This window comes from Adiantum capillus-veneris, chromosome 29, assembly GCF_014529385.1.
Source record: "Adiantum capillus-veneris isolate H3 chromosome 29, ASM1452938v2, whole genome shotgun sequence".
NCBI classification, from domain to species: Eukaryota; Viridiplantae; Streptophyta; class Polypodiopsida; order Polypodiales; family Pteridaceae; genus Adiantum; species Adiantum capillus-veneris.
Genome location: NC_140959.1, coordinates 38,327,415 through 38,471,593, shown reverse-complemented (window position 1 = coordinate 38,471,593; position 144,179 = coordinate 38,327,415). Strand labels below are relative to the sequence as shown.

General features: G+C 40.8%; 1 pseudogene; it reads left to right on the top strand.

Annotated features, from left to right (window-relative positions):
* The first annotated feature begins 30,086 nt into the window (after nt 1-30,086).
* On the top strand, nt 30,087-69,510 carry LOC147419061 (uncharacterized; annotated as a pseudogene).
* Nucleotides 69,511-144,179: the final 74,669 nt, after the last annotated feature.

Sequence of the window (144,179 nt, the reverse complement as noted above, 5' to 3'; positions counted from 1 at the left end):
TAATAAGTCCCACCGTTCCTTGGTTTCTTGTGCCAAGGCATTGTACCATGATCTTGCCTCCACCTTCATTAGAATTGGGAAGATGCGCAAGCGTGAAGCATCATCATCTCTCGCAGAGATGACACATGCTATTTCCAAGTTGTCTAGAAAGTTTGCAGCATCCTCACCCACCTTACCAGTAAATGTTGGAAATGCTACACTTGCCATTGTGAGAGTGAGAAAATTAACTCGACTTAGATTTTTTTTTTTAATTTTCTTTTTTATAGAGATTCAATACATGGGTGCTCCGTAGATGGAAAACATACTATACAAGGATGAAAATAACTACACCAAAAGACACTTCATGATTAATCATAGGGAGGATAAAGGGTAGAGAACACATGTTTATCTCTTGCAGTCGTTCTCTACCAAACATGGTTGTAATGATCTGCTGATAAAACATCTTGCGGTCCAAGATTACTTTGATTGATTGAATTTGTTGTGTTCCATAAGTTTGGTTCCTTGCAAAAGGCTGATGCGCTGGGTCCATCACATGATAATTCGGAAAGGCTCTCTCCTTCGTGGTGGAAGGTTATAGTCAGAGGTGTAGAGCTCTTGGTAGTCGAGGTCAAATTTATAGTACCACAGGACAAGGTTGTCTTCGTCTTCTAGCTCTAGGAATGCCCCTCTAGCAAGCTCTTGGAAAAGCTTGAACTCTCTCTCTTTGAGCAACTTCACTTTCCTGCAAGATAGAGTGCCATCTAGTGTATACACAGGTGTGATGAGGTAGGTGGTGAGTCTTAACACTTGTATTAATCCAAGTTGGATGGATACATAGCAAGCTATAAAGTCATCATCATAGCCTTGATTCACAAGCAACACCCCTTGAAGGTGGAGGGTCTTGTTTTTCCTCCAAGCAAAACATGTGTCAAAGACCTTGTCGATGACAAGCTCCGCCACTTCACTCGGTAGACAACGTAGAATCCATGCTGCTGTTTCTAGTTCCTGGCTCATGAGATGAGAGTCAGGTATAGAAAGACTTTGGAGGATTTACCCTTTTGTTTTGGAGACGGGGTGATTGTCGGCGCTGGAAAACCCTTGAATCTTTTGGTGCAAGGGAGGGAGGGACCACGCGTTCGTAGTAGTTTCCTCAAGTTGTGAAGGATTGTTGTGGATGTAGGTGGAATAGGTGGCAAAGACGGGGACGTAGATGTAGAGAAGTCTGGTGCTACTTGAAAGCCTACCGTTGTGAGAACACCTGTGCGGATGTCAAGGGAGAAAATGATGGCCTTTTCTTCACTTTGGGTTGCACTCATGTCGAAGGTGAGGTTTTTGGATACAATGTGAGCATGATGCAGCTTGTGCCTTGCTTTTACGCTTGTGGGGATGATGATAAATGTAAACAATCTGAGTAGGGAAAGAGGGTCTTACCACTTCTTCTATGCTAACAATACAACACCCTGGCAAGAGTGTCTTGATGACTTCTGTCAAACCTGCTTGAAGCTCCTCCTCTTCAGGGGTCCAATTAGAAAATTCAAAAAGCCACTTGTCCATGAAGAGAAGTAAACATGTCAGCCTTGTAAACTGAAGGTTTCAAGAGCCCTCCTCATTGGGGGCACCAAATGAGAGGCGGAAGTGAAAAAATAGACCCGGTGGCCTCTACACCAAGACTATGCACAATGGCCTCATCATGGGGGATACACAATAGGGGCACCACCTAGCAAGATATGCGGCTAGGACGCATACATATACACAATGAAGCATGCCATGGAAAACAATTTCAAGATCCACGCCCAAATGTGGAATGGGGTGGTTGGAGAATAAGGTGAGAGGAGTGGTGAATGAGTGAGAATGGGCTTGCTACTCGTGCATGTTAGTAAGGAAGATAATGAGGTAGGGGAAACTTGCGAGTATGCTCACTTATCATACAAGAGGTGGCGAATCCGCACACCTCAAGATGGAAGTCGCAAGATGATAGGAATATGAGAGGGAGAGAGAGTGTGTGTGTATGGTGGCGAATCCACACACCTTTACATAAGCAGAAAAAAAAAGGGCAAGGAACAAGCATATACTATACTCACAATGAGATGTATCCAAAGCGACACAAAGTATGGCACCAAGATGGAGTGTGTTGATTGCTTGCAAAAGATGAATACAATAGGTAGCGTATGGTAGGAAAATGAGAAGGGGACAAGATCGTAGGAGGCATAATGGAGAGATGGGAGTTGATGGCGAGGAATATCATGAGTGTGTCCACTCTTCTTCTTCTTGAAATTGTGCCTTCAACCCTTAATTACAAGTGGTGTGGAGGTGTGGTGCTCATCTTTTGTGCATGGTTATGGTGATGATGATGGTGTTGTGATTATGTGATTAGGGTTCATGCTACAAGCATGTAGCACAAGAGTGTGTATGGATAGGTGTGTGTGTGTGTGTATGTGTGTGTGTGTGTGTGTGTGTGTGTGTGTGTGTGTGTGTGTGTGAGCCCTCATGGCCTCCTTATATAGGGAAGGAGGGGAGGATTTAGCAATATTTCTATTTGAGGTGAGTGTCCCACTTTGGTGACTAGGAAAATGGGGTGCATGTGACTGTGGCTCCCATCTTGTCTCCTCATTATTTAAAATACCAGAGTCAATAGAGAGAGAAGATGAGAGAATGTGGGTAGGATGTAGAGGATAGGAGATACTTACAATAGTCTAGCTTTGGCTAGATATAAGCTTATTAGGGAGAGAAGAGAGAGGTAAGAAATTTACAAGAGAGATTGTCAAAGGTTGATAGTTGTTGATGACGATGGATCCTCCAAAAATGGTGATAGAATCACTCTAGACTTGCCAAGACCTCATTAAAAGAGCCTTGTCTCTTGAAATCATGCTTGAAGACTTGTAGAGCCATAGCCATTCTAGAGGGAAGAAAATTGGGGATGGCCTGTGTCACCATTACACGAGAAAACTGGGGTCCACTACAAAAATCATATCTCCGTGTTCATAACTCCAAAAATTCTGAAAACATTTGAGCTAAAATTTGAGATGGTGAGCTAAATCTTTCATGTTGAACGCTCCTTCAGATTCGGTGTTCTTTTTTACCTAAAAAATTCAGCCAAATAATGTATTATTTGTTGCTGCAAAGGTCTTTTGGTGGTCCCCTTCGAGTGGACTTCTCTCTTGCCTTCAAGTGTAAGCTCCTTCATGTGTATGAAAACATGACCTAGAGTTTTGAAAAGATTGGCAATCATCTAGATGGAGGTATTATTGAAATTTGAAAGTGGGGTTGAGGTTTGAAAATGAAAACTAGTGAATAAAATATTTGGTAGGGTGGAATAATATACATACATGAAAAATATATTAGAAAATACTAAAATATATAATGTAATTTAGAATATATATATTTAATATTTAAGGTCAAAAGAGAGATCAACAAAGAAAGCTTACTTATTTATGCTACATCGTGATTGATTAGCGTAAGTCTTATTTATTTAATAAAGGTTAAAACGTTTGTGAAAAAGGAAGAAAAAATCAACAGTAACTTATATAATAGGAAATATTTTGGTAAAAGGGCAAAAATATATGGGGGGTTCCCATGCATGGAAAAGCTTGCCTTAGGATATAAAGGATACACAGGCTCATGCATTGATTGCGTTGTTTGTAAAGAGCACCATTACTTCTTACATTCGTTCAACGAAATTTGCAAAACAGGCTTGGGATAATCTGGTTGATCTTTATGCAAGTCGCAATGAGGCTAAAATTGCATTGCTGTGTAAAGAGCTAGAGTCGAAGATTATGCATGAGGAAGATGATATGGACACTTCCCTTGCTGGTGTTAAGGATATCAATGAGCAACTTATTTCTATAGGTGAAGTCATTTCAGATAGTTCCCTTGTGCACGCTGTTCTTGATGCCTTGCAAGATTCTTACTAGACTTTTGCTAGTACTTGGAGACTTATGACCCAAGGAAATCCTGAAGTTGTCAAGTTTGATGCATTGTGCACATTGCTGTTGCAAGAGTTACTTTCCAGAAAGAACAGGACTAGACAACGTGCAATTGAACAAGCTTTTATTGCTTTTCAAAGAAAGGGTAGTAACAACAATGCAGCCAGTTCTTATGGTCCTGCTACGAGTGACAAAACTTATGTTCCCAATGCTTCTGCTGGCAGTACTTCATCTGGCAATTATAGTGATAAGGGCAAAAAGAAGATGCGTTGCCATTCTTGTAAAGCTAATGATCACATGATCAAGAAGTTTCCTAAGTTGAAGGCCAAAGAGGCTAAGAAGAAAGAGAGTGGTTTCACTGCAAATGCTAGTTCCACTACAAATGCAGCCATTGTTGAGTCTTCTGTGAAAGGAGACTGTGATGCTGATGTTGATGAAGAATGGGCTTTTAGTGCAAAGTCCACTTACAACCTTGCTGTCCATGAGGCCTGCATGTTAGTTGCTGCAGATTCACATGTGTGGTATTTAGACAGTGGTGCTACAAAGCACATTACCTCACATTGTGTATTGTTCATATCTCTCGAGTCTGTCCCTCATGGGAATTGAGTCACTTGACTCTTATCCTGTTCAGGGAGTTGGAAGATTGTGCTTACTGCTACAAATCGCAGTTCTTTCACACTTGTTGATGCACTTTAGTACCTGGGATCAAGAAGAATCTTTTGTTGTTGTCCATGATGTCTGCATGTTAGTTGCTGCAGATTCACATGTGTGGTATTTCGACAGTGGTGCTACAAAGCACATTACCTCACATTGTGAATTGTTCATATCTCTCGAGGCTGTCCCTCATGGGAATTGAGTCACTTGCCTCTTATCCTGTTCAGGGAGTTGGAAGATTGTTCTTACTGCTGCAAATGGCAGTTCTTTCACACTTGTTGATGCACTTTAGTACCTGGGATCAAGAAGAATCTTTTGTCCGTATCTGCACTTGCTAGACTTGGACTTGTAGTCAAATTTGTGGATGATAGATGTACAGTTCATGATCTCAATTTTGGTGATGAAATTGTTGCATCTGGCCTTTTGTGCCGTGGGTTGCATAAGCTCACTTTGTATGACAAGTGTGGATTAAATTTTGCAAATGCAGTTGCAGATTCAAGGGCTATTTTAGATGCAAAACTTTGGCATGCACGTTTTGGGCATTTGAATTTTGCCAGTTTGCTGCATTTACAGAAATTTGATATGGTTGCTTCTTTGCCGCCTCTTGAAGCACTTGTCAAACATTTTTGTGAAGGCTGTATTTTGGGTAAAATGCAATGTTCTAAGTTTCCAAAGGATGATTCAGTTAGGGCCACATGCAGGTTGCACCTTGTGGATAGTGATGTTTGTGGGCCCATGTAAACTCTGTCCTTGGGCAATTACCTGTACTTCGTGACTTTCATTGATGATTACTCTAGGCATGCATGGGTATTTTTGCTTAAAGTGAAGTCCGAATTTTTTATGTGCTTCAAACAATTTTTGGCTATGACTGAAAATGTCTCAAAATGTACTATGGGCACCCTCCATTTCTGATCGAGGGGGGAGTATATGTCTCATGAATTTAATGCATTTCTGGCTAGTCGTGGGATAAAACACCGATGTACAGTGCGTTATACGCCTCAGCAAAATGGTGTAGCTGAGAGAAAAAACAGGTCACTTACGGAAATGGCACGATGTATGGTCAAAAGTCAAGCTTTGCCGCATTCTTATTGGCTTGAGGCCATCATGTGTGCCACTTATGTACTTAACAGGTGTCCTACAAAACCTTTGTAGTCTATTACTCCATATGAAGCATGGCATGATAGAAAGAATCTATTGAGCACATGCGTGTTTTTGGCTGTTTGGCGTATGCTTTGGTGCCACAAACACAGTGCAGAAAGTCGGATGATAAGGCTGTCAAATGTTTTTTTTTTTGTTATAGTGTTGAAAGCAAAGGTTACAGGTTGTATTATCCGAAAACAGTGTATTCTGGTTTCACGGGATGTAATGTTTGTGGAAGATTCTGTTCAGCCCTTGCTGTCATGTACTAGAGATAGTAATGTAAGCTCACAAGACATTTATGACACTTTGTTGCCTCTTTTCAATGGTGGAAGTTGGAATGTAAATTCCAATGAGGCAAATATACAGCCTAAGGGGGTTTTCAAAAATGTTATAGATCAGTCTATTACTGATGCAGATGTACATGATGTACTTGATGAGGAAAGGGCTGAAAATGAGCAGGGTAGGTATGCCAAAATGGCTGGTGCATACATTGCGTGACAATAAATTTGCTGCAACTTTGTCTATTCGTACTCGTTCAGGCTCTCGCCATGCATCTTATGCATCAGATTGTTATGCTTTGGCTATGTCTAGATTACATGATGTTGAGGAACCTCTCTCTTTTGATGAAGCACAAAATTCAAAAAATTGGATGGTTGCCATGCAATCAAAATATGATGCACTTATAGAAAATGAGACATGGACTTTATGTGATTTGCCTCCTGGAAAAAAGCCATTGGTACAAAGTGGGTTTACAAGTTGAAATGCAAGCTGGATGGTGAGATTGATCGCCATAAGGCTTGACTTGTTGTAAAAGTCTATGCGTAGAAAAAAAGGCATAGATTATGAAGAAACTTTTGCTCCCACTTGTCGTATGACTACTGCTCGTTTTCTATGTGCATTGCTAGCTTATTTTGGTTAGGATGTACATCAATCAGACATTGTTACTGCTTTCTTGAATGGTGACATATTTGAGGAACTATATGTAATGCAGCCTCGCGGTTTTGTCATGAAAGGACAAGATGACAAACTGTGCATATGTAAGAAGGCTTTGTATGAATTAAAGAAAATTAAAGCAACCTCCTCCTGCTTGGTATGAGAAAGCTAACACTCATTTGGTCAGAAGAGGCTTTTGTAACAGTCCAACAGAAAGCACATTGTATGTAAAGTGTGAGGGTGATGTACTTCTCGTTGAGGTTCTTTATGTAGATGATTTGTTGATCACTGGACTAAATGAGAGACATATTGCTGAATTTAAGGCTGATTTGAATGCTACTTTCAAGGTGAAAGACTTGGGATTGTTGTATCATTACTTGGGTATACAGTTTAAGCAGTGTGATGGTGGTATTGCCTTGTGTCAGAAAAGTTATAGAGAGACATTGCTATGTAAGTTTGGACTTGAGAATTGCAAACCTATTGCCACTCCCATTGAAATAGGTTTGAAATTGAGTCTTCGTGATGCTGGTGATCCTGCTCATGTCACTTTTTACCAAACTGCTGTTGGATGCCTCATTTATGTATGCAACACGAGGCCGGATATTCAGTTTCCAGTCTCACAGGTCAACAGATTTATGAATAGCCCAGGGTCTAAGCATTGGTAGGATGTCAAGAGGATTTTCCACTACCTTAGTGGCACTTTACATCTTGGCTTGTTTTATCCCAAGGGGGGCCATCTTCCAAATCTTATAATCTCTCTCTCTCTCTCTCTCTCTCTCTCTCTCTCTCTCTCATTTCTACAACCAATCAAGCAAGTTCATTTCATTGTATTCAGTACACTATCTCTAATATACTCCCTCCTTATGGTTGTGATGCTCTCACAATAATGAATGCCTCATTGGTCTATCCACCATAGGAATTACATGTGGTACCATAGGGATCATTATCATGTTTTGAAAGGTTTAAAGCGTACGGCTGAGAGTGACTTCTACTCTACAACTTGTAATCATCACATTTTGAGCTATGATAATGATATTTCAGTTTTGAAATTTGCAATGTGTTCCTTGTTCGGATGTTCTTTCAATTGAGTATGCTCATTGTCGATTCTACTTTGATTTTGACTACTTGGTTGTAGACTAAATCTATTGATTTGAGTGCGTTAAATAGTGTTTTTAATGTAGGAGAGTGTTCATAAACCCTAGGACGACCCTCTTGATATGTTCAATTGCAGTTTTTGAGACCTCAATTATGATCAATTGTGATTTTGGTACCTCCTCGAAATGTGATTAAACTCTATAGGTTAGTGTCCTTAAGTGTGCAGGACATCCTCCTAAAGTTTTGTGGCATTTGGAGTCCCTTTGAGTGCTAAAATAGAGAAGGACATAAGTAAATTACTAGAACTAAGAGCGAGAGATTTGCATGTGTTAGAGATAGAAATATTCCACTGGTTCACTTCTTGAGGTTGACACCCTCAAAGAGTCCCATGCCCCATCCGAGTCGCTTCCCTGAGTATTGGCAATGTGTTAGTTCCAAAAAGATATGCAGCTACAAACGTCCAATCAGGGCCACCTGCTAACAAGAGTCAATACAGACCCCTTTGTTTTACTAGAAAGTAAAAATGAAGGTTTTGATGAACATGTTATGGATAAAGATGAAGAAAGAGAGGGAAATGCATTATATTTCTTTTAAAATAATGATAAAATTGACATTAAATATGTGTGGCACATGTCGACCAATGTGCAAGTTTAGAGGGGATGGATGTTGTGAAATGACATGTTTACAATGTGAATCTAAATTTTCACCCCTCTCTTTGTGCTTTTTAATATGAGGGACCAAACACAACAATTTACATAATGTCAAATGTGTGAGAACAGATCCCATGACTATTGTCTTATATATACCTCACTGAGGCGACGAGGCACTAGATGTGGCACTATGGATTGTTTTATCACATTAAACTATGCGCAATTAATTGGATTATAATTGTACAAATTTCAAGTGTGCAAGCTTGTTTTGCCAAAAAAGTTTAATGGGGGCGATCTTAGTAGCTCATTTGGGCTTTTTATGATTAAAAAAGGAGCATTGTTTAGCTAAAATTGGCAAAAAAATAGTCATAAAATGCCAAAAAATGACTCAAAAATGGTCATAGATGGCTCAAAATTCCACATCACTCATGGTACCATGACTATGAGAGACTTAAAAAATAAACATTGAGAGATATATATGTTCATTCAGTCTCTTTGTGTGAAGGGTTACCTAGCTTGCTTCTATGGTATACTAGTGTAGTCCCGTGATGTTTCCACTACAATTTTTAGAATGTGAGGCCATCAATTAGGGTTTTCTCTCTTAAAATATTCAACTAGGCTTGTCGAATGAAGCTCTAAAGCTTTTATAAAATGGTTGTAACAAATAATTCTAGCATTAATCTAAGGTTTTTATCAGGGCGAAAGAGCACTACATCTGTGTAATTGGGAATGAGGCTAGCTACACCAAATCTTCACACACACACACAAGAGTTTTAAGTTATATTTTGTTCTTTTTCAACACTACAAGACGTGCTTAATAGTAGCGATGCTCGTAATGCGATGCTCATACATGAAAAAGCACGGCGTCGCTATGAGCGTCGCTATGTTACAAGTAACATAGCGACGCATGTAGCGACGCCGCCAGAGCTAAAAAACATAACCGAGAGCGTCCAAAAACTCAGATCTCAGATCTGAGTTTTCGACGCGCGCTCAAGCAAGCAAGGTAACGCTCTCCCTCTCTCTCTCTCTTTCTTCTCCACACACACACACACACACACACACACACACACACACACACACACACACACACACACACACACACACACACACACATACACACACGAGGAGAGGAAGGAGAGCCAGGTATGCTCCTTCCCTCTCCTCACTCTCATGTTCGCTTCCCCTCTTTCTCTCTCCCTCTCTCTCTCTCTCTCTCACACACACACACACACACACACACACACACACACACACACACACACACACACACACACACACACACGAGGAGAGGAAGGAGAGCCAGGTATGCTCCTTTCCTCTCCTCACTCTCATGGTCCCTTACCCTCTTTCTCTCTCCCTCTCTCTCTCTCTCTCTCTCTCTCACACACACACACACACACACACACACACACACACACACACACACACATTGTGTTTTTGAGAGAGAGAGAGAGAGAGAGAGAGAGAGAGCACAAGCATAAACAAAAAACGCACACACACATGCATAAACAAGGAAAGCACAGACACATTGAGAGAGGAAAAGAGAGAGAGAGAGAGAGAGAGCATGCATAAACCAAAAACGTACACACACATGCATAAACAAAAAATGCGCACACACATTGAGAAAGGAAAAGAGAGAGAGAGAGAGAGAGAGAGAGAGAGAAAAGAAGAATAAGAAGAGAGTCTTAACATCCTAGGAAACTATCCCAAGAGACCTTAAAGATCTAGTCGACAGGAGTTGAACTCAAGACCTGTTATTCATAAGGGAAATGGCATAACCAATCTATCACACTTCAGTGATAGAAAAGTTATACCATTTTTCTCCTTTTTTTATTGGCGTGCACAAACACCCACACACACACCTGAGAAGAAGAGAGTTTAATTTAACGTCGTAGGAAACTAATTAAAGAGACCTAAAAATCTAGCCGACGAGGAGTTGAACTCAAGACCTGTTATTCAAGAGGAAAATGGCATAACCAATCTACCACTCGGGTGATAGAAAGCTTATACCATTTTTCTCTTTTTATCGGCACACACACTCCCACATACACACACATGTAGACTTATGTTAAATTAGATTTAGGTTTATTTTTAGTTAGATTTAGATTTATTTTTAGTTAGATTTACGTTTGATTAGATTAAATAGGTTTATTTACGTTAGATTTAGATTTACGTTATATTAGATTAGATTTAGTGTCACAGGAACAGAATAATCGAGATAGACAACAAAGACAGAGAAAGAGATCTTTGTATTGATAGTGTTTGATACAACAGAGGAGCAATAAAATATATGGGCTCACTCCTTTGTACGGAGCTCGAACCTCCCGTCCACCCCCGAGCTTCAGTTCGCTCGCACTCGCACTCGCACTCGCACTCGCACTCGTAGAACAGAGATCGTTGAATGATCCCCAAAACGCACCACCCGTCTTTCTTTTCTCGTTTTTTCCTCCAAAAGCATGCAACCTCCCAAAATAGCCGCTTTTCTATTTTTGGCGTTCGGTCGACTCGACTTGCGCGCCAAGTATACCTGCAAGAATAGGGTAAAAACGTGATCGCGAAGCGATCCGTAAAGGTTAGATTTTTGAAACTCCCAAACGGAGCAAAAACAGCCCAAGTCCGTCTCACACAATCTTGTTGCCCTCGTTGCGCTCTTCGACGGCTATGTGATGGAAAATTTCCATAGCCTGCTCTGATTTGCTGAAAATCAACCTGCAAAACAACATTTTCTACAAAAACGATGCAAAAACAGCAAATCCCACTCTTTTCTTAATCTTTGGCCCTCAACAAGCATCAAAACATCAAAATCTCTAAAGACTCAGAGAACCAAAGTTGTTCCTTATAACACAGGCTTCAATCGCTTCATACATCACTTTTGCAAAATCCCACGTTAACACCTTCAAAAATGCCCCAGAAAGTGCCTTCCGGATCAAAAAATTTTATTGGACAAAAACAATCCACACATCCTTCTACATAGTGGACTAACTTTAAAACGACCAAAACTTCCTAGAAAAACAAAATTTATTGCTAAAACACCTCAAAATCAAGTCCTGTTACATTTAGGTTTATTTATGTTATGTTAGATTAGATTTAGATTATTTATTTGTTATTGAAGAGGGAAAATGGCATGACCAATCTACCACACTTGGGTGATAGAAAGGTTATACCATTTTTCTCTTTTTATTGGCGTGCACACACACACACACACACACACACACACACACACACACACACACACACACACACACACACACACACAAGAAGAAGAGAGTTTTAACGCTGTAGGAAACTATCCCAAAAGACGTTAAAGATTATGTTAGATGTAGACTTACGTTAAATTAGATTCAGGTTTATTTAAGTTAAATTAGATTAGATTTATGTTTATTTTTAGTTAGATTTACGTTTGATTAGATTTAGGTTCATTTACGTTTGATTTAGATTTACGTTATAGTAGATTAGATTTAGGTTATTTACATGTTATTGAAGAGGGAATTGGCATAACCAATCTACCACACTTGGGTGATAGAAAGGTTATACCATTTTCTTCTTTTTATCGTTTAAGATAAGGTTAGAAGAAGTGGCGAGAAAATTTCCTGCGCTCACAGCCTCGACAGTCCATGTGGACCAGCAATTCCACCTGCATGTTCGACTGCTGCTACCATACAATAATCTGTCATGTTCAGCTAGTGGAAGAGAAAATTGAGCCTACATAGAAATTAGTGATGCAAGATGACGATTCCAAGGGTCACACACACACACACACACACACACACACACACACACACACACACACACACACACACACACACACACACACCACATCCAGTCAAATCTAGAGTAAGAATTAAGTGCCTTGAGCAGACATCAGCTACATTGCAAGAATGGTGTACCTGCATGCTACAAACAAAGATCTACTGTGAAAAGATGTTAAGATGCTGTGAAATACTACAGCTAGAGAAGAGGCAAAGGGGTTTTGTCCACTACATGCAGTATCATGTAGATGTAGGTGTGTAGATTTCTTGTACCCACAAATATAGGCATTGACCAATAAAGACGATATTATAACCCGGTGGTTCTGATCTTCGTGCACCTCTAGACTGAGGTGTGCGGGGATTGGACATGACTAAAGAATGTGAGGTAGTTTACAGTGTGAACAAAGAGAGAGAGAGAGAGAGAGAGAGAGAGAGAGAGAGAGAGAGAGAGAGAGAGAGAGAGAGAGAGAGAGAGAGATAACACGAAGAATGCCAATAGAAGATGAAATTTGTTGTCCAAATTATAAGATTTTTACCCTCATTATGAGTAGTGACGAGGATGTGGGGCCGTCCAACCGAAACACCTATCTCTCAACAAGGATCTTATGTCCTTGTATCCATTGCAAGTATGCTGTGCAACAGACAAGACGCATTTCTTTGCAGCACGTTCGTGAATTTGGCGAGTTCGATCCATCTATTATAGATCACTTTTTGCCGATTATAACTCGTCGAACTCTAACGCTGGCCAACACGCAGCAATCTTGCAACCCAATAGACGTGTTCGCAGGCGCTTTGGTCAAGCAGCATATGTGAGGACACAAGATGTAGCCTCTGACAGCTCGGGGGATGATCATGCAGACCACATTCCCAACGAGGCAAATGTTTGAGCCCGAGATTGATGAAATGATCGAGACGATCATGGATTCAGAAAGACTTGTATATGATGATATGAAAAGTGAAGCCGATACGCCATTGTATAATGGAGCACGTGTATCTAGATTGAAAGCGCTCCTGGTTCTTCTCAACATGCAGACAAAGTTTGGATGGAGTGACACAAGCGCACAATGCTTTTCAAATGATCTATTATGATTAGTTTACATTAATAAAACTCTAAATGTATAATGATCTTATAGATTTTTACATAATTGTACCGTATTTTTATGTTGTGTAGATTGCTCAAAGAGCACATACTACCAGCTGATAATGTGATGCCAGATTCCCGAGAGGAAGCAAGAAAGATTTTGCAAAACTTGGGGATGGATTACAATTCGATCCATGCTTGTCCTAATGACTGCATTCTTTTCAGAGGGTAATACATAAACATGGAGAAGTGTCCGAAATGTGATTCCGAAAGATATTGAGTAGATCTCCACGGAACAAAAATTCGGCAAAACGTTTTGCGACATTTTTCTCTGCTTTCTCGCATCAATCATTTCTTCGAATGTAAGTCCATGGCCGCCCTAGCATCATGGGATGAGGAGAATAAATCTTCGGATGGTGTGCTACGGATTCCTCAGCAGCATGGTGTAAAGGTCGACATTTTAGGGTGGAACGGATCGACAAAAAACGGTTTACTCAAGATTGTGGAATCATGGCAAAATTTGAACAGTCTAGTCGACGACGGTCCTCTGATGGAGATCCTGTGGTGGTGCAACTCACTTACTTCGGCAAGCTACAAGAGATTTTGAGGATCGATTATAGAGGATTTTTTGTCGACTTGTTCGACGTGCAATGGTGCAAGATAATCATGGAGGGTCGCAATGCTACTGTGCGTAGAGAAGAGTCTGGTTTTCTTGAGGTGGATTCAACTAAGAAATGGACTGACCTAAGAGAAACTTTCGTACTACCCGAGCATTGTGAACAAGTAAGTATGTAAATAGTTAACATCTCATTTTAGAATTTATGTGGTTGGAAGCTCTCATGTAAGTTATGTGGCTCTGGCAGGTGATATTTCATCCTACAAAGTCTGCATCAAACTGGTGGTACGTCATAGAGGTAGCCCCTCGTAGTGCACGGACGTATGAAGGCTACGATGTGCCAATCACAGCGGCATCAATGGAGGAGATCAGAGAAGATGCTTAATCAGAAGCCGTGGAGGTGGTGCCAGATGAACATCAAGCTTCTACTCTCTATGGAGTACATGCAGATGATCTAAAATATGAAACAGAGCACATCTATTTAAACGGAGAGCTCTCTCTCTCTATATATATATAGGAAGTTATGCTGAGCTATGCGAGGATGAGAGAGAGATCTCTTGAATCCATAAATATCATATTTGAACAATTTTGCTCCGTTTTGTAAATTCAGAGTTGTGCACTTGCCTCTTCCATCACTCAGGTTGAATAGAAGAAGAACGCTTTCTGTTGCTGCTAGCCTTTGAACATTCCAAAGCTACAAGCATATTCAAGTTCTTGTATGATTCTCCGTTTTGAACAATTTTGCTCCGTTTTGTAAAAACTCTGGCTCTTTAAGTATTTGCGTCATTGCGTCATTGTATTTATATGCGTCATTGTATTTAATGGTCTTTGCGTCCACTTCAGGTACGTATGCTCTAGGTATGTTCTCATAAGCAGAGAGGACGAGCACCTCCTCCTCTCTCTCTCTCTCTCTCTCTCTCTAGCTATCTATCTATCTATCTACTTGTCCATGTTTTCTACTCCATTCATTCAATATTAAGCTTAAATGTTCGTGTGTTTAATGCACGCATGGATGATGAGGAGTTTCTTTCTTCTTTGTCACCCCAGCAGAGACAGTGGTACGTGGAGCGTCATCGCTTTGGCGCACCATCGCGCGTTACTACTCCATCCGCATCTCCCTCTGTTTTGGAGTCCTCAGCGCGCTCTGAAGCTTCGGTGTCGACGAGACAATCTTCACACTCGTCTAGGCATCGGCGCTCTAGTGGTGGCGGTGGCGGTTGTTGTGGGGGTGGCGCCACCGATGCTTCGACACTGCCTCGTGTTAGATGAGGCTCTTTACCCTCCCCTTCTTTGCCCGTCCCGACACCAGCCACGGCATCGCCATCGACATCAGGATTTGCGCAGTTGACTACCGTTCCCCGTAGCTACACACCACTAGCTACTCCTCTAGGAGTCACTCCAGTGGACACTCCTAGCTTCGGGGCTCAGACTCCAGTTGACATGCCGCTAGAGACCGCTGCCGAGACACCCAGGTTCACGCGTCAGCGGCAAGAGGGCTTGCCTTACTCCGTGGACTTCAGCGGCGGCATCATCTTGGATGATTAAGGCAAGAAGGTGATTTCACGCATGCGCGGTCTTTGCTCTCAGGTGTTTAGACACTACATACTAAACACCTGGAGTGAAGTACCGAATGAATTAAAAGATAGAGTCATCAGCATGCTTCATGACGAGTTTCCTGTTTCAACACGGGATGACCGCTTCAATGAAGATGTGATGAAGGTTCGAATGCGCGAATACTGCAAGCATAACCGTTCCGAAGTGCAAAAAGCAATCAAGCATGGGTGGAGTAGACCAGATTCGCTGGCCAAAGAAAATTTCAAGCATGCAAAGAAAGAAGCGCGCGAGAATTTCAACAAGTGGAAGCAACAAAAGGAGGCAGCCAGAGCCCGAGTAAAGGCAGGGAGCTCGCACCACTTGGGGATTGAGGCCGATTTTGTAAGTGTTTTTGCATCTATGTTTGATAGTTTAGGGTTTATGGGATTTGAAATTCTAACATGATGGATTCTTTGTATGTTTTGACAATGGTCGTTTATAGGACGCGATCCCACACCGTACGAGCGTGAGTACGCAGACAGGAAGGGATTAAACGCCCTTATAGACATCCTGAGTTCTCGCGATGGCATGGTTAGTATTAGGGTTTATTCTTTTCTATTTATTGTATTGTTTTATAAACGTCACTATATGTTTATACTTACAAAAGGCTAGCTTATTGTTTTTTTTTTGCAGAATCCGATAAATACGGCGCTTCGACGCGATGAGACGTCTGATTAGACGACGTCGGTTAGCCATAGCTAGATAGCATTAGTTTCTTTTTGTCATAGATTATGTATCATGAGATGACTTTTATACGTCTTTTTGGAAACCATGTATATTTTTTAAATAATGACAATGGTTTGTAACTATTACATTTGCAATGATTAACAATCAAGTGATTTTGCCTATGTGTACAATTGTCATTGATTTACCTTCATCAATTCACGCTTGTCATTTTTGTATCTTTATTTTTCAAACAATACGTACTGTGGATGATGGAGTTAATGATTATATTGTCTTGTGGGTGACTATTTTGGGTCTATATTTACCTTTGCACTTTTTTTCAAATGTAAATAGACAAATGAAACATTCAATATGGTTGATGGGTGAATGCCCTGCCACCAAAAAAATTTCATCTCGGGCGTCACTATGACCGTCGCTATATTAGGCTCTGCAGCGTCACTATAAGTGTCGCTATTGATGGCCCTGCAGCGTCGCTGTAGGCATTGCTATATAGCGACACTTATAGCGACTGCCATAGCGACGCGTATGGCGACGTCCCCATATCGACGCTCATAGCGACGCTCTTAGCGACGCTGGGGGTTATAAAAACCCAGTGTATTTCCATCGCTAAAAGCGTCACAAGAGCACACAACCTCTTGTAGTGCAAAGTGAAACTTTCATGACTAGAGTTTTGGTCTTTATGAGTGTTGCTTTAGCTTCAAATCTTCTATGACTTGCTTGATTTTGTTGCAAACCCTCACAGTAAGAGGCCGGAGGCTTTCCTAGCCACAATGCACATTTCTTGACAATGGTCATAAGACCATTCTATCATTACAAGGATCACATCCAAGATTGAATTTTAGATAGTAATAGCATACTTCAATTTGAAAAAAAAAATCCTCAAAATGCTTGATCTTAGGGCCATGCTTGAAAAGGTAATGATAAGGATCAATGTGAAGCTAGGAATCTTGCTCCAAATTCCTAGTATATGGAAAAGTCTTGAGTTCCAAAATATATATCATGGTCACAATACCATGCATTCTTGCTTAGGTTTTGGATTTCGATATCTACAATTATAATTCTTTATGAATCATCAAATCCGTAACCCTTCAATATCTACAATGAATTGAAATCTCTTTCTTCAAGTGAAACGTCATATATCAAATTTTTGTGTAAAATATTAGATGATGGATAGTATTCTCTCTACAAAAACATCATGTAACTCTTAGTAGATTCAGTCAAAGAAAATCTTGATTTCATATTATACACAATCATGCATCGAAATATATGTGATACACATAAAGAGTAAATATGGAGATCAATCAAATTATCTACTTCTTTCAATATAATTGAAAATGATGTAAATTCAATATGCTTACTCTTGATCTAACTTATTTCATACAAACCAAATTTCGTATGATGCATGAAAATCAAATCTAAGAATCATGCAATAAGAAATTCAACACGTATCAATATGTAAATCTAATTGAATACATTGTATCTTAAAATAATTAACTTTTGACCTAATTTCTTTTATGCAATCTGAATTATATATGATGCATAAAAATCAATTCAAACATTCATAACAAGAATCTTAATACAAATGGATTCAAAAATATAAAATATGGCCCAGTAATGTATCTTCAGTGACCAAAAATTGACATTTTTTGGGATTGAGTTTTAAACGTGACTCCCTGCACCTGAGGATGACGATTGAGAGTTGGGCAAGGTGTTCCTCTAGATTCTCCACTGAGGTCGAACATTGAGCACCCGAATCATCTATGAAGATGCGAAGATGATCCGTAAGCAAGGACAAAAGATGAGATATATTATGCGATTGAAAGAGGGCGGACCATTTTTTTAGCCCCATGGAGTGACAAATCCGTTTTGATCAGATCATGCAGATGGATGCCTAACTGATTGTAACCCCTGAAGCCATCCATGAAACTCTACAGTACGTTCCCTGCCACATCTTCAAACGCTCAGTGAAGGGGGTGGGGAAACCATATGGGATAGTTACCTTTTCAACGCACGGTAGTCAGCACACACGTGGATTTTATTTGATTGATTTTTAGCCGTGATGACCATGGCATGATAGCCACTCAGAGTGCTCCACTGGCACAATGATCCCTACTTCTTGCATCTTTTCTAGATCTTTCTTGAGAGCTCGGCATACTTAGGGTTGAGCTTGTAAGCCTGTCCTCTAATTGGCTTAGCCCCTTGAACGAGAGGGCTAGTATGGACACACAGTTCTGCTGGGATTCCTTCCAAATCCTTGTAAGACCATGCAAAAACATCTTGAGTACATAAGTGAGACTACTTGATCGAGTAGTGTGGGATGATCTCATAACCAAGAGGCTAGGAGGATGTGCTTAGGGTCGTTAGGGTCACCTAATTTGAATTTTCTAATCGGGTTTGAAGGCGTCACTAGTAATGAGTGCATCAGACGATGAAGACTGAGCCGCTTCTTGCAGCTTTGAAACATCATGGGCCAGAGTTAATCATGCGCTAATTATTTAGCACATTACTACATTCTACATGATCTTGGATGAAAAAACCTAAAAATAAATGAGAACTATGTTTGGTTTTTGTATTCGAGCATGGTCCCAGGACCAAGCATCCCATCTATACCTTTCCTTCTAGAATTCTCTTGCATAGACATTGGTCAATTGTTGCATTCAATAGATGTCATGGTTCTTACCTTTGAATTTAACATCCTCTTAAGATCATGCTCATGTTTCACATTTGATCATTTGTCCTAACATCAAGAATTGCTAGTAGATTTCATGTGACCAATCATCCTAGTTTGGAGCTATTTACTGTGGTATGTAGATTAAGCAAGGTCAAACTTAGCACTTTCCTAAATTTTGCATGACCAAGAATTTGCTATTGGTATGTGCTTTTGGGACCATGATGACTTTGAATTTTAATTATGATATTATGAACTCAAAAAGGTCTTCAAGACCTATCTTTCTTACATGGAACTAGATTGTTTGGCATGATTTTATAACTCTATCACCCTTATATACCTTGGTTTAGAGACTATTGATACATAAGGGAGATAGGGTTTTGCAACCCTATGACACTTATGTGGTCCTTGGGTGACACTTTATACCCTCGTCTAGAGACTATTCATACTTATTTATGCATGGAAGCATGGACATGGAAGCAAGAATCTCAGCTTCAAACTAGAATGGTAGCATGTGTTGAGCTTATATGTGAAGCTACTCTAAATATATCCCTAGGTCATATATATATGTATATATATATATATATATATATATCATCATGTGCATGTATCCTATACACTTTGCGATTGCACATTTTGCATATCATCTTTCTGCTCTTCTTTTTCTCTTTCTACTCAACATGGTATACGTATTAGAGTGTGGTTGCTTTTTCTTCATAGAAATAGGACATTTTTTGCCTCCTGTGGTTTCGCGCAGCGCATACGTAGCAAGAATCCAAAATTCAACAAAACATAAAATTGTCATAACTTTCAATTTGAAACTCCAACTTTGAAGAATCATTCTAAAGGGGTGGGGAGTTTTGGAGCTGTTCGTTATGATAGATTGGCCAGATTCTACACTAGGAGTGATTTACAATGAAATGGTATATTATTTTCAATACGTTTTCAATTGAAACCATCAATTCCTTTGTAGGCCATATAGGGTATCATCGCCGATTCATTAGGATGTATGCCAATGTTGCCCAACCCCTGACCCGCCTGACCAGTGCTGATGTACCATTTCAGTGGGAAGAAAAGGTACAAGTCTAGGCTTGTGGTAAAAGGGTTTTCTCAAAAGAAAGGTATTGACTTCAATGAAATATTTTGTCATGTTGTAAAAATGAACTCAATCAGGCTTGTCTTAAGCCTTTTCTTAGCTGAAAAAGCGCCTAATTGAAGCTCCGATTTCGGTAGCCCCTTATTGGTCTCTAACTTTCCATGTATATATTGATGCTAGTTAGACAACTATGGGTGTTGTCCTCACTCAGGCTAGCAAGGAATTGAATCTCAATTGTCCCATTCACTATGCAAGCAGGTTGCTCACAAAAGATGCGTGCAATTAGAGTACTACTGAGAGGGAAGGTTTGGCCATTGTTTATGCTCTTCAAAAATTTTGACACTATTTATTAGGGGTTGACTTCACAGTTATTACTGATCATCATGCTCTTCGTTACCTGCTCAATAAGCCACAAGTTGCACGCCGAGTCTGGCGATGGCTCCTTCTGTTCCAAGAGTTTGATTTTGAAGTGGTACCTTGTCCTAGCAAACTTCATGTCATGGCCGACTATCTCTCTCGCGTCCACTCAGGTGAGGAAGTTATTGGTATTGAGGATGACTTTCCAGATAGCAGTCTATTTTAGATTGATACAACTCCAAAGTGGTACGGCGATGTTCTATACTTGTTATCCACTGGCATGTTTCCAGAGAATGCTTCTCCATTGTAGAAATGCAGGTTTCTGTTCAAATCTTGACCATTCACTTTGATTGGCGGTCAGCTCTATAAGGTTGGACCTAATGGTGTTCTAAGTTGGTGTGTCTCTTCCCATGAAGTGGAATCAAAGTGTCTTATGGTGGCCCTGTGTGTTCTGGGATGCCATTGCTCATGTGAAGGTCTGTGATGTATGTCAGTTTTGTGCACCTAAACCTCGTAAGCAATCAAACCGTCCCTTATATGTATCCATGGCATGGCTTCCATTTGAAAGATGGGGTCTGGAATTCGTGGGTCCAATTTCTCCGTCGACCCAACCAGGTGATTAGAACTATTTGCTTGTGGTGGTACAGCTTATGCCACTAAATGGGTAGAGGTTCTAGCAATGATTGATTTCACTAGCTCTACAATAGAAAATTCTTGTATGAGAATATATTTTGCAGGTTTGGGTGTCCTTAGAGATTACCAATGACAGGGGGGGCAGCCATTTTGTCAATGATCTGATCGTCACACTGCTAGGCAACTACAAATCCTTTCATTGCAAGTTGTGCTCTTACTATCCCATAGCAAATGGGCAGGCAGAGAGCACCAAAAAAGTTCTCATTTCTCTACTTTGCAAGGCTTATCACTTGCATCCGACGTCTTGGGCTCAAGCAATCCTCGACACTATTTGGGCGTATCACACTTCCCACAAAGCAACTAGGAACTACACTCCTTTTCAATTGTCTTTTGGGTTAGAAGCAATCGCCCCTTTTGAATTCAACTCCGGCTCCGCTAGGGTGGGTATTCTCCATGACACATCAGGGATTGCCTCTGCCAATCTGTCCCATCTCTCCATGTTGGATGAAAGCCACAGGTTAGCGTTTTACGTGCTGCAAGCAGAGAAGCTTCCTCACAAAGCATGGAATGATCGCCATCTTCGTAAGCCAAAAATAATGAAAAGATCACTAGTGCTACTGTATCAAGCTAGATATCAAAAAAAGCAAAGAAGTTGGTCCAGCTTGGCAAAGACCATTCATGGTACAAGAGATTTTTCCACAAGGAGTGGTCCAGTTAGTGACTTTGGAAGGTGTCCCCTTGCCACCACTGGTAAATGGCTCCCAAATCAAATGCTATTATCCCTCTTAGTAAGCTATCTATAATTGTTTCACTGTTTGTAGTTGTTTTTATCTCTAGTATATGTTCCAGCATCTCCTTTCTCTCTTCTGTCACTTACCCTCTCACCAGAGTATATGTTATGATGACACCCTTGCAAACTCTCAGTCTTTGCCATGCCTATAGGTGTCCCCACATTTCCTCCTTTGGTATACTTTCTCTACCACTGTAATTGGGGTGCTTGTTTTTTCCTAAACTTCTTGTAATCGGCTCATTCTTTCCATGCGATAGGACTACCTTGTTGTATTGCCTTGTATTGTCCCCTCTTCTCACTTTTGGCGTTCAAAATGGGTTCTCTATAATCAAACTTTCTCATCAAATTGGGCTCTAAGTGTAAAACACTATGGGTCAGGCTTTTTCTATGCAGTAATTTTCTTTCACTTCTTCTTTCCAGAAGCACGGAGTTCCTTCTTTTTCTTCATCATCCCATCGTTTTCTAAGTGCTAATATTGGGTCACTCTATAACCCTTCTTTTCACACCAGCTCTCTTGATAAAATTCGTTCATTCCCAATCTCTTTGCTCTCTCTGTGTAGTACTTCAGATTGCCATGGATTAACTACGTTTCTCTCGCTTGAGTCACCCCTTAAACTACAAGTCCCTCTCAACCCCTTGCCCCTACCCACTAATGTTCGCCTCCACCTACACACTAACCATCACCCCTCTCTACCTTCACTCGTCCCTACCCACTAGACCTCACCCCTCTCTACCTTCTCTCTCCCCTACCTAGCTGCACTCGCCCCAACCCACTAGCCCTCGTCCCTCTCTACCTTCCCTCGCCCCTACCCACTAGCCCTCGCCCCTCTCTACATTCCCTTGGCCCTACCTAAATGCACTCGCTCCTACCCACTAGACCTCACCCCTCTCTACCCTCCCTCGCCCCTATCTACCCTTACTCACCACTAACCAATGCCTCTCGCCCTCTGTAACCTCACTCACCCATACCTGCATGTCTCTCGCCTTGCGCACCCCCTCCTCCTCTCTGTCCTCTATGCCCCTATCTACCCACTCTGTACTCCTCGCCCGATCTACCCGCTGACCCCTCTCCCTTTTCCTTTTCAATTCAGGCCCTATCTGAACACCCTCATCGTACTCCCCTGTCCTCTTAGCTATCGCAAAATCCTAGCGCCAACAGGTACCTAAACACATTTGTTCTCATGTAGACATTGCAACTCCGGAGGACAATCTACTCCTTTCAGCTTGCACACTCACATAGTGTGATATATCATATGCTCTCATCATGATTTGCAAGGTTGTGCTTTGTGTTCCTTGAGACCTTGATGGTGCAATGAAGATAGAGAGCTTCATGCACCACAATTATGCCCGTAACTTAGCTAAATGAAGGCATTAACTTGTCCCCGGCCTCAGTCCCAAGACCCCAAACACCTTTAAAGGTGGAGAGAGATAGCAAGGAATGAGGGTAGGGAAGATGAAGAAGAAGTGTTCTTTCAAGAAAGAAATAGTGTCCTCTCATACCATTTCTCATAGATCTTAGCATAGCATAGTAGCATAGTCATGAAGATGAAGAAGATGGCTAGCATAGCATTGAAGCATGGCTCTTGGCTGGTAAAATGATGTGGTAAAATTGATAATCGATTAAAAGGAACACAAAATATAAATTGGGCAATGATAAAATGACTAGATGGAGCAATGCATGCATCCCAAGGCTGAGTAAGAAGTCCAACGGAGACGATCTAGTAGCATTGTAGGTTGTGTAGTTCCCAACATCTCTTTGTCTACGTGTGCATTATATACTTTGGATCTCCAAGGAGCAAGAATTAAGTTATGTTATAACCCCAGTAATAAATAAGTTTCATGAATGCATGTAAGTTGAAACTATATCTACATGTACCTAGTACAATGCCATTGAAACCTATATCTACATGTACCTAGTACAATACCAGTGAAATCTGTAAAAAAGAAACATATTTTCATGTACATTGAGCCTACAACAAGCCAGAAGTATGCTTGTTTGTTGTATCCTAGAAAGCTTTCTTCTTTACAAATGTTAGGCTAACCTACTAATAGAGAGATTATATGCATCCAAGATTTACTTAGTTCGGTTGTCGCCAACGTGAATACTTCATTAAACTCAAATTAGCAAGTTTGACTTCTCAAGTTTCCTACTCGGGTGGAATGTACTGTTTCGAGGATTGCGAGCCATTTCTATCATTTTATGGTGTAGAGAAGTAAACAAAAAGCAACATATCTTTGAGGAAAGAAGAACAAAGGACTCGATTGAGGGGGGGGGGTGGGTTTCCACTAGCTTTGACCATATATAAATTGAACAAAGGACTCAAGCCCGATGCATAGAGGTGCATCCTCAAAACAACGAGTCAAGATCATGTGATCGAGTGTATAAAGAACATCAGAAGTAAGCTTTCGCTATCATTGGCGATGAACAAACTTGATGTACTTTTGATCTGAGGTCATTAAAAGAGGTTACTCCATATTCGATTTGTAATAAGCACAATTTTGAAAAAAACAATGTTATCAAAAGCAGAGTGAGTAAGCTCGCATGAAGTACTGCTTGCTACACTAAGAGCGCAATAAATGTCAGATTCAACAATGACACCATGAGCTGAGATTGAAAGAAAGAGGAGGTCACTTAAAGTTGAGCTGGGTTGACCTTACCGATTGATGCATATAGTTAAACAGCACTACAGAATAAGGGCGAATCTTCCAGGTTAAGAAAATAGGATAATAATAAGTCCTCACGGCTTTCAAAACTAAGTACCTTACTCACGAAAATGCAGAATTTGAACGTTTGCTTCATTCTGTAAACGTCTAATTTGACCTTAAATTTGTTCCCAATCTCAGCTCTAGATCTAGCCCCGCCACAAGCTCTTGCTCTCGCTTTGGTTTCGGTTTCAGCTGCACCTCTCGCTCTAGTGGATCAAATGGTTTACTGTACATGCAACTCCCCAACCTCAGCTCTAGATCTAGCTGTCTTGGCTTCGGCTCCGGTTTCACCTGCAACTCTGGCTCTGCTTCTGCGTCTTCTGCATCCCGCTCTTGCTCAAGCTCATGAGGATGAAGCTGGTGGTCATAAGACGCACCCACATTACGGGCGAGGCTGGCGATGTATTCTCGTGGGTGGGAACTCTGAGACCCTGCAATCTCTTTCACGATCCTGCGGAGGTGATCGGCATCTTGGGGATAATTGAGGAGGTAGTCAAAGCGGTCCTCATCCTGGTAGATGAAGGCCACAATGAAGTCTCGGGCCTTGGCCACGGCCTGCGCGCTATGATGAGAGCCACATGAGATGCTGGTGCGCGGTTTTGCATTGCTAAAGCGGCCTTGTGGCACATCAGCTGGCACTCTCACCTCTCCCCACCATTTACGTCCTGCTACCCGTCGGGGACCCATTAACTTGTTAATATTGTTCTTGCAACAGCTACTGGCCGGGCTCTTCATAGCCGGTTTCTTCTTGGGATCATGAGATACCATTCTTAATTACCTGCACAAATTATAATCAGAGACAAGAACCAGCTTCACAGGCCTGCGTTTCCTATATTGTAGCAAGTCTCTAGCTCTCAAAACAGTGCTCCAATAGAGACATGAAAACCTTATCGTCTTCTGGACTTGGCCAGTGATCAGAGCTCCAAGACCCTGCATGAATGCGTTAGTTAGTTAGTTAGTTTGGGTACCTCCAGCGATATAAACAGAACTCTGCAATATAATAATCTTCACCGCCATGCAAAATATCGACTGCCCGTGTACGTACCCGATCTGTTGCAGAGCGAGAGAGAAGGCTGAAGGTGGCGCTGAGGAGGATTAACGCTACTGGCATTGGCTGATTTGGCAGCACCTTGTACTGCCAAGTCACCATTTTATACTGCCATGTCACCACACGGTTCCTAATCCGACCTGCTAGCTGCTTAAATGCAGTCGACCCTGCCCGACTTGAAAATGAATCGCTTCTATAGAGAGAGAGTCTCGCCAGCTTTCCCTATTAGAAAGCCGGGTCCTCTAGAGGGACCAATCTATCCCTAATACTAACTTACTATTGACGCTATAAGTTGTAGTACACAAACGGGTTATTGGTAGGGTGCGTAAGGCAGCTGAAACCAAACCGTAGGCGTTACTGGTACATTATACTCTGATTCACCCAACCTTGGCTTCTCATTCATCCCTTATTAATTTGTTTCACAGAATAAAAAACGTATTGCCCTCGTTCGTTGCTTGGGTATCATCGTGCATGCTATGGCTTTTCTTGTTAGTACATCTCACATGTCACCACACAGTCTTTGATCCGACCTCCTAGCTTAAATGACAGGTTGACTTCGTGAAATTGCTAGAGAGTGTCTCGTGGGCTTTTCCTCAACTAGTGACCTGAGCGTGAAATACACAATAAAAATCGAGGGACCGTCTATCCCTAGAATTAACTTATTATTGACGCACCAGCCGTGGTACACAAACAGGTTATTGGTATGGTGCATAAGGTGGCTGAAACGAAACCGTTGATGAGCGAGATCCAGAGTTTTAGTCTTGTTGTCGTATTGTACTTTTATTCACACGACCGCAGCCTCTCATTCACCCCTCATTTTCTTATATAGGAGAAATGTATTGCTCGCATTCGTCGCCTCTATTCTAGCGTGCAGGCTATGGCTTTTCTTGCTAGTACTTCTGACGCTTATAAGCTTTCGAATGCACCCCTTCATCAAGTGCAATTCATTGTGCATCCTAGGGGGCCTGCTATTCGGGGTTTGACCCTATAGTGCACCTCGCTTCAGAGAAAGTATTAGACATGGGGCGCTTAATTGGTTTCCTCATATGACAATTGTACTTAGGGCCCTATGGCACTAAGAGTCAAGGGTCCTCCTTTGAAGGTGTTAACAGTCAACCTGTAATTGGTGGTATTTTATCGCTATAAACTAACCTTGTCCTGTGTCCAAGTTCTATGTTTAACACATGGATGTATACGCTTCTTGTCCTCAATTACCATAGACCTATCTTACATCACCAAATTGGTTAAAGGTTTGCTATTCCTTTTGGAGTGTAGTCTCCTTAGGAACGTTTTAACGGGATCATGAACATCAGCTAACTCCTTCATTCTTCATAACATTGTGGCCTCTTGTACATTAATTTTCTCAAGCTCTCTTGGCACCTTCTTAGCCGGGGTAATTTCTCAATCTACATCTTTGCCAGTGAGCTCATTTTTTCATTGCATGTAAGCATTGACGAGTATGTATCACATTTCATTCTATCTGAGATTCTCTATATTTTACCCACAAATTTGATACATTCTTGCAAAATCTCTCTGAGCTCCACCTATTTCTAAAAAGCATTAACATTCAACATGGAAACCTTTTTAATTAAGTCTGATAGTTGAGCTGTCAAAACATGCTGATCAAGCAAGGAGTTGTTAACCATCAAGGGCATTTTCACCCCACTATCTCGCCAGAACACTCAATATCAGTCAAGCATAAAGTAACAAGGTAGTGATATGAAAAATAGAGCCCACATCTAACTCAATACATTAGAGCTAGGTCACCAATTAATACTTAAAAAATACATTCTATCTAGCCTAGATAAAGGATGTGTACGAGGATGGAATGCGACCCTTGTGCAGTATGGTGAATAAAAAACCATGCATCTATTAGTGATGTACACTTACCAAATTCTCTCAAGATTTGGACCTAACACAAGTATACCAAAGGTAGTATTTTCCACCATGGTGAAATCCCCTCCAAGTATGCCCTCATGTAAATGAAAATTACGCAACCAATCCCAAAGTAATGCAATCCTATGCACGACACATCATTTAGTGCATTTGCATTTTCAATATGGAGATCTCTTCATGGGGAAGAGTAGACAATACTATTCAATCACTATATCATGGACCCTCACTGTCTTCTACATAATTCATTTGAATCTCTATGTTGATAGTATGTGGATCCTTCCCTCATCTTTCCGAACATTGTGCTTCATCTAAAGTGATTATGGTCTCAATTCAAGAAGTTTTATGGCATATATCATACACTAAAGGGCTGAAGTTACCAGAATCAAAGGTTTTATTTTTGCAAGGTTTTTTAAATGTAGTAATTTTAGAGTCCTCAACCTCCTTCGTCCTTTTTTTTTTCTTATTTTTCTCACTAGCATTCACATGATTTTTTGTTGAAGGAGGCCCATAGCTAGGAAGAACACCACTTGGATGACAGAGCCCAAACTTGTCTTCCAAAACAATTGTCCATAAGTTTTGGAGCATAAGCCATCTAAAGGAGAAGCACAAGTGGCTTAATACTGTTGACGGTAGGGAACCATTATCTTAAATCCACAAAAGACAAGACTAAGAGTAGCATCTCAAGAAGTGAGGGATGGTTAGGCTTTCAAAAGGCCCTCAATGACCACAACCACACTAGGACCCAACCCAATTTCCCAACTTAAGATATGCGACCAATGTTCAAGCATCATGTCTCTTGATCCATTACGAGATTTCGGACGTCTTTTGGATGGCCTTTTAGAAGAGAGAGGAAAAAGCGCTCCTCCAATGAAAGAAGAGCTTACGTTACGTAGAAAAATATATTGATATTGAGAGAAATACAAAAAAGGTGTCAGTGGTCCTTGAAAACAGACATCTTTTCATTCAATGCGAATGTCTTTTTCATGAGGTAGGCGACGCTCATTTAATATGGCTTTTGTCATCATTGAAATTTAGAAAAATCACAAAATTATCAATCGATGTTGAAATTTGAAGCTTTTGACACCGCCAATGTATCCAAAACGTCCAAAAACCTTAAAAACGCCTATCTACTTGCCTCAATCTGACACCGGAGAGGGAGAAATCGCCAAAAAACCGCTAAAAAGGGGGTTTTGGATCATGGCGCCCGAGGGACCGTATGGAGAATTCTAAATGACCCTCTGTGCGCCAAGATCCAAAATCTCTGGCCCCCCGCATGCCGTGAGGCAAAATCTCATTTTTAGGGGTATTTTGATAATTTCTCCCTCTCTGGCTGTCAGATTGAGGCAAGTAGATAGACGTTCTTAAAGTTTTTGGTCATTTTGGACGCATTGGTAGTATCAAAAACTTTAAATTCTAACACCAACTGATAATTTTGTGTATTTTGTAATTTCAATGATGATGAAAGCTATATTGAATGAGCGTTGTGTACTTCATGAAAACGACACACACATTGAATGAAAAAGTGACCCTTTTCAAGGATTTTTAAAAGGTTAGGCTCACTTTCCAGAGTATTCAGTTGTCCTTTTGAATGTACACAACAAGTGCAAGTATATTTTAAGAACATTTTCTAGAGAGAGAAATAGATCGAATTTCTTAGAAGGCCCTTCAAATGACCTCCGAAATCTCCTAATGGCTAATGTCGCGGGAGACTTTAGGTCTATTTTCTAAAGTACACAATATTTGTGTCTATTGGGTGTAAAAATTGAGGTAGCATACATGGGTTTTCCTAGGTTGACAGTAACAGGACTTGATTTTGAGGTGTTTTAGTAATAAATTTTGTTTTTCTAGGAAGTTTTGGTCGTTTTAAAGTTAGTCCATTGTGTAGAAGGATGTGTGGATTGTTTTCGTCCAATAAATTTTTTTGATCCGGAAGGCACTTTTTGGGGCATTTTTGAAGGTGTTAACGTGGGATTTTGAAAAAGTGATGTATGAAGCGATTGAAGCCCGCGTTATAAGGAACAACTTTCGTTCTTTGAGTCTTTAGAGATTTTGATGTTTTGATGCTCGTTGAGGGCCAAAGATTAAGAAAAAAGTGGGATTTGCTGTTTTTGCATCGTTTTGGTAGAAAATGCTATTTTGCAGGTTGATTTTCAGCAAATCAAAGCAGGCTATGGAAATTTTCCATCACATAGCCGTCGAAAAGCGCAGCGAGGGCAACAAGATTGTGTGAGACGGACTTGGGTTGTTTTGGCTCCGTTTGGGAGTTATGTTTAGTTGAAGACAGCTGAAAAATTTGTGGAAAAAAAAAGAGTTTAAAAAATCTAACCTTTACGGATCGCTTCGCGATCACGTTTTTACCTTGTTCTCGCAGGTATACTTGGCGCGCAAGTCGAGTCGACCGAACGCCAAAAATAGAAAAGCGTCTATTTTGAGAGGTCGCATGGTTTTGGAGGAAAAATAAGAATAGAAGGACGGGTGGTGCGTTTTGGGGATCAGTCACCGATCTCTCTTCTGCGAGTGCGAGTGCGAGTGAGACGCTGCATGCAAGCGAATTGAAGCTCGGGGGTGGTCGGGAGGTTCGAGCTCCGTACAACGAAGTGCGCCCATATATTTTGCTCCTCTGTTGTATCAAACACTATCAATACAAAGATTTCTTCCTCTGTTTTTGCTGTCTATCTCTATTATTCTGTTCCTGTGATAATTGGTATTAGAGCAAGTGGTTGATTCTGGACATGGACGGATACGAGAAGAAGATAAAGGAGCAAGAAGACCTGATTCGACGACTACGAGAAGATATGGAAATTTCAAATCGGGAGCGTGCTGAGGCTCTGCGAGGCAAAGCAGCACGAGAACTTGATATCTATGTGGAACTTAATGGTGAACAGGAACACGGAAACCATGCTATTCCACCAGGAAACAATAATCAACGTGTCGGCGCTGGGGCACTTGGCGGTGGTGATGGTGGTGATGATGGAGATGATGATGATGGGAACGGTGGTGATGGACGTCGAGGTCGTCCACACAAAAGAGAGCGGAATGACGGCGAAGCGGAAACTAATGAAAGGAGAGGACGAAGAAGGAAACGTGATGAAGAAGATGCAGATGAAGAATTTGAAAGGGCAGCTTTGCAGCAAGTCTTCAAGAAGGCAAAGATTAACGAGTTTAATGGCATCGAGAAAACTGGCGAAGATCTCGAAGCATGGATTGAAGAGTTAGAAGATTATTTTGCATTGAAGAAGTTCTCTGAAGAATCAAAAGCAAAGGTTGCAGTTGTTCATCTTCGACAAACCGCAAAGCTTTGGTGGAAAGCATACCTTAAACAGCGAACAAAGGTTACTCCAATCACTTGGGAGGAATTTAAAACGCAAGCGTATAAAAGGTACTGTTCTCCACACTATGAAATGGATAAAAAGATGGAGTTTTACAAGTTTCAGCAGTAACCTGAGGACGAGCCAAGTCTTACTGTACATGAGTATAAGGAGAAGTTTTTGCGACTTCACAAGTATGCACCGGAAGTAGAAGGAGAGGCGTTGACAAACAAATTTATCGAAGGACTGCGTAAAGATCTGTATTATCAAGTAAAGGGTGCAGGGGCTACTGATTTTCTGGATGCTATTGCGAAGGCCGAAAATTATGAGAAGAAGGTAAAGTATGAGAGCCGCAACACTACTCCAAGCAGAATTATACCTACCGGGCATAGAACGCAGAATAGGCCTTTTCAGACAAACACTGAGTTTCCTCGAAGGAATTTTACAAATAATCAGAGAAGACTACCCAATAATTTTTCAAATTAGAATCAGAATTTCAATCGAAATCAGAGTACAAATAAGAATGCTGTAAACAACCGCAATCAAAATTTGGGTGAGAATGAAGCAAATCAGAATCAAAGAAGACGACAACCGCTGGGGTGGCAACATGATCGTGCTTTTCTAGAATGAGCAAGAAGATTTGGGTTATGTTTCCGTTGCGGTGAGCAAGGTCACAAGACGTTCGAATGCCCAAATAAGGAGATCGATCATGCAATTCTTGGACGAATGGAAGCCAATATGAATGCGATGGACACCACGATTCAGGAAGCGAGCGAGGAAGGTAAGTGCTCTGAAATTCCTATGAAATGTATGACAACGTCTGTTCATTATTTAAGGGCATCCGTTATAAGAATTCGGGGTAAGATAGGAACTGAAATTGTGAATTTCCTCATTGATTCGGGTAGTACGCATTGTTTTATGTCTAACAAGCTCACGCAGACTTTGAAATTGAATTCTGATTCCCACATTAGGAGACCTGTAGAATTGGCCAATGGGAAGAAACATTATACACAGGGTCATATTCAAAACTTACCTTTTTTGCTGAACAAAGAGAAACATTCGGGAGAATTTTATGTTATTGGCATGGGTGAACGGGATGTAATTTTGGGAATGGATTGGTTGGCTTCGAATCATGCATTGATTGATTGTGAGAGGGGTGAGTTGGTTTTTAAAAACAGAGATGGTCCTGCGATTAAAGCTGAGGAGAGAAATACTAAATCACTTCTGATTTCTGCCATGAAACTTTTGAGGGGGGTGAGACAAGGGTGTGAGACGTTTCTTGTGTTTGCTAACGAGATTACAGAGGATTCTCGGAATAAACAGAAAGAGGAAAATCCAGAATTTGTAGAGGATCTCTTACATGAATTTAAGGATGTGTTCCCGGACGATCTTCCTGGTATGCCTCCGCCTAGAGCGGTAGACCACGCCATAGATCTATATCCAGGAGCAACACCTTATTCAAGGGCTCCATACAGGTTCAATATTGATGAGCTTAAAGAGATCAAGATACAACTTGATGATCTTTTGAAAAAGGGTTTCATTAAACCTAGTGTATCTCCTTGGGGAAGTCCTGTGTTATTCCAAAAGAAAAAGGATGGTACATATATGTTATGCATTGACTACAGGGGGTTAAACAAATAGACCATTAAGAACAAATATCCTCTTCCTCACATAGATGAATTGCTTAGCCATTTGAGTGGTGACACAATATTTTCAAAGGTTTGACCTTCGTTCTGGCTACCATCAAATCCGCATTAAGGTCGAGGACATTCCAAAGACTACTTTTCGTACACGTTATGGGCATTATGAATTTACAGTTCTTGCTTTTGGTTTGACTAACGCACCAGCAACTTTCATGTGCTTAATGAATAATATTTTTCACCCGTATCTTGATGAATTCATTCTGGTATTCTTGAATGATATTTTTGTGTATTCTAAGAATGAAGAAGATCATGCATTGCACTTAAAGAAAACATTTGAGGTTTTGCGTGAACATAAATTGTATGCCAAAGCAAGTAAGTGTTCTTTTGCAAAGGATCGAATTGTGTATTTGGGAAGAGTGATTTCTAAAGAGGGGATTCACATTGACCTTGATAAAGTTAAGACTATTGTGGAGTGGCTAACACCAAAGTCATTAAGGGATGTGAGAAGCTTTATGGGTCTAGCACAATATGAGAGAGCACACATTAAAGATTTCTCTAAGATAGCAAGTCCTTTGACCGAATTGACCAAGAAAGCCATGGGTTTTGTGTGGACTTCTACCTGTGAGACTGCTTTTGAGACCTTGAAGGCTAAAATAGCAGAAAATTGTGTTTTGAAAGTTCCTGAGATGGGCAAACCATTTGTTGTGTCATGTGATGCTAGTGGTGAACAACTAGGGTGTGTTTTGACACAAGAAGGAAGAGTGGTTGCATATGAGTCTAGGAAATTAAGACGACATGAATTGAACTATGCAACACATGATCTAGAATTGCTTGCTGTTGTTCATGCATTGAAACATTGGCGTCATCTTTTGCTTGGTGTCAAATTTGAATTGCGTACTGATCATCAAAGTTTGAAGTATATTTTCACTCAGCCATTGTTAAAAAACAGACAAAGGAGATGGCCGGATAGAATTGCTGGCTGAGTATGATTTTGACTTGAAGTATTTGTGTGGGAAAGAAAATAAAGTTGCAGATGCATTGAGTCGTAGGCCCATGTGTAATTTGTTGACTGTTGTGCGATCCAATTTGATTGATGAGATACATGCCGAAGTTGGAAATGCTTCTTTTTACATGCCTATTTTGAAATTCTTGCGTGAGAATATTGGTGAGATGTATGAGAACAGGTATCACTTATATAAGGGAAATCTGTATTATTATGACCGCTTGTGTATTCCTGCAAATTCTGCTTTTAAGAGTCAAATTCTGCATGAGTGTCATAACTCACCTTTTTCTGGTCATCCTGGATTGAATAAGACATATGAAAAGATTAAAAGTTCATTCTTTTGGCCACGTATGAAATTGGATGTTAAGAATTATGTGCGTGAATGCTTTCAATGTCAACAAGTTAAAATTGAACATAAGAGGATGCCTGGTGACCTTCAACCCTTAGACATTCCTTTACAGAAGTGGGAGTCTCTATCCATGGACTTTATCATTAGACTTTCTACTACTCGTGGAGGGTATGACTCAATCTTTGTGGTGGTAGATAGACTCACAAAACAGGCTCACTTATTTCCCGTGAAAATAACTGATACTGCTTTGACCATTGCACGCTTGTTTGAGAGATATTTCGTTTGCATGGCATGCCCAAGAGCATAGTGTCTGACAGAGATTCTAAGTTCACTTCTCATTTCTGGAGAGCGACTTTTGACTCTATAGGTACTCAGTTACGCATGTCTACTGCTTTTCATTCTCAAACCGATGGGGAAACGGAGAGAGTGAATCGATGGCTATAACTGTCCCACACCTATAAATTTTCTTAGCTCGAGGAATAAGGTAGAATTGTCACGTGAGATGCTTGAGAAAATGGATAACGAGTTGGCCAAAATCAGGGGAATATTAGAGAAGCCCAAAAGAGACATAAATTGTATTATGACAAGAAACATCGGGTTGTGGAGTATGAAACTGGGGATATGGTTTTCTTAAAGGTTATTCTCGAGAAGTCTCATTTGATTCTTGGAAAGGATAAGCGATTGTCTCCACGATTTGCTGGGCCATTTAAAATTTTGAAGCGAATTGGTTTATTAGCTTACAAATTGGAATTGCCTTCTCATGTCAAAGTGCATCCTGTATTTCATGTGAGTTTATTGAAAAAGTATGTTCCTAACGTGCATCATGTTTTACAGGACAACTCTAAGTTGAAAGATGACGGAACATTGACAGTAGAACCAGACTTAGTGCTAGATAGGCGTGTCAAACATTTGAGAAATAGAGACATTGTGGAAGTTTTGGTTAAGTGGCAGAACTATCCAGTAGAGGATGCATCATGGGTTGATCTTAGTGTTTTGCAAAGCGAATTTCCCTCCTTCCAACTCTGAGGACAGAGTTAATTTTGAAAAGGGGAGATTGTAACAGAACTTGATTTTGAGGTGTTTTATTAATAAATTTTGTTTTTCTAGGAAGTTTTCATCGTTTTAAAGTTAGTCCACTGTGTAGAAGGATGTGTGGATTGTTTTCGTCCAATAAAATTTTTTGATCCGGAAGGCACTTTCTGGGGCATTTTTGAAGGTGTTAACGTGGGATTTTGAAACAGTGATATATGAAGTGATTGAAGCCTGCATTATAAGGAACAACTTTGGTTCTTTGAGTCTTTAGATATTTTGATGTTTTGATGCTCGTTGAGGGCCAAAGATTAAGAAAAAAGTGGGATTTGCTGTTTTTGCATCGTTTTTGTAGAAAATGCTGTTTTGCAGGTTGATTTTCAGCAAATCAGAGCAGGCTATGGAAATTTTCCATCACATAGCCGTCAAAGAGCGCAGCGAGGGAAACAAGATGTGAGGACACAAGATGTAGCCTCTGACAGCTCGGGGGATGATCATGCAGACCACATTCCCAACGAGGCAATGTTTGAGCCCGAGATTGATGAAATGATCGAGACGATCATGGATTCAGAAAGACTTGGATATGATGATATGAAAAGTGAAGCCGATACGCCATTGTGTAATGGAGCACGTGTATCTAGATTGAAATCGCTGCTGGTTCTTCTCAACATGCAGACAAAGTTTGGATGGAGTGACACTAGCGCACAACGCTTTTCAAATGATCTATTATAATTAGTTTACGTTAATAAAACTCTAAATGTATAATGATATTATAGATTTTTACATAATTGTACCGTATTTTTATGTTGTGTAGATTGCTCAAAGAGCACATACTACCAGCTGATAATGTGATGCCAGATTCCCGAGAGGAAGCAAGAAAGATTTTGCGAAACTTGGGGATGGATTACAATTCGATCCATGCTTGTCCTAATGATTGCATTCTTTTCAGAGGGGAATACATAAACATGGAGAAGTGTCCGAAATGTGATTCCGAAAGATATCGAGTAGATCTCCACGGAACAAAAATTCCGCAAAACGTTTTGCGACATTTTTCTCTGCTTCCTCGCATCAATCATTTCTTCGACTGTAAGTCCATGGCCGCCCTAGCATCATGGGATGAGGAGAATAAATCTTCGGATGGTGTGCTACGGATTCCTCAGCAGCATGGTGTAAAGGTCGACATTTTAGGGTGGAACGGATCGACAAAAAACGGTTTACTCAAGATTGTGGAATCATGGCAAAATTTGAACAGTCTAGTCGACGACGGTCCTCTGATGCAGATCCTGTGGTGGTGCAACTCACTTACTTCGGCAAGCTACAAGAGATTTTGAGGATCGATTATAGAGGACTTTTTGTCGACTTGTTCGACGTGCAATGGTGCAAGATAATCATGGAGGGTCGCAATGCTACTATGCATAGAGAAGAGTCTGGTTTTTTTGAGGTGGATTCAACTAAGAAATGGACTGACCTAAGAGACACTTTCGTACTACCCGAGCATTGTGAACAAGTAAGTATGTAAATAGTTAACATCCCATTTTAGAATTTATGTGGTTGGAAGCTCTCATGTAAGTTATGTGGCTCTGGAAGGTGATATTTTATCCTACAAAGTCTGCATCAAATTGGTGGTACGTCATAGAGGTAGGCCCTCGTAGTGCACGGACGTATGAAGGCTACCATGTGCCAATCACAGCGGAATCAATGGAGGATATCGGAGAAGATGCTTAATCAGAAGCCGTGGAGGTGGTGCCGGATGAACATCAAGCTTCTACTCTCTATGGGGTACATGCAGATGATCTACAAAATGAAACAGAGGACATCACTCCAGTGGACACTCCTAGCTTCGGGGCTCAGACTCCAGTTGACACGCCGCTAGAGACCCTTGCCGAGACACCCACGTTCACGCGTCAACGGCAAGAGGGGTTGCCTTACTCCGTCGACTTCAGCGGCGGCATCATCTTGGATGATGAAGGCAAGAAGGTGATTTCACGCATGCGCGGTCTTTGCTGTCAAGTGTTTAGACACTACATACTAAACACCTGGAGTGAAGTACCGAATGAATTAAAAGATAGATTCATCAGCATGCTTCATGACGAGTTTCCTGTTTCAACACGGGATGACCGCTTCAATGAAGATGTGATGAAGGTTCGAATGAGCGAATACTGCAAGCATAACCGTTCCGAAGTGCAAAAAGCAATCAAGCATGGGTGGAGTAGACCAGATTCGCTGGCCAAAGAAAATTGGAAGCATGCGAAGAAAGAAGCAACAAAAGGAGGCAGCCAGAGCCCGAGTAGAGGAAGGGAGCTCGCACCACTTGGGGAGCGGCGCGTGGGCATCATTTGAGGCCGATTTTGTAAGTGTTTTTGCATCTATGTTTGATAGTTTAGGGTTTATGGGATTTGAAATTCTAACATAATGGATTCTTTGTATGTTTTGACAATGGTCGTTTATAGGACGCGATCCCACACCGTACGAGCGTGAGTACGCAGACAGGAAGGGATTAAACACCCTTATAGACATCCTGAGTTCTCGCGGCGGCATGGTTAGTATTAGGGTTTATTATTTTCTATTTATTGTATTGTTTTATAAACGTCGCTATATGTTTATACTTACAAAAAGCTAGCTTATTGTTTTTTTTTGCAGAATCCGACAGATACGGCGCTTCGACGCGATGAGACGTCTGATTAGACGACGTCGGTTAGCCATAGCTAGATAGCATTAGTTTCTTTTTGTCATAGATTATGTATCATGAGACGACTTTTATACGTCTTTTTGAAAACCATGTATATTTTTTAAATAATGACAATGGTTTGTAACTATTACATTTGCAATGATTAACAATCAAGTGATTTTGCCTATGTGTACAATTGTCATTGATTTACCTTCATCAATTCACGCTTGTCATTTTTGTATCTTTATTTTGCAAACAATATGTACTATGGATGATGGAGTTAATGATTATATTGTCTTGTGGGTGACTATTTTGGGTCTATATTTACCTTTGCACTTTTTTTCAAATGTAAATAGACAAATGAAACATTCAATATGGTTGATGGGTGAATGCCCTGCCACCAAAAAATTTTCATCTCGGGCGTCACTATGACCGTCGCTATATTAGGCTCTGCAGTGTCACTATAAGTGTCGCTATTGATGGCCCTGCAGCGTCGCTGTAGGCATTGCTATATAGAGACTCTTATAGCGACTGCCATAGCGACGTCCCCATATCGACGCTCATAGCGACGCTGGGGGTTATAAAAACCCAGTGTATTTCCATCGCTAAAAGCGTCACAAGAGCACACAACCTCTTGTAGTGCAAAGTGAAACTTTCATGACTAGAGTTTTGGTCTTTATGAGTGTTGCTTTAGCTTCAAATCTTCTATGACTTGCTTGATTTTGTTGCAAACCCTCACAGTAAGAGGCCGGAGGCTTTCCTAGCCACAATGCACATTTCTTGACAATGGTCATAAGACCATTCTATCATTACAAGGATCAAATCCAAGATTGAATTTTAGATAGTAATAGCATACTTCAATTTGAAAAAAAAAATCCTCAAAATGCTTGATCTTAGGGCCATGCTTGAAAAGGTAATGATAAGGATCAATGTGAAGCTAGGAATCTTGCTCCAAATTCCTAGTATATGGAAAAGTCTTGAGTTCCAAAATATATATCATGGTCACAATACCATGCATTCTTGCTTAGGTTTTGGATTTCGATATCTACAATTATAATTCTTTATGAATCATCAAATGCATAACCCTTCAATATCTACAATGAATTGAAATCTCTTTCTTCAAGTGAAACGTCATAGATCAAATATTAGATGATGGATAGTATTCTCTCTACAAAAACATCATGTAACTCTTAGTAGATTCAGTCAAAGAAAATCTTGAGTTCATATTTATCATACATCATACACAATCATGCATCGAAATATATGTGATACACATAAAGAGTAAATATGGAGATCAATCAAATTATCTACTTCTTTCAATATAATTGAAAATGATGTAAATTCAATATGCTTACTCTTGATCTAACTTATTTCATACAAACCAAATTTCGTATAATGCATGAAAATCAAATCTAAGAATCATGCAATAAGAAATTCAACACGTATCAATATGTAAATCTAATTGAATACATTGTAATTTCAAATAATTAACTTTGGACCTAATTTCTTTTATACAATCTGAATTATATATGATGCATAAAAATCAATTCAAACATTCATAACAAGAATCTTAATACAAATGGATTCAAAAATATAAAACATGGCCCAGTAATGTATCTTCAGTGACCACGGGGGGAGGTGCTTAACCCTAGGATTATCTTCAATTCCTAGGATGTATCTTCAATTATTTTTTTTCCGACACACCGGAGGGCTCACCTGGGGAGGTGCTTATCCCTTCCAAATATTAGCCACGTTACATGGTCGGCAAGGGCCGCGTACCATCCAGCAAGAGCCATGCGTAGGCATCACCATGGCCAACTAATTGATGCACCATGTGTTGGAAAGGATGAAGAAACCAACTATAAACCTCCTTCTTGCGTGACCCATCCCAGGAGGAGGATGCACTTAATTGTCCAAGGGCAAGAGCCCTAGCAACGTGAACACTAAGTGAGCACAAGTTGTCCCTCTAGAGTACGACCCAACGTGGGATTTGAACTCACAACCCAAAGGTTGAGAGGCCAAAGCCTTACCGTTAGACCAACTCTTTGTGGACAGGATGTACCTTCACATTATTTAGCCGCCATCTCCAACTTATCTACCTACAAGGTTGTAGCATATATGGTCAAAGTAATGTAGCATCGGCGTTCTTCAAGACAATAAATCCACTAGTAATATAGGGTATCGACTTGATCAATTTGAAGCCTTTGAGGTGGAACATTAGCTTGTGAGTAGAGGTTTCATTCAAATTGGTTTGTTTCCATGAGCTTATCCAATGTTATTGATAAAGAAGAAGCATATCATGTCATCGGTGGTTTCATGATTATAATGCTAGTAGCTTTGTTTAACTTGGAGCTTTTGTTTTTGAAGGCTAACATTTTATAGATCCTTCTCAACATTGGCCCAATTGTAAGATACCTCTCCATAGGCCAAAGTCAAGAAAGAATCCACTTGGTAGTCCATCCCCATTGAAGGGGTTGTCTATCCCCCAATCTATTCAAAACACGAGGAAATACAAGGTAGTCTTCTTGTATGAGGATTCTACCTTGCAGCAGTAGTTTACTTACATCAAGGAAAGTACCCGTGTTCTCAAGTCCACTTAGCCATCCGCTTTCCATATTAGGAAGAGAATGGGGTCTATGAGGGCCTCTTTATTTGGCAGTTTAAGGGAGTGAAACCTCTAGTATCAAGAAAGAAATCAAAGGATAGCTTTTGAATTCAAACAGAGAAAATGACTAATTTATTTGAATTCAAAAATTTCCCCCAAAATGGAATTTAAAATCTAGCGAACAAAACCATATCATGTAATACATCTATGGAAAGAGCTTGGACGTTGATCATAGATCTATAATCTCTGCTCAACTCTTAGATCGTATGTAAGAGTTATGGAAGACTGAAAATCATAAAGTTGTTCACCCTCTTTTTTGAAGGGGAAAGTGCATCCTTTGACCACTCTTACAGCTCTCTTACACACCCACCATTGATGCACACATGGCGAGCACCCATTTGTCAAAATTTTAATCTCTTCCATAATCTCATGGAAAATAAAGAGGCCCTCCTACACTCCATGCTCTTCCTAATGAATCAAAAAAGTGAATTGTGCTTCTTTTTATTTTAATGCAAATTTTCACTTATGCAATACACAACACATAGGTCTTTGGGGTGGCTTAATTTCCAAGTGCCTTACGTGTTACTTAATCATTCTACAATGTAAACATTTAAAATACCTCACCACAAGCAAAAAATTACCTCATATGTTCACAACTTAAGAAACGGAGAAAAACCCTTAATTTGATGGTACACATGAGTCAACTACTAGTATAAACAAACCCCAATACTCATCATTTTCAATTTTGTATCTCACGAGAGAATTGCATAGTGTAACAATCTCAACACAAAAAATCACACCCTCAATTGATCACATTAGTTGAGAGAAGTCCTCTTGCACTCCAACCCAGTCTCGCAATGAGCCCCTAGCTTCATTGTGCATTTTCAAACAAGAACCCAATCCCTACCTAAAGTATGGGTTTAATCCATATGTAGTTACCCTAGTGCGATCCCTAACTGAAATATGGGTTCAATCCCTACCTAAAATATGGGTTCAATCCATATGTAGTTACCCTAGTGCGATCCCTAGCTGAAATATGGGTTCAATCCCTACCTAAAATATGGGTTCAATCCATATGGGTTCAAGAAGGGAAGTCTCTACTTCAGCCATTTCTTTGATATTGGAATCTACCATTTATATGGTTCATCCCCATCATCCTTGGGCCTACCCACGACCTTGTCTTTGCGTTGCTGTAAACTTCTTGGTAGGGAAGGAGAGACTTGAGGAATTTTGTGGCCCTTGACCACAAAGGAAACAAGGTTTATAAAGCATGAAGACAATGAAAAATTATATTGGGAATCTTAAGTTGATTAGGCTCATAATTGTTACCATATACATGTGGTAGTGATGTGTGTGAACATACTAGGACCGCCGGGGCATTTTTTCTCTCTTTAGGAGGCTTTTTTCTCCGTGCATTGTATATACGACCATCACTCTAGAACTATCTCCTTTCCATTGCACACTAAGTAATACACTCTCTATTGTGTGCCTTGAGCTTCCTTCATCTTCTCCAAGCTGTGTACATGTGTGTTTTCCAACAACCCTAATTCTAACATTTGGTATCAGAGCAGGTTATGTCCTCCTGAGCTTAGTCCTCAGCAGCTCCAGCACACGCCTGCTCGTTTTCTCCGATTTCAGTGAGCTTTGGTGAGCGTTCGCAGGTCGACAAAAATTTTAGGATAGCTTGTAGAGTTTAGTCTGCTCCGATTTTTGATTCGGGCTCATTTCGGCCTCCGTTTCCACTATAGGCAGGTCTACATATGCGATTTCATTTAGTACTGAATTTTTATCAGTGATGTTTTCTGAATAACAGGTCCTATATTGTGAGTTGTGCTATATAGCATGTGCTATTGTCACTCAATTTCTCCTCATTTCGGGCAGTTTTCATATCAAGTACATACATTTTGCATGGCTAACAACAATACAGATGTGTTCAAGATGTTTTTTGTTGAGGACAAGTTGGATGGGGAGAATTACCCTATGTGGGCTTAGATGATGCAACATGTTCTTGTTTGAAGCAGGGCATTGATGTTGTTTTGCCTACGACAGAACAAGTTCGTTGGGATTGAGAGGCGGAAGTGAAAAAATAGACTCGGTGGCCTCTACACCAAGACTATGCACAATGGCCTCATCATGGGGGATACACAATAGGGGCACCACCTAGCAAGATATGCGGCTAGGACGCATACATATACACAATGAAGCATGCCATGGAAAACAATTTCAAGATCCACGCCCAAATGTGGAATGGGGTGGTCGGAGAATAAGGTGAGAGGAGTGGTGAATGAGTGAGAATGGGCTTGCTACTCGTGCATGTTAGTAAGGAAGATAATGAGGTAGGGGAAACTTGCGAGTATGCTCACTTATCATACAAGAGGTGGCGAATCCGCACACCTCAAGATGGAAGTAGCAAGATGATAGGATTATGAGAGGGAGAGAGAGAGTGTGTGTGTATGGTGGCGAATCCGCACACCTTTACATAAGCAGAAAAAAAAGGACAAGGAACAAGAATATACCATACTCACAATGAGATGTATCCAAAGCGACACAAAGTATGGCACCAAGATGGAGTGTGTTGATTGCTTGCAAAAGATGAATACAATAGGTGGCGTATGGCAAGAAAATGAGAAGGGGACAAGATCGTAGGAGGCATAATGGAGAGATGGGAGTTGATGGCGAGGAATATCATGAGTGTGTCCTCCCTTCTTGTTCTTGAAATTGTGCCTTCAACCCTTAATTACAAGTGGTGTGGAGGCGTGGTGCTCATCTTTTGTGCATGGTGATGGTGATGGTGTTGTGATTATGTGATTAGGGTTCATGCTACAAGCATGTAGCACAAGAGTGTGTATGGATAGGTGTGTGTGTGTGTGTTTGTGTGTGTGTGTGTGAGCCCTCATGGCCTCCTTATATAGGGAAGGAGGGGAGGATTTAGCAATATTTCTATTTGAGGTGAGTGTCCCACTTTGGTGACTAGGAAAATGGGGTGCATGTGACTGTGGCTCCCATCTTGTCTCCTCATTATTTAAAATACCAGAGTCAATAGAGAGAGAAGATGAGAGAATGTGGGTAGGATGTAGAGGATAGGAGATATTTACAATAGTCTAGCTTTGTCTAGACATAAGTTTATTAGGGAGAGAAGAGAGAGGTAAGAAATTTACAAGAGAGATTGTCAAAGGTGGATAGTTGTTGATGAGGATGGATCCTCCAAAAATGGTGATAGAATCACTCTAGACTTGCCAAGACCTCATTAAAAGAGCCTTTTCTCTTGTAATCATGCTTGAAGACTTGTAGAACCATAGCCATTTTAGAGGGAAGAAAATTGGGGATGGCCTGTGTCACCATTACACGAGAAAACTGGGGTCCACTACAAAAATCATATCTCCGTGTTCATAACTCCAAAAATTCTGAAACAATTTGAGCTAAAAGTTGAGATTGCGAGCTACATCTTTCATGTTGAACGCTTCTTCAGATTCGGGGTTCTTCTTTACTTAAAAAATTCAGCCAAATAATGTATTATTTGTGGCTGCAAAGGTCTTTTGGTGGTCCCCTTTGAGTGGACTTCTCTCTTTCCTTCAAGTGTAAGCTCCTTCATGTGTATGAAAACATGACCTAGAGTTTTGAAAAGATTGGCAATCATCTAGATGGAGGTATTATTGAAATTTGAAAGTGGGGTTGAGGTTTGAAAATGAAAACTAGTGAATAAAATATTTGGTAGGGTGGAATAATATACATACATGAAAAATATATTAGAAAATACTAAAATATATAATGTAATTTAGAATACATATATTTAATATTTAAGGTAAAAAGAGAGATCAACAAAGAAAGCTTACTTATTTATGCTACATCGTGATTGATTAGCATAAGTCTTATTTATTTAATAAAGGCTAAAACGTTTGTGAAAAAGGAAGAAAAAATCAAAAGTAACTTATATAATAGGAAATATTTTGGTAAAAGGGCAAAAATATATGGGGGGTTCCCATGCATGGAAAAGCTTGCCTCATTAGCCCTCCCCCTAAGGCTAGAGGTATTCATGCCTCTAGCTCTGTACTTGAGCATGTTGAAATAGAGTAGGATTTCTCCTTGGTGGCTGGTAGATCCTTGTAGGGAATAATGGATCCCTTGGAAGCATGAGGCTCCCCAAAGTTCTTTTCGGTGTCCACTTGGGTCCCACACTAAGCGTAAATCCATTGTATCACACTTATAATGATGCTTGAGTCCCCAAACTGCACAAGAATTAACTCTTGCATAAGTGATAGAAGGTATGAAAGAACTTGATCAGTCCTTGAAAGTATTCCAAAGTGGGACCATGCATGGCTTCCTTGTCCAAACACATAGCCAAAAGGGAGTAAGAAACCATAATCCTCATATCTTGCTTGTTGTCCTTCTTCATGCCAAACTGATAGAGACCTGTTGCCCACATGAATAGATTGCATGGTTGATGCCTGCTGCACAAGAGAGCCCACCATGTACAAAAGATAAATTACAAACCACATTTTGAAAAATGACTCCATGTTACCACTAGTATGCAAAACCATTCTTCCTTGATTGGTGTGTCCTAGATTGATTCCACTGGTTGTTGATGTCAATCCTTCCACTCTTGTCACAACCCAACTTAAAGAGCTTCCCAAATTAATGTTACACACAATGTTCACAGTTAGAAAGGAAAACCTAAAGTGCCAGTAGACCTCAATTGCATTTCTCTGCATGAGTTTTTCTCTAGAAAGGACTTGCCAAGTGGTCGTCAATATAACTTTTGGTCGTCTTCCACCAATCTCGTGCCATAGGGGTAGTTGAAGTGTCTTCACCACTTTCACCTGTGGTTGCAAATTTGAAGGGTACACCTTGTTGTGGTTGAATGTGAGGCCCATTACCTCAATGGAGCTATCACTGCCTTCATTCCCTGTTGACTCCTCCTCTAAAGTGGTTGAAGAGTCACCACTAGAAAACTCATCCATAGAGGTTTCTAGATCCATGTCGCATTGCCGACCTGTCTTCATGTCATAAAGTATTGGCCTCCCTTTTGCATCCTTCATCTGGATTATGCCGGTGTCCCAGTCCTACTTAAATCTCATAGCCATAAGCCAAGGCCTCCCTAGAATGATAGGATAGCCCTCCCTTTTGTGTGGCACGACAAAGATGTCCACATCTACCTCGGTGTTGAATGCCTTTATCCTAACTGCATTTATAACACCAACACATTGAACTTTTACATTATTTGCCATTTTGGCTCGGCATGGTGCCGGCCGACTCACCTCTAAACCCAAACGGTGCATCATTTTTTCACTCATGACGCATATTTGTGCACCACCATCGATGTAGATATTGGAGATATGTTGCCCTTTGATGTAAGCATCCATCACTGGTAGTATGTCATCTAGATTTCTCCCAGAGATAGTCCCAGCTATCTTTGGCTTTGGTCGTCTATTGCTAACCATCTTTGTCCATTGTCTCCTCACCCTAGGTGCTAGGTGGAGTAACTGGGGCCAGGTGATTTTTGGGCCTTGTACAGAAACATCTTGAACCAAATCATATGGTTTAGAACATTCACCCAAAGAGAAATCTACAGTGTCAATTTTACATCGTGATTTGGACGGCTTTTTGCTAGATTCCCCTTTAGTCTTCATCTTTTCTTCCTTTTGGGAAGATTCACCATGCCTAGCACGTTTTACCCCTATGGCATCTACTCCTTTAAACTCGGTCTTACCTTTTGCTACTCCCTTGATATCCTCCTCCACTTTCTGCTTTCCTTTACCTTCAAGACTGATGACGCTTACTGTTTGATTGCCAACTGGTGGTGGGAGTAAGGGTGGAATGAGAGGTTGTGGTGGTGGTGGATGTGGTTGAATGGGTGGTTGTAGGATTTTCACGGGTGGTGCTTGTTGTGGTGCCCTCGGTGGTGGTGGTCTTGCTCTCGGTGGTGAAACCTGGTTTTGCCTGGCTCCTCTGTTGAAATTCTGCCTCCTTGGGTGTGGACAGTAGTACATGCCATGACCATCCTCCCCACAATTGTAGCAGTGGTATTCTTGGTTTTGCCTTCGTTGTCCTCTTCCTTGCTCTTGGTTGCGATTGTGAGCATGCCCTTGTTGTATCAAATGGACTGAGAGATTCTCAAGTTGATTGGTGATTCGATTGAGCAGGTCTTGATGATCTTCAATTGGTTCTTGTGGTTGAATCCTCTGGGCGGCTGTTGTAGGCGGTGCTAGAGGTGGTCGGTTCCTAACGGCTTCCTCTTCATCGATATTCCTAGCTTGTAGGCGCAACTTCTTGTCTTTAAGGCGGGCCACTTCAACTGCTAGCTCATACGTAGCAGGAAACCTTCCCTTCACCTTGTCTTTAAGAGTTGGCCATAACCCAGCCACAAACCGATCCTTCTTTAGGAAATCAGGTGCCCCCTCATCCTCTCTTAGCGATGGAACCCATCGCCCCCATAAATCTACAAACTTTGAGTCATATGATGCGTATTCCAGCATACTGCCCTGCTTCAACTCTGTCAACAATTGCCATAGCTTCTCTGATGTTGTGCCCTCTCCAAAACGCTTGACAAAGGCTGCTCTTAATAAGTCCCACCGTTCCTTGGTTTCTTGTGCCAAGGCATTGTACCATGATCTTGCCTCCACCTTCATTAGAATTGGGAAGATGCGCAAGTGTGAAGCATCATCATCTCTCGCAGAGATGACACATGCTATTTCCAAGTTGTCTAGAAAGTCTGCAGCATCCTCACCCACCTTACCAGTAAATGTTGGAAATGCTACACCTGCCATTGTGAGAGTGAGAAAATTAACTCGACTTAGATTTTTTTTTTTAATTTTCTTTTTTATAGAGATTCAATACATGGGTGCTCGGTAGATGGAAAACATACTATACAAGGATGAAAATAACTACACCAAAAGACACTTCATGATTAATCATAGGGAGGATAAAGGGTAGAGAACACGTGTTTATTTCTTGCAGTCGTTCTCTACCAAACATGGTTGTAATGATCTACTGATAAAACATCTTGCGGTCCAAGATTACTTTGATTGATTGAATTCGTTGTGTTCCATAAGTTTGGTTCCTTGCAAAAGGCTGATGCGCTGGGTCCATCACATGATAATTCGGAAAGGCTCTCTCCTTCGTGGTGGAAGGTTATAGTCGGAGGTGTAGAGCTCTTGGTAGTCGAGGTCAAATTTATGGTACCACAGGACAAGGTTGTCTTCGTCTTCTAGCTCTAGGACTGCCCCTCTAGCAAGCTCTTGGAAAATCTTGAACTCTCTCTCTTTGAGCAACTTCACTGTCCTGCAAGATAGAGTGCCATCTAGTGTATATACAGGTGTGATGAGGTAGGTGGTGAGTCTTACCACTTGTATTAATCCAAGTTGGATGGATACATAGAAAGCTGTAAAGTCATCATCATAGCCTTGATTCACAAGCAACACCCCTTGAAGGTGGAGGGCCTTGTCTTTCCTCCAAGCAAAACCTGTGTCAAAGACCTTGTCGATGACAAGCTCCGCCACTTCACTCGATAGACGATGTAGAATCCATGCTGCTGTTTCTAGTTCCTGGCTCATGAGATGAGAGTGAGGTATAGAAAGACTTTGGAGGATTTACCCTTTTGTTTTGGAGACGGGGTGATTGTCGACGCTGGAAAACCCTTGAATCTTTTGGTGCAAGGGAGAGGGAGGGACCACGCGTTCATAGTAGCTTCCTCAAGTTGTGAAGGCTTATTGTGGATGTAGGTGGAATAGGTGGCAAAGACGGGGACGTAGATGTAGAGAAGCCTGGTGCTACTTGAAAGCCTACCGTTGTGAGAACACCTGTGCGGATGTCTTACCACTTCTTCTATGCTAACAATACAACACCCTGGCAAGAGTGTCTTGATGACTTGTGTCAAACCTGCTTGAACCTCCTCCTCTTCAGTGGTCCAATTAGAAAATTCAAGAAGCCACTCGTCCATGAAGAGAAGTAAACATGTCAGCCTTGTAAACTGAAGGTTTCAAGAGCCCTCCTCAGTGGGGGCACCAAATGAGAGGCGGAAGTGAAAAAATAGACCCGGTGGCCTCTACACCAAGACTATGCACAATGGCCTCATCATGGGGGATACACAATAGGGGCACCACCTAGCAAGATATGCGGCTAGGACGCATACATATACACAATGAAGCATGCCATGGAAAACAATTTCAAGATCCAGGCCCAAATGTGGAATGGGGTGGTCGGAGAATAAGGTGAGAGGAGTGGTGAATGAGTGGGAATGGGCTTGCTACTCGTGCATGTTAGTAAGGAAGATAATGAGTTAGGGGAAACTTGCGAGTATGCTCACTTATCATACAAGAGGTGGCGAATCCGCACACCTCAAGATGGAAGTAGCAAGATGATAGGAATATGAGAGGGAGAGAGAGAGTGTGTGTGTATGGTGGCGAATCCACACACCTTTACATAAGCAGAAAAAAAAGCGCAAGGAACAAGCATATACTATACTCACAATGAGATGAATCCAAAGCGACAGAAAGTATGGCACCAAGATGGAGTGTGTTGATTGCTTGCAAAAGATGAATACAATAGGTAGCGTATGGCAGGAAAATGAGAAGGGGACAAGATCGTAGGAGGCATAATGGAGAGATGGGAGTTGATGGCGAGGAATATCATGAGTGTGTCCACTCTTCTTCTTCTTGAAATTGTGCCTTCAACCCTTAATTACAAGTGGTGTGGAGGTGTGGTGCTCATCTTTTGTGCATGGTTATGGTGATGATGATGGTGTTGTGATTATGTGATTATGGATCATGCTACAAGCATGTAGCACAAGAGTGTGTATGGATAGGTGTGTGTGTGTGTGTGTTTGTGTGTGTGTGTGTGTGTGTGTGTGTGTGTGTGTGAGCCCTCATGGCCTCCTTATATAGGGAAGGAGGGGAGGATTTAGCAATATTTCTATTTGAGGTGAGTGTTCCACTTTGGTGACTAGGAAAATGGGGTGCATGTGACTGTGGCTCCCATCTTGTCTCCTCATTATTTAAAATACCAGAGTCAATAGAGAGAGAAGATGAGAGAATGTGGGTAGGATGTAGAGGATAGGAGATACTTACAATAGTCTAGCTTTGGCTAGATATAAGCTTATTAGGGAGAGAAGAGAGAGGTAAGAAATTTACAAGAGGGATTGTCAAAGGTGGATAGTTGTTGATGAGGATGAATCCTCCAAAAATGGTGATAGAATCACTCTAGACTTGCCAAGACCTCATTAAAAGAGCCTTGTCTCTTGTAATCATGCTTGAAGACTTGTAGAACCATAGCCATTATAGAGGGAAGAAAATTGGGGATAGCCTGTGTCACCATTACACGAGAAAACTTGGGTCCACTACAAAAATCATATCTCCGTGTTCATAACTCCAAAAATTCTAAAAAGATTTGAGCTAAAAGTTGAGATTGCGAGCTACATCTTTCATGTTGAACGCTCCTTCAGAGTCGGGGTTCTTCTTTACTTAAAAAATTCAGCCAAATAATGTATTATTTGTGGCTGCAAAGGTCTTTTGGTGGTCCCCTTTGAGTGGAGTTCTCTCTTGCCTTCAAGTGTAAGCTCCTTCATGTGTATGAAAACATGACCTAGAGTTTTGAAAAGATTGGCAATCATCTAGATGGAGGTATTATTGAAATTTGAAAGTGGGGTTGAGGTTTGAAAATGAAAACTAGTGAATAAAATATTTGGTAGGGTGGAATAATATACACACATGAAAAATATATTAGAAAATACTAAAATATATAATGTAATTTAGAATATATATATTTAATATTTAAGGTCAGAAGAGAGATCAACAAAGAAAGCTTACTTATTTATGCTACATCGTGATTGATTAGCATAAGTCTTATTTATTTAATAAAGGTTAAAACGTTTGTGAAAAAGGAAGAAAAAATCAAAAGTAACTTATATAATAGGAAATATTTTGGTAAAAGGGCAAAAATATATGGGGGGTTCCCATGCATGGAAAAGCTTGCCTTAGGATATAAAGGATGCACAGGCTCATGCATTGATTGCGTTGTTTGTAAAGAGCACCATTACTTCTTACATTCGTTCAACGAAATCTGCAAAACAGGCTTGGGATAATCTGGTTGATCTTTATGCAAGTCGCAATGAGGCTAAAATTGCATTGCTGTGTAAAGAGCTAGAGTCGAAGATTATGCATGAGGAAGTTGATATGGACACTTCCCTTGCTGGTGTTAAGGATATCAATGAGCAACTTATTTCTATAGGTGAAGTCATTTCAGATAGTTCCCTTGTGCACGCTGTTCTTGATGCCTTGCCAGATTCTTACCAGACTTTTGCTAGTACTTGGAGACTTATGACCCAAGGAAATCCTGAAGTTGTCAAGTTTGATGCATTGTGCACATTGTTGTTGCAAGAGTTACTTTCCAGACAGAACAGGACTAGACAACGTGCAATTGAACAAGCTTTTATTGCTTTTCAAAGAAAGGGTAGTAACAACAATGCAGCCACTTCTTATGGTTCTGCTACGAGTGGCAAAACTTATGTTCCCAATGCTTCTGCTGGCAGTACTTCATCTGGCAATTATGGTGATAAGGGCAAAAAGAAGATGCGTTGCCATTCTTGTAAAGCTAATGATCACATGATCAAGAAGTTTCCTAAGTTGAAGGCCAAAGAGGCTAAGAAGAAAGAGAGTGGTTTCACTGCAAATGCTAGTTCCACTACAAATGCAGCCATTGTTGAGTCTTCTGTGAAAGGAGATTGTGATGCTGATGTTGATGAAGAATGGTGTCCATGATGTCTGCATGTTAGTTGCTGCAGATTCACATGTGTGGTATTTAGACAGTGGTGCTACAAAGCACATTACCTCACATTGTGTATTGTTCATATCTCTCGAGTCTGTCCCTCATGGGAATTGAGTCACTTGACTCTTATCCTGTTCAGGGAGTTGGAAGATTGTGCTTACTGCTACAAATGGCAGTTCTTTCACACTTGTTGATGCACTTTAGTACCTGGGATCAAGAAGAATCTTTTGTTACTATCCATGATGCCTGCATGTTAGTTGCTGCAGATTCACATGTGTGGTATTTCGACAGTGGTGCTACAAAGCACATTACCTCACATTGTGAATTGTTCATATCTCTCGAGTCTGTCCCTCATGGGAATTGAGTCACTTGCCTCTTATCCTGTTCACGGAGTTGGAAGATTGTTCTTACTGCTGCAAATGGCAGTTCTTTCACACTTGTTGATGCACTTTAGTACCTGGGATCAAGAAGAATCTTTTGTCCGTATCTGCACTTGCTAGACTTGGACTTGTAGTCAAATTTGTGGATGACAGATGTACAGTTCATGATCTCAATTTTGGTGATGAAATTGTTGCATCTGGCCTTTTGTGCCGTGGGTTGCATAAGCTCACTTTGTATGACAAGTGTGGATAAAATTTTGCAAATACAGTTGCAGATTCAAGGGCTATTTTAGATGCAAAACTTTGGCATGCACGTTTTGGGCATTTGAATTTTTCCAGTTTGCTGCATTTACAGAAATTTGATATGGTTGCTTCTTTTCCGCCTCTTGAAGCACTTGTCAAACATTTTTGTGAAGGCTGTATTTTGGGTAAAATGCAATGTTCTAAGTTTCCAAAGGATGATTCAGTTAGGGACACATGCAGGTTGCACCTTGTGCATAGTGATGTTTGTGGGCCCATGCAAACTCTGTCCTTGGGCAATTACCTGTACTTCGTGACTTTCATTGATGATTACTCTGGGCATGCATGGGTATTTTTGCTTAAAGTGAAGTCCGAATTTTTTATGTGCTTCAAACAATTTCTGGCTATGACTGAAAATGTCTCAAAATGTACTATGGGCACCCTCCATTTCTGATCGAGGGGGGAGTATATGTCTCATGAATTTAATGCATTTCTGGCTAGTCGTGGGATAAAACACCGATGTACAGTGCCTTATACGCCTCAGCAAAATGGTGTAGCTGAGAGAAAAAACAGGTCACTTACGGAAATGGCACGATGTATGGTCAAAAGTCAAGCTTTGCCGCATTCTTTTTGGCTTGAGGCCATCATGTGTGCCACTTATGTACTTAACAGGTGTCCTACAAAACCTTTGCAGTGTATTACTCCATATGAAGCATGGCATGATAGAAAGAATCTATTGAGCACATGCGTGTTTTTGGCTGTTTGGCGTATGCTTTGGTGCCACAAACACAGTGCAGAAAGTCGGATGATAAGGCTGTCAAATGTTTTTTTTTTTTGTTATAGTGTTGAAAGCAAAGGTTACAGGGTGTATTATCCGAAAACAGTGTATTCTGGTTTCACGGGATGTAATGTTTGTGGAAGATTCTGTTCAGCCCTTGCTATCATGTACTAGAGATAGTAATGTAAGCTCACAAGACATTTATGACACTTTGTTGCCTCTTTTCAATGGTGGAAGTTGGAATGTAAATTCCAATGAGGCAAATATACAGCCTATGGGGGTTTTCAAAAATGTTACAGATCAGTCTATTACTGATGCAGATGTACATGATGTACTTGATGAGGAAAGGGCTGAAAATGAGCAGGGTAGGTATGCCAAAATGGCTGGTGCATACATTGCGTGACAGTAAATTTGCTGCAACTTTGTCTATTCGTACTCGTTCAGGCTCTCGCCACGCATCTTATGCATCAGATTGTTATGCTTTGGCTATGTCTAGATTACATGATGTTGAGGAACCTCTCTCTTTTGATGAAGCACAAAATTCAAAAAATTGGATGGTTGCCATGCAATCAAAATATGATGCACTTATAGAAAATGAGACATGGACTTTATGTGATTTGCCTCCTGGAAAAAAGCCATTGGTACAAAGTGGGTTTACAAGTTGAAATGCAAGCCGGATGGTGAGATTGATTGCCATAAGGCTTGACTTGTTGTAAAAGTCTATGCGTAGAAAAAAAGGCATAGATTATGAAGAAACTTTTTCTCCCACTTGTCGTATGACTACTGTTCATTTTCTATGTGCATTGCTAGCTCATTTTGGTTAGGATGTACATCAATCAGACATTGTTACTGCTTTCTTGAATGGTGACATATTTGAGGAACTATATGTAATGCAGCCTCGCGGTTTTGTCATGAAAGGACAAGATGACAAACTGTGCATATGTAAGAAGGCTTTGTATGAATTAAAGAAAATTAAAGCAACCTCCTCCTGCTTGGTATGAGAAAGCTAACACTCATTTGGTCAGATGAGGCTTTTGTAACAGTCCAACAGAAAGCACATTGTATGTAAAGTGTGAGGGTGATGTACTTCTCATTGAGGTTCTTTATGTAGATGATTTGTTGATCACTGGACTAAATGAGAGACATATTGCTGAATTTAAGGCTGATTTGAATGCTACTTTCAAGGTGAAAGACTTGGGATTGTTGTATCATTACTTGGGTATACAGTTTAAGCAGTGTGATGGTGGTATTGCCTTGTGTCAAAAAAGTTATAGAGAGACATTGCTATGTAAGTTTGGACTTGAGAATTGCAAACCTATTGCCACTCCCATTGAAATAGGTTTGAAATTCAGTCTTCGTGATGCTGGTGATCCTGCTCATGTCACTTTTTACCAAACTGCTGTTGGATGCCTCATTTATGTATGCAACACGAGGCCGGATATTCAGTTTGCAGTCTCACAGGTCAACAGATTTATGAATAGCCCAGGGTCTAAGAATTGGTAGGATGTCAAGAGGATTTTCCACTACCTTAGTGGCACTTTACATCTTGGCTTGTTTTATCCCAAGGGGGGATCATTGTTGCAAGACTTACATGCTTTTTTGGAGATTGGGCTGGTTGTTTTGACCCGCGAGTGTCCACAAGTGGTTTTTTTTTCATGCTTAACAGCTCATGTATATCATGGTTGAGCAAGAAGCAACCTATTGTGGCCACTTCGAGTTGTGAGTCTAAGTACAGGGCAATCTTCACAGCTACGGTTGAGTGAGTATGGCTTAGATGCCTTATGGATGATTTAGGTGTTGGACAGGACACTTCCAACACTATCTACACTGACAATCAGAGCACATTGGCAGTTGCGAGGAGCCCAATTTTTCATGCTCGCACAAAGCACATTGAGGTGCATTACCACTATGTCAGGGAGAGGCTCTCAGGAAGAGAGATCAACTTGGCTTATGTACCAACACAGGACAACCTTGCAGATCTTTTCACAAAGGCATTGTCTAATGAGAAGTTTGAAGCTTTCCACAAAGCTTTGGGCTTACTCCCCTTTGTGGACTGATCATGTCCTCAGGGCATGACACTTCCCTTTACTCATGTGCTAGCTCTTGTTCACCGCATCACTCCAGGGGGGATTTGTTATTATATACACGTGGTAGTGATGTGTGTGAACACACTAGGACTGCCGGGGCATTTTTTCCCTCTTTAGGAGGTTTTTTCCCCCGTGCATTGTATATACGCCCATCACTCTAGGGCTATCTCCTTTCCATTGCACACTAAGTAATACACTCTCTATTGTGTGCCTTGAGCTTCCTTCGTCTTCTCCAAGCTGTGTGTGTTTTCCTGCAACCCTAATTCCAACAATAATAATGTAATTTGGGTTTAGGGATGAGAGGTGTTTAAGAGAGAGAGAGAGAGAGAGAGAGAGAGAGAGAGAGAGAGAGAGAGAGAGAGAGAGAGAGAGAGAGAGAGAGAGAGAGAGAGAGAGAGAGAGAGAGAGAGAGAGAGAGATTGTTTGAGTATCCTTGAGACCAAGGTCTGCTTAGCAAGAGAGAGAGCAAGTAGAAATGGTGACCAAAGGTATCCTGATGCTCATCAATAGACGTAGCAAGGGGGAGTGGTGGAGAAGGATTTTCATCAAGCTTGGGAGCTCTCAATATGCTACCACGTGCAAGAAGGCAACCCGTTTAATAGGAAAATGGGGATGGGAGATTAAGATAGGGTTGGGAACATAGGCTTTTAAGAAGCTTTCATGAAATACATTGTGTATTTTAAGATGAGTGAGAAGGTCATGCCTGTATCATTGATATTTCTAATGATAGGGCATGGCCAACAATATTTTGGACTAAGATTTTTATAGTTCCCTAGAGATAGGGAGCTCCTCTTTGGTCAAACTCAAAGGAAAACAAGATCTCCTTCCTTGATGTTTTGCTCTAAATGTTGGGTATTCGCATAGAGTTTATGCCAATGATGTACAACTTTGATCTCCCTTTGAGCTACTTTCATATGTTGTTCCATCTCCTCCAGCATTTGTTTAATGCTTCTACCCTATGCATGGGATTTGACCAAGTCAATAGAGTGATGCAATCTTAGCCATATCAAGATCTTTGAATTGTTGAGGTAAGATTGTAGCTTACACTCACATTGAGAACAAACACTTAAGCCAAGCATGCACCATTTATGTGCATAGTCATACTTTTGGAAAGGAACTTATAAGCCTCACATGTGCTATTCATTCCCTAGACATATCCTACACACTTGATAGCGACATGCTACTTGTGATAGCTCACATGACCCTTGCCATTACCGCTTGTGTTGCATATTCATCCACTCATGGATTTCACTTCTCCACCTTGATCCTATATAAGGCCATCTTCCAAATCTTATAATCTCTCTCTCTCTCATTTCTACAACCAATCAAGCAAGTTCATTTCATTGTATTCAGTACACTATCTCTAATATACTCCCTCCTTATGGTTGTGATGCTCTCACAATAATGAATGCCTCATTGGTCTATCCACCATAGGAATTACATGTGGTATTAGAGCTAACATGTAACTAGTATCTCCTAATTACATTGGTTAGATCCTTACACTAGATTTAGTGCTCTCTCTCTCTCTCTCTCTCTCTCTCTCTTCCACAGCACTAAATTAATTTTAACTCTTTAGGATTAGATTAGTGTAACTCAATTCTAATAACCTCTAGCATTGGATTTGGGAAAGTTTATATGGCCACTCTCCTAGCCAATATTTCTTGCTTGTTTGCATTGGATACTTGTTTCTACAACTTTCAAAACAACACTATTTGGGCCAAACTTGGTGGCCTTGCATTGTACTTCCCTTGCAAAACTACACATTTGTACACACGTGCATGATAAGCCTTTCTCCAGATATTTCTATTTCCTCTACATGTGTGCAAGTGAAATCATTTTTTCATTGCATGTAAGCATTAGTGAGCATGAATCACACATCATCTACTTTGAGCTACTATATCTTTACCCACAAATCTGATACATTCTTGCAGACTCTCTATGAGATCCACTAAGATCTAAATAGCCTTAAAATTCAACGTGGAGAATTTTTTACTCAATTTTGATAGTTGAGCTATCAAAACATGTTGTTCAAGCAATGAATTGTTAACCATCAAGGGCATTTTCACCTTCAGATGCAGTTTGCACGAGGGAGTACAAAGACGAGGAAGGGGCGAATGTTGGCAGTCAAGCCAGACGAGTGCCCTTCAAGTCCACCCCTTCTTCTAAGAGCCTAAAATTTTGATGTATTTATATTCTTTTTTGGAAGCCTTGTAATTATTTTGATCATCTTTGATTAAATATGGAAAAACTCTTAGAACCAAAGTTATAGAGTCTGTAAAGAAATTGAGTCTTGTATGGTCGGCTACTAGCCACGGCCACTAGCCAAGCGAGCCCTAGGTATAAAGCATAAGTTGTAAAGCTTGTTTTGCCAAAAAAGTTTAATGGGGGCGATCTTAGTAGCTCATTTGGGCTTTTTATGATTAAAAAAGGAGAATTGTTTAGCTAAAATTGGCAAAAAAATAGTCATAAAATGCCAAAAAATGACTCAAAAATGGTCATAGATGTTGAGAGAGAAGGAGAGAACACAGAAGTAGAACCCCAAAGTGTGTAGAATACACACATGAGATGATGTATATATAGAGGGGACCTGGGTGCCATATATAGAGAAGCCATATATTGAGTAGCTTCACATATAAGCTCAACACCCCCGCTCAAATAAGGGTCCCTAACTGTGGATGAAAAAACCCTTGGGGGATCAAGGGAAAAACCCACAACTCTATATACACCCACCGTTATATTATAAAAATCATTGAATATACAAATGTTTACGAGGAGCTACATCACTCCTTTTACAATGAATGTTTTATGAGGAGTTACATTACTCCTATCAAATACAATAATGAATACAAAGGTTCAATAAAGAGGTGTAAAAGCTATCGATTAGCTTGTAATCAAAAGTGTCTCCGTGAATCTGCTGTGTAGCTTGTCATCAATATCGCATCACCAAACATGTCTTCATGTTGTCATCAATATGGCATCACCAAACATATCTTCATAAATCTTTTATTGTCACCAAGATTGTCTTCATAAAATCAATTCTTTGATCAATCCTACATAGATCATAGACTCCAAAAAAAAACATGTCATGAAAAAAATTAGCATCGTTAATGAAATAATTACGTTCACAATGCCATAAGAGATGGTTCGCGACGCCACTCTTTTGACGACATATATACGCACGACAACATATGGTACATAAAGTATAAACGTAAAAGTACAAAATGTGTGATTACGTGATACAAATGATATGTGTATATACTACATAAAACAACATTTATCAATGTAGTGATCAATGAATACCATCAAAGTATTAACAAAATATCATCATTATGTCAATAAAAATGAATAAATGATCATGGTATCAACGAAAAGCATCATGATATCACCGAGAATAATCATTGTATCAACGAAACAACATCATGGCATCACCGAGAATAACCATGGTATCAAAGAAATATCATCATGGCATCACCGAGAATAACCATGGTATCAACGAAACAACATCATGGTATCACCGAGAATAACCATGGTATCAACAAAACATCATCATGGTATCAATAAAAATCACCATGGAATCAACGAAATATCATCATGGAATCACCGAGGATAACCATGGTATCAACGAAATATCATCATGGCACCACCGAGAATAACCATGGTATTAATGACATATCATCATGGTATCAACGAAAATCACCATGACCAAAGTATTAACAAAACATTATCATGGTACTATCAAAATCACTATGGTATCAATGAGAAATTATCAATAAAACGACGTAAACTATATCTCTAAAAGAATAATTATACGAGAATCAATGAACGAGTATATCATATAACAAAAGATCATGTACCAACAGTAGCTCGATAGAATTTGGACGATCATCAACGGCTCGACTGAATCGGAACGATGTGTAACTGGCTTCTGCAGCAAAGTTACGTCAGTAACAAATATATGATTGATGAAGAAAAATATAATTGAGAAGTTTTCAATTATGAGAAAAATCAAAAGAATTAAGTAAAATTTTGATTTTCAAACATATTCGCAGTCCGAGACGATAACCCAAAATTGGTGCAGAATTTAGAGAAACTTTCTTCTGCAAAGTTATAGACCACATCGATTCCAATCCCCATCGCGGGTAGTTTCTTCTGCAAAGTTGTAGACCACATCGATTCCGGTCTTTGACGCGGGTAGTTTCTGCAAAATCGTTTTCAATAGGCACAAAAATAAAAAACAAAAAGCAAAAATTGCTTTTTAGGTATGTACGCAGTCCGCGAACGATAACTCAAAATCAGTGCAGTATTGGAAAACACTTTCTTCTGCAAAGTTGTAGACCACATCGATTCCGGTTTCCATAGCGGGTAGTTTCTGCAAAATCGTTTTCAATTAGCAGAAAAATCAAAAACAAAAAGCGAAAGTTGCTTTTCAGGTATGTACGCAGTCCGCGAACGATAACTCAAAATCAGTGCAAAATTTGAAAACACTTCCTTCTGCAAAGTTGTAGACCACATTGATTCCGGTCTCTTGTGCAGGTAGTTTCTGCAAAATCATTTCTAATTAGCAGAAAAATCAAAAACAAAAAGCGAAAGTTGTTTTTCAGGTATGTACGCAGTCCGCGAACGATAACTCAAAATCGGTGCAGGATTTGAAAAAACTTCCTTCTGTAAAGTTGTAGAACACATCGATTCCGGTCTCTTTGACGGGTAGTTTCTGCCAAATCATTTCTAATTAGCAAAAAAATAAAAAACAAAACACGGAAGCTGTTTTTCAGGTATGTACGCAGTCCGTGAACGATAACTCAAAATCGGTGCAGAATTTGAAAAAACTTCCTTCTGCAAAGTTGTAGACCACATCGATTCCGGTCTCTTTGACGGGTAGTTTCTGCCAAATCATTTCCAATTAGCAGAAAAATCAAAAACAAAACGCGGAAGCTGTTTTTCAGGTATGTACGCAGTCCGTGAACGATAACTCAAAATCGGTGCAAAATTTGAAGAAACTTCCTTCTGCAAAGTTGTAGACCACATCGATTCCAATCCCTTACGCGGGTGGTTTCTGCAAAATCGATTTTGATCAGGAGAAAAATTGAAAACAAAAACGTACTGCTCTGATACCATGTTGAGAGAGAAGGAGTGAACACAGAAGTAGAACCCCAAAGTGTGTAGAATACACACATGAGATGATGTATATATAGAGGGGACCTGGGTGCCATATATAGAGAAGCCATATATTGAGTAGCTTCATATATAAGCTCAACAATAGATGGCTCAAAATTCCACATCACTCATGGTACCATGACTATGAGAGCCATAAAAAATAAACATTGAGAGATATATATGTTCATTCAGTCTCTTTGTGTGAAGGGTTACCTAGCTTGCTTCTATGGTATACTAGTGTAGTCCTGTGATGTTTCCACTACAATTTTTAGAATGTGAGGCCATCAATTAGGGTTTTCTCTCTTAAAATATTCAAATAGGCTTGTCGAATGAAGCTCTAAAGCTTTTATAAAATGGTTGTAACAAATAATTCTAGCATTAATCTAAGGTTTTTATCAGGGCGAAAGAGCACTACATCTGTGTAATTGGGAATGAGGCTAGCTACACCAAATCTTCACACACACACAAGAGTTTTAAGTTATATTTTGTTCTTTTTCAACACTACAAGACGTGCTTAATAGTACCGATGCTCGTAGTGCGACGCTCAAACATGAAAAAGCACGGCGTTGCTATGAGCGTCGCTATGTTACAAGTAGCATAGCGACGCATGTAGCGACGCCGCCAGAGCTAAAAAACATAACCGAGAGCGTCCAAAAACTCCAATCTCATATCTGAGTTTTCGACGCGCGCTCAAGCAAGCAAGGTAACGCTCTCCCTCTCTCTCTCTCTTTCTTTTCCACACACACACACACACACACACACACACACACACACACACACACACACACACACACACACACACACACACGAAGAGAGGAAGGAGAGCCAGGTATGCTCCTTCCCTCACACACACACACACACACACACACACACACACACACACACACACACACACACACGAAGAGAGGAAGGAGAGCCAGGTATGCTCCTTCCCTCTCCTCACTCTCATGTTCCCTTCCCCTCTTTCTCTCTCCCTCTCTCTCTCTCTCTCACACACACACGAGGAGAGGAAGGAGAGCCAGGTATGCTCCTTTGCTCTCCTCACTCTCGTGGTCCCTTCCCCTCTTTCTCTCTCCCTCTCTCTCTCTCTCTCTCACACACACACACACACATTGTGTTTTTGAGAGAGAGAGAGAGAGAGAGAGAGAGAGAGAGAGAGAGAGAGAGAGCACAAGCATAAACAAAAAACGCACACACACATGGATAAACAAGGAAAGCAAAGACACATTGAGAGAGGAAAAGAGAGAGAGAGAGCATGCATAAACCAAAACCGCACACACACATGCATAAACAAAAAATGCACACACACATTGAGAAAGGAAAAGAGAGAGAGAGAGAGAGAGAGAGAGAGAGAGAGAGAGAGAGAGAAAAGAAGAATAAGAAGAGAGTCTTAACATCCTAGGAAACTATCCCAAGAGACCTTAAAGATCTAGTCGACAGGAGTTGAACTCAAGACCTGTTATTCATAAGGGAAATGGCATAACCAATCTATCACACTTCGGTGATAGAAAAGTTATACCATTTTCTCCTTTTTTTATTGGCGTGCACAAACACCCACACACACACACCTGAGAAGAAGAGAGTTTAATTTAACGTCGTACGAAACTAATTAAAGAGACCTAAAAATCTAGCCGACGAGGAGTTGAACTCAAGACCTGTTATTCAAGAGGAAAATGGCATAACCAATCTACCACTCGGGTGATAGAAAGCTTATACCATTTTTCTCTTTTTATTGGCACACACACTCCCACATACACACACACATACACAAGAAGAAGAGAGTTTTAACATCGTAGGAAACTATCCCAAAAGACGTTAAAGATTAGGTTAGATGTAGACTTATGTTAAATTAGATTTAGGTTTATTTTTAGTTAGATTTACGTTTGATTACATTAAATAGGTTTATTTACGTTAGATTAGATTTAGTGTCACAGGAACAGAATAATCGAGATAGACAACAAAGACAGAGAAAGAGATCTTTGTATTGATAGTGTTTGATACAACAGAGGAGTGATAAAATATATGGGCGCACTCCTTTGTACGGAGCTCGAACCTCCCGTCCACCCCCGAGCTTCAGTTCACTCGCACTCGCACTCGCACTCGTAGAACAGAGATCGTTGAATGATCCCCAAAACGCACCACCCGTCTTTCTTTTCTCGTTTTTTCCTCCAAAAGCATGCAACCTCCTAAAATAGCCGCTTTTCTATTTTTGGCGTTCGGTCGACTCGACTTGCGCGCCAAGTATACCTGTAAGAATAGGGTAAAAACGTGATCGCGAAGCGATCCGTAAAGGTTAGATTTTTGAAACTCCCAAACGGAGCAAAAACAGCCCAAGTCCGTCTCACACAATCTTGTTGCCCTCGTTGCGCTCTTCGACGACTATGTGATGGAAAATTTCCACAACCTGCTCTGATTTGCTAAAAATCAACCTGCAAAACAACATTTTCTACAAAAACGATGCAAAAACAGCAAATCCCACTTTTTTCTTAATCCTTGGCCCTCAACAAGCATCAAAACATCAAAATCTCTAAAGACTCAGAGAGCCAAAGTTGTTCCTTATAACCCAGGCTTCAATCGCTTCATACATCACTTTTGCAAAATCCCACGTTAACACCTTTAAAAATGCCCCAGAAAGTGCCTTCCGGATCAAAAAATTTTATTGGACGAAAACAATCCACACATCCTTCTACACAGTGGACTAACTTTAAAACGACCAAAACTTCCTAGAAAAACAAAATTTATTGCTAAAACACCTCAAAATCAAGTTCTGTTACATTTAGGTTTATTTATGTTATATTAGATTAGATTTAGGTTATTTATCTGTTATTGAAGAGAGAAAATGGCATGACCAATCTACCACACTTGGGTGATAGAAAGGTTATACCATTTTTCTCTTTTTATTGGCGCGCACACACACACACACACACACACACACACAAGAAGAAGAGAGTTTTAACGTTGTAGGAAACTATCCCAAAAGACGTTAAAGATTATGTTAGATGTAGACTTACGTTAAATTAGATTCAGGTTTATTTAAGTTAAATTAGATTAGATTTATGTTTATTTTTAGTTAGATTTACGTTTGATTAGATTTAGGTTCATTTACGTTTGATTTAGATTTACGTTATAGTAGATTAGATTTAGGTTATTTACATGTTATTGAAGAGGGAATTGGCATAACCAATCTACCACACTTGGGTGATAGAAAGGTTATACCATTTTCTTCTTTTTATCGTTTAAGATAAGGTTAGAAGAAGTGGCGAGAAAATTTCCTGCGCTCACAGCCTCAACAGTCCATGTGGACCAGCAATTCCACCTGCATGTTCGACTGCCGCTACCATACAATAATCTGTCATGTTCAGCTAGTGGAAGAGAAAATTGAGCCTACACAAAAATTAGTGATGCAAGATGACGATTCCAAGGGTCACACACACACACACACACACACACACACACCACATCCCGTCAAATCTAGAGTAAGAATTAAGTGCCTTGAGCAGACATCAGCTACATTGCAAGAATGGTGTACCTGCATGCTACAAACAAAGATCTACTGTGAAAAGATGTTAAGATGCTGTGAAATACTACAGCTAGAGAAGAGGCAAAGGGGTTTTGTCCACTACATGCAGTATCATGTAGATGTAGGTGTGTAGATTTCTTGTACCCACAAATATAGGCATTGACCAATAAAGACGATATTATAACCCGGTGGTTCTAATCTTCGTGCACCTCTAGACTGAGGTGTGCGGCGATTGGACATGACTAGAGAATGTGAGGTAGTTTACAGTGTGAACAAAGAGAGAGAGAGAGAGAGAGAGAGAGAGAGAGAGAGAGAGAGAGAGAGATAACACGAAGAATTCCAATAGAAGATGAAATTTGTTGTTCAAATTATAAGATTTTTACCCTCATTATGAGTAGTGACGAGGATGTGGGGCCGTCCAACCGAAACACCTATCTCTCAACAAGGATCTTATGTCCTTGTATCCATTGCAAGTATGCTGTGCAACAGACAAGACGCATTTCTTTGCAGCACGTTCGTGAATTTAGCGAGTTCGATCCATCTATTATAGATCACTTTTTGCCGATTATAACTCGTCGAACTCTAACGCTGGCCAACAGGCAGCAATCTTGCAACCCAATAGACGTGTTCGCAGGCGCTTTGGTCAAGCAGCATATGTGAGGACACAAGATGTAGTCTCTGACAGCTCGGGGGATGATCATGCAGAATACATTCCCAACGAGGCAATGTTTGAGCCCGAGATTGATGAAATGATCGAGACGATCATGGATTCAAAAAGACTTGTATATGATGATATGAAAAGTGAAGCCAATACGCCATTGTATAATGGAGCACGTGTATCTAGATTAAAAGCGCTCCTGGTTCTTCTCAACATGCGGACAAAGTTTGGATGGAGTGACACAAGCGCACAACGCTTTTCAAATGATCTATTATAACTAGTTTACGTTAATAAAACTCTAAATGTATAATGATCTTATAGATTTTTAATTAATTGTACCGTATTTTTATGTTGTGTAGATTGCTCAAAGAGCACATACTACCAGCTGATAATGTGATGCCAGATTCCCGAGAGGAAGCAAGAAAGATTTTGCGAAACTTGGGGATGGATTACAATTCGATCCATGCTTGTCCTAATGACTGCATTCTTTTCAGAGGGGAATACATAAACATGGAGAAGTGTCCGAAATGTGATTCCAAAAGATATCGAGTAGATCTCCACGGAACAAAAATTCCACAAAACGTTTTGCGACATTTTTCTCTGCTTCCTCGCATCAATCATTTCTTCGAATGTAAGTCCATGGCCGCCCTAGCATCATGGGATGAGGAGAATAAATCTTCGGATGGTGTGCTACGGATTCCTCAGCAACATGGTGTAAAGGTCGACATTTTAGGGTGGAACGGATTGACAAAAAATGGTTTACTCAAGATTGTGGAATCATGGCAAAATTTGAACAGTCTAGTCGACGACGGTCCTCTGATGTAGATCCTGTGGTGGTGCAACTCACTTACTTTGGCAAGCTACAAGAGATTTTGAGGATCGATTATAGAGGATTTTTTGTCGACTTGTTCGACGTGCAATGGTGCAAGATAATCATGGAGGGTCGCAACGCTACTGTGCGTAGAGAATGTTGAGAGAGAAGGAGAGAACACAGAAGTAGAACCCCAAAGTGTGTAGAATACACACATGAGATGATGTATATATAGAGGGGACCTGGGTGCCATATATAGAGAAGCCATATATTGAGTAGCTTCACATATAAGCTCAACACCCCCGCTCAAATAAGGGTCCCTAACTGTGGATGAAAAAACCCTTGGGGGATCAAGGGAAAAACCCACAGCTCTATATACACCCACCGTTATATTATAAAAATCATTGAATATACAAATGTTTACGAGGAGCTACATCACTCCTTTTACAATGAATGTTGTATGAGGAGTTACATTACTCCTATCAAATACAATAATGAATACAAAGGTTCAATAAAGAGGTGTAAAAGCTATCGATTAGCTTGTAATCAAAAGTGTCTCCGTGAATCTGCTGTGTAGCTTGTGATCAATATCGCATCACCAAACATGTCTTCATGTTGTCATCAATATGGTATCACCAAATATATCTTCATAAATCTTTTATTGTCACCAAGTTTGTCTTCATAAAATCAATTCTTTGATCAATCCTACATAGATCATAGACTCCAAAAAAAAACATGTCATGAAAATTATTAGCATCGTTAATGAAATAATTACGTTCACAATGCCATAAGAGATGGTTCGTGACGCCACTCTTTTGACGACATATATACGCACGACAACATATGGTACATAAAGTATAAACGTAAAAGTACAAAATGTGTGATTACGTGATACAAATGATATGTGTATATACTACATAAAACAACATTTATCAATGTAGTGATCAATGAATACCATCAAAGTATTAACAAAATATCATCATTATGTCAATAAAAATGAATAAATGATCATGGTATCAACGAAAAGCATCATGATATCACCGAGAATAATCATTGTATCAACGAAACAACATCATGGCATCACCGAGAATAACCATGGTATCAACGAAATATCATCATGGCATCACCGAGAATAACCATGGTATCAATGAAACAACATCATGGTATCACCGAGAATAACCATGCTATCAACAAAACATCATCATGGTATCAATAAAAATCACCATGGAATCAACGAAATATCGTCATGGAATCACCGAGAATAACCATGGTATCAACGAAATATCATCATGGCACCAGCGAGAATAACCATGGTATCAATGACATATCATCATGGTATCAACGAAAATCACCATGACCAAAGTATTAACAAAACATTATCATGGTACCATCAAAATCACTATGGTATCAATGAGAAATTATCAATAAAACGACGTAAACTATATCTCTAAAAGAATAATTATACGAGAATCAATGAACGAGTATATCATATAACAAAAGATCATGTACCAACAGTAGCTCGATAGAATTTGGACGATCATCAACGGCTCGACTGAATCGGAACGATGTGTAACTGGCTTCTGCAGCAAAGTTACGTCAGTAACAAATATATGATTGATGAAGAAAAATATAATTGAGAAGTTTTCAATTATGAGAAAAATCAAAAGCAAAAAGTAAAATTTTGATTTTCAAACATATTCGCAGTCGGAGACGATAACCCAAAATTGGTGCAGAATTTAGAGAAACTTTCTTCTGCAAAGTTATAGACCACATCGATTCCAATCCCTATCGCGGGTAGTTTCTTCTGCAAAGTTGTAGAACACATCGATTCCGGTCTCTCACGCGGGTAGTTTCTGCAAAATCGTTTTCAATAAGCAGAAAAATAAAAAACAAAAAATGGAAATTGCTTTTTAGGTATGTACGCAGTCCGCGAACGATAACTCAAAATCGGTGTAGAATTTGAAAACACTTTCTTCTGCAAAGTTGTAGACCACATCGATTCCGGTCTTTTTCGTGGGTAGTTTGCAGTCCGCGAACGATAACTCAAAATCGGTGCAGAATTTGAAAACACTTTCTTCTGCAAAGTTGTAGACCACATCGATTCTGGTCTACCACACAAGTAGTTTCTGCAAAATCGTTTTCAATTAGCAGAAAAATCAAAAACAAAAAGCGGAAGTTGCTTTTCAGGTATGTATGCAGTCCGCGAACGATAACTCAAAATCGGTGCAGAATTTGAAAAAACTTCTTTCTGTAAAGTTGTAGACCACATTGATTCCGGTCTCTCTCGCGAGTAGTTTCTGCAAAATCGTTTCCAATTAGCAAAAGAATCAAAAACAAAAAGCGGAAGTTGCTTTTCAGGTATGTACGTAGTCCGCGAACGATAACTCAAAATCGGTGCAAAATTTGAAAACACTTCCTTCTGCAAAGTTGTAGACCACATTGATTCCGGTCTGTCATGTAGGTAGTTTCTGCAAAATCATTTTTAATTAGCAGAAAAATCAAAAACAAAAAGCGGAAGCTGTTTTTCAGGTATGTACGCAGTCCGTGAACGATAACTCAAAATCGGTGCAGAATTTGAAAAAACTTCCTTCTGCAAAGTTGTAGACCACATCGATTCCGGTCGCTTTGGCGGGTAGTTTCTGCAAAATCGTTTCCAATTAGCAGAAAAATCAAAAACAAAACGCGGAAGCTGTTTTTCAGGTATGTACGCAGTCCGCGAACGATAACTCAAAATCGGTGCAGAATTTGAAGAAACTTTCTTTTGCAAAGTTGTAGACCACATCGATTCCGATCCCTCTAACGCGTAGTTTCTGCAAAATCGATTTTGATCAGGAGAAAAATCGAAAACAAAAACGTACTGCTCTGATACTATGTTGAGAGAGAAGGAGAGAACACAGAAGTAGAACCCCAAAGTGTGTAGAATACACACATGAGATGATGTATATATAGAGGGGACCTGGGTGCCATATATAGAGAAGCCATATATTGAGTAGCTTCACATATAAGCTCAACAGAGAAGAGTCTGGTTTTCTTGAGGTGGATTCAACTAAGAAATGGACTGACCTAAGAGAAACTTTCGTACTACCCGAGCATTGTGAACAAGTAAGTATGTAAATAGTTAACATCCCATTTTAGAATTTATGTGGTTGGAAGCTCTCATGTAAGTTATGTGGCTCTGGCAGGTGATATTTCATCCTACAAAGTCTGCATCAAACTGGTGGTACGTCATAGAGGTAGCCCCTCGTAGTGCACGGACGTATGAAGGCTACCATGTGCCAATCACAGCGGCATCAATGGAGGAGATCAGAGAAGATGCTTAATCAGAAGCCGTGGAGGTGGTGCCAGATGAACATCAAGCTTCTACTCTCTATGGGGTACATGCAGATGATCTAAAAAATGAAACAGAGGACATCTATTTAAACGGAGAGCTCTATATATATATAGGAAGTTATGCTGAGCTATGCGAGGATGAGAGAGAGATCTCTTGAATCCATAAATACTATATTTGAACAATTTTGCTCCGTTTTGTAAATTCAGAGTTATGCACTTGCCTCTTCCATCACTCAGGTTGAATAGAAGAAGAACGCTTTCTGTTGCTGCTAGCCTTTGAACATTCCAAAGCTACAAGCACATTCAAGTTCTTGTACGATTCTCCGTTTTGAAAAATTTTGCTCCGTTTTGTAAAAACTTTGGCTCTTTAAGTATTTGCGTCATTGCGTCATTGTATTAATATGCGTCATTGCGTCATTGTATTTAATGGTCTTTGCGTCCACTCCAGGTACGTATGCTCTAGGTATGTTCTCATAAGCAGAGAGGACGAGCACCTCCTCCTCCTCTCTCTCTCTCTCTCTCTCTCTCTCTCTCTATCTATCTATCTATCTACTTGTCCATGTTTTCTACTCCATTCATTCAATATTAAGCTTAAATGTTCGTGTGTTTAATGCAGGCATGGATGATGAGGAGTTTCTTTCTTCTTTGTCACCCCAGCAGAGCCAGTGGTATGTGGAGCGTCATCGCTTTGGCGCACCATCGCGCGTTACTACTCCATCCGCATCTCCCTCTGTTTCGGAGTCCTTAGCGCGCTCTGAAGCTTCGGTGTCGACGAGACAATCTTCACACTCGTCTAGGGATCGGCGCTCTAGTGGTGGCGGTGGCGGTTGTTGTGGGGGTGGCACCACCGATGCTTCGACACTGTCTCGTGTTCGATGAGTCTCTTTACCCTCCCCTTCTTTGCCCGTCCTGACACCAGCCACGGCATTGCCATCGACATCAGGATTTGCGCAGTTGACTACCGTTCCCCGTAGCTACACACCACTAGCTACTCCTCCAGGAGTCACTCCAGTGGACACTCCTAGCTTCGAGGCTTAGTCTCTAGTTGACACGCCGCTAGAGACCCCTGCCGAGACACCGAGGTTCACGCGTCAGCGGCAAGAGGGCTTGCCTTACTCCGTCGACTTCAGCGGCGGCATCATCTTGGATGGTGAAGGCAAGAAGGTGATTTCACGCATGCGCGGTCTTTGCTCTTAGGTGTTTAGACACTACATACTAAACACCTGGAGTGAAGTACCGAATGAATTAAAAGATAGAGTCATCAGCATGCTTCATGACGAGTTTCCTGTTTCAACACGGGATGACCGCTTCAATGAAGATGTGATGAAGGTTCGAATGTGCGAATACTGCAAGCATAACCGTTCCGAAGTGCAAAAAGCAATCAAGCATGGGTGGAGTAGACCAGATTTGCTGGCCAAAGAAAATTGGAAGCATGCAAAGAAAGAAGCGCGCGAGAATTTCGACAAGTGGAAGCAACAAAAGGAGGCAGCCAGAGCCCGAGTAGAGGCAGGGAGCTCGCACCACTTGGGGAGCGGCGGGTGGGCATCATTTGAGGCCGATTTTGTAAGTGTTTTTGCATCTATGTTTGATAGTTTAGGGTTTATGGGATTTGAAATTCTAACATAATGGATTCTTTGTATGTTTTGACAATGGTCGTTTATAGGACGCGATCCCACACCGTACGAGCGTGAGTACGCAGACAGGAAGGGATTAAAGGCCCTTATAGACATCCTGAGTTCTCGCAGCAGCATGGTTAGTATTAGGGTTTATTCTCTTCTATTTATTGTATTGTTTTATAAACGTCGCTATATGTTTATACTTACAAAAAGCTAGCTTATTGTTTTTTTTTGCAGAATCCGATAAATACGGCACTTCGACGCAATGAGACGTCTGATTAGACGACGTTGGTTAGCCATAGCTAGATAGCATTAGTTTCTTTTTGTCATAGATTATGTATCATGAGATGACTTTTATACGTCTTTTTGAAAACCATGTATATTTTTTAAATAATGACAATGGTTTGTAACTATTACATTTGCAATGATTAACAATCAAGTGATTTTGCCTATGTGTACAATTGTCATTGATTTACCTTCATCAATTCACGCTTGTCATTTTTGTATCTTTATTTTTCAAACAATACGTACTGTGGATGATGGAGTTAATGATTATATTGTCTTGTGGGTGACTATTTTGGGTCTATATTTACCTTTGCACTTTTTTTCAAATGTAAATAGACAAATGAAACATTCAATATGGTTGATGGGTGAATGCCCTGCCACCAAAAAAATTTCATCTCGGGCGTCACTATGACCGTCGCTATATTAGGCTCTGCAGTGTCACTATAAGTGTCGCTATTGATGGCCCTACATCGTCGCTGTAGGCATTGCTATATAGCGACGCTTATAGCGACTGCCATAGCGACGCGTATGGCGACGTCCCCATATCGACGCTCATAGCGACGCTCTTAGCGACGCTGGGGGTTATAAAAACCCAGTGTATTTCCATCGCTAAAAGCGTCACAAGAGCACACAACCTCTTGTAGTGCAAAGTGAAACTTTCATGACTAGAGTTTTGGTCTTTATGAGTGGTACTTTAGCTTCAAATCTTTTATGACTTGCTTGATTTTGTTGCAAACCCTCACAGTAAGAGGCCGGAGGCTTTCCTAGCCACAATGCACATTTCTTGACAATGGTCATTGTTGGGATTAAAGCCCAAGTGGCCTCTTATGCGGATATGGCCGGCCGCCCGCCTAACTCACTTACCTCTAACTCTTTGTATATACTCACATATACTTTGTGAATACTAAGGTATTGGGAGATAACCCTTCTAACAGTTCTCTGCGTACTGTATTGTGTAAGCTCAGTGTGTGTGTGTGTGTGTGTGTGTGAGAGAGAGAGAGAGAGTCGACCCACGCTCCGCTCCGCAACTTCAATTGGTATCAGAGCCTTGGTTCAGTGTGGTTTTGCGCAATTGCGCACGCGCGCACTTTTCCGGCAAATTCTGGATCCGGAGTTCGAAAATTCACACTCGGCGTTCCGGGAGTGTTTCCAGTAGGTGACCTGGGGTTTTACCCCCCGTTCGAAGCCGTTTATGCCCTCAGAATTTCGTTCTGAGCACTACAACAGAAGATAGATTTCAGCCGCAAAGAAATCCGTCTTGTGTACATTGGCAAGCAGGAGGTGGCCGACATCAATATCGGCATCGACATACATCACTCATTAGTCTTCAGAGCATCATCTATAGACCAGGTACACATATATATTATCAGATATATATATTGTAGTCTGCATTGTTACTTCTTGTGCTTGCCAGGTTCCAGGGGAGGTGTGGCCATACGACGGCTTGACACCACTAGCATGTATTGCAGATTGATGTACTGTGATTGTGGGTCTGCTAGTTGTGAGTCACGCTAGCAGACAGACCGCCGCAGCGGTCATAGGACAGTGATTGGTCTATTATAGGATGTATGCTAGTTCTGGGCAGTTTGCTGAGCCATCTGAGAGGGTCGTGTGTGAGGTTTTTTGAAGCCAAGCACTGGGGGATGGGTTACCTAGTGTGAGGTGGATTAGGTTGCTGGAGTTCCCCTCTACACGCATCCTCTTCGGCGACTTTTATCCCTTAGGATGTATGACTTTGTGTAGACACTGGATTGCATCTTATGCGTCAGGCCGTTGAGGCATTGTTCAGGGTTCAGTCTTGAGACAGATACAGGTTCTCTCATCGCCCAGAGAGGAGACAGTGTATGCTTACAGGACAGCATATTACAGAGATATTTTAGATTTGTCACTGGTCAGCTATTTATGATTGTTTTTTGAGCTATCTTTTGGTTCCCAGAGCTCAGTTTACAGGGGAGACGCTGAGGAGAGGTGTTCAGCTTGTTGATTACAGCTTGTTTACTGTGTACAGAGGCCAGTTTACAGGGGAAACTCTGCCGGATTTTTCTCAGGAGTAAGCAGTTTGGCAGATATGGCATCTTCTCAAAGTGAGACTCTTTACAACATAAAGAAGCTGGATGGCACAAACTTTCCATTCTGGAAGAAGCAGATTTGGCAGGTTTTGGTGCAGAAAAAACAAGTGAAGCCACTGAAGCTCAAAGGGGAGAGACTAGAAGGTATGGCTGAAGATGAGTGGGAAGAGCTTGATGAGTTAGCTTGTTCCACAATCATGCTGACATTGGCAGAAAATGTTTACTTCAACGTAGCAGAAGAGACTACAGCGTATGGCGTATGGCAAAAGCTATGTGGTATGTACGAGAAACAAAGTGCTGCTTCTCAGATTTACTGGCTCAAGAAATTGGTGGATTTGAAGATGAAGGAAGGGACAGCCATGTCAAATCATCTAAATGAATTTCACACAATTTTCAGCCAGTTAACATCACAGGAGATAGTCTTTCCAGATTCAGTGAAGGCTATGTTTCTCTTAATCACTTTGCCAGACAGTTGGGATACTTTTCGTACAGCGTTAAGTAATTCTGTCGCGCCAGAAGGTCTTACAAGTGCCAATGTAGAAGGCAGCTTGCTCACAGAGGAAGTGAACAGGAAGAACATTGACAAAGGCAAAGGCAATAGTGCTTTGGTCGTTCGAGGGAGACAACAGTTTAAAGAGAAGAAGGGTAAGAAGCCACAAAACTGAAGTAAGTCTCGTGATTCGAAGTCAAAGGATGACATAGAATGCTACCATTGTGGCAAGAAGGGTCACATGAAGCGAGACTGTATGAAGTGGAAGCAAGAAAAAGGAAAAACAAAGAGTTCTGAGCAAGATGAAAAGAAGAGTTCAGTGAAGATTGAAGAGGTGAATGTCACAGGATCTGGTTCAGACAGTGATTTTGGTATAGCAGCTGGTGACATCTTCCTTACAAGCAATCTTGATTCTGTTTTCTTGACTGCAGAGGATGGACATGCTATGAGTGATTGGATTATCGACTCAGGGGCATCTTTACATGTTTCTCCGCACAAAGAGTGGTTTACATCATATGTGGCTACTAAATATTATGTCAGACTTGGCAATGAGCAGGTTTGTGACATACTTGGAGTGGGAGATGTGCAGTTGAAGTTTCAGAATGGCTCTTCTTTATGGCTCAAGAATGTCAGACATGTTCCAGCAATCCGAAAGATCTTGATTAGTACAGGGAAGCTGGATGATGCGGGTTATGTGACAGTTTTTGGGAACAGCGCTTGGAAGATCTCCAAAGGTTCGATGACTGTAGCACATGGCAGCAAGTCAGGAACTCTGTACACTTTACATGTTTCAGAGGTTAAAAACCATGTAATTAATGTGATTGAGCAGCCAAGTGTGTCACTGTGGCATCGTAGGTTGGGACATATGTCAAAAAGAGGAATGGAAATACTTTCTCATTATGGTTATTTGCCTGGCTTTTCATTTCAAGATTTCGAGTTTTGTGAGCATTGTGTTTATGGTAAGCAAACACAAGAACCGCACAGATCAAAGAGGAATTGTAGGGACGAACGGTTAGCTCTTGTACACAGTGATCTATGCGGACCAATACCTAGTTTGTCACTAGGGGGAGCAGCGTACTTTTGTACATTCATAGATGACTATTCTCGCAAAGTATGGGTTTACTTCTTGAAGCACAAGGATGAGGTGCTCAAGGTCTTTAAGACATTCTTGCAGCTGGTGGAGAATCAGAGTGGTCAGAAGTTGAAGTGCTTGAGAACTGACAATGGTGGAGAGTACGTTTCCAAAGCTTTTCAAGACTTTTGTGAAGCAAAAGGGATTAAGCGGGAACTTACTGCACCATATAATCCTTCACAGAATGGGGTTGCAGAACGTATGAATAGGACCATACAAGAGAAGGTCAGAATCATGTTGTCAAATGCTGAGTTGCCTGATGGATTTTGGGCGGAAGCAGTGGCTACAGCAGTCCATTTGATCAACAGGTCTCCTAGTAGGGTTCTGGATAAGAGTGCAGTGGCCGAGATGCTATGGAGAGGCAAGGCACCTTTTTATAAGCATCTCAGAGTCTTTGGTTGTGAAGCTTATAGCCATATTCCTAAGGAGTTCAGAAATAAGTTAGAACCAAAGAGCAAGAAGTGTATATTTCTTGGCTACGGAGAATCGGGCGAGATGGGTTACTGGCTTTGGGATCCTGAGTCCAGAAAGCTTATTCGTAGCAATGATGTGCATTTCAATGAAGCCAAGTTTCACGCTAAGCCAGAGAAGAATGAGGAGATCAGAAGAGTTGTCTTCAGGGAAGATGGACCTAGTGCTAGCACATCAAGACAGCATGGTCAGGCTCAGGAACAGTCTATAGTGGCTAGAGAGGCAGAATCAATTGTGGTGAGACGTTCTGAGCGTGTCTCCAAACCACCTGATCGTTATGTGCCATCTCTAAATTATGTCATGCTCACAGATTGCGGAGAACCATCTTGTTACAAGGAAGCATTACAAGTGGTTGACTCGAAAAAATGGCAGTTGGCCATGTAGTCAGAGATGACAGCTCTGCATAAAAACCAGTCATGGAAGTTGGTTAAATTACCACAGGGCAAAAAGGCTCTACCTTGTAAATGGGTTTACAGGTATAAGATCACCGCTCATGATAGTCAGCCAAAGTACAAAGCAAGGCTTGTTGCCAAGGGCTTTAAGCAAGAACAAGGCATTGAATTTGATAAAGTCTTCTCTCTAGTGGTCAAGATGACTACATTGAGATGATTTCTTGCATTGGTTGCTATATTGGATTTGGTGTTGCACCAAATGGATGTCAAGACAACGTTCTTGCATGGTGATTTAGATGTGGAAATTTACATGCAGCAGCCAGAAGGGTTTGTTGAGAAAGGCATGGAACATTTGGTATGCCAGTTGTTAAAGAGTCTTTATGGCTTAAAACAATCACCGAGGGCATGGTACCATAAGTTCCACCAGTTTATGCTTTCTCAAGGCTACAAACATAGTGAGTTCGATCACTGTCTATATACAAAGAAGGCTAAGGATGGCAGTTGGCTGATCCTTATTTTGTATGTGGATGACATGTTGATTGCTGGCAAACACTTGGAAGAAATTTCAGCTTTGAAGTCAAAGATGGAAAAATCGTTTGACATGAAAGACATGGGTGAGGCAAGTCATATACTTGGTATGCGCATTGAGAGAGACAGATCAAAGAAGTTGATTTGGTTATCTCAAACAGAGTATATTGACAAGGTTTTGCAACGTTTCAATATGGAGAAGGGAAAGGCATTGAGTGTTCCATTGCCACCATATGTGAAACTTAGCAAACAAGATTGTCCTGTGTCTGAGGAAGAAAAGGCTGAAATGGATAAGATTCCATATGCGTCTGCAGTGGGTAGTTTGATGTATGCAATGATTGCTACACGTCCGGATATTGCATTTGCAGTGGGAGTGGTTAGCAGATATATGTCAAATCCCGGCAAGAAACATTGGGAGGCAGTGAAAGGTATCATGAGATACTTAAAACATACAAAGAGTATGCGCATATGCTATGGTAGTCAGGATTTGAGTGTCAGAGGATACACTGCCTCAGATTATGCAGGAGACTTGGATAAGAGGAGATCTACATCAGGCTATGTCTTTACATTGGCTGGAGGTGCCATATCATGGCGATCTCGATTACAAGATTGTGTTACACAGTCTACTACTGAAGCTGAGTATGTTGCAGCAAATGAGGCATGCAAAGAAGCTATTTGGCTTGGTAGATTGGTAGCAGACTTGGGAATCAATGCAGATATGCCAGAGTTATATTGTGATAGTCAAAGTGCTATACAATTGGCAAAGAATCCAGTGTTCCATTCGAAGACTAAGCATATTGATGTGAAATATCACTTCATTAGGGAAGTACTTGAAGACAAGCATATACAACTGCTGAAGATCCACACCAAGGACAATCCTGCTGATCTACTCACAAAGGGACTTCCAGGAGAGGGCTTTGTGCATTGTCGTGAGTTATTGGGCATTGGATAGATGGCAGCCATGTAAATCTTTGTACATTTATGTTCATAGATTTACAGTTACTTAAAGTGCCACATTGGACTTTAAGTGGGAGGTTGTTAAGATTAAAGCCCAAGTGGCCTCTTATGCGGATATGGCCGGCCGGCCGCCTAACTCACTTACCTCTAACTCTTTGTATATACTCACATATACTTTGTGAATACTAAGGTATTGGGAGATAACCCTTCTAACAGTTATCTGCGTACTGTACTGTGTAAGCTCACTGTGTGTGTGTGTGTGTGTGTGAGAGTCGACCCACGCTTCGCTCCGCGACTTCAGTCATAAGACCATTCTATCATTACAAGGATCAAATCCAACATTGAATTTAAGATAGTAATAGCATACTTCAATTTGAAAAAAAAAATCCTCAAAATGCTTGATCTTAGGGCCATGCTTGAAAAGGTAATGATAAGGATCCATGTGAAGCTAGGAATCTTGCTCCAAATTCCTAGTATATGGAAAAGTCTTGAGTTCCAAAATATATATCATGGTCACAATACCATGCATTCTTGCTTAGGTTTTGGATTTCGATATCTACAATTATAATTCTTTATGAATCATCAAATGCATAACCCTTCAATATCTACAATGAATTGAAATCTCTTTCTTCAAGTGAAACGTCATATATCAAATTTCTGTGTAAAATATTAGATGATGGATAGTATTCTCTCTACAAAAACATCATGTAACTCTTAGTAGATTCAGTCAAAGAAAATCTTGATTTCATATTTATCATACATCATACACAATCATGCATCGAAATATATGTGATACACGTAAAGAGTAAATATGGAGATCAATCAAATTATCTACTTCTTTCAATATAATTGAAAATTATGTAAATTCAATATGCTTACTCTTGATCTAACTTATTTCATACAAACCAAATTTCGTATGATGCATGAAAATCAAATCTAAGAATCATGCAATAAGAAATTCAACACGTATCAATATGTAAATCTAATTGAATACATTGTAATTTAAAATAATTAACTTTTGACCTAATTTCTTTTATGCAATCTGAATTATATATGATGCATAAAAATCAATTCAAACATTCATAACAAGAATCTTAATACAAATGGATTCAAAAATATAAAATATGGCCCAGTAATGTATCTTCAGTGACCAAAAATTGACATTTTTTGGGATTGAGTTTCAAACGTGACTCCCTGCACTTGAGGATGACGATTGAGAGTTGGGCAAGGTGTTCCTCTAGATTCTCCACTGAGGTTGAACATTGAGCACCCGAATCATCTATGAAGATGCGAAGATGATCCGTAAGCAAGGACAAAAGATGAGATATATTCTGCGATTGAAAGAGGGTGGACCATTTTTTTAGCCCCATGGAGTGACAAATCCGTTTTGATCAGATCATGCAGATGGATGCCTAACTGATTGTAACCCCTGAAGCCATCCATGAAACTCTACAGTACGTGCCCTGCCACATCTTCAAACGCTCAGTGAAGGGGATGGGGAAACCATATGGGATAGTTACCTTTTCAACGCACGGTAGTCAGCACAAAAGTGGATTTTATTTGATTGTTTTTTAGCCGCGATGACCATGGCATGATAGCCACTCAGAGTGCTCCACTGGCACAATGATCCCTACTTCTTGCATCTTTTCTAGATCTTTCTTGAGAGCTTCGGCATACTTAGGGTTGAGCTTGTAAGCCTGTCCTCTAATTGGCTTGGCCCCTTCAACGAGAGGGTTAGTATGGACACCCAGTTCTGGTGGGATTCCTTCCAAATCCTTGTAAGACCATGCAAAACCATCTTGAGTACATAAGTGAGACTACTTGTTCGAGTAGTGTGGGATGATCTCATAACCAAGAGGCTAGGAGGATGTTCTTAGGGTCACCTAATTTGACTTTTCTAATCGGGTTTGAAGGTGTCACTAGTAATGAGTGCATCAGAGGATGAAGACTGAGCCGCTTCTTGCAGCTTTGAAACATCATGGGCCAGAGTTAATCATGCGCTAATTATTTAGCACATTACTACATTCTACATGATCTTGGATGAAAAAACCTAAAAATAAATGAGAACTATGTTTGGTTTTTGTATTTGAGCATGGTCCCAGGACCAAGCATCCCATCTATACCTTTCCTTCTAGAATTCTCTTGCATAGACATTGGTCAATTGTTGCATTCAATAGATGTCATGGTTCTTACCTTTGAATTTAACATCCTCTTAAGATCATGCTCATGTTTCACATTTGATCATTTGTCCTAACATCAAGAATTGCTAGTAGATTTCATGTGACCAATCATCCTAGTTTGGAGCTATTTACTGTGGTATGTAGATTAAGCAAGGTCAAATTTAGCACTTTCCTAAATTTTGCATGACCAAGAATTTGCTATTGGTATGTGCTTTTGGGACCATGATGACTTTGAATTTTAATTATGATATTATGAACTCAAAAAGGTCTTCAAGACCTATCTTTCTTACATGGAACTAGATTGTTTGGCTTGATTTTATAACTCTACCACCCTTATATACCTTGGTTTAGAGACTATTGATACATAAGGGAGATAGGGTTTTGCAACCCTATGACACTTATGTGGTCCTTGGGTGACACTTTATACCCTCGTCTAGAGACTATTCATACTTATTTATGCATGGAAGCATGGACATGGAAGCAAGAATCTCAGCTTCAAACTAGAATGGTAGCATGTGTTGAGCTTATATGTGAAGCTACTCTAAATATATCCTTGGGTCATATATATATATATATATATATATATATATATATATATATATATATATATATATATATATATATATATATATATATATATATATATATATGTATATATATATATCATCATGTGCATGTATCCTATACACTTTGCGATTGCACATTTTGCATATCATCTTTCTGCTCTTCTTTTTCTCTTTCTACTCAACATGGTATTAGAGTGTGGTTGCTTTTTCTTCATAGAAATAGGACATTTTTTGCCTCCTGTGGTTTCGCGCAGCGCATACGTAGCAAGAATCCAAAATTCAACAAAACATAAAATTGTCATAACTTTCAATTTGAAACTCCAACTTTGAAGAATCATTCTAAAGGGGTGGGGAGTTTTGGAGCTGTTCGTTATGATAGATTGGCCAGATTCTACACTAGGAGTGATTTACAATGAAATGGTATATTATTTTCAATACGTTTTCAATTGAAACCATCAATTCCTTTGTAGGCCATATAGGGTATCATCGCCGATTCATTAGGATGTATGACAATGTTGCCCAACCCCTGACCCGCCTGACCAGTGCTGATGTACCATTTCAGTGGGAAGAAAAGGTACAAGTCTAGGCTTGTGGTAAAAGGGTTTTCTCAAAAGAAAGGTATTGACTTCAATGAAATATTTTGTCATGTTGTAAAAATGAACTCAATCAGGCTTGTCTTAAGACTTTTCTTAGCTGAAAAAGCGCCTAACTGAAGCTCCGATTTTGGTAGCCCCTTATTGGTCTCTAACTTTCCATGTATATACTGATGCTAGTTAGACAACTATGGGTGTTGTCCTCACTCAGGCTAGCAAGGAATTGAATCTCAATTGTCCCATTCACTATGCAAGCACGTTGCTCACAAAAGATGAGTGCAATTAGAGTACTACTGAGAGGGAAGGTTTGGCCATTGCTTATGCTCTTCAAAAATTTTGACACTATTTATTAGGGGTTCACTTCACAGTTATTACTGATCATCATGCTCTTCGTTACCTGCTCAATAAGCCACAAGTTGCACGCCGAGTCTGGCGATGGCTCCTTCTGTTCCAAGAGTTTGATTTTGAAGTGGTACCTTGTCCTAGCAAACTTCATGTCATGGCCGACTATCTCTCTCGCGTCCACTCAGGTGAGGAAGTTATTGGTATTGAGGATGAATTTCCAGATAGCAGTCTATTTTAGATTGATACAACTCCAAAGTGGTACGGCGATGTTCTATACTTGTTATCCACTGGCATGTTTCCAGAGAATGCTTCTCCATTGTAGAAATGCAGGTTTTTGTTCAAATCTTGACCATTCACTTTGATTGGCGGTCAGCTCTATAAGGTTGGACCTAATGGTGTTCTAAGTTGGTGTGTCTCTTCCCATGAAGTGGAATCAAAGTGTCTTATGGTGGCCCTGTGTGTTTCGGGATGCCATTGCTCATGTGAAGGTCTGTGATGTATGTCAGTGTTGTGCACCTAAACCTCGTAAGCAATCAAACCGTCCCTTATATGTATCCATGGCATGGCTTCCATTTGAAAGATGGGGTCTAGAATTCGTGGGTCCAATTTCTCCGTCGACCCAACCAGGTGATTAGAACTATTTGCTTGTGGTGGTACAGCTTATGCCACTAAATGGGTAGAGGTTCTAGCAATGATTGATTTCACTAGCTCTACAATAGAAAATTCTTGTATGAGAATATATTTTGCAGGTTTGGGTGTCCTTAGAGATTACCAATGACAGGGGGGGCAGCCATTTTGTCAATGATCTGATCGTCACACTGCTAGGCAACTACAAATCCTTTCATTGCAAGTTGTGCTCTTACTATCCCAGAGCAAATGGGCAGGCAGAGAGCACCAACAAAGTTCTCATTTCTCTACTTTGCAAGGCTTGTCATTTGCATCCGACGTCTTGGGCTCAAGCAATCCTCGACACTATTTGGGCGTATCACACTTCCCACAAAGCAACTAGGAACTACACTCCTTTTCAATTGTCTTTTGGGTTAGAAGCAATCGCCCCTTTTGAATTCAACTCCGGCTCCGCTAGGGTGGGTAGTCTCCATGACACATCAGGGATTGCCTCTGCCAATCTGTCCCATCTCTCCATGTTGGATGAAAGCCACAGGTTAGCGTTTTACGTGCTGCAAGCAGAGAAGCTTCCTCGCAAAGCATGGAATGATCGCCATCTTCGTAAGCCAAAAATAATGAAAAGATCACTAGTGCTACTGTATCAAGCTAGATATCAAAAAAAGCAAAGAAGTTGGTCCAGCTTGGCAAAGACCATTCATGGTACAAGAGATTTTTCCACAAGGAGTTGTCTAGTTAGTGACTTTGGAAGGTGTCCCCTTGCCACCACTGGTAAATGGCTCCCAAATCAAATGCTATTATCCCTCTTAGTAAGCTATCTATAATTGTTTCACTGTTTGTAGTTGTTTTTATCTCTAGTATATGTTCCAGCATCTCCTTTCTCTCTTCTGTCACTTACCCTCTCACCAGAGTATATGTTATGATGACACCCTTGCAAACTCTCAGTCTTTGCCATGCCTATGGGTGTCCCCACATTTCCTCCTTTGGTATACTTTCTCTACCACTGTAATTGGGGTGCTTGTTTTTTCCTAAACTTCTTGTAATCGGCTCATTCTTTCCATGCGATTGGACTACCTTGTTGTATTGCCTTGTATTGTCCCCTCTTCTCACTTTTGGCGTTCAAAATGGGTTCTCTATAATCAAACTTTCTCATCAAATTGGGCTCTAAGTGTAAAACACTATGGGTCAGGCTTTTTCTATGCAGTAATTTTCTTTCACTTCTTCTTTCCAGAAGCACGGAGTTCCTTCTTTTTCTTCATCATCCCATCGTTTTCTAAGTGCTAATATTGGGTCACTCTATAACCCTTCTTTTCACACCAGCTCTCTTGATAAAATTCATTCCCAATCTCTTTGCTCTCTCTGTGTAGTACTTCAGATTGCCATGGATTAACTACGTTTCTCTCGCTTGAGTCACCCCTTAAACTACAAGTCCCTCTCAACCCCTTGCCCCTACCCACTAATGTTTGCCTCCACCTACCCACTAACCCTCACCCCTCTCTACCTTCACTCGTCCCTACCCACTAGACCTCGCCCCTCTCTACCTTCTCTCTCCCCTACCTAGCTGCACTCGCCCCTACCCACTAGCCCTCGTCCCTCTCTACCTTCCCTCGCCCCTACCCACTAGCCCTCGCCCCTCTCTACATTCCCTTGGCCCTACCTAAATGCACTTGGTCCTACCCACTAGACCTCACCCCTCTCTACCCTCCCTCGCCCCTATCTACCCTCACTCACCACTAACCAATGCCTCTCGCCCTCTGTAACCTCACTCACCCATACCTGCATGTCTCTCCCCTTGCGCACCCCCTCCTCCTCTCTGTCCTCTATGCCCCTATCTACCCACTCTGTACTCCTCGCCCGATCTACCCGCTGACCCCTCTCCCTTTTCCTTTTCAATTAAGGCCCTATCTGAACACCCTCATCGTACTCCCCTGTCCTCTTAGCTATCGCAAAATCCTAGCGCCAACAGGTACCTAAACACATTTGTTCTCATGCAGACATTGCAACTCCGGAGGACAATCTACTCCTTTCAGCTTGCACACTCACATAGTGTGATATATCATATGCTCTCATCATGCTTTGCAAGGTTGTGCTTTGTGTTCCTGGAGACCTTGATGGTGCAATGAAGATAGAGAGCTTCATGCACCACAATTATGCCCGTAACTTAGCTAAATGAAGGCATTAACTTGTCCCCGGCCTCAGTCCCAAGACCCCAAACACCTTTAAAGGTGGAGAGAGATAGCAAGGAATGAGGGTAGGGAAGATGAAGAAGAAGTGTTCTTTCAAGAAAGAAATAGTGTCCTCTCATACCATTTCTCATAGATCTTAGCATAGCATAGTAGCATAGTCATGGAGATGAAGAAGATGGCTAGCATAGCATTGAAGCATGGCTCTTGGCTGGTAAAATGATGTGGTAAAATTGATAATCGATTAAAAGGAACACAATATATAAATTGGGCAATGATAAAATGACTAGATGGAGCAATGCATGCATCCCAAGGCTGAGTAAGAAGTCCAACTTTCCCTATTAGAAAGCCGGGTCCTCTATTAGAAAGCCGGGTCCTCTAGAGGGACCAATCCATCCCTAATACTAACTTACTATTGACGCTATAAGTTGTAGTACACAAACGGGTTATTGGTAGGGTGCGTAAGGCAGCTGAAACAAAACCGTAGGCGTTACTGGTACATTATACTCTGATTCACCCAACCTTGGCTTCTCATTCATCCCTTATTAATTTGTTTCACAGAATAAAAAACGTATTGCCCTCGTTCATTGCTTGGGTATCATCGTGCATGCTATGGCTTTTCTTGTTAGTACATCTCACATGTCACCACACAGTCCTTGATCCGACCTCCTAGCTTAAATGACAGGTTGACTTCATGAAATTTCTAGAGAGTGTCTCGTGGGCTTTTCCTCAACTAGTGACCTGAGCGTGAAATACACAATAAAAATCGAGGGACCGTCTATCCCTAGAATTAGCTTATTATTGACGCACCAGCCGTGGTACACAAACGGGTTATTGGTAAGGTGCATAAGGTGGCTGAAACGAAACCGTTGATGAGCGAGATCCAGAGTTTTAGTCTTGTTGGCGTATTGTACTTTTATTCACACGACCGTAGCCTCTCATTCACCCCTCATTTTCTTATATAGGAGAAATATATTGCTCGCATTCGTTGCCTCTATTCCAGCGTGCAGGCTATGGATTTTCTTGCTAGTACTTCTGACGCTTATAAGCTTTCGAATGCACCCCTTCATCGGCAAACTCTGTAGCACATCAAGTGCAATTCATTGTGCATCCTAGGGGGCCTGCTATTGGGGGTTTGACCCTATAGTGCACCTCGCTTCAGAGAAAGTATTAGACATGGGGCGCTTAATTGGTTTCCTCATATGACAATTGTACTTAGGGCCCTATGGCAGTAAGAGTCAAGGGTCCTCCTTTGAAGGTGTTAATAGTCAACCTGTAATTGGTGGTATTTTATCGCTATAAACTAACCTTGTCCTGTGTCCAAGTTATATGTTTAACACATGGATGTATGAAGCGATGTATGAAGCGATTGAAGCCCGCGTTATAAGAAACAACTTTCGTTCTTTGAGTCTTTAGAGATTTTGATGTTTTGATGCTCGTTGAGGGCCAAAGATTAAGAAAAAAGTGGGATTTGCTGTTTTTGCATCGTTTTTGTAGAAAATGCTGTTTTGCAGGTTGATTTTCAGCAAATCAAAGCAGGCTATGGAAATTTTCCATCACATAGCCGTCGAAAAGCGCAGCGAGGGCAACAAGATTGTGTGAGACGGACTTGGGTTGTTTTGGCTCCGTTTGGGAGTTATGTTTAGTTGAAGACAGCTGAAAAATTTGTGGAAAAAAAAAAGAGTTTAAAAAATCTAACCTTTACGGATCGCTTTGCGATCACGTTTTTACCTTGTTCTCGCAGGTATACTTGGCGCGCAAGTCGAGTCGACCGAACGCCAAAAATAGAAAAGCGGCTATTTTGAGAGGTCGCATGCTTTTGGAGGAAAAATAAGAATAGAAGGACGGGTGGTGAGTTTTGGGGATCATTCACCGATCTCTCTTCTGCGAGTGCGAGTGAGACGCTGCATGCAAGCGAATTGAAGCTCGGGGGTGGTCGGGAGGTTCGAGCTCCATACAACAAAGTGCGCCCATATATTTTGCTCCTCTGTTGTATCAAACACTATCAACACAAAGATCTCTTCCTCTGTTTTTGCTGTCTATCTCTATTATTCTGTTCCTGTGATAATTGGTATCAGAGAAAGCGGTTGATTCTGGACATGGACGGATACGAGAAGAAGATAAAGGAGCAAGAAGACCTGATTCGACGACTACGAGAAGATCTGGAAATTTCAAATCGGGAGCGTGCTGAGGCTCTGCGAGGCAAAGCAGCACGAGAACCTGATATCTATGTGGAACTTAATGGCGAACAGGAACACGGAAACCATGCTATTCCACCAGGAAACAATAATCAACGTGTCGGCGCTGGGGCACCTGGCGGTGGTGATGGTGGTGATGATGGAGATGATGATGATGGGAACGGTGGTGATGGACGTCGAGGTCGTCCACACGAAAGAGAGCGGAATGACGGCGAAGCGGAAACTAATGAAAGGAAAGGACGAAGAAGGAAACGTGATGAAGAAGATGCAGATGAATATTTTGAAAGGGCAGCTTTGCAGCAAGTCTTCAAGAAGGCAAAGATTAACGAGTTTAATGGCATCGAGAAAACTGACGAAGATCTCGAAGCATGGATTGAAGAGTTAGAAGATTATTTTGCATTGAAGAAGTTCTCTGAAGAAGCAAAAGCAAAGGTTGCAGTTGTTCATCTTCGACAAACCGCAAACCTTTGGTGGAAAGCATACCTTAAACAGCAAACAAAGGTTACTCCAATCACTTGGGGAGGAATTTAAAACGCAAGCGTATAAAAGGTATTGTTCTCCACACTATGAAATGGATAAAAAGATGGAGTTTTACAAGTTTCAGCAGTAACCTGAGGACGAGCCAAGTCTTACTGTACATGAGTATAAGGAGAAGTTTTTGTGACTTCACAAGTATGCACCAGAAGTAGAAGGAGAGGCGTTGACAAAAAAATTTATCGAAGGACTGCGTAAAGATCTGTATTATCAAGTAAAGGGTGCAGGGGCTACCGATTTTCTTGATGCTATTGCGAAGGCCGAAAATTATGAGAAGAAGGTGAAGTATGAGAGCCGCAACCCTACTCCAAGCAGAATTATACCTACCGGGCATAGAACGCAGAATAGGCCTTTTCAAACAAACACTGAGTTTCCCCGAAGGAATTTTACAAATAATCATAGAAGACCACCCAATAATTTTTCAAATCAGAATCAGAATTTCAATCGGAATCAGAGTACAAATAAGAATGCTGTAAACAACCGCAATCAAAATTTGGGTCAGAATGATGCAAATCAGAATCAAAGAAGACGACAACCGCTGGGGTGGCAACATGATCGTGCTTTTCTAGAACAAGCAAGGAGATTTGGGTTATGTTTCCGCTGCGGTGAGCAAGGTCACAAGACATTCGAATGCCCAAATAAGGAGATCGATCAGGCAGTTCTTGCACGAATGGAAGCCAATATGAATGCGATGGACACCACGATTGAGGAAGCGAGCGAGGAAGGTAAGTGCTCTGAAATTCCTATGAAATGTATGACAACGTCTATTCATCATTTAAGGGCATCCGTTATAAGAATTCAGGATATTGTGAATTTCCTCATTGATTCGGGTAGTACACATTGTTTTATGTCTAACAAGCTCACGCAGGCTTTGAAATTGAATTCTGATTCCCACATTAGGAGACCTGTAGAATTGGCCAATGGGAAGAAACATTATACACAGGGTCATATTCAAAACTTACCTTTTTTACTGAACAAAGAGAACATTCGGGAGAATTTTATGTTATTGGCATGGGTGAACGGGATGTAATTTTGGGATTGGATTGGTTGGCTTCGAATCATGCATTGATTGATTGTGAGAGGGGTGAGTTGGTTTTTAAAAACAGAGATGGTCATGCGATTAAAGCTGAGGAGAGAAATACTAAATCACTTCTGATTTCTGCCATGAAACTTTTGAGGGGGGTGAGACAAGGGTGTGAGACGTTTCTTGTGTTTGCTAACGAGATTACAGAGGATTCTCGGAATAAACAGAAAGAGGAAAATCCAGAATTTGTAGAGGATCTCTTACATGAATTTAAGGATGTGTTCCCGGACGATCTTCCTGGTATGCCTCCGCCTAGAGCGGTAGACCACGCCATAGATCTATATCCAGGACCAACACCTTATTCAAGGGCTCCATACAGGTTCAATATTGATGAGCTTAAAGAGCTCAAGATACAACTTGATGATCTTTTGAAAAAGGGTTTCATTAAACCTAGTGTATCTCCTTGGGGTAGTCCTGTGTTATTCCAGAAAAAAAAGGATTGTACATATAGGTTATGCATTGACTACAGGGGGTTAAACAAATAGACCATTAAGAACAAATATCCTCTTCCTCACATAGATGAATTGCTTAGCCATTTGAGTGGTGCCACAATATTTTCAAAGGTTTGACCTTCGTTCTGGCTACCATCAAATCTGCATTAAGGTCGAGGACATTCCAAAGACTGCTTTTCGTACACGTTATGGGCATTATGAATTTAGAGTTCTTGCTTTTGGTTTGACTAACGCACCAGCAACTTTCATGTGCTTAATGAATAATATTTTTCACCCGTATCTTGATGACTTCATTCTGGTATTCTTGGATGATATTTTTGTGTATTCTAAGAATGAAGAAGATCATGCATTGCACTTAAAGAAAACATTTGAGGTTTTGCGTGAACATAAATTGTATGCCAAAGCAAGTAAGTGTTCTTTTGCAAAGGATCAGATTGTGTATTTGGGAAGAGTGATTTCTAAAGAGGGGATTCACATTGACCTTGACAAAGTTAAGACTATTGTGGAGTGGCTAATTAACACCAAAGTCATTAAGGGATGTGAGAAGCTTTATGGGTCTAGCACAATATGAGAGAGCACACATTAAAGATTTCTCTAAGATAGCAAGTCCTTTGACCGAATTGACCAAGAAAGCCAAGGGTTTTGTGTGGACTTCTACCTGTGAGACTGCTTTAGAGACCTTGAAGGCTAAAATAGCAGAAAATTGTGTTTTGAAAGTTCCTGAGATGGGCAAACCATTTGTTGTGTCATGTGATGCTAGTGGTGAACAACTAGAGTGTGTTTTGACACAAGAAGGAAGAGTGGTTGCATCTGAGTCTAGGAAATTAAGACGACATGAATTGAACTATGCAACACATGATCTAGAATTGCTTGCTGTTGTTCATGCATTGAAACATTGGCGTCATCTTTTGCTTGGTGTCAAATTTGAATTGCGTACTGATCATCAAAGTTTGAAGTATATTTTCACTCAGACATTGTTAAACAACAGACAAAGGAGATGGATAGAATTGCTGGCTGAGTATGATTTTGACTTGAAGTATTTGTGTGGGAAAGAAAATAAAGTTGCAGATGCATTGAGTCGTAGGCCCATGTGTAATTTGTTGACTGTTGTTCGATCCAATTTGATTGATGAGATACATGCCGAAGCTGGAAATGCTTCTTTTTACATGCCTATTTTGAAATTCTTGCGTGAGAATATTGGTGAGATGTATGAGAACAGGTATCACTTATATAAGGGAAATCTGTATTATTATGACCGCTTGTGTATTCCTGCAAATTCTGCTTTTAAGAGTCAAATTCTGTATGAGTGTCATAACTCACCTTTTTCTGGTCATCCTGGATTGAATAAGACATATGAAAAGATTAAAAGTTCATTCTTTTGGCTACGTATGAAATTGGATGTTAAGAATTATGTGCGTGAATGCTTTCAATGTCAACAAGTTAAAATTGAACATAAGAGGATGCCTGGTGACCTTCAACCCTTAGACATTCCTTTACAGAAGTGGGAGTCTATATCCATGGACTTTATCATTAGACTTCCTACTACTCGTGGAGGGTATGACTCGATCTTTGTGGTGGTAGATAGACTCACAAAACAGGCTCACTTATTTCCCGTGAAAATAACTGATACTGCTTTGACCATTGCACGCTTGTTTGAGAGATATTTCGTTTGCATGGCATGCCCAAGAGCATAGTGTCTGACAGAGATTCTAAGTTCACTTCTCATTTCTGGAGAGCGACTTTTGACTCTATAGGTACTCAGTTACGCATGTCTACTGCTTTTCATTCTCAAACCGATGGGGAAACGGAGAGAGTGAATCGATGGCTATAACTGTCCCACACCTATAAATTTTCTTAGCTCGAGGAATAAGGTAGAACTGTCACGTGAGATGCTTGAGAAAATGGATAACGAGTTGGCCAAAATCAGGGGATTTTAGAGAAGCCCAAAAGAGACATAAATTGTATTATGACAAGAAACATCAGGTTGTGGAGTATGAAACTGGGGATATGGTTTTCTTAAAGGTTATTCTTGAGAAGTCTCATTTGATTCTTGGAAAGGATAAGCGATTGTCTCCACGATTTGCTGGGCCATTTAAAATTTTGAAGCGAATTGGTTCATTAGCTTACAAATTGGAATTGCCTTCTCATGTCAAAGTGCATCCTGTATTTCATGTGAGTTTATTGAAAAAGTATGTTCCTAACGTGCATCATGTTTTACAGGACAACTCTAAGTTGAAAAATGACGGAACATTGACAGTAGAACCAGACTTAGTGCTAGATAGGCGTGTCAAACATTTGAGAAATAGAGACATTGTGGAAGTTTTGGTTAAGTGGTAGAACTATCCAGTAGAGGATGCATCATGGGTTGATCTTAGTGTTTTGCAAAGCGAATTTTCCTCCTTCCAACTCTGAGAACAGAGTTAATTTTGAAAAGGGGAGATTGTAACAGGACTTGATTTTGAGGTGTTTTACTAATAAATTTTGTTTTTCTAGGAAGTTTTCGTCGTTTTAAAGTTAGTCCACTGTGTAGAAGGATGTGTGGATTGTTTTCGTCCAATAAAATTTTTTGATTCGGAAGGCACTTTCTGGGGCATTTTTGAAGGTGTTAACGTGGGATTTTGAAAAAGTGATATATGAAGTGATTGAAGCCTGCATTATAAGGAACAACTTTGGTTCCTTGAGTCTTTAGATATTTTGATGTTTTGATGCTCGTTGAGGGCCAAAGATTAAGAAAAAAGTGGGATTTGCTGTTTTTGCATCGTTTTTGTAGAAAATGCTGTTTTGTAGGTTGATTTTCAGCAAATCAGAGCAGGCTATGGAAATTTTCCATCACATAGCCGTCAAAGAGCGCAGCGAGGGCAACAAGATGTGAGGACACAAGATGTAGCATCTGACAGCTCGGGGGATGATCATGCAGACCACATTCCCTACGAGGCAATGTTTGAGCCCGAGATTGATGAAATGATCGAGACGATCATGGATTCAGAAAGACTTGGATATGATGATATGAAAAGTGAAGCCGATACGCCATTGTGTAATGGAGCACGTGTATCTAGATTGAAAGCGCTCCTGGTTCTTCTCAACATGCGGACAAAGTTTGGATGGAGTGACACTAGCGCACAACGCTTTTCAAATGATCTATTATAATTAGTTTACGTTAATAAAACTCTAAATGTATAATGATATTATAGATTTTTACATAATTGTACCGTATTTTTATGTTGTGTAGATTGCTCAAAGGGCACATACTACCAGCTGATAATGTGATGCCAGATTCCCGAGAGGAAGCAAGAAAGATTTTGCGAAACTTGGGGATGGATTACAATTCGATCCATGCTTGTCCTAATGACTGCATTCTTTTCAGAGGGGAATACATAAACATGGAGAAGTGTCCGAAATGTGATTCCGAAAGATATCGAGTAGATCTCCATGGAACAAAAATGCCGCAAAACGTTTTGCGACATTTTTCTCTGCTTCCTCGCATCAATCATTTCTTCGAATGTAAGTCCATGGCCGCCCTAGCATCATGGGATGAGGAGAATAAATCTTCGGATGGTGTGCTACGGATTCCTCAGCAGCATGGTGTAAAGGTCGACATTTTAGGGTGGAACGGATCGACAAAAAACGGTTTACTCAAGATTGTGGAATCATGGAAAAATTTGAACAGTCTAGTCGACGACGGTCCTCTGATGCAGATCCTGTGGTGGTGCAACTCGCTTACTTCGGCAAGCTACAAGAGATTTTGAGGATCGACTATAGAGGATTTTTTGTTGACTTGTTCGACATGCAATGGTGCAAGATAATCATGGAGGGTCGCAACGCTACTGTGCGTAGAGAAGAGTCTGGTTTTCTTGAGGTGGATTCAACTAAGAAATGGACTGACCTAAGAGACACTTTCGTACTACCCGAGCATTGTGAACAAGTAAGTATGTAAATAGTTAACATCCCATTTTAGAATTTATGTGGTTGGAAGCTCATGTAAGTTATGTGGCTCTGGCAGGTGATATTTCATCCTACAAAGTTTGCATCAAACTGGTGGTACGTCATAGAGGTAGGCCCTCGTAGTGCACGGATGTATGAAGGCTACCATGTGCCAATCACAGCGGCATCAATGGAGGATATCGGAGAAGATGCTTAATCAGAAGCCGTGGAGGTGGTGCCAGATGAACATCAAGCTTCTACTCTCTATGGGGTACATGCAGATGATCTACAAAATGAAACAGAGGACATCTATTTAAACGGAGAGCTCTATATATATATAGGAAGTTATGCTGAGCTATGCGAGGATGAGAGAGAGATCTCTTGAATCCATAAATATTATATTTGAACAATTTTGCTCCGTTTTGTAAATTCAGAGTTATGCACTTGCCTCTTCCATCAGTCAGGTTGAATAGAAGAAGAACGCTTTCTGTTGCTGCTATCCTTTGAACATTCCAAAGCTACAAGCACATTCAAGTTCTTGTACGATTCTCCGTTTTGAACAATTTTGCTCCGTTTTGTAAAAACTCTGGCTCTTTAAGTATTTGTGTCATTGCGTCATTGTATTTAATGGTCTTTGCGTCCACTCCAGGTACGTATGCTCTAGGTATGTTCTCATAGGCAGAGAGGACGAGCACCTCCTCGTCCTCTCTCTCTCTCTCTTTCTATCCATCTATCTATCTATATATCTATCTACTTGTCCATGTTTTCTACTCCATTCATTCAATATTAAGCTGAAATGTTCGTTTGTTTAATGCAGGCATGGATGATGAGGAGTTTCTTTCTTCTTTGTCACCCCAGTAGAGATAGTGGTACGTGGAGCGTCATCGCTTTGGCGCACCATCGCGCGTTCCTACTCCATCCGCATCTTCCTCTGTTTCGGAGTCCTCAGCGCACTCTGAAGCTCTAGTGGTGGCGGTGGCGGTTGTTGTGGGGGTGGCGCCACCGATGCTTCGACACTGCCTCGTGTTCGATGAGGCTCTTTACCCTCCCCTTCTTTGCCCGTCTCGACACCAGCCACGGCATCGCCATCGACATCAGGATTTGCGCAGTTGACTACCGTTCCCCGTAGCTACACACCACTAGCTACTCCTCGAGGAGTCACTCCAGTGGACACTCCTAGCTTTGGGGCTCAGACTCCAGTTGACACGCCGCTAGAGACCCTTGCCGAGACACCCAGGTTCACGCATCAGCGGCAAGAGGGCTTGCCTTACTCCGTCGACTTCAGCGGCGGCATCATCTTGGATGATGAAGGCAAGAAGGTGATTTCACGCATGCGCGGTCTTTGCTGTCAGGTTCTTAGACACTACATACTAAACACCTGGAGTGAAGTACCAAATGAATTAAAAGATAGATTCATCAGCATGCTTCATGACGAGTTTCCTGTTTCAACACGGGATGACCGCTTCAATGAAGATGTGATGAAGGTTCGAATGCGCGAATACTGCAAGCATAACCGTTCCGAAGTGCAAAAATCAATCAAGCATGGGTGGAGTAGACCAGATTCGCTGGCCAAAGAAAATTGGAAGCATGCGAAGAAAGAAGCGCGCGAGAATTTCGACAAGTGGAAGCAACAAAAGGAGGCAGCCAGAGCCCGAGTAGAGGAGGGGAGCTCGCACCACTTGGGGAGCGGCGGGTGGGCATCATTTGAGGCCGATTTTGTAAGTGTTTTTGCATCTATGTTTGATAGTTTAGGGTTTATGGGATTTGAAATTCTAACATAATGGATTCTTTGTATGTTTTGACAGTGGTCGTTTATAGGACGCGATCCAACACCGTACGAGCGTGAGTACGCAGACAGGAAGGGACTAAACGCCCTTATAGACATCCTGAGTTCTCGCGGTGGCATGGTGAGTATTAGGGTTTATTCTTTTCTATTTATTGTATTGTTTTATAAACGTCGCTATATGTTTATACTTACAAAAAGCTAGCTTATTGTTTTTTTTTGTAGAATCCGACTGATACTGCGCTTCGACGCGATGAGACGTCTGATTAGACGACGTCGGTTAGCCATAGCTAGATAGCATTAGTTTCTTTTTGTCATAGATTATGTATCATGAGACGACTTTTATACGTCTTTTTGAAAACCATGTATATTTTTTAAATAATGACAATGGTTTGTAACTATTACATTTGCAATGATTAACAATCAAGTGATTTTGCCTATGTGTACAATTGTCATTGATTTACCTTCATCAATTCACGCTTGTCATTTTTGTATCTTTATTTTGCAAACAATACGTACTATGGATGATGGAGTTAATGATTATATTGTCTTGTGGGTGACTATTTTGGGTCCATATTTACCTTTGCACTTTTTTTCAAATGTAAATAGACAAATGAAACATTCAATATGGTTGATGGGTGAATGCCCTGCCACCAAAAAAATTTCATCTCGGGCGTCACTATGACCGTCGCTATATTAGGCTCTGCAGCGTCACTATAAGTGTCGCTATTGATGGCCCTGCAGCGTCGCTGTAGGCATTGCTATATAGCAACGCTTATAGCGACTGCCATAGCGACGCGTATAGCGACGTCCCCATATCGACGCTCTTAGCGACGCTGGGGGTTATAAAAGCCCAGTGTATTTCCATCGCTAAAAGCGTCATAAGAGCACAAAACCTCTTGTAGTGCAAAGTGAAACTTTCATGACTAGAGTTTTGGTCTTTATGAGTGTTGCTTTAGCTTCAAATCTTCTATGACTTTCTTGATTTTGTTGCAAACCCTCACAGTAAGAGGCCGGAGGCTTTCCTAGCCACAATGCACATTTCTTGACAATGGTCATAAGACCATTCTATCATTACAAGGATCAAATCCAAGATTGAATTTTACATAGTAATAGCATACTTCAATTTGAAAAAAAAAATCCTCAAAATGCTTGATCTTAGGGCCATGCTTGAAAAGGTAATGATAAGGATCCATGTGAAGCTAGGAATCTTGCTCCAAATTCCTAGTATATGGAAAAGTCTTGAGTTCCAAAATATATATCATGGTCACAATACCATGCATTCTTGCTTAGGTTTTGGATTTCGATATCTACAATTATAATTCTTTATGAATCATCAAATGCATAACCCTTCAATATCTACAATGAATTGAAATCTCTTTCTTCAAGTGAAACGTCATATATCAAATTTCTGTGTAAAATATTAGATGATGGATAGTATTCTCTCTACAAAAACATCATGTAACTCTTAGTAGATTCAGTCAAAGAAAATCTTGATTTCATATTTATCATACATCATACACAATCATGCATCGAAATATATGTGATACACATAAAGAGTAAATATGGAGATCAATCAAATTATCTACTTCTTTCAATATAATTGAAAATGATGTAAATTCAATATGCTTACTCTTGATCTAACTTATTTCATACAAACCAAATTTCGTATGATGCATGAAAATCAAATCTAAGAATCATGCAATAAGAAATTCAACACGTATCAATATGTAAATCTAATTGAATACATTGTAATTTCAAATTATTAAGTTTGGACCTAATTTCTTTTATACAATCTGAATTATATATGATGCATAAAAATCAATTCAAACATTCATAACAAGAATCTTAATACAAATGGATTCAAAAATATAAAACATGGCCAAGTAATGTATCTTCAGTGACCACGGGGGGAGGTGCTTAACCCTAGGATTATCTTCAATTCCTAGGATGTATCTTCAATTATTTTTTTTCCGACACACCGGAGGGCTCACGTGGGGAGGTGCTTATCCCTTCCAAATATTAGCTATGTTACATGGTCGGCAAGGGCCGCGTACCATCGAGCAAGAGCCATGCGTAGGCATCACCATGGCCAACTAATTGATGCACCATGTGTTGGAAAGGATGAAGAAACCAGCTATAAACCTCCTTCTCGGGTGACCTATCCCAGGAGGAGGATGCACTTAATTGTCCAAGGGCAAGAGCCCTAGCAACGTGAACACTAAGTGAGCACAAGTTGTCCCTCTAGAGTACGACCCAACGTGGGATTTGAACTCACAACCCAAAGGTTGAGAGGCCAAAGCCTTACCATTAGACCAACTCTTTGGGGACAGGATGTACCTTCACATTATTTAGCCGCCATCTCCAACTTATCTACCTACAAGGTTGTAGCATATATGGTCAAAGTAATGTAGCATCGGCATTCTTCAAGACAATAAATCCACTAGTAATATAGGGTAGCGACTTGATCAATTTGAAGCCTTTGAGGTGGAACATTAGCTTGTGAGTAGAGGTTTCATTCAAATTGGTTTGTTTCCATGAGCTTATCCAATGTTATTGATAAAGAAGAAGCATGTCATGCCATCTCATTTTGGGTGGTTTCATGATTATAATGCTAGTAGCTTTGTTTAACTTGGAGCTTTTGTTTTTGAAGGCTAACATTTTATAGATCCTTCTCAACATTGGCCCAATTGTAAGATACCTCTCCATAGGCCAAAGTCAAGAAAGAATCCACTTGGTAGTCCATCCCCATTGAAGGGGTTGTCTATCCCCCAATCTATTCAAAACACGAGGAAATACAAGGTAGTCTTCTTGTATGAGGATTCTACCTTGCAGCAGTAGTTTACTTACATCAAGGAAAGCACCCTTGTTCTCAAGTCCACTTAGCCATCCGCTTTCCATATTAGGAAGAGAATGGGGTCTATGAGGGCCTCTTTATTTGGCAGTTTAAGGGAGTGAAACCTCTAGTATCAAGAAAGAAATCAAAGGATAGCTTTTGAATTCAAACAGACAAAATGACTAATTTATTTGAATTCAAAAATTTCCCCCAAAATGGAATTTAAAATCTAGCGGACAAAACCATATCATGTAATACATCTATGGAAAGAGCTTGGACGTTGATCATAGATCTATAATCTTTGCTCAACTCTTAGATCGTATGTAAGAGTTATGGAAGACTGAAAATCATAAAGTTGTTCACCCTCTTTTTTGAAGGGGAAAGTGCATCCTTTGACCACTCTTACAGCTCTCTTACACACCCACCATTGATGCACACATGGCGAGCACCCATTTGTCAAAATTTTAATCGCTTCCATAATCTCATGGAAAATAAAGAGGCCCTCCTACACTCCATGCTCTTCCTAATGAATCAAAAAAGTGAATTGTGCTTCTTTTTATTTTAACGCAAATTTTCACTTATGCAATACACAACACATAGGTCTTTGGGGTGGCTTAATTTCCAAGTGCCTTACGTGTTACTTAATCATTCTACAATGTAAACATTTAAAATACCTCACCACAAACAAAAAATTACCTCATATGTTCACAACTTAAGAAAATGAGAAAAACCCTTAATTTGATGGTACACATGAGTCAACTACTAGTATAAACAAACCCCAATACTCATCATTTTCAATTTTGTATCTCATGAGAGAATTGCATAGTGTAACAATCTCAACACAAAAAATCACACCCTCAATTGATCACATTAGTTGAGAGACGTCCTCTTGCACTCCAACTCAGTCTTGCAATGAGCCCCTAGCTTTGTTGTGCATTCTGAAACAAGAACCCAATCCCTATCTAAAGTATGGGTTCAATCCATATGTAGTTACCCTAGTGCGATCCCTAACTGAAATATGGGTTCAAACCCTACCTAAAATATGGGTTCAATCCATATGTAGTTACCCTAGTGCGATCCCTAACTGAAATATGGGTTCAATCCCTACCTAAAATATGGGTTCAATCCATATGTAGTTACCCTAGTGCGATCCCTCGATCGTCATTGGTTACCATGCAAGGTGAGGATTTGTTCATAGTTAAGTGTACTAACCCAGCATTGGTAACCCCTTCTTGGCCCCCTACCAAGAAGGTTATCCTTGGTGTTTCCAAGGTACGAAAACAACTTTTTAATAAAAGTTTAGCAATCCAAGCTTTTAACATCTTACTTCAAAACAAAGATTGTACCAATATTCTAGCCATGTAAAATCAAAATGAAACTCTAATTGAAACAACAAGTTATACTTACACGATGATGAGGCATTTGATAATCCATTAATGCAAGGTGAGGATCAATAGATCCATCCTTGCTAGGAGGTTCAAGAAGGGAAGTCTCTACTTCAGCCATTTCTTTGATATTGGAATCTATCATTTATATGGTTCATACCCATCATCCTTGGGCCTACCCACGACCTTGTCTTTGCGTTGTTGTAAACTTCTTGGTAGGGAAGGAGAGACTTGAGGAATTTTGTGGCCCTTGACCACAAAGGAAACAAGGTTTATAAAGCATGAAGACAATGAAAAATTATATTGGGAATCTTAAGTTGATTAGGCTCATAATTGTTACCATATACATGTGGTAGTGATGTGTGTGAACATACTAGGACCGCCGGGGCATTTTTTCTCTCTTTAGGAGGTTTTTTTCTCCGTGCATTGTATATACGACCATCACTCTAGAACTATCTCCTTTCCATTGCACACTAAGTAATACACTCTCTATTGTGTGCCTTGAGCTTCCTTCATCTTCTCCAAGCTGTGTACATGTGTGTTTTCCAACAACCCTAATTCTAACATTTGGTATTAGAGCAGGTTATGTCCTCCTGAGCTTAGTCCTCAGCAGCTCCAGCACACGCCTGCTCGTTTTCTCCGATTTCAGTGAGCTTTGATGAGTGTTCGCAGGTCGACAAAAATTTTAGGATAGCTTGTAGAGTTTAGTCTGCTCCGATTTTTGATTCGGGCTCATTTCGGCCTCCGTTTCCACTATAGGCAGGTCTACACATGCGATTTCATTTAGTACTGAATTTTTATCGGTGATGTTTTCTGAATAACAGGTCCTATATTGTGAGTTGTGCTATATAGCATGTGCTATTGTCACTCAATTTCTCCTCATTTCGGGCAGTTTTCACATCAAGTACATACATTTTGCATGGCTAACAACAATACAGATGTGTTCAAGATGTTTTTTGTTGAGGACAAGTTGGATGGGAAGAATTACCCTATGTGGGCTTAGATGATGCAACATGTTCTTGTTTCAAGCAGGGCATTGATGTTGTTTTGCCTACGACAGAACAAGTTCGTTGGGATTGAGAGGCAGAAGTGAAAAAATAGATTCGGTGGCCTCTACACCAAGACTATGCACAATGGCGTCATCATGGGGGATACACAATAGGGGCACCACCTAGCAAGATATGTGGCTAGGACGCATATTTATACACAATGAAGCATGCCATGGAAAACAATTTCAAGATCCACGCCCAAATGTGGAATGGGGTGGTCGGAGAATAAGGTGAGAGGAGTGCTGAATGAGTGAGAATGGGCTTGCTACTCATGCATGTTAGTAAGGAAGATAATGAGGTAGGGGAAACTTGGGAGTATGCTCACTTATCATACAAGAGGTGGCGAATCCGCACACCTCAAGATGGAAGTAGCAAGATGATACGAATATGAGAGGGAGAGAGAGAGTGTGTGTGTATGGTGGCGAATCCGCACACCTTTACATAAGCAAAAAAAAAAGGGCAAGGAACAAGAATATACCATACTCACAATGAGATGTATCCAAAGCGACACAAAGTATGGCACCAAGATGGAGTGTGTTGATTGCTTGCAAAAGATGAATACAATAGGTGGCGTATGGCAAGAAAATGAGAAGGGGACAAGATCGTAGGAGGCATAATGGAGAGATGGGAGTTATGGCGAGGAATATCATGAGTGTGTCCACCCTTCTTGTTCTTGAAATTGTGCCTTCAACCCTTAATTACAAGTGGTGTGGAGGTGTGGTGCTCATCTTTTGTGCATGGTGATGGTGATGGTGTTGTGATTATGTGATTAGGGTTCATGCTACAAGCATGTAGCACAAGAGTGTGTATAAATAGGTGTGTGTGTGTGTGTGTGTGTGTGTGTGTGTGTGTGTGTGTGAGCCCTCATGGCCTCCTTATATAGGAAAGGAGGGGAGGATTTAGCAATATTTCTATTTGAGGTGAGTGTCCCACTTTGGTGACTAGGAAAATGGGGTGCATGTGACTGTGGCTCCCATCTTGTCTCCTCATTATTTAAAATACCAGAGTCAATAGAGAGAGAAGATGAGAGAATGTGGGTAGGATGTAGAGGATAGGAGATATTTACAATAATCTAGCTTTGGCTAGACATAAGCTTATTAGGGAGAGAAGAGAGAGGTAAGAAATTTACAAGAGAGATTGTCAAAGGTGGATAGTTGTTGATGAGGATGGATCCTCCAAAAATGGTGATAGAATCACTCTAGACTTGCCAAGACCTCATTAAAAGAGCCTTGTCTCTTGTAATCATGCTTGAAGACTTGTAGAACCATAGCCATTCTAGAGGGAAGAAAATTGGGGATGGCCTGTGTCACCATTACACGAGAAAACTGGGGTCCACTACAAAAATCATATCTCCGTGTTCATAACTCCAAAAATTTTGAAAAAATTTGAGCTCAAAGTTGAGATCGTGAGCTACATCTTTCATGTTGATTGCTCCTTCAGATTCGGGGTTCTTCTTTACTTAAAGAATTCAGCCAAATAATGTATTATTTGTGGCTGCGAAGGTCTTTTGGTGGTCCCCTTTGAGTGGACTTCTCTCTTTCCTTCAACTGTAAGCTCCTTCATGTGTATGAAAACATGACCTAGAGTTTTGAAAAGATTGGCAATCATCTAGATGGAGGTATTATTGAAATTTGAAAGTGGGGTTGAGGTTTGAAAATGAAAACTAGTGAATAAAATATTTGGTAGGGTGGAATAATATACATACATGAAAAATATATTAGAAAATACTAAAATATATAATGTAATTTAGAATATATATATTTAATATTTAAGGTAAAAAGAGAGATCAACAAAGAAAGCTTACTTATTTATGCTACATCGTGATTGATTAGCATAAGTCTTATTTATTTAATAAAGGCTAAAACGTTTGTGAAAAAGGAAGAAAAAATCAAAAGTAACTTATATAATAGGAAATATTTTGGTAAAAGGGCAAAAATATATGGGGGGTTCCCATGCATGGAAAAGCTTGCCTCATTAGCCCTCCCCCTAAGGCTAGAGGTATTCATGCCTCTAGCTCTGTACTTGAGCATGTTGAAATAGAGTAGGATTTCTCCTTGGTGGCTGGTAGATCCTTGTAGGGAATAATGGATCCCTTGGAAGCATGAGGCTCCCCAAAGTTCTTTTCGGTGTCCACCTGGGTCCCACACTAAGCGTAAATCCATTGTATGCAATAATGTCCTCTTCAGAAGATCACACTTATAATGATGCTTGAGTCCCCAAACTGCACAAGAATTAACTCTTGCATAAGTGATAGAAGGTATGAAAGAACTTGATCAGTCCTTGAAAGTATTCCAAAGTGGGACCATGCATGGCTTCCTTGTCCAAACACATAGCCAAAAGGGAGTAAGAAACCATAATCCTCATATCTTGCTTGTTGTCCTTCTTCATGCCAAATTGATAGAGACCTGTTGCCCACATGGATAGATTGCATGGTTGATGCCTGCTGCACAAGAGATCCCACCATGTACAAAAGATAAATTGCAAACCACATTTTGAAAAATGACTCCATGTTACCACTAGTATGCAAAACCATTCTTCCTTGATTGGTGTGTCCTAGATTGATTCCACTGGTTGTTGATGTCAATCCTTCCACTCTTGTCACAACCCAACTTAAAGAGCTTCCCAAATTAATGTTACACACAATGTTCACAATTAGAAAGGAAAACCTAAAGTGCCAGTAGACCTCAATTGCATTTCTCTGCATGAGTCTTTCTCTAGAAAGGACTTGCCAAGTGGTCGTCAATATAACTTTTGGTCGTCTTCCACCAATCTCGTGCCATAGGGGTAGTTGAAGTGTCTTCACCACTTTCACCTGTGGTTGCAAATTTGAAGGGTCCACCTTGTTGTGGTTGAATGTGAGGCCCATTACCTCAATGGAGCTATCACTTCCTTCATTCCCTGTTGACTCCTCCTCTAAAGTGGTTGAAGAGTCACCACTAGAAAACTCATCCATAGAGGTTTCTAGATCCATGTCGCATTGCCGACCTGTCTTCATGTCATAAAGTATTGGCCTCCCTTTTGCATCCTTCATCTGGATTATGCCGGTGTCCCAGTTCTGCTTAACTCTCATAGCCATAAGCCAAGGCCTCCCTAGAATGATAGGATATCCCTCCCCTTTGTGTGGCACGACAAAGATGTCCACATCTACCTCGGTGTTGAATGCCTTTATCCTAACTGCATTTATAACACCAACACATTGAACTTTTACATTATTTGCCATTTTGGCTCGGCATGGTGCCGGCCGACTCACCTCTAAACCCAAACGGTGCATCATTTTTTCACTCATGACGCATATTTGTGCGCCACCATCGATGTAGATATTGGAGATGTGTTGCCCTTTGATTGAAGCATCCATCACTGGTAGTATGTCATCTAGATTTCTCCCAGAGATAGTCCCAGCTATCTTTGGCTTTGGTCGTCTAGTGCTAACCATCTTTGTCCATTGTCTCCTCACCCTAGGTGCTAGGTGGAGTAACTGGGGCCAGGTGATTTTTGGGCCCTGCACAGAAACATCTTGAACCAAATCATATGGTTTAGAACATTCACCCAAAGAGAAATCTACAATGTCAATTTTACGTCGTGATTTGGACGGCTTTTTGCTAGATTCCCCTTTAGTCTTCATCTTTTCTTCCTTTTGGGAAGATTCACCATGCCTAGCACGTTTTACCCCTATGGCATCTACTCCTTCAAACTCGGTCTTACCTTTTGCTACTCCCTTGATATCCTCCTCCACTTTCTCCTTTCCTTTACCTTCAAGACTGATGACGCTTACTGTTTGATTGCCAAATGGTGGTGGGGGTAAGGGTGGAATGAGAGGTTGTGGTGGTGGTGGATGTGGTTGAATGGGTGGTTGTAGGATTTGCACGGGTGGTGCTTGTTGTGGTGCCCTCGGTGGTGGTGGTCTTGCTCTCGGTGGTGAAACCTGGTTTTGCCTGGCTCCTCTGTTGAAATTCTGCCTCCTTGGGTGTGGACAGTAGTACATGCCATGACCATCGTCCCCACAATTGTAGCAGTGGTATTCTTGGTTTTGCCTTCGTTGCCCTCTTCCTTGCTCTTGGTTGCGATTGTGAGCATGCCCTTGTTGTATCAAATGGACTGAGAGATTCTCAAGTTGATTGGTGATTCGATTGAGCAGGTCTTGATGATCTTCAATTGGTTCTTGTGGTTGAATCCTCTGGGCGGCTGTTGTAGGTGGTGCTAGAGGTGGTCGGTTCCTAACGGCTTCCTCTTCATCGATATTCCTAGCTTGTAGGCGCAACTTCTTGTCTTTAAGGCGGGCCACTTCAACTGCTAGCTCATACGTAGCAGGAAACCTTCCCTTCACCTTGTCTTTAAGAGTTGGCCATAACCCAGCCACAAACCGATCCTTCTTTAGGAAATCAGGTGCCCCCTCATCCTCTCTTAGCGATGGAACCCATCGCCCCCATAAATCTACAAACTTTGACTCATATGATGCGTATTCCAGCATACTGCCCTGCTTCAACTTTGTCAACAATTGCCATAGCTTCTCTGATGTTGTGCCCTCTCCAAAACGATTGACAATGGCTGCTCTTAATAAGTCCCACCGTTCCTTGGTTTCTTGTGCCAAGGCATTGTACCATGATCTTGCCTCCACCTTCATTAGAATTGGGAAGATGCGCAAGTGTGAAGCATCATCATCTCTCGCAAAGATGACACATGCTATTTCCAAGTTGTCTAGAAAGTCTGCAGCATCCTCACCCACCTTACCAGTAAATGTTGGAAATGCTACACTTGCCATTGTGAGAGTGAGAAAATTAACTCGACTTAGATTTTTTTTTTTAATTTTCTTTTTTATAGAGATTCAATACATGGGTGCTCAGTAGATGGAAAACATACTATACAAGGATGAAAATAACTACACCAAAAGACACTTCATGACTAATCATAGGGAGGATAAAGGGTAGAGAACACGTGTTTATCTCTTGCAGTCGTTCTCTACCAAACATGGTTGTAATGATCTGCTGATAAAACATCTTGCGGTCCAAGATTACTTTGATTGATTGAATTCGTTGTGTTCCATAAGTTTGGTTCCTTGCAAAAGGCTGATGCGCTGGGTCCATCACATGATAATTCGGAAAGACTCTCTCCTTCGTGGTGGAAGGTTATAGTCGGAGGTGTAGAGCTCTTGGTAGTCGAGGTCAAATTTATAGTACCACAGGACAAGGTTGTCTTCGTCTTCTAGCTCTAGGACTGCCCCTCTAGCAAGCTCTTGGAAAATCTTGAACTCTCTCTCTTTGAGCAACTTCACTTTCCTGCAAGATAGAGTGCCATCTAGTGTATACACAGGTGTGATGAGGTAGGTGGTGAGTCTTACCACTTGTATTAATCCAAGTTGGATGGATACATAGCAAGCTGTAAAGTCATCATCATAGCCTTGATTCACAAGCAACACCCCTTGAAGGTGGAGGGTCTTGTCTTTCCTCCAAGCAAAACCTGTGTCAAAGACCTTGTCGATGACAAGCTCCGCCACTTCACTCAATAGACGACGTAGAATCCATGTTTTTGTTTCTAGTTCCTGGCTCGTCAGATGAGAGTGAGGTATAGAAAGACTTTGGAGGATTTACCCTTTTGTTTTGGAGACGGGGTGATTGTCGGCGCTGGAAAACCCTTGAATATTTTGGTGCAAGGGAGAGGGAGGGACCACGCGCTCGTAGTAGCTTCCTCAAGTTGTGAAGGCTTGTTGTGGATGTAGGTGGAATAGGTGCAAAGACGGAGACGTAGATGTAGAGAAGCCTGGTGCTACTTGAAAGCCTACCGTTGTGAGAACACCTGTGCGGATGTCTTACCACTTCTTCTATGCTAACAATACAACACCCTGGCAAGAGTGTCTTGATGACTTGTGTCAAACCTGTTTGAACCTCCTCCTCTTCAGTGGTCCAATTAGAAAATTCAAGAAGCCACTCGTCCATGAGGAGAAGTAAACATTTCAGCCTTGTAAACTGAAGGTTTCAAGAGCCCTCCTCATTGGGGGCACCAAATGAGAGGCGGAAGTGAAAAAATATACCCGGTGGCCTCTACACCAAGACTATGCACAATGGCCTCATCATGGGGGATACACAATAGGGGCACCACGTAGCAAGATATGCGGCTAGGACGCATACATATACACAATGAAGCATGCCATGGAAAACAATTTCAAGATCCACGCCCAAATGTGGAATGGGGTGGTCGGAGAATAAGGTGAGAGGAGTGGTGAATGAGTGAGAATGGGCTTGCTACTCGTGCATGTTAGTAAGGAAGATAATGAGGTAGGGGAAACTTGCGAGTATGCTCACTTATCATACAAGAGGTGGCGAATCCGCACACCTCAAGATGGAAGTAGCAAGATGATAGGAATATGAGAGGGAGAGAGAGAGTGTGTGTGTATGGTGGCGAATCCGCACACCTTTACATAAGCAAAAAAAAAAGGGCAAGGAACAAGAATATACCATACTCACAATGAGATGTATCCAAAGCGACACAAAGTATGGCACCAAGATGGAGTGTGTTGATTGCTTGCAAAAGATGAATACAATAGGTAGCGTATGGCAGGAAAATGAGAAGGGGACAAGATCGTAGGAGGCATAATGGAGAGATGGGAGTTGATGGCGAGGAATATCATGAGTGTGTCCACTCTTCTTCTTCTTGAAATTGTGCCTTCAACCCTTAATTACAAGTGGTGTGGAGGTGTGGTGCTCATCTTTTGTGCATGGTTATGGTGATGATGATGGTGTTGTGATTATGTGATTAGGGTTCATGCTACAAGCATGTAGCACAAGAGTGTGTATGGATAGGTGTGTGTGTGTGTGTGTGTGTGTGTGTATGTGTGTGTGTGTGTGTGTGTGTGTGTGTGTGTGTGTGTGTGTGTGTGTGTGTGAGAGCCCTCATGGCCTCCTTATATAGGGAAGGAGGGGAGGATTTAGCAATATTTCTATTTGAGGTGAGTGTTCCACTTTGGTGACTAGGAAAATGGGGTGCATTGGACTGTGGCTCCCATCTTGTCTCCTCATTATTCAAAATACCAGAGTCAATAGAGAGAGAAGATGAGAGAATGTGGGTAGGATGTAGAGGATAGGAGATATTTACAATAATCTAGCTTTGGCTAGACATAAGCTTATTAGGGAGAGAAGAGAGAGGTAAGAAATTTACAAGAGAGATTGTCAAAGGTGGATAGTTGTTGATGAGGATGGATCCTCCAAAAATGGTGATAGAATCACTCTAGACTTGCCAAGACCTCATTAAAAGAGCCTTGTCTCTTGTAATCATGCTTGAAGACTTGTAGAACCATAGCCATTCTAGAGGGAAGAAAATTGGGGATGGCCTGTGTCACCATTACACGAGAAAACTGGGGTCCACTACAAAAATCATATCTCCGTGTTCATAACTCCAAAAATTTTGAAAAAATTTGAGCTCAAAGTTGAGATCGTGAGCTACATCTTTCATGTTGATTGCTCCTTCAGATTCGGGGTTCTTCTTTACTTAAAGAATTCAGCCAAATAATGTATTATTTGTGGCTGCGAAGGTCTTTTGGTGGTCCCCTTTGAGTGGACTTCTCTCTTTCCTTCAACTGTAAGCTCCTTCATGTGTATGAAAACATGACCTAGAGTTTTGAAAAGATTGGCAATCATCTAGATGGAGGTATTATTGAAATTTGAAAGTGGGGTTGAGGTTTGAAAATGAAAACTAGTGAATAAAATATTTGGTAGGGTGGAATAATATACATACATGAAAAATATATTAGAAAATACTAAAATATATAATGTAATTTAGAATATATATATTTAATATTTAAGGTAAAAAGAGAGATCAACAAAGAAAGCTTACTTATTTATGCTACATCGTGATTGATTAGCATAAGTCTTATTTATTTAATAAAGGCTAAAACGTTTGTGAAAAAGGAAGAAAAAATCAAAAGTAACTTATATAATAGGAAATATTTTGGTAAAAGGGCAAAAATATATGGGGGGTTCCCATGCATGGAAAAGCTTGCCTCATTAGCCCTCCCCCTAAGGCTAGAGGTATTCATGCCTCTAGCTCTGTACTTGAGCATGTTGAAATAGAGTAGGATTTCTCCTTGGTGGCTGGTAGATCCTTGTAGGGAATAATGGATCCCTTGGAAGCATGAGGCTCCCCAAAGTTCTTTTCGGTGTCCACCTGGGTCCCACACTAAGCGTAAATCCATTGTATGCAATAATGTCCTCTTCAGAAGATCACACTTATAATGATGCTTGAGTCCCCAAACTGCACAAGAATTAACTCTTGCATAAGTGATAGAAGGTATGAAAGAACTTGATCAGTCCTTGAAAGTATTCCAAAGTGGGACCATGCATGGCTTCCTTGTCCAAACACATAGCCAAAAGGGAGTAAGAAACCATAATCCTCATATCTTGCTTGTTGTCCTTCTTCATGCCAAATTGATAGAGACCTGTTGCCCACATGGATAGATTGCATGGTTGATGCCTGCTGCACAAGAGAGCCCACCATGTACAAAAGATAAATTGCAAACCACATTTTGAAAAATGACTCCATGTTACCACTAGTATGCAAAACCATTCTTCCTTGATTGGTGTGTCCTAGATTGATTCCACTGGTTGTTGATGTCAATCCTTCCACTCTTGTCACAACCCAACTTAAAGAGCTTCCCAAATTAATGTTACACACAATGTTCACAGTTAGAAAGGAAAACCTAAAGTGCCAGTAGACCTCAATTGCATTTCTCTGCATGAGTCTTTCTCTAGAAAGGACTTGCCAAGTGGTCGTCAATATAACTTTTGGTCGTCTTCCACCAATCTCGTGCCATAGGGGTAGTTGAAGTGTCTTCACCACTTTCACCTGTGGTTGCAAATTTGAAGGGTCCACCTTGTTGTGGTTGAATGTGAGGCCCATTACCTCAATGGAGCTATCACTTCCTTCATTCCCTGTTGACTCCTCCTCTAAAGTGGTTGAAGAGTCACCACTAGAAAACTCATCCATAGAGGTTTTTAGATCCATGTCGCATTGCCGACCTGTCTTCATGTCATAAAGTATTGGCCTCCCTTTTGCATCCTTCATCTGGATTATGCCGGTGTCCCAGTTCTGCTTAACTCTCATAGCCATAAGCCAAGGCCTCCCTAGAATGATAGGATATCCCTCCCCTTTGTGTGGCACGACAAAGATGTCCACATCTACCTCGGTGTTGAATGCCTTTATCCTAACTGCATTTATAACACCAACACATTGAACTTTTACATTATTTGCCATTTTGGCTCGGCATGGTGCCGGCCGACTCACCTCTAAACCCAAACGGTGCATCATTTTTTCACTCATGACGCATATTTGTGCGCCACCATCGATGTAGATATTGGAGATGTGTTGCCCTTTGATTGAAGCATCCATCACTGGTAGTATGTCATCTAGATTTCTCCCAGAGATAGTCCCAGCTATCTTTGGCTTTGGTCGTCTAGTGCTAACCATCTTTGTCCATTGTCTCCTCACCCTAGGTGCTAGGTGGAGTAACTGGGGCCAGGTGATTTTTGGGCCCTGCACAGAAACATCTTCAACCAAATCATATGGTTTAGAACATTCACCCAAAGAGAAATCTATAGTGTCAATTTTACGTCGTGATTTGGACGGCTTTTTGCTAGATTCCCCTTTAGTCTTCATCTTTTCTTCCTTTTGGGAAGATTCACCATGCCTAGCACGTTTTACCCCTATGGCATCTACTCCTTCAAACTCGGTCTTACCTTTTGCTACTCCCTTGATATCCTCCTCCACTTTCTCCTTTCCTTTACCTTCAAGACTGATGACGCTTACTGTTTGATTGCCAACTGGTGGTGGGGGTAAGGGTGGAATGAGAGGTTGTGGTGGTGGTGGATGTGGTTGAATGGGTGGTTGTAGGATTTGCACGGGTGGTGCTTGTTGTGGTGCCCTCGGTGGTGGTGGTCTTGCTCTCGGTGGTGAAACCTGGTTTTGCCTGGCTCCTCTGTTGAAATTCTGCCTCCTTGGGTGTGGACAGTAGTACATGCCATGACCATCCTCCCCACAATTGTAGCAGTGGTATTCTTGGTTTTGCCTTCGTTGCCCTCTTCCTTGCTCTTGGTTGCGATTGTGAGCATGCCCTTGTTGTATCAAATGGACTGAGAGATTCTCAAGTTGATTGGTGATTCGATTGAGCAGGTCTTGATGATCTTCAATTGGTTCTTGTGGTTGAATCCTCTGGGCGGCTGTTGTAGGTGGTGCTAGAGGTGGTCGGTTCCTAACGGCTTCCTCTTCATCGATATTCCTAGCTTGTAGGCGCAACGTCTTGTCTTAAAGGCGGGCCACTTCAACTGCTAGCTCATACGTAGCAGGAAACCTTCCCTTCACCTTGTCTTTAAGAGTTGGCCATAACCCAACCACAAACCGATCCTTCTTTAGGAAATCAGGTGCCCCCTCATCCTCTCTTAGCGATGGAACCCATCGCCCCCATAAATCTACAAACTTTGACTCATATGATGCGTATTCCAGCATACTGCCCTGCTTCAACTTTGTCAACAATTGCCATAGCTTCTCTGATGTTGTGCCCTCTCCAAAACGATTGACAAAGGCTGCTCTTAATAAGTCCCACCGTTCCTTGGTTTCTTGTGCCAAGGCATTGTACCATGATCTTGCCTCCACCTTCATTAGAATTGGGAAGATGCGCAAGTGTGAAGCATCATCATCTCTCGCAAAGATGACACATGCTATTTCCAAGTTGTCTAGAAAGTCTGCAGCATCCTCACCCACCTTACAAGTAAATGTTGGAAATGCTACACTTGCCATTGTGAGAGTGAGAAAATTAACTCGACTTAGATTTTTTTTTTTAATTTTCGTTTTTATAGAGATTCAATACATGGGTGCTCAGTAGATGGAAAACATACTATACAAGGATGAAAATAACTACACCAAAAGACACTTCATGATTAATCATAGGGAGGATAAAGGGTAGAGAACACGTGTTTATCTCTTGCAGTCGTTCTCTACCAAACATGGTTGTAATGATCTGCTGATAAAACATCTTGCGGTCCAAGATTACTCTGATTGATTGAATTCGTTGTGTTCCATAAGTTTGGTTCCTTGCAAAAGGCTGATGCGCTGGGTCCATCACATGATAATTCGGAAAGACTCTCTCCTTCGTGGTGGAAGGTTATAGTCGGAGGTGTAGAGCTCTTGGTAGTCGAGGTCAAATTTATAGTACCACAGGACAAGGTTGTCTTCGTCTTCTAGCTCTAGGACTGCCCCTCTAGCAAGCTCTTGGAAAATCTTGAACTCTCTCTCTTTGAGCAACTTCACTTTCCTGCAAGATAGAGTGCCATCTAGTGTATACACAGGTGTGATGAGGTAGGTGGTGAGTCTTACCACTTGTATTAATCCAAGTTGGATGGATACATAGCAAGCTGTAAAGTCATCATCATAGCCTTGATTCACAAGAAACACCCCTTGAAGGTGGAGGGTCTTGTCTTTCCTCCAAGCAAAACCTGTGTCAAAGACCTTGTCGATGACAAGCTCCGCCACTTCACTCGATAGACGACGTAGAATCCATGCTGCTGTTTCTAGTTCCTGGCTCATGAGATGAGAGTGAGGTATAGAAAGACTTTGGAGGATTTACCCTTTTGTTTTGGAGACGGGGTGATTGTCGGCGCTGGAAAACCCTTGAATATTTTGGTGCAAGGGAGAGGGAGGGACCACGCGCTCGTAGTAGCTTCCTCAAGTTGTGAAGGCTTGTTGTGGATGTAGGTGGAATAGGTGCAAAGACGGAGACGTAGATGTAGAGAAGCCTGGTGCTACTTGAAAGCCTACCGTTGTGAGAACACCTGAGCGGATGTCTTACCACTTCTTCTATGCTAACAATACAACACCCTGGCAAGAGTGTCTTGATGACTTGTGTCAAACCTGTTTGAACCTCCTCCTCTTCAGTGGTCCAATTAGAAAATTCAAGAATCCACTCGTCCATGAAGAGAAGTAAACATTTCAGCCTTGTAAACTGAAGGTTTCAAGAGCCCTCCCCATTGGGGGCACCAAATGAGAGGCGGAAGTGAAAAAATATACCCGGTGGCCTCTACACCAAGACTATGCACAATGGCCTCATCATGGGGGATACACAATAGGGGCACCACGTAGCAAGATATGCGGCTAGGACGCATACATATACACAATGAAGCATGCCATGGAAAACAATTTCAAGATCCACGCCCAAATGTGGAATGGGGTGGTCGGAGAATAAGGTGAGAGGAGTGGTGAATGGGTGAGAATGGGCTTGCTACTCGTGCATGTTAGTAAGGAAGATAATGAGGTAGGGGAAACTTGCGAGTATGCTCACTTATCATACAAGAGGTGGCGAATCCGCACACCTCAAGATGGAAGTAGCAAGATGATAGGAATATGAGAGGGAGAGAGAGAGTGTGTGTGTATGGTGGCGAATCCGCACACCTTTACATAAGCAGAAAAAAAAGGGCAAGGAACAAGAATATACCATACTCACAATGAGATGTATCCAAAGCGACACAAAGTATGGCACCAAGATGGAGTGTGTTGATTTCTTGCAAAAGATGAATACAATAGGTAGCGTATGGCAGGAAAATGAGAAGGGAACAATATCGTAGGAGGCATAATGGAGAGATGAGAGTTGATGGCGAGAAATATCATGAGTGTGTCCACTCTTCTTCTTCTTGAAATTGTGCCTTCAACCCTTAATTACAAGTGGTGTGGAGGTGTGGTGCTCATCTTTTGTGCATGGTTATGGTGATGATGATGGTGTTGTGATTATGTGATTAGGGTTCATGCTACAAGCATGTAGCACAAGAGTGTGTATGGATAGGTGTGTGTGTGTGTGTGTGTGTGTGTGTGTGTGAGCCCTCATGGCATCCTTATATAGGGAAGGAGGGGAGGATTTAGCAATATTTCTATTTGAGGTGAGTGTTCCACTTTGGTGACTAGGAAAATGGGGTGCATGTGATTGTGGCTCCCATCTTGTCTCCTCATTATTTAAAATACCAGAGTCAATAGAGAGAGAAGATGAGAGAATGTAGGTAGGATGTAGAGGATAGGAGATACTTACAATAGTCTACCTTTGGCTAGATATAAGCTTATTAGGGAGAGAAGAGAGAGGTAAGAAATTTACAAGAGAGATTGTCAAAGGTGGATAGTTGTTGATGAGGATGGATCCTCCAAAAATGGTGATAGAATCACTCTAGACTTGCCAAGACCTCATTAAAAGAGCCTTGTCTCTTGTAATCATGCTTGAAGACTTGTAGAACCATAGCCATTCTAGAGGGAAGAAAATTGGGGATGGCCTGTGTCACCATTACACGAGAAAACCGGGGTCCACTATAAAAATCATATTTCCGTGTTCATAACTCCAAAAATTCTGAAAAAAGTTGAGATCGTGAGCTACATCTTTCATGTTTAACGCTCCTTCAGATTCGGGGTTCTTCTCTACTTAAAAAATTTAGCCAAATAATGTATTATTTGTGGCTACAAAGGTCTTTTGGTGGTCCCCTTTGAGTGGACTTCTCTCTTGCCTTCAAGTGTAAGCTCCTTCATGTGTATGAAAACATGACCTAGAGTTTTGAAAAGATTGGCAATCATCTAGATGGAGGTATTATTGAAATTTGAAAGTGGGGTTGAGGTTTGAAAAAGAAAACTAGTGAATAAAATATTTGGTAGGGGGGAATAATATACATACATGAAAAATATATTAGAAAATACTAAAGTATATAATGTAATTTAGAATATATATATTTAATATTTAAGGTCAAAAGAGAGATCAACAAAGAAAGCTTACTTATTTATGCTACATCGTGATTGATTAGCATAAGTCTTATTTATTTAATAAATGTTAAAACGTTTGTGAAAAAGGAAGAAAAAATCAAAAGTAACTTATATAATAGGAAATATTTTGGTAAAAGGGCAAAAATATATGGGGGGTTCCCATGCATGGAAAAGCTTGCCTTAGGATATAAAGGATGGACAGGCTCATGCATTGATTGCGTTGTTTGTAAAGAGCACCATTACTTCTTACATTCGTTCAACGAAATCTGCAAAACCGGCTTGGGATAATCTAGTTGATCTTTATGCAAGTCGCAATGAGGCTAAAATTGCATTGCCGTGTAAAGAGCTAGAGTCGAAGATTATGCATGAGGAAGATGATATGGACACTTCCGTTGCTGGTGTTAAGGATATCAATGAGAAACTTATTTCTATAGGTGAAGTCATTTCAGATAGTTCCCTTGTGCACGCTGTTCTTGATGGCTTGCCAGATTCTTACCAGACTTTTGCTAGTACTTGGAGACTTATGACCCAAGGAAATCCTGAAGTTGTCAAGTTTGATGCATTGTGCACATTGTTGTTGCAAGAGTTACTTTCCAGACAGAACAAGACTAGACAACGTGCAATTGAACAAGCTTTTATTGCTTTTCAAAGAAAGGGTAGTAACAACAATGCAGCCACTTCTTATGGTTCTGCTACGAGTGGAAAAACTTATGTTCCCAATGCTTCTGCTGGCAGTACTTCATTTGGCAATTATGGTGATAAGGGCAAAAAGAAGATGCGTTGCCATTCTTGTAAAGCTAATGATCACATGATCAAGAAGTTTCCTAAGTTGAAGGCCAAAGAGGCTAAGAAGAAAGAGAGTGGTTTCACTGCAAATGCTAGTTCCACTACAAATGCAGCCATTGTTGAGTCTTCTGTGAAAGGAGACTGTGATGCTGATGTTGATGAAGAATGGGCTTTTAGTGCAGAGTGCACTTACAACCTTGCTGTCCATGATGCCTGCATGTTAGTTGCTGCAGATTCACATGTGTGGTATTTAGACAGTGGTGCTACAAAGCACATTACCTCACATTGTGTATTGTTCATATCTCTCGAGTCTGTCCCTCATGGGAACTGAGTCACTTGAATCTTATCCTGTTCAGGGAGTTGGAAGATTGTGCTTACTGCTACAAATGGCAGTTCTTTCACACTTGTTGATGCACTTTAGTACCTGGGATCAAGAAGAATCTTTTGTTGCTGTCCATGATGCCTGCATGTTACTTGCTGCAGATTCACATGTGTGGTATTTCGACAGTGGTGCTACAAAGCACATTACCTCACATTGTGAATTGTTCATATCTCTCGAGTCTGTCCCTCATGGGAATTGAGTCACTTGCCTCTTATCCTGTTCAGGGACTTGGAAGATTGTTCTTACTGCTGCAAATGGCAGTTCTTTCACACTTGTTGATGCACTTTAGTACCTGGGATCAAGAAGAATCTTTTGTCCGTATCTGCACTTGCTAGACTTGGACTTGTAGTCAAATTTGTGGATGACAGATGTACAGTTCATGATCTCAATTTTGGTGATGAAATTGTTGCATCTGGCCTTTTGTGCCGTGGGTTGCATAAGCTCACTTTGTATGACAAGTGTGGATAAAATTTTGCAAATGCAATTGCAGATTCAAGGGCTATTTTAGATGCAAAACTTTGGCATGCACGTTTTGGGCATTTGAATTTTGCCAGTTTGCTGCATTTACAGAAATTTGATATGGTTGCTTCTTTGCCGCCTCTTGAAGCACTTGTCAAACATTTTTGTGAAGGCTATATTTTGGGTAAAATGCAATGTTCTAAGTTTCGAAAGGATGATTCAGTTAGGGCCACATGCAGGTTGCACCTTGTGCATAGTGATGTTTGTGGGCCCATGCAAACTCTGTCCTTGGGCAATTACCTGTACTTCATGACTTTCATTGATGATTACTCTAGGCATGCATGGTTATTTTTGCTTAAAGTGAAGTCCGAATTTTTTATGTGCTTCAAACAATTTCTGGCTATGACTGAAAATGTCTCAAAATGTACTATGGGCACCCTCCATTTCTGATCGAGGGGGGAGTATATGTTTAATGAATTTAATGCATTTCTGGCTAGTCGTGGGATAAAACACCGATGTACAGTGCCTTATACGCCTCAACAAAATGGTGTAGCTGAGAGAAAAAACAGGTCACTTACGGAAATGGCACGATGTATGGTCAAAAGTCAAGCTTTGCCGCATTCTTTTTGGCTTGAGGCCATCATGTGTGTTTTTGGTTGTTTGGCGTATGCTTTGGTGCCACAAACACAGTGCAGAAAGTCGGATGATAAGGCTGTCAAATGTTTTTTTTTTTGTTATAGTGTTGAAAGCAAAGGTTACAGGTTGTATTATCCGAAAACAGTGTATTCTGGTTTCACGGGATGTAATGTTTGTGGAAGATTCTGTTCAGCCCTTGCTGTCATGTACTAGACATAGTAATGTAAGCTCACAAGACATTTATGACACTTTGTTGCCTCTTTTCAATGGTGGAAGTTGGAATGTAAATTCCAATGAGGCAAATATACAGCCTATGGGGGTTTTCAAAAATGTTACAAATCAGTCTATTACTGATGCAGATGTACATGATGTACTTGATGAGGAAAGGGCTGAAAATGAGCAGGGTAGGTATGCCAAAATGGCTGGTGCATACATTACGTGACAGTAAATTTGCTGCAACTTTGTCTATTCGTACTCGTTCAGGCTCTCGCCATGCATCTTATGCATCAGATTGTTATGCTTTGGCTATGTCTAGATTACATGATGTTGAGGAACCTCTCTCTTTTGATGAAGCACAAAATTCAAAAAATTGGATGGTTGCCATGCAATCAAAATATGATGCACTTATAGAAAATGAGACATGGACTTTATGTGATTTGCCTCCTGGCAAAAAGCCATTGGTACAAAGTGGGTTTACAAGTTGAAATGCAAGCCGGATGGTGAGATTGATCGCCATAAGGCTTGACTTGTTGTAAAAGTCTATGCGTAGAAAAAAAGGCATAGATTATGAAGAAAATTTTGCTCCCACTTGTCGTATGACTACTGTTCGTTTTCTATGTGCATTGCTAGCTCATTTTGGTTAGGATGTACATCAATCAGACATTGTTACTGCTTTCTTGAATGGTGACATATTTGAGGAACTATATGTAATGCAGCCTCGCGGTTTTGTCATGAAAGGACAAGATGACAAACTGTGCATATGTAAGAAGGCTTTGTATGAATTAAAGCAAATTAAAGCAACCTCCTCCTGCTTGGTATGAGAAACCTAACACTCATTTGGTCAGACGAGGCTTTTGTATCAGTCCAACAGAAAGCACATTGTATGTAAAGTGTGAGGGTGATGTACTTCTCATTGAGGTTCTTTATGTAGATGATTTGTTGATCATTGGACTAAATGAGAGACATATTGCTGAATTTAAGGCTGATTTGAATGCTACATTCAAGGTGAAAGACTTGGGATTGTTGTATCATTACTTGGGTATACAGTTTAAGCAGTGTGATGGTGGTATTGCCTTGTGTCAAAAAAGTTATAGAGAGACATTGCTATGTAAGTTTGGACTTGAGAATTGAAAACCTATTGCCACTCCAATTGAAATAGGTTTGAAATTCAGTCTTCGTGATGCTGGTGATCCTGCTCATGTCACTTTTTACCAAACTGCTGTTGGATGCCTCATTTATGTATGCAACACGAGGCCGGATATTCAGTTTGCAGTCTCACAGGTCAACAGATTTATAAATAGCCCAGGGTCTAAGCATTGGTAGGATGTCAAGAGGATTTTCCACTACCTTAGTGGCACTTTACATCTTGGCTTGTTTTATCCCAAGGGGGGATCATTGCTGCAAGACTTACATGCTTTTTTGGAGATTGGGCTGGTTGTTTTGACCCGCGAGTGTCCACAAGTGGTTTTTTTTTCATGCTTAGCAGTTCATGTATATCATGGTTGAGCAAGAAGCAACCTATTGTGGCCACTTCGAGTTGTGAGTCTAAGTACAGGGCAATCTTCACATGTACGGTTGAGTGAGTATGGCTCAGATGCCTTATGGATGATTTAGGTGTTGGACAGGACACTTCCAACACTATCTACACTGACAATCAGAGCACATTGGCAGTTGCAAGGAGCCCAATTTTTCATGCTTCCACAAAGCACATTGAGGTGCATTACCACTATGTCAGGGAGAGGCTCTCAGCAAGAGAGATCAACTTGGCTTATGTGCCAACACAGGACAACCTTGCAAATATTTTCACAAAGGCATTGTCTAATGAGAAGTTTGAAGCTTTCCACAAAGCTTTGGGCTTACTCCCCTTTGTGGACTGATCATGTCCTCAGGGCATGACACTTCCCTTTACTCATGTGCTAGCTCTTGTTCACCGCATCACTCCAGGGGGGATTTGTTATTATATACACGTGGTAGTGATGTGTGTGAACACACTAGGACTGCCGGGGCATTTTTTCCCTCTTTAGGAGGTTTTTTCCCCCGTGCATTGTATATACGCCCATCACTCTAGGGCTATCTCCTTTCCATTGCACACTAAGTAATACACTCTCTATTGTGTGCCTTGAGCTTCCTTCGTCTTCTCCAAGCTGTGTGTGTTTTTCTGCAACCCTAATTCCAATAATAATAATGTAATTTGGGTTTAGGGATGAGAGGTGTTTAAGAGAGAGAGAGAGAGAGAGAGAGAGAGAGAGAGAGAGAGAGAGAGAGAGAGAGAGAGAGAGAGAGAGAGAGAGAGAGAGAGAGAGAGAGAGATTGTTTGAGTATCCTTGAGACCAAGGTCTGCTTAGCAAGAGAGAGAGCAAGTAGAAATGGTGACCAAAGGTATCCTAATGCTCATCAATAGACGTAGCAAGGGGGAGTGGTGGAGAAGGATTTTCATCAAGCTTGGGAGCTCTCAATATGCTACCACGTGCAAGAAGGCCACCCGTTTAATAGGAAAATGGGGATGGGAGATTAAGATAGGGTTGGGAACATAGGCTTTTAAGAAGCTTTCATGAAATACATTGTGTATTTTAAGATGAGTGAGAAGGTCATGCCTGTATCATTGATATTTCTAATGATAGGGCATGGCCAACAATATTTTGGACTAAGATTTTTATAGTTCCCTAGAGATAGGGAGCTCCTCTTTGGTCAAACTCAAAGGAAAATAAGATCTCCTTCCTTGATGTTCTGCTCTAAATGTTGGGTATCCGCATAGAGTTTATGCCAATGATGTACAACTTTGATCTCCCTTTGAGCTACTTTCATATGTTGTTCCATCTCCTCTAGCATTTGTTTAATGCTTCTACCCTATGCATGGGATTTGACCATGTCAATAGAGTGATGCAATCTTAGCCATATCAAGATCTTTGAATTGTTGAGGTAAGATTGTAGCTTACACTCACATTGAGAACAAACACTTAAGCCAAGCATGCACCATTTATGTGCATAGTCATACTTTTGGAAAGGAACTTATAAGCCTCACACATGCTGTTCATTCCCTAGACATATCCTACACACTTGATAGCAACATGCTACTTGTGGTAGCTCACATGACCCTTGCCATTACCGCTTGTGTTGCATATTCATCCACTCATGGATTTCACTTCTCCACCTTGATCCTATATAAGACCATCTTCCAAATCTTATAATCTCTCTCTCTCTCTCTCTCTCTCTCTCTCATTTCTACAACCAATCAAGCAAGTTCATTCCATTGTATTCAGTACACTATCTCTAATATACTCCCTCCTTATGGTTGTGATGCTCTCACAATAATGAATGCCTCATTGGTCTATCCACCATAGGAATTACATGTGGTATTAGAGCTAACATGTAACTAGTATCTCCTAATTACATTGGTTAGATCCTTACACTAGATTTAGTGCTCTCTCTCTCTCTCTCTCTCTCTCTCTCTCTCTCTCTCTCTCTCTCTCTCTCTCTCTCTTCCACATCACTAAATTAATTTTAACTCTTTAGAATTAGATTAGTGTAACTAAATTCTAATAACCTCTAGCATTGGATTTGGGAAAGTTTATATGGCCACTCTCCTAGCCAATATTTCTTGCTTGTTTGCATTGGATACTTGTTTCTACAACTTTCAAAACAACACTATTTGGGCCAAACTTGGTGGCCTTGCATTGTACTTCCCTTGCAAAACTACACATTTGTACACACGTGCATGATAAGCCTTTCTCCAGATATTTCTATTTCCTCTACATGTGTGCAAGTGAAATCATTTTTTCATTGCATGTAAGCATTAGTGAGCATGAATCACATATCATCTACTATGAGCTACTATATCTTTACCCACAAATCTGATACATTCTTGCAGACTCTCTATGAGATCCACTAAGATCTAAATAGCCTTAAAATTCAACGTGGAGAATTTTTTACTCAATTTTGATAGTTGAGCTATCAAAACATGTTGTTCAAGCAAATAATTGTTAACCATCAAGGGCATTTTCACCTTCAGATGCAGTTTACACGAGGGAGTACAAAGACGAGGAAGGGGGGAATGTTGGCAGTCAAGCCAGACGGGTGCCCTTCAAGTCCACCCCTTCTTCTAAGAGCCTAAAATTTTGATGTATTTCTATTCTTTTTTGGAAGCCTTGTAATTATTTTGATCATCTTTGATTAAATATGGAAAAACTCTGAGAACCGAAGTTATAGAGTCTGTAATGAAATCGAGTCTTGTATGGTCGGCCACTAGCCAAGAGAGCCCTAGGTATAAAGCATAAGTTGTAAAGTGGGAAGGGGGGATCATTATCATGTTTTGAAAGGTTTAAAGCGTACGGCTGAGAGTGACTTCTACTCTACAACTTGTAATCATCACATTTTGAGCTATGATAATGATATTTCAGTTTTGAAATTTGCAATGTGTTCCTTGTTCGGATGTTCTTTCAATTGAGTATGCTCATTGTCGATTGTACTTTGATGTTGACTACTTGGTTGTAGACTAAATCTATTGATTTGAGCAGGTTAAATAGTGTTTTTAATGTAGGATAGTGTTCATAAACCCTAGGATGGCCCTCTTGATATGTTCAATTGCAATTTTTGAGACCTCAATTATGATCAATTGTGATTTTGGTACCTCCTCAAAATGTGATTAAACTCTATAGGTTAGTGTCCCTAAGTGTGCAGGACATCCTCCTAAAGTTTTGTGGAATTTGGAGTCCCTTTGAGTGCTAAAATAGAGAAGGACATAGGTAAATTACCAGAACTAAGAGCGAGAGATTTGCATGTGTTAGAGATAGAAATATTCCACTGGTTCACTTCTTGAGGTTGACACCCTCAAAGAGTCCCGTGCCCCATCCGAGTCACTTCCTTGAGTATTGGCAATGTGTTAGTGCCAAAAAGATATGCAGCTACAAACGTCCAATCAGGGCCACCCGCTAACAAGAGTCAATACAGATCCCTTTGTTTTACTAGAAAGTAAAAATGAAGGTTTTGATGAACATGTTATGGATAAAGATGAAGAAAGAGAGGACAATGTATTATATTTCTTTTAAAATAATGATGAAATTGACATTAAATATGTGTGGCACATGTCGACCAATGTGCAAGTTTAGAGGGGATGGATGTTGTGAAATGACATGTTTACAATGTGAATCTAAATTTTCACCCCTCTCTTTGTGCTTTTTAATATGAGGGACCAAACACAACAATTTACATAATGTCAAATGTGTGAGAACAGATCCCATGACTATTGTCTTATATATACCTCACTGAGGCGACGAGGCACTAGATGTGGCACTATGGATTGTTTTATCACATTAAACTATGCGCAATTAATTGGATTATAATTGTACAAATTTCAAGTGTGCAAGCTTGTTTTTCCAAAAAAGTTTAACGGGGGCGATCTTAGTAGCTCATTTGGGCTTTTTATGATTAAAAAAGGAGCATTGTTTAGCTAAAATTGGCAAAAAAAATAGTCATAAAATGCCAAAAAATGACTCAAAAATGGTCATAGATGGCTCAAAATTCCAGATCACTCATGGTACCATGACTATGAGAGACTTAAAAAATAAACATTGAGAGATATATATGTTCATTCAGTCTCTTTGTGTGAAGGGTTACCTAGCTTGCTTCTATGGTATACTAGTGTAGTCCTGTGATGTTTCCACTACAATTTTTAGAATGTGAGGCCATCAATTAGGGTTTTCTCTCTTAAAATATTCAACTAGGCTTGTCGAATGAAGCTCTAAAGCTTTTACAAAATGGTTGTAACAAATAATTCTAGCATTATTCTAAGGTTTTTATCAGGGCGAAAGAGCACTACATCTGTGTAATTGGGAATGAGGCTAGCTACACCAAATCTTCACACACACACAAGAGTTTTAAGTTATATTTTGTTCTTTTTCAACACTACAAGACGTGCTTAATAGTAGCGATGGTCGTAGTGCGACGCTCAAACATGAAAAAGCACAGTGTCGCTATGAGCGTCGCTATGTTACAAGTAACATAGCGACGCTCATAGCGATGCATGTAGCGACGCCGCCAGAGCTAAAAAACATAACCGAGAGCGTCAGAAAACTCAAATCTCAGATCTGAGTTTTTGACGCGCACTCAAGCAAGCAAGGTAACGCTCTTCCTCTCTCTCTCTCTTTCTTCTCCACACACACCCACACACACATACACACACACACACACACACACACACACACACGAGGAGAGGAAGGAGAGCCAGGTATGCTCCTTCCCTCTCCTCACTCTCATGTTCCCTTCCCCTCTTTCTCTCTCCCTCTCTCTCTCTCTCTCTCACACACACACACACGAGGAGAGGAAGGAGAGCCAGGTATGCTCCTTTCCTCTCCTCACTCTCATGGTCCCTTCCCCTCTTTATCTCTCCCTCTCTCTCTCTCTCACACACACACACACATTGTGTTTTTGAGAGAGAGAGAGAGAGAGAGAGAGAGAGAGAGCACAAGCATAAACAAAAAACGCACACACACATGGATAAGCAAGGAAATCACAGACACATTGAGAGAGGAAAAGAGAGAGAGAGCATGCATAAACCAAAAATGCACACACACATGCATAAACAAAAAATGCACACACACATTGAGAAAGGAAAAGAGAGAGAGAGAAAGAGAGAGAGAGAGAGAGAGAGAGAGAGAGAGAGAGAGAGAGAGAGAGAGAGAGAAAAGAAGAATAAGAAGAGAGTCTTAACATCCTAGGAAACTATCCCAAGAGACCTTAAAGATCTAGTGGACAGGAGTTGAACTCAAGACCTGTTATTCATAAGGGAAATGGCATAACCAATCTATCACACTTCGGTGATAGAAAAGTTATACCATTTTTCTCCTTTTTTTATTGGCGTGCACAAACACCCACACACACACCCGAGAAGAAGAGAGTTTAATTTAACGTCATAGGAAACTATTTAAAGAGACCTAAAAATCTAGCCGACGAGGAGTTGAACTCAAGACCTGTTATTCAAGAGGAAAATGGCATAACCAATCTACCACTCGGGTGATAGAAAGCTTATACCATTTTTCTCTTTTTATTGGCACACACACTCCCACATACACACACACATACACAAGAAGAAGAGAGTTTTAACGTCGTAGGAAAGTATCCCAAAAGACGTTAAAGATTAGGTTAGATGTAGACTTATGTTAAATTAGATTTAGGTTTATTTTTAGTTAGATTTACGTTTGATTAGATTAAATAGGTTTATTTACGTTAGATTTAGATTTACGTTATATTAGATTAGATTTAGTGTCACAGGAACAGAATAATCGAGATAGACAACAAAGACAGAGAAAGAGATCTTTGTATTGATAGTGTTTGATACAACAGAGGAGCAATAAAATATATGGGCTCACTCCTTTGTACGGAGCTTGAACCTCCCGTCCACCCGCGAGCTTCAGTTCTCTCGCACTCGCACTCGCACTCGTAGAACAGAGATCGTTGAATGATCCCCAAAACGCACCACCCGTCTTTCTTTTCTCGTTTTTTCCTCCAAAAGCATGCAACCTCCCAAAATAGCCGCTTTTCTATTTTTGGCGTTCGGTCGACTCGACTTGCGCGCCAAGTATACCTGCAAGAATGAGGTAAAAACGTGATCGCGAAGCGATCCGTAAAGGTTAGATTTTTGAAACTCCCAAACGGAGCAAAAATAGCCCAAGTCCGTCTCACACAATCTTGTTGCCCTCGTTGCGCTCTTCGACGGCTATGTGATGGAAAATTTCCATAGCCTGCTCTGATTTGCTGAAAATCAACCTGCAAAACAATATTTTCTACAAAAACGATGCAAAAACAGCAAATCCCACTTTTTTCTTAATCTTTGGCCCTCAACAAGCATCAAAACATCAAAATCTCTAAAGACTCAGAGAACCAAAGTTGTTCCTTATAACACAGGCTTCAATCGCTTCATACATCACTTTTGCAAAATCCCACGTTAACACCTTCAAAAATGCCCCAGAAAGTGCCTTCTGGATCAAAAATTTTTATTGGACGAAAACAATCCACACATCCTTCTACACAGTGGACTAACTTTAAAACGACCAAAACTTCCTAGAAAAACAAAATTTATTGCTAAAACACCTCAAAATCAAGTCCTGTTACATTTCGGTTTATTAATTTAGGTTTATTTATGTTATATTAGATTAGATTTAGGTTATTTACCTGTTATTGAAGAGGGAAAATGGCATGACCAATGTACCACACTTGGGTGATAGAAAGGTTATACCATTTTTCTCTTTTTATTGGCGTGCACACACACACACACACACAAGAAGAAGAGAGTTTTAATGCTATAGGCAACTATCCCAAAAGACGTTAAAGATTAGGTTAGATGTAGGCTTACGTTAAATTAGATTCAGGTTTATTTAAGTTAAATTAGATTAGATTTATGTTTATTTTTAGTTAAATTTACGTTTGATTAGATTTAGGTTCATTTACGTTTGATTTAGATTTACGTTATAGTAGATTAGATTTAGGTTATTTACATGTTATTGAAGAGGGAATTCGCATAACCAATCTACCACACTTGGGTGATAGAAAGGTTATACCATTTTATTCTTTTTATCGTTTAACATAAGGTTAGAAGAAGTGGCGAGAAAATTTCCTGCGCTCACAGCCTCGACAGTCCATGTGGACCAGCAATTCCACCTGCATGTTCGACTGCTGCAACCATACAATAATCTGTCATGTTCAGCTAGTGGAAGAGCAAATTGAGCCTACACAGAAATTAGTGATGCAAGATGACGATTCCAAGGGTCACACACACACACACACACACACACACACCACATCCCGTCAAATCTAGAGTAAGAATTAAGTGCCTTGAGCAGACATCAGCTACATTGCAAGAATGGTGTACCTGCATGCTACAAACAAAGATTTACTGTGAAAAGATGTTAAGATGCTGTGAAATACTACAGCTAGAGAAGAGGAAAAGGGGTTTTGTCCACTACATGCAGTATCATGTAGATGTAGGTGTGTAGATTTCTTGTACCCACAAATATAGGCATTGACCAATAAAGACGATATTATAACCCGGTGGTTCTGATCTTCCTGCACCTCTAAACTGAGGTGTGCGGGGATTGGACATGACTAGAGAATGTGAGGTAGTTTACAGTGTGAACAAAGAGAGAGAGAGAGAGAGAGAGAGAGAGAGAGATAACACGAAGAATGCCAATAGAAGATGAAATTTGTTGTCCAAATTATAAGATTTTTACCCTCATTATGAGTAGTGACGAGGATGTGGGGCCGTCCAACCGAAACACCTATCTCTCAACAAGGATCTTATGTCCTTGTATCCATTGCAAGTATGCTGTGCAACAGACAAGACGCATTTCTTTGCAGCACGTTCGTGAATTTGGCGAGTTCGATCCATCTATTATAGATCACTTTTTGCCGATTATAACTTGTCGAACTCTAACGCTGGCCAACAGGCAGCAATCTTGCAACCCAATAGACGTGTTCGCAGGCGCTTTGGTCAAGCAGCATATGTGAGGACACAAGATGTAGCCTCTGACAGCTCGGGGGATGATCATGCACACCACATTCCCAATGAGGCAATGTTTGAGCCCGAGATTGATGAAATGATCGAGACGATCATGGATTTAGAAAGACTTGTATATGATGATATGAAAAGTGAAGCCGATACGCCATTGTATAATGGAGCACGTGTATCTAGATTGAAAGCGCTCCTGGTTCTTCTCAACATGCAGACAAAGTTCGGATGGAGTGACACTAGCGCACAACGCTTTTCAAATGATCTATTATAATTAGTTTACGTTAATAAAACTCTAAATGTATAATGATCTTATAGATTTTTACATAATTGTACCGTATTTTTATGTTGTGTAGATTGCTCAAAGAGCACATACTACCAGCTGATAATGTGATGCCAGATTCCCGAGAGGAAGCAAGAAAGATTTTGCGAAACTTGGGGATGGATTACAATTCGATCCATGCTTATCCTAATGACTGCATTCGTTTCAGAGGGGAATACTTAAACATGGAGAAGTGTCCGAAATGGGATTCCGAAAGATATCGAGTAGATCTCCACGGAACAAAAATTCCGCAAAACGTTTTGCGACATTTTTCTCTGCTTCCTCGTATCAATCATTTCTTCGAATGTAAGTCCATGGCCGCCCTAGCATCATGGAATGAGGAGAATAAATCTTCGGATGGTGTGCTACGGATTCCTCAGCAGCATGGTGTAAAGGTCGACATTTTAGGGTGGAACGGATCGACAAAAAACGGTTTACTCAAGATTGTGGAATCATGGCAAAATTTGAACAGTCTAGTCGACGACGGTCCTCTGATGTAGATCCTGTGGTGGTGCAACTCACTTACTTCGGCAAGCTACAAGAGATTTTGAGGATCGATTATAGAGGATTTTTTGTCGACTTGTTCGACGTGCAATGGTGCAAGATAATCATGGAGGGTCGCAACGCTACTGTGCGTAGAGAAGAGTCTGGTTTTCTTGAGGTGGATTCAACTAAGAAATGGACTTACCTAAGAGAAACTTTCGTACTACCCGAGCGTTGTGAACAAGTAAGTATGTAAATAGTTAACATCCCATTTTAGAATTTATGTGGTTGGAAGCTCTCATGTAAGTTATGTGGCTCTGGCAGGTGATATTTCATCCTACAAAGTCTGCATCAAACTAGTGGTACGTCATAGAGGTAGCCCCTCGTAGTGCATGGACGTATGAAGGCTACCATGTGCCAATCACAGCGGCATCAATGGAGGAGATCAGAGAAGATGCTCAATCAGAAGCCGTGGAGGTGGTGCCAGATGAACATAAAGCTTCTACTCTCTATGGGGTACATGCAGATGATCTAAAAAATGAAACAGAGGACATCTATTTAAACGGAGAGCTCTATATATATATAGGAAGTTATGCTGAGCTATGCGAGGATGAGAGAGAGATCTCTTGAATCCATAAATATTATATTTGAACAATTTTGCTCCGTTTTGTAAATTCAGAGTTATGCACTTGCCTCTTCCATCACTCAGGTTGAATAGAAGAAGAACGCTTTCTGTTACTGCTAGCCTTTGAACATTCCAAAGCTACAAGCACATTCAAGTTCTTGTACGATTCTCCGTTTTGAACAATTTTGCTCCGTTTTGTAAAAACTCTGGCTCTTTAAGTATTTGCATCATTGCGTCATTGTATTTATATGCGTCATTGCGTCATTGTATTTAATGGTCTTTGTGTCCACTCCAGGTACGTATTCTCTAGGTATGTTCTCATAAGCAGAGAGGACGAGCACCTCCTCCTCTCTCTCTCTCTCTCTATCTATCTATCTATCTATCTATCTACTTGTCCATGTTTTCTACTCCATTCATTCAATATTAAGCTTAAATGTTCGTGTGTTTAATACAGGCATGGATGATGAGGAGTTTCTTTCTTCGTTGTCATCCCAGCAGAGACAGTGGTACGTGGAGCATCATCGCTTTGACGCATGATCGCGCGTTACTACTCCATCCGCATCTCCCTCTGTTTCGGAGTCCTCAGCGCGCTTTGAAGCTTCGGTGTCGACGAGACAATCTTCACACTCGTCTAGGCATCGGCGCTCTAGTGGTGGCGGTGGTGGTTGTTGTGGGGGTGGTGCCACCGATGCTTCGACACTGCCTCGTGTTCGATGAGGCTCTTTACCCTCCCCTTCTTTGCCCGTTCTGACACCAGCCACGGGATCGCCATCGACATCAGGATTTGCGCAGTTGACTACCGTTCCCCGTAGCTACACACCACTAGCTAGTCCTCTAGGAGTCACTCCAGTGGACACTCCTAGCTTCCGGGCTCAGACTCCAGTTGACACGCCGCTAGAGACCCCTGCCGAGACACCCAGGTTCACGCGTCAGCGGCAAGAGGGCTTGCCTTACTCCGTCGACTTCAGCAGCGGCATCATCTTGGATGATGAAGGCAAGAAGGTGATTTCACGCATGTGCGGTCTTTGCTCTTAGGTGTTTAGACACTACATACTAAACACCTGGAGTGAAGTACCGAATGAATTAAAAGATAGAGTCATCAGCATGCTTCATGACAAGTTTCCTGTTTCAACAGGGGATGACCGCTTCAATGAAGATGTGATGAAGGTTCGAATGCGGGAATACTGCAAGCATAACCGTTCCGAAGTGCAAAAAGCAATCAAGCATGGGTGGAGTAGACCAGATTCGCTGGCCAAAGAAAATTGGAAGCATGCGAAGCAAGAAGCGCGCGAGAATTTCGACAAGTGGAAGCAACAAAAGGAGGCAGCCAGAGCCCGAGTAGAGGCAGGGAGCTCGCACCACTTGGGGAGCGGCGGGTGGGCATCATTTGAGGCCGATTTTGTAAGTGTTTTTGCATCTATGTTTGATAGTTTAGGGTTTATGGGATTTGAAATTCTAACATAATGGATTCTTTGTATGTTTTGACAGTGGTCATTTATAGGACGCGATCCCACACCGTACGAGCGTGAGTACGTAGACAGGAAGGGATTAAACGCCCTTATAGACATCCTGAGTTCTTGCGGCGGCATGGTTAGTATTAGGGTTTATTCTTTTCTATTTATTGTATTGTTTTATAAACGTTGCTATATGTTTATACTTACAAAAAGCTAGCTTATTGTTTTTTTTTGCAGAATCCGATAAATACGGCGCTTCGACGCGATGAGACGTTTGATTAGACGACATCGGTTAGCCATAGCTAGATAGCATTAGTTTCTTTTTGTCATAGATTATGTATCATGAGATGACTTTTATACGTCTTTTTGAAAACCATGTATATTTTTTAAATAATGACAATGGTTTGTAACTATTACATTTGCAATGATTAACAATCAAGTGATTTTGCCTATGTGTACAATTGTCATTGATTTAGCTTCATCAATTCACGCTTGTCATTTTTGTATCTTTATTTTTCAAACAATACGTACTGTGGATGATGGAGTTAATGATTATATTGTCTTGTGGGTGACTATTTTGGGTCTATATTTACCTTTGCACTTTTTTTCAAATGTAAATAGACAAATGAAACATTCAATATGGTTGATGGGTGAATGCCCTGCCACCAAAAAATTTTCATCTCGGGCGTCACTATGACCGTCGCTATATTAGGCTCTACAGTGTCACTATAAGTGTCGCTATTGATGGCCCTGCAGCGTCGTTGTAGGCATTGCTATATAGCGACGCTTATAGCGACTGCCATAGCGACGCGTATAGCGACGTCCCCATATCGACGCTCATAGCAACGCTGGGGGTTATAAAAACCCAGTGTATTTCCATCGCTAAAAGCGTCACAAGAGCACACAACCTCTTGTAGTGCAAAGTGAAACTTTCATGACTAGAGTTTTGGTCTTTATGAGTGTTGCTTTAGCTTCAAATCTTCTATGACTTGCTTGATTTTGTTGCAAACCCTCACAGTAAGAGGCCGGAGGCTTTCCTAGCCACAATGCACATTTCTTGATGTGCGCTCCTTGCCGCACTGTCGAAGCAACGGACTTGCCGATACACCGTGTGCGAGCCACAAATGGCTCCAAGGACACAACAAGCCTAAACTAGCAAGCTCAAGAGAGCAAAGGGTGTGTCACTCACCGCTCTACGCTCGCCTTCGTGGTGGATTCCTCGCCGCGATGAAGAAGAAGCTGTAGTCGTGCCGCGCTCAACCGCTTCGCCGCCGTCGTGCCTTCGTAATGCTCGATCGCACACACACTCTCCCTTTCTCTCTCTCTCTCTCACACACACACACACACACGAGGAGGTGAAGAAGAAGAAGAAGATGGAGATGGAGCAAGAGCACTCTTCTATTGCACAAATGAGAGAATGAGTAAAAATTAGGTTTAGTTGGCTTTTATATGAGTTCACCCCATTCACACTTGGGCGCCCATGCTTAGCCAGCCAATCCCTTGAATGTCCCAGTTAGAGTGCGCCTCTCATCGACGATCACTCTTACCCTTTTCCTATTGGTCCGACAAGCCCGGTACCTGACTCTAAATAATACAACGTTTATAGATCATAGGGTGTCCGTGTGCCGTGAGGGTTAACATGCCCCCCTTCCTGATGTAGATTCCGTCCTCGGAAGCTATTGAGTTGAAGTTGGTTCATCGAGGTGGAAGAGCATTTGAGATGAATGTCCTTAGCCTTCTTCAGTCACTGCAAAATCAAACAACATTGGCACAGTAATTGCATTCTCTTAAAAAGCATATGCAATTTTAGGTAGACACATTGATTGGTAAAAGAATTTCAAACAATTTGTTAGCAATGAACATTAAATTGCAATGTAATCAAATGCATAAACAGATGTAAAGGTAAAAAATTAGACAAGTCTGGGGTCGCTAATTTGACGGTCAAAAAGCACTAGAGATCGAATATTAATACCATGGGTAAGCTTCTTAATTTTCAGTGGTCAATTAAGTTGTTTAATCGCGAGAGCCAAGTATTGATGTTCGAGGGCTGACTAGAGGCTATACCTAGAAGACTTTGTAGTTAAGCTACCATAAAAGGAATTTCTCATGAAATCATTGCCTGACTAATTACTTTTTCGTTGACCCCCCAAAGTCTTTTCACATTGATTCAATTATGATGTGTGTGCTTATTTTGTATGCCTTGGGTTTTTTGCTTTTCAAGGAAAAGCGCCCACACTGGGAACCTCTAGGGCTCTAGTACCATAGGCGATACATGTGAGTGAAGTACCAATTTAAGCAGGGATTTCTCTTCCAGCTTAAAATTTTACATTGTGGCACTTTGATTTTTTGCTTGTTCATTTTCAACATTTAAATTTTGTAACTTTGGGGGGTCATATAACACTGTTACCCTCCCCAGGCTCATCACATTAGTAAACTCCCTTTATAATACTTAAGATAAAGGTCAATAGGGTTAAGCCCACTAGAAAGCCCTAGTACATTTCATACAATGCTGCCTAAATCGGATTAAGAACCTAAGTAACCATTGCTTATTAGGAAGGCATTCCCCATGGTATTAAGAGAAGATTTCTAATACCTAGCTTGGTCAAAATAGCTTAGTCAGACTGCTTGAGTTTTAAACCTAGACAGCTGATTATGACAAAACATTACATTGAATTAAATGTTTGATACTAAGCCAATGCGCTGAATATTATGCTACCAATCACAATCAAAGCAGACAAACATGGATGCAAAAAGATAAAGGCAATGCTAATGGACATAAAACACCTGTTTGTGTTGATGGTCGCGCTTGATTTGAAGTGTGAACGAGAGAAAGGTTCCATGAAGGTCCAAATCCTATCAATAGCAACACGCTCTTGTACACACTATGAAACACAAACAATACCTCTAGGAGGAACATCAGTGGAAAAAGAGAACTTCTCTAATCTCTCAACTCTAAAACAGAAACACTCCTATCGTACTAATCTTACCTACCCTCCATCACTCAAGTGATGAGGATCAAAGGTGTTTTATGGCATAGGTTTCTGTTTCACTGTACCAATTGTGACATGTGTAGGTCTGAGTCAATGTTTTGACTTTTAATGTGCATACTCGTTTGCTAATTGCTCTTGCTCTTTATTTTTTTTTATTTTTTTTTTGAGTATAAAGCTTTATATGTACATTCCCTAAGATTGGTGATTGAGAGGTTAGGGAAAAAGGTTGAGAGGGAAACAAATGAATGATGACTATCAGCAAACACTCCCCCCTTCCTTGGGTAGATCATACCATTTGAAATGAGCTTGTCACCCTTTGAAACCAATTGTTCCAGTTGGTAATAGGTGAGGATTTTTGCCAGTAGTTTTCTATTACCCTAGGTGCCTCGTCAAGCTGCAACGGTGGTAAGGTACTCTCCCAGGATCGAACTTGAAGTGGTTCATTAGGTGATTCTTGAACACTGGGAGGTGTGGATTCTTTTGTATCTTCATGGAGGTCCACTACTATAGATGGAGGCTGTGTAGAAGCTTTTACCTCTATGGATGTATTACATGAGGAGCTAGAAGCTTCATGGGACTCCCCCTTTCCTGAGCTAGGTGAAACAAATCGTTCTTTCTTTTTTACCCAAACTAGCTCGGGAGCGGGTGTGTAGCATTCTGTGATTTTTTTCTTTCCACGATCATTGATTCGTTTTGGAGCTACGGAATTGGGCTCACTTGGGTCAGGTGATAGGTAAGAGCACAATCTACGTTTTGGCACCCAGATTTGATCATTTCCTTGATAGTAGCCTTGGGCTTCCAATAGTCGTTTAGGGATCCATCGCAACATTTTCTTACTTTTCTTGGAGCGAGTGGTACGTTTCTTACAAGGCTTCTGTTTTTTAGCACTAGCTATGGTCACTAAAGAAGCTTTAGGGACCCACTTGTATGTTTTCTTCGTTACATTAGGATGAGTCTTGTCGGAAGCGATATGCATTGCTTGTAGCATATTTAAGGGTATAGGCATTTCATCCCCCTCAGGTGTTACCCAGGTCGTCCCCCTATTTCCCCAAGTGTCTATGGTTGATGCTAGGTGGACCCAATTCACATTGTCTGACTTCGTCATCCCAGGTAGGATATCCATATGGACACTCTTTGGGGGTGTGGGGTCCACGTGCGATGTGAAAGGAGATTCCACTTCCCCACCCCCTTCGTGTGCTTCATTTGCATCAGGTTCCGAGCGAGTAGCTCTACCTAATGTTTCCATGAAACGGCTAAACATACTAGTACTAGGCTGTGGAACTTCGGGAGGTGCATGGCCTTCTCTCTCAGTGTTTTGGGTAGGGTATGCTTCCATGATTTCTGAGTCGGAGGAGGAATCACTAGCGGCTATTTTAGGGTCTTGGGTGGTGCTACCTTGTGTCCCCGCTGAGGGTCTAGATCCTATCGTGGATGGGTAATGGGTGTCCGTATGAACAGAGGCACTACCAATGTGATCGTGCTCTAACACTCGGCCAGAGCGTAGGTTCATATGACTTGATCCCCTAGAAGTGTCAGTGAGTGCCCGTGAAGGCTGCTCACCTAGTATTTTTGGGTGTTTTGCAACCCAAGTCTTTCCTTAATTTGACTTTTTGGTCCTTTTTTTCTGACCCGGCTATAGAATAGAGCGTATGATAGCTCAAAACGAGCGTATCGGTCAGAGGGTCGTGCCGTGCTTAACAGCCCTCCGTTTGGTCACTCTATGCCCTCGGAATCCCTAAAACTGTCAATTTCCAGTAGGGAACTAGGCCCAAACTAGAAAGTCTAAGGGTGCAAGTGGGAAGAGAAAGGAGGAGAGTGGAGGACTTGTCCCACATGCTCTCATTCTCTCTTGAGGGAGTAGGGTATATATATAAGAGTGAGTCTAGTATATATCATAAGACTGAGGACTGAGGCCTGGGCCTGGGCTTGGGCTTGGGCTTGGGCTTGGGGAAATGATCCCGATCTATCTTTTATACAAACCAACCCGTCCGCTTTAAGACTCACGTTTTTTATTTTCGAAAAATTTATCCGTCCGCTCAGAAATTGGAAATGCAGAAATTGAAAAAACGCAAGAAATGCAGAAAATTGAAAAAACACAGAAAATGCAGAAAATTGCTAAAATTGGAACTTGACAGAAAATTAAACGCAGAAAATGCAGAAATTGAAACTTGACAGAACCAGAAAATGCAGAAAATGCAAAAACGCAAGAAATGCTAACTGTGCAGTGCAAACGTAGAAAACGCAAAAAACAAAAATCTCTGCCTTTCCTATGATAGAAATTGCACCACAAGAAAGCATAAAGTGCTAACCGAGCTTAGTGTAGGGCATATCTGTTGGAGCAATATATGGCTCACTCTACTCAACTTGGTCTCACCTATATATTTGTATCTTATCCTCAATATGAATCAGTCTTTGGGAGCGTATATGGTGTGTCTCTTGTCTCGTCTCTCTCTCTTTCTCTCTACATCTCAACATGGTATCAGAGCAGTAATGATCATGCGCCGATTCAATTCATGGTGACAAAACAGTATGTGTATGCGATTTGCATGTAAGATTCAAAAATTGCTACAAATTTTATTTTTGAGCATTGATTCTTGTTAATTGTGGTTGTTTTGTGTTAAGAAGAATATGATTAGTGTTTTGTGTGACGTTTATTGCTAATCAATCTAATCGTTGATTATGTTTTCTTGTTGATGACACCCTGAACTTCATCTCAATTTTTCTTGTTGTTCTGCTCAAAATTTGGAGAAACGGGAAAAGCGCAATCGAGCGTAGCGCAATGGCACTTTTCATCCAAAACTTGTTCGTCTGCTCGAGCTCTTCGATTTGAGTTCTAGGTTTGCGTTAATCGGAGTTCGCAGCAGAAAGTTATGCTGTTTTTACTGCAATTGAGCTTGACGCAGCTTTCTTCGTCCTACTTCTTCGTGAAGCGTCCGCGATCGTTTTTCTTATTTTGGCGTTAACTTTTTTGAGAAGATTTATCTTTTTGCTATTCATATTGTGGCCGTCAATCTTGCGTCTCACGCCACTCTATTTTGAGGACTCTTTTATTATTAACGTCTCCTTTACCCTGCCCTTTTTGGGTGACGTCTCTCACATCTTTGGAAGTTCTTTGAGCATCCTTCTTACGTTTATCGTTGACAGAACGCAGTCCTCATATCTCTCTCATTCTCAATTGCGGCCTTCACCATATATGGTGTGCAAATTCTTCGATCTTATCTTATACGTCTTCTCGCAACAAGATATGGCTATGAATATTCTCATCAACGGCTTTCCTTCTGGCCAGCGTTCTGTTCCTCCTTTCCAAGGTCAAGGTTTTCTAGGCTGGAAAGCAAAGATGTTGTTAATTCTTGAAGGCGATGAACTCTCCGATGTTGTTCTTGGAAATCGTGTTTGTCCGCCTCAGCCTGTTGATACGGATAATGATAACGTGCTTATCACTGAAGGACCTATATTTGAAGATTGGAATGTTGCCTATACGGATTGGCAACGACGTGATAAAGCAGCTCGTCGGTATATTCTTTCTTCTCTTACTGATTCCCTTTTGCTTGATATGTACGAACTGCCTACTTCCCACGACGTATGGAAGTACCTTATTGCAAACTTTCAGAAGAAATCTGTCACAGAAATACTTTATTTGAGAGGGTTGCTTAACAAGTTACAATATGAAGTTGGTACTGCCATGACGGGACATATTGAATCTTTCAAATCTATTATTAATCAACTTGCTGCTGCCGGTGATCCTATTCCACAAAAGCAACTGATTACACTTCTCCTTGATACGGTGAAGGACTCTTCTTATGATAACATTGTTACTATTCTCTCTAATAAAGATGGTCTTGATTTCGACCAAGCCTGCATGTCTTTAATTGAATACTCTCAACGTCAAGAACTTCGTAATGCTAGTCATGATACAGCTATGATTTCACACGAGGAGACTGAGTCACAACAGATGGAACGGGCTTTTTATGCTCGAAGGCGTCCATTTCAACGAGGAAACCGCAGAGGTGGCCGTCGCGGTAATATTTTCTCTCGTCTCAAATTTCCTAATAAGCAATGTTCTTACTGCAACAGAAATGGCCATACTGAAGATGATTGTTGGGCATGTCAATACGATGAAGAACACAATATTACCACAAAACAACCACGTTTATCTAGAGACTCTTCTTCTTCTTCTTGTGAATATTGTGGACGATCTGATCATCCCACTCATATGTGCTATAAGCGTCGATTCGACACAGATCGGAATAGAGCATATGCTACTGAACATCGAAACAACATTGTACCACAAACAAGTTGCGTCCTATGTTCAGTTGCTCCAGACAGAATACTTCATGTACGCGATGGATCACTTTTTATTATCGATTCTGGTGCTACAGGAAATATGACATATCAGTCTAAGTGGCTCCATAACTATCATCCACTGCCAGTTCAACGTGTTGTTTATCTTGCTGATGATACTACTTGTCAAGTAAAGGGTATTGGAGACTTATATCTTGGTACCTTATCTTCTTCCACTCGAATTTTGCGAGGAGTATTACATGTACCAGATCTTCAACGTAATCTTCTTTCAGTTGCTAGACTTGTTGATCTTGGTCTGTTTGTTGGATTTGATCATACCAAATGCCGAATTGAGAAAGATGGACAGACTATAGCCACTGCTCCTCGAAATGGTAATTTGTTTGAACTCTCTCTCAACGATGCTATAGCAAATGTTGTCACTGCTCCAGGTGATCATGATTGCAAAGTATGGCATCATCGTTTTGTTCATGCTGATTTCTCAAAACTCCTTGATCTTCAACGTCGTGATCTTGTTCATGGCATGGATCTTAAAGCCCATCCTCATATGGGAATTTGTGAAATTTGTGCTCTTGGGAAACACAATCGCAAACCCTTTCCTCTTTCAAATACAACTCATTCTCATGACATATTGGATCTTGTTCATACTGATATATGTGGACCTCTACCTTCTTCGAGATCACAATATCGCTACTTCATTACTTTCATTGATGATTTCTCAAGGTATACGACTGTATTTCTACTTAGACAAAAATCTGAAGCCTTATCTGTTTTCAAACAATTCCACAAGGCTGCGGAACTTCAAACTGGTCGTCGCCTTAAGAAGCTTCGTAGTGACAATGGAGGCGAATATATTTCTCGAGAGTTTGTGAGTTACTGTGCTGACAGTGGAATTCATCATGAACACACTATTCCATATTCGCCTCAACAGAACGGTGTTGCTGAACGAAAGAATCGCACTATTCTCAATGCTGTAAGATGTATGCTGATTCATTCTGGCTTATCTCGTGTTTTTTGGGCTGAAGCTACTTTGACAGCAGTATTTATTCAGAATCATCTTCCTACTACTGCACCCTCTTGTAAGATACCCATCACAGCATGGACAGGTGACATTCCTTCTGTATCTCATTTTCGAACCTTTGGATGTATTTCTTATATTCATGTTCCCAAAGAAACACGAACAAAGCTTGATGCTCCTGGTCTCAAAGTTATTTTTATTGGATATTCTGACACTTCCAAAGGCTACAAATTCTATGACCCTTCCTCCAAGAAAGTAATTGTGAATCGTGATGCTACTTTTAACGAGCAGCTTATGGGAGGCTCATGGTCCATGGATGATTCTGATGATACTAAATCATTGCTTCAAGCTTTTCCATTTCTTTCAGAAGATGAAACTCTTCCTATAGAGCAACTTTCCTCTTCACAACCATCCATTCCGAATGTCGCCAATGATGATATTGATATTTTTGTTGATCTGCCTATTGATTTTGAACATGGCTCATGTCATGTTTATGATGACGATATTGCTGATAATGCTTTTTCTACTTCCGAAGATCCCATTACTTATGATGAAGCTATCTCTTCACCACAAAAGGATCAATGGCAAGAGGCTATGGAAGCAGAGTACAATTCTCTTATCTCTAAAGGTACATGGATACTAACTGAATTACCTCTTGGTCGTACAGCTATTAAATGTAAGTGGGTGTATAAGACAAAAGTAAAAGCAGATGGATCTTTTGACAAGTTCAAGGCGCGTTTAGTTGCAAAAGGTTATTCCCAAGTAGCTGGTGTTGATTATCAAGAGACTTTTTCACCAGTTGTTCGCATTACAAGTGTTCGAGTTTTATTGGCATTTGCTGTTCAATTTGATTTAGAAGCTCATCAAATGGATGTGCGAACTGCTTTTCTTAATGGTGACTTGGAAGAGGAAATTTATATGGAACAACCAAAAGGGTTTGTTATTCCAGGTAAAGAAGACCTTGTTGCTCAACTCCATAAGGCACTATATGGTCTCAAACAAGCTTCGCAAGCCTGGTATACAAAATTTGATCTTTTTCTCACCTCTAAAGGATTCATCTCTTGCTCGTCAGACCCCAACTTATACATAAAACACCAAGGTAGCAGTTTTGTGATTCTTGCTCTTTATGTGGATGATACCATCCTTGTTTCCAATGATTTGGGATTTCTTCAGCAAGTGAAAAAGTTATTGTCTTCTGCATTTGATATGGTGGATCTTGGAGAGATTCACTCGTGTCTTGGCATTCAAATCCAACGAAACCGTACAAAAGGTATTTTATTCCTTCGACAGTCAAAGTTTATTGCAGATACTATTCAAAAATTTGGTATGGAATCTGCACATTCAGCCAACACACCTTGTCTTGCAAGCTCTACGAAGAACACTTCTGACAATGGCGGTCAAGTTGTCACAAACCAACCTTATGCTAACTTGATTGGATGTCTTCAGTTTGTTGGCATGAACACTCGTCCTGATATTCTGTTTGCTGCTAATTATCTTGGACAACATCTTGCATGTCCTTCTCTTAAGCATTGGTCTGCTGCAAAGCGTGTGTTGAAATACTTGAAAGGCACTACAGATTTTGGTTTAGTCTATCGACGACAACTCACATCGGATTCTATGAAATCTCTTTCTCTTTTGGGTTACACAGATGCAGACTGGGCAAGCTCACATTTATCTATGCGATCTACTAGTGGAAATTGCTTCTTTATAAATGGTTGTCTTGTTTCTTGGACTAGCAAGAAACAACGTTGTGTTGCAGTTTCTACGACTGAGTCCGAATATGTTGCGGCATCACTTGCAGCTCGTGAGTTGATTTGGCTTCGACAAATGCTGGTTGATATTGGTCACTCTCCTCTTTCTAGCACACCCTTGCGATGTGACAACCAAAGTGCTATTAGTCTTGCAAAAGACTATGTTCAACATAATAAGTCAAAGCACATTGTTGTCCATTATCATTATGTCAGGTATGAAGTACGCAAAGGAACCATTATGGTTGAACACTGTCCAAGTGACCAGATGATTGCAGACATTTTGACCAAAGGCCTCAACGAGTCACGTTTCATCCTCTTGCGCTCGGAGCTTGGAGTTGCTTCGACCTCACTCTTTTTAGATTAGCTTCTTTGCTATTGTAATAGCTTTGTACATATGACATTGTAATCTTTTAGGTACCATGCACTATGCACACTCCACATTTGCACATTGTGACCTCTAAGTCACTTGAATATTTGTACATAGATGCACAATTCACTTTCACATCATCATCGCTGGTTCATATTTTCACATTGTATAGGGGCTTGGGTTTTTCCCTTGAACTCCCCAAGGGTTTTTTCATCCAAAGCTAGAGACCTTTGTTTGAGTGGGGATGTTGGAGCTATATATGGCTCACTCTACTCAACTTGGTCTCACCTATATATTTGTATCTTGTCCTCAATATGAATCAGTCTTTGGGAGCGTATATGGTGTGTCTCTTGTCTCGTCTCTCTCTCTTTCTCTCTACATCTCAACAATATCCCCGGCAGCGGCACCAAAGATGTGCGCTCCTTGCCGCACTGTCGAATCAAGGGACTTGCTGATACACCGTGTGCGAGCCACAAATGGCTCCAAGCACACAACAAGCCTAAACTAGCAAGCTCAAGAGAGCAAAGGGTGTGTCACTCACCGCTCTACGCTCGCCTTCGTGGTGGATTCCTCGCCGCGATGAAGAAGAAGCTGCAGTCGTGCCACGCTCAACCGCTTCGCCGCCGTCGTGCCTTCGTAATGCTCGATCGCACACACACTCTCCCTCTCTCTCTCTCTCTCTCTCTCTCTCTCTCACACACACACACACACACACACACACGAGGAGGTGAAGAAGAAGAAGAAGATGGAGATGGAGCAAGAGCTCTCTTCTATTGCACAAATGAGAGAATGAGTAAAAATTAGGTTTAGTTGGCTTTTATATGAGTTCACCCCATTCACACTTGGGCGCCCATGCTTAGCCAACCAATCCCTTGAATGTCCCAGTTAGAGTGCGCCTCTCATCGGCGATCACTCTTACCCTTTTCCTATTGGTCCGACAAGCCCGGTACCTGACTCTAAATAATACAACGTTTATAGATCATAGGGTGTCCGTGTGCCGTGAGGGTTAACACTTGACAATGGTCATAAGACCATTCTATCATTACAAGGATCAAATCCAAGATTGAATTTTAGATAGTAATAGCATACTTCAATTTGAAAAAAAAAATCCTAGAAATGCTTGATCTTAGGGCCATGCTTGAAAAGGTAATGATAAGGATCATTGTGAAGCTAGGAATCTTGCTCCAAATTCCTAGTATATGGAAAAGTCTTGAGTTCCAAAATATATATCATGGTCACAATACCATGCATTCTTGCTTAGGTTTTGGATTTCGATATCTACAATTATAATTCTTTATGAATCATCAAATGCATAACCCTTCAATATCAACAATGAATTGAAATCTCTTTCTTCAAGTGAAACGTCATATATCAAATTTCTGTGTAAAATATTAGATGATGGATAGTATTCTCTCTACAAAAACATCATGTAACTCTTAGTAGATTCAGTCAAAGAAAATCTTGATTTCATATTTATCATACATCATACACAATCATGCATCGAAATATATGTGATACACATAAAGAGTATGTGTGTAACTCTTAGCAGATTCAGTCAAAGAAAATCTTGATTTCATATTTATCATACATCATACACAATCATGCATCGAAATATATGTGATACACATAAAGAGTAAATATGGAGATCAATCAAATTATCTACTTCTTTCAATATAATTGAAAATGATGTAAATTCAATATGCTTACTCTTGATCTAACTTATTTCATACAAACCAAATTTCTTATGATGCATGAAAATCAAATCTAAGAATCATGCAATAAGAAATTCAACACGTATCAATATGTAAATCTAATTGAATACATTGTAATTTAAAATAATTGACTTTTGACCTAATTTCTTTTATGCAATCTGAATTATATATGATGCATAAAAATCAATTCAAACATTCATAACAAGAATCTTAAAACAAATGGATTCAAAAATATAAAATATGGCCCAATAATGTATCTTCAGTGACCAAAAATTGACATTTTTTGGGATTGAGTTTCAAACGTGACTCCCTGCACCTGAGGATGACGATTGAGAGTTGGGCAAGGTGTTCCTCTAGATTCTCCACTGAGGTCGAACATTGAGCACCCGAATCATCTATGAAGATGCGAAGATGATCCGTAAGCAAGGACAAAAGATGAGATATATTCTGCGATTGAAAGAGGGCGGACCATTTTTTTAGCCCCATGGAGTGACAAATCCGTTTTGATCAGATCATGCAGATGGATGCCTAACTGATTGTAACCCCTGAAGCCATCCATGAAACTCTACAGTACGTGCCCTGCCACATCTTCAAACGCTCAGTGAAGGGGGTGGGAAAACCATATGGGATAGTTACCTTTTCAACGCACGGTAGTCAGCACACAGGTGGATTTTATTTGATTGTTTTTTAGCCGCGATGACCATGGCATGATAGCCACTCAGAGTGCTCCACTGGCACAATGATCCCTACTTCTTGCATCTTTTCTAGATCTTTCTTGAGAGCTTCGGCATACTTAGGGTTGAGCTTGTAAGCCTGTCCTCTAACTGGCTTGGCCCCTTCAACGAGAGGGCTAGTATGGACACCCAGTTCTGGTGGGATTCCTTCCAAATCCTTGTAAGACCATGCAAAAACATCTTGAGTACATAAGTGAGACTACTTGATCGAGTAGTGTGGGATGATCTCATAACCAAGAGGCTAGGAGGATGTGCTTAGGGTCGTTAGGGTCACCTAATTTGACTTTTCTAATCGGGTTTGAAGGCGTCACTAGTAATGAGTGCATCAGAGGATGAAGACTGAGCCGCTTCTTGCAGCTTTGAAACATCATGGGCCAGAGTTAATCATGCGCTAATTATTTAGCACATTACTACATTCTACATGATCTTGGATGAAAAAACCTAAAAATAAATGAGAACTATGTTTGGTTTTTGTCTTCGAGCATGGTCCTAGGACCAAGCATCCCATCTATACCTTTCCTTCTAGAATTCTCTTGCATAGACATTGGTCAATTGTTGCATTCAATCGATGTCATGGTTCTTACCTTTGAATTTAACATCCTCTTAAGATCATGCTCATGTTTCACATTTGATCATTTGTCCTAACATCAAGAATTGCTAGTAGATTTCATGTGACCAATCATCCTAGTTTGGAGCTATTTATTGTGGTATGTAGATTAAGCAAGGTCAAACTTAGCACTTTCCTAAATTTTGCATGACCAAGAATTTGCTATTGGTATGTGCTTTTGGGACCATGATGACTTTGAATTTTAATTATGATATTAAGAACTCAAAAAGGTCTTCAAGACCTATCTTTCTTACATGGAACTAGATTGTTTGGCATGATTTTATAACTCTATCACCCTTATATACCTTGGTTTAGAGACTATTGATACATAAGGGAGATAGGGTTTTGCAACCCTATGACACTTATGTGGTCCTTGGGTGACACTTTATACCCTCGTCTAGAGACTATTCATACTTATTTATGCATGGAAGCATGGACATGGAAGCAAGAATCTCAGCTTCAAACTAGAATGGTAGCATGTGTTGAGCTTATATGTGAAGCTACTCTTTGCGATTGCACCCTATACACTTTGCGATTGCACATTTTGCATATCATCTTTCTGCTCTTATTTTTCTCTTTCTACTCAACATGGTATTAGAGTGTGGTTGCTTTTTCTTCATAGAAATAGGACATTTTTTGCCTCCCGTGGTTTCGCGCAGCGCATACGTAGCAAGAATCCAAAATTCAACAAAACATAAAATTGTCATAACTTTCAATTTGAAACTCCAACTTTAAAGAATCATTCTAAAGGGGTGGGGAGTTTTGGAGCTGTTCGTTATGATAGATTGGCCAGATTCTACACTAGGAGTGATTTACAATGAAATGGTATATTATTTTCAATACGTTTTCAATTGAAACCATCAATTCCTTTGTAGGCCATATAGGGTATCATCGCCGATTCATTAGGATGTATGCCAATGTTGCCCAACCCCTGACCCGCCTGACCAGTGCTGATGTACCATTTCAGTGGGAAGAAAAGGTACAAGTCTAGGCTTGTGGTAAAAGGGTTTTCTCGAAAGAAAGGTATTGACTTCAATGAAATATTTTGTCGTGTTGTAAAAATGAACTCAATCAGGCTTGTCTTAAGCCTTTTCTTAGCTGAAAAAGCGCCTAACTGAAGCTCCGATTTTGGTAGCCCCTTATTGGTCTCTAACTTTCCATGTATATACTGATGCTAGTTAGACAACTATGGGTGTTGTCCTCACTCAGGCTAGCAAGGAATTGAATCTCAATTGTCCCATTCACTATGCAAGCAGGTTGCTCACAAAAGATAAGTGCAATTAGAGTACTACTGAGAGGGAAGGTTTGGCCATTGTTTATGCTCTTCAAAAATTTTGACACTATTTATTAGGGGTTCACTTCACAGTTATTACTGATTATCATGCTCTTCGTTACCTGCTTAATAAGCCACAAGTTGCACGCCGAGTCTGGCGATGGCTCCTTCTGTTCCAAGAGTTTGATTTTGAAGTGGTACCTTGTCCTAGCAAACTTCATGTCATGGCCGACTATCTCTCTCGCGTCCACTCAGGTGAGGAAGTTATTGGTATTGAGGATGACTTTCTAGATAGCATTCTATTTTAGATTGATACAACTCCAAAGTGGTACGGCGATGTTCTATACTTGTTATCCACTTGCATGTTTCCAGAGAATGCTTCTCCATTGTAGAAATGCAGGTTTCTGTTCAAATCTTGACCATTCACTTTGATTGGCGGTCAGCTCTATAAGGTTGGACCTAATGGTGTTCTAAGTTGGTGTGTCTCTTCCCATGAAGTGGAATCTATCTTAGAAGATCCCTATAGCGGTCCCAGTGGTGGCCATTGTCTTGTCAGGTTATAGCTCAAATAATTCTACAAAGTGTCTTATGGTGGCCCTGTGTGTTTCAGGATGCCATTGCTCATGTGAAGGTCTGTGATGTATGTCAGTGTTGTGCACCTAAACCTCGTAAGCAATCAAACCGTCCCTTATATGTATCCATGGCATGGCTTCCATTTGAAAGATGGGGTCTAGAATTCGTGGGTCCAATTTCTCCGTCGACCCAACCAGGTGATTAGAACTATTTGCTTGTGGTGGTACAGCTTATGCCACTAAATGGGTAGAGGTTCTAGCAATGATTGATTTCACTAGCTCTACAATAGAAAATTCTTGTATGAGAATATATTTTGCAGGTTTGGGTGTCCTTAGAGATTACCAATGACAGGGGGGGCAGCCATTTTGTCAATGATCTGATCGCCACACTGCTAGGCAACTACAAATCCTTTCATTTCAAGTTGTGCTCTTACTATCCCATAGCAAATGGGCAGGCAGAGAGCACCAACAAAGTTCTCATTTCTCTCCTTGCAAGGCTTGTCATTTGCATCCGACGTCTTGGGCTCAAGCAATCCTCGACACTATTTGGGCGTATCACACTTCCCACAAAGCAACTAGGAACTACACTCCTTTTCAATTGTCTTTTGGGTTAGAAGCAATCTCCCCTTTTGAATTCAACTCCGGCTCCGCTAGGGTGGGTAGTCTCCATGACACATCAGGGACTGCCTCTGCCAATCTGTCTCATCTCTCCATGTTGGATGAATGCCACAGGTTAGCTTTTTACGTACTGCAAGCAGAGAAGCTTCCTCGCAAAGCATGGAATGATCGCCATCTTCGTAAGCCAAAAATAATGAAAAGATCACTAGTGCTACTGTATCAAGCTAGATATCAAAAAAAGCAAAGAAGTTGGTCCAGCTTGGCAAAGACCATTCATGGTACAAGAGATTTTTCCACAAGGAGTGGTCCAGTTAGTGACTTTGGAAGGTGTCCCCTTGCCACCACTGGTAAATGGCTCCCAAATCAAATGCTATTATCCCTCTTAGTAAGCTATCTATAATTGTTTCACTGTTTGTAGTTGTTTTTATCTCTAGTATATGTTCCAGCATCTCCTTTCTCTCTTCTGTCACTTACCCTCTCACCAGAGTATATGTTATGATGAAACCCTTGCAAACTCTCAGTCTTTGCCTTGCCTATCGGTGTCCCCACATTTCCTCCTTTGGTATACTTTCTCTACCACTGTAATTGGGGTGCTTGTTTTTTCCTAAACTTATTGTAATCGGCTCATTCTTTCCATGCGATTGGACTACCTTGTTGTATTGCCTTGTATTGTCCCCTCTTCTCACTTTTGGCGTTCAAAATGGGTTCTCTATAATCAAACTTTCTCATCAAATTGGGCTCTAAGTGTAAAACACTATGGGTCCGGCTTTTTCTATGCAGTAATTTTCTTTCACTTCTTCTTTCCAGAAGCACGGAGTTCCTTCTTTTTCTTCATCATCCCATCGTTTTCTAAGTGCTAATATTGGGTCACTCTTTAACCCTTCTTTTCACACCATCTCTCTTGATAAAATTCATTCCCAATCTCTTTGCTCTCTCTGTGTAGTACTTCAGATTGCCATGGATTAACTACGTTTCTCTCGCTTGAGTCACCCCTTAAACTACAAGTCCCTCTCAACCCCTTGCCCCTACCCACTAATGTTCGCCTCCACCTACCCACTAACCCTCACCCCTCTCTACCTTCACTCGTCCCTACCCACTAGCCCTTGCCCCTCTCTACCTTCTCTCTCTCCTACCTAGCTGCACTCGCCCCTACCCACTAGCCCTCATCCCTCTCTACCTTCCCTCGCCCCTACCCACTAGCCCTCGCCCCTCTCTACATTCCCTTGGCCCTACCTAAATGCACTCGCTCCAACCCACTAGACCTCACCCCTCTCTACCCTCCCTCGCCCCTATCTACCCTCACTCACCACTAACCAATGCCTCTCGCCCTCTGTAACCTCACTCACCCATACCTGCATGTCTCTCACCTTACGCACCCCCTCCTCCTCTCTGTCCTCTATGCCCCTATCTACCCACTCTGTACTCCTCACCCGATCTACCCGCTGACCCCTCTCCCTTTTCCTTTTCAATTAAGGCCCTATCTGAACACCCTCATCGTACTCCCCTGTCCTCTTAGCTATCGCAAAATCCTAGCGCCAACAGGTACCTAAACACATTTCTTCTCATGCAGACATTGCAACTCTGGAGGACAATCTACTCCTTTCAGCTTGCACACTCACATAGTGTGATATATCATATGCTCTCATCATGATTTGCAAGGTTGTGCTTTGTGTTCCTTGAGACCTTGATGGTGGAATGAAGATAGAGAGCTTCATGCAAGGTGGAGAGAGATAGCAAGGAAAGAGGGTAGGGAAGATGAAGAAGAAGTGTTCTTTCAAGAAAGAAATAGTGTCCTCTCATACCATTTCTCATAGATCTTAGCATAGCATAGTAGCATAGTCATGGAGATGAAGAAGATGGCTAGCATAGCATTGAAGCATGGCTCTTGGCTGGTAAAATGATGTGGTAAAATTGATAATCGATTAAAAGGAACACAAAATATAAATTGGGCAATGATAAAATGACTAGATGGAGCAATGCATGCATCCCAAGGCTGAGTAAGAAGTCCAACGGAGACGATCTAGTAGCATTGTAGGTTGTGTAGTTCCCAACATCTCTTTGTCTACGTGTGCATTATATACTTTGGATCTCCAAGGAGCAAGAATTAAGTTATGTTATAACCCCAGTAATAAATAAGTTTCATGAATGCATGTAAGTTGAAACTATATCTACATGCACCTAGTACAATGCCATTGAAACCTATATCTACATGTACCTAGTACAATACCATTGAAATCTGTAAAAAAGAAACATATTTTCATGTACATTGAGCCTACAACAAGCCAGAAGTATGCTTGTTTGTTGTATCCTAGAAAGCTTTC